The following is a 144,179-nucleotide window of genomic DNA, read 5'->3' as shown; positions in this document are numbered from 1 at the left end:
CAGCCCCTCATCTGTCAAATGGGGTTGTTGAGCTCTGGGACACCTGGGGACACCTTATAGCACCTTCCAGTACCTAAAGGGCGCCTATAAGAAAGCTGGAGAGAGACTTTTTACAAGAGCCTGCAGTGAAAGGACAAGGGGGAATGCCTAAACTGAGAGAGGATGTTAGGAGATTAGATTGGGAGATTAAGAGAATAGATATTAGGAAGAAAATCTATGCTGTGAGGCTGGTGAGGCACTGGAACAGGTTGCCCTGAGAAGTTGTGGATGCCCCATCCCTGAAGTGTCCAAGACCAGGTTGGATGGGGCTTGGAGCAACCTGGTCTGTGGAAGGTGATGCTACCCTTTGCTGGGGATTGGAAACCAAGTGAGCTTTAAGGTTCCTTCTGAACTAAAGCATTCTATGATTCAAATGGGCGAAATGCCTCTACATGTTGTGAGAATAGACTTATCAAAAGACTGTGAGACTCTTGGGTCAAACGGTGTGGAAAGAGTCACAGAACCAAAACCCAATCCTTTTTAAAAAGAAGGGCAGTGGATGGAGGAGGGAATTAAAAACTGAGCAGAGGAATAGAAAGCCTAGACCAGTTTTAGAAAAAGATTGAGAAAATAAAAGCATGGCTAGAGCCAAAGCCTCAGGGACAAAGTGATAAATTTTTTTGTAAAACTGCATGTACAGAATATCATAATGAAAAATGCAGCAGCACTGCCAGGGGACATGGCTGCTTGGGAAGCAGAAGTTGAGCATCCTGGAAGTGAGGAAATAGCACCAGTATCCCACCTTCATTATTCAAGGGCAGATGTGTTCGGGTTTAACATGGGTTTAGTACCAGAGAAGCAGAATTCTGCATGGCTTGATGCATTTTCATATGTGAAAATTTGGTGTTCTCAAGCTGTGGTACAATTTTGGCATGCCCATGAAGGCAAATTTATAGTCTCTGGCTGTTAAGACCCCTGCATTTTCCAGCTTCCCCTTGTTGCAGCAGCTTATCCCAGTGAAGGAGCCCACCTCCCACTTGCACACCTTGCACAGACATCTTCCCCTTAATTGTGTTTAGCTGTATGCAAATTCATGTGTCCATAGATATTGTATCCATGTATCTCTCTCATGGTTCCTGGTTTCATTAATCTCTCCTAAATTCTTACTATGTTCTGTGCTTAATTCTGCTGATGAAATTGGTGTTTTTATTGGCTCCTACTGCATTACATGTGTGCACTGACTTTTAAAAGAAATCAATTAACTCAAATGGGGGGATGTCAGAATGTTCTAGCCTGTATCACAGCTCAAACAAAGCTGCCAGCCCTGCCTGCAGCTTTCAGTGTTAGAAGTTGAGTAAATGGAATATTAAACTTTTACATTTCTCTCTAAGTACTTGATAGAGAAAGGATATCAGTGATCCAAAGATATTCAACAAAGACTGATTCCAGACAGTTGTGGCTCTTCTCACCATGAGAAGTGTAAACACTGAGTGCTTTTTAGACCTGTTGCTGAATTTAGTGCTCACAGGAGGGTTGAACACTTAGAGCAGCACTGAGTCAGACCCACTGTGGGGAACACCAGCTCCTTTCCTGGGTCACTGCTAAAGCACTGCTTGGGTAAGTGCAACATGCCTGCTGTCCTCATTGGCACCCCTTCACTAGAAGAGCACACATAAATTTTTAGTGCTTGGAGCACTTAGCATTTAGATTGAAATAGGAGAAAGCAATTTACCTTTGCCTACTATTGCCACATGGTAAAATTACACTGACCTTGACAGCATCTTTTGTTTGCCTGGAGCACTTTGAATTCAGGGGGACGTTGGCTGCATGATGAACACAAATTAATTGCCATCATGGTTAAAATGAAACACCTGAATGAAAGCTAAGGGAACATCTTTAACTGGATTCCTCAAATCAGACTCACAAATGGATCTCAGTATCAGGGAAAACTCTTTCAGATAAGATCATTTCAGATGAAAAAAATCCTCTTTCTGGTCATGGACTGCTCTTCATACAGCATCCAGAAGGACTATTTTGCTCCAGAGGTGGAACAGCACTGATATTTTCCTGATATAAATGCAAAATAAGCCAACATACCCAGTGATGTATGGAAATCTGTGTTGTAGAAAGCCAATTTTCAGATAAGAATTTAATTTCCTGTAGTCAGGAACTATTCAATAAGAAATGGGGGTGAAAGAAATTGAAAGAATTAAAATAATTGCATTAAGCTACTTTCTTCCTCTCCAGATACCCCATTATCTAATCTTTTGCATTTCTAATAAGCAGTGATCAGGAACCTAGTTTGTGCATGGCTGATGTTCTATGGAAGAATTTTAACTAATAAACAATAAAATAAAGCTTTTACCACAAATTGTTTCAAAATATGATTCAATATATGTGGCTGTAAAAGTCATGCAGTTTTTACTGAAAGGGATGATGAAAATGTGTTTATCACACCTGAATTAACCCCTTTACAGATGGACTTTTGCAGTCAAAAATCAACTCACCCAAGATATTAGCCAAATATTTTTGCTTCAAAGCTGATATTTCTAATTGCCCTTCTGATCGAAGGTACAACAACAACCACAACTACAACAACAAACCAAACAACAACCAAAAAAAAGGCTGAAGTACCCAGGAGCCTCAGCAATGAAGAAGAGCCCAAGCAGATGTTTTAGCCAATAGAACCATGAATGGCAGGATCCCTCCTGCTTTCTGTCTTGGTTTGGCAGAACGGGGGTGAAAGCCTGAAGTATGCAGGAGCTTCACTAAGGAAAAAAGCCAGAGCAACTCTTGGAAGATCATCAAATCATTAAAGTTGGAAAAGAATTCTGAGATCATCGAGTTCAACCATCATCCTAACATTGCCACCATACTCATCATTAAATTATGTTCTCAGGTACCCACACATTCTTTAAACACTTCCAGGGATGGTGACTCCATCACTTCCCTGGATAGCCAGTTTTAATAAGTTACAAACATTTCCACAAATTTTTTTTTCCTGATATCCACTCTAAACCTCCTCTGGCACAGCCTGAGGTAATTTCCTCTCACACTGTCACTTGTTATGTGGAGAAAGGCTGATCCCCACCTGGCCACACCCTCCTTACAGGTCATTGTGGAGAGTGACAAGGTCTCCCTCGAGCTTTCTCAGCTGCTCCCTACATGACTTGTGCTCCAGCCCTTCCCTTTCCCAGCTCTGTTGCCCTTCTCTGGACACTCTCCAGCATCCCAATGACTTTCTTGCAGTTAAAGGACCAAAGCTGAGCTCAGGATGTGAGGTGTGGCCTGAGCAATGCTGAGCTCAGAGGGACAATCCCTGCCCTGCTCCTGCTGGCCACACCATTGCTGATCCAAGCCAAGCTGCCTTTGGCCCTCTTGCCCACCTGGGCACACCCTGGCTCTTGCTCAGCTGCTGCCAACCAGCACCCCCAGATCCTTTTCCTTCCCAGCCTCCCTGCCTCCCTGCCTGTAGCACTGCTTGGGGCTGCTGTGACTCAAGTGCAGGACTTGGCACTTTGAGATGCTGCTGTGCTTTTGCTATTCAGGGAAAGAGAAGAATGCATGCACTTTTCTCTCCAAAAGAACGATTTTCTTCTTTCCAGTCATTTAGAATTATGAATGCACTCCTAAGGAGGGGGAATGAAAGGAACATTAAATCTAAAGAGTGATTTAAGAAAAGTATAACTTTCAGAAGGACAATTTTGACATTACTAAGTTTATAACATGCTTTTAACTGTAAGAATGGTTAATGAGAAGTTCTCCCTTCTCACTTTATGGAGAGACGTAAAGGAGGTGTGCTGTGAAAAGAAAAACCTCAGAAAGTTAGTCAGATCAACATTCAACCTGTTAGATTTGCATGAGCTAAAAGTTGTAAGTTTTCCCCATTATTTGAAGGAAAGGAGCGATTTTTTTACTGAGATTCTGAACAGAGATTCTATCCGGCATGTTTAAAAGTTTTATTTTATATGAGAAATCTTAACTTTTCAACCAAGTAAAAAATAAAAAGAAATTACTATTTTGTGGGTTTTTACTCACAGAGTTTAATGAAATATTTTACATTTCCAATGTGAGCCTATATTCCTTCACAAAACTTTCTATTTAAAATATCCTGTTAAAATACAGACCCTTTAACAACACAAACACTTCCAGCAGCATCATTGCTCTCCTTGGCTAAGGAAATCCCAGTCTGGGAGATTGTCTTCAACCCTAAGAGCAAGAAGTCTTCTGCCTCCTCTGTCAGGCTTCTAGGAAGAAGGAAGGTAATCAGCCACCTCTGATCCATTGGGATATGATATCCATTAAAGGATAAGAGACTGATAGGGGTTCACAGAAGTCAGTTCTGATGTCACAAAGCCTCTACTCAGCCCACTTGATTACTCACAAGTAAAAGTTACATGAAAAGAGAACAACAGGAGAGAGTTCAAGGATTTTAGCTCAGGAGCTGCCATAGTGGGTATCACTCAGCCTTTGCAGGATGATTGCAGTTGATCACCTGCCCACAAATGTGAGGGAACATAAATCCGGAATTTGTGAATTCATCTGTCGTGTTTTTACAGGAGAGAGGCTTTTGGAAGAGAGTTAGTGGGAATAAACTCTCTCTCCAGGGCTCAGAGCCATGTTGCAAAATGCTGGAGAGTATTTGTGCCCTCTCATCCACTCGTCAGAGGGGCTGCAGCTCAACCAACTGCAGGGCTCTGAAACAGAGGTATTGCTTAGCAGGAGGGAAAAGTCCATCCACTTGACAGACAGAACTGCCAAATATTATTTTGTTCTGAGAAGTTTTGGGCATAGGTTCTTTTCAGGTACTTTAGGAGGATGTAGACAAAAACCTCAAGCACTGATGTTAGATCAAGTCCAGTTCTTGACGCCAGCAGTTTTGTTTCTTTCATGGGAAGATTCCATACTTTTAGAGAAAAAAAACCCCAACATAAAAACCAAAGTACTTTTCAGTTTCATTAAATCTGTGGGCTACATCCTTAGTACCACAGAGCAGTGTCACTGATGAAGGAACATCAAAAGGTTGCCAAGCTTAGGTCAGTTAGAGAAGTATCCCAAGCACAGCTGCTAATCTGAATCACTTAACTAGTTTTAACCACTTGAGACTGAAAATAAAGCTCAGTATTTCATACAAAAAGGCATTCCCTGTGATTCACCATACTTTTTTCTTCCATGGAGAACAGAAATTCCCATTTCAGTATCTGTCTCCATTAAAATATAATAATACCTTAAAAAAAAGGAGAGAGAAAGGTGTGGCTCAATTTAAGTTTAAGTTCTAAATAAACTCTTTGTAGGGTGTGGAGCTCTGATGTCCTCAGAAGTTGTTACAGTGAGATATAAGATAGTGCCAATAAAGAACTTCAAGAATTCAAACTGCACTCTCTATAAGCCCAAAGAAAAACAAAGTGGGAAGGTGGAGTGGATTCAAAAGGCTAAGGCTGGGATTGGCCTAGCTGGCCTTAAAACAAGATATCTAAAGAAAATTTCTAACTGGGGAGTTTGAATAGCTGGTCTGGGCCCTTGAGGGGGTTTAAGGGTCCATGCAAATATTATCTGTTGCTGTTTTAAGTCTTCTGATGGGATGAGCACCCTGTGGATTGGGCTGTAACCAGTGGGCTGGTTTTCAAGGCTTACTCTTGCCAGCAGCCTCGGGGTGAGGCCAGTTCATTTTGCTGTAAGGAAAGGCTTCTTTACACTTGACAACAGTATGTTATTCCTGGGTTTTATTACACGTTTATCCTCCAGGTTCAGCAGCCCCTAGGTGGACTCATGATGTCCCTGGGTGAGAAGGACCACCCTGCACTCTTAGACATGTCAACTGCTGGCAGAAGAGAGGGACCCCAAGCCATCACCCACCTGGAGGAAGTTGCCTGCAGATCACAGCACCAGTCAGGGCTGGGAAGGGAAAGGCTGTGAAAGTGCATAGGGAGTGTCCTCCAGGCAGGCTTTGACTTTTCAGCAACTCTACAGAGCAACAGAGCCCCATCTCTCTCCCCTCTGGCTTTATACCCAGGGCCATCCTTTCTGCATGGCAGTGGGAGACACAGACAGGGATGGAGATGCAGTTGTGTGAGCTTGTGTGTGTGTGTTATGGTCCTGCTGGTGTGGGCACTCACACAGCCTAGGGTGGAAATAAACACCCTGATTGTGTGTGCAGCTGACTGCACAAAAACACACAAAGCCTCACACCCACTCAAACCAAAAACCGAGTTACCTCAGGGTCATCTTCCTGTAGGATGCCTGGTGAAGAATAAGAGCAGGATGAACATACAGGGCATTTCCTCCAGATAGCCAAAATTCTACTTTCACAATTTTAAGCTATTTTCTGTGAGGATCTTCCTGGGATAGATATGCTTTTTGTTTTCTCTAGCTTCCAAAGGCTTTCTCATCTGTGTGTCTCCAATGTCCACTCCAACTTGTAGTGGCTTCTTATAGCTCTGCAGAGCTACACTGGAGAACTTCACCCATTCCCCCCCTGCCCATTCCTGTTATTGGAGAAGACAGGCAGTGATTATTTCTAAGCATCCTCACCATACTCTTCATACTACATACTTCCTTCATTGAATTATCTCTCTTCCAGAATGAAACATTCTGTCTTGGTAAAGTCATTGCCTTTACTGAAGCTTTCTGTATCTAATCAGATATTGAAGTTGCTTTCTACTTTACCCTGAACCTTCTTTGGTTTTGCTATACCTTTTTGAGATGAAAAGACCCAAACCTCACAGACTAATCATAACAGGGGTGAGCCATGTGTTTGCACACCAGCATAATGTTCTTCCTTCTTTTATTCTTTATTCCTATCCTATTATGCCTTAATACTTTATTTAAGCTAGGTTTTTTGACCCCTACTGAGTACTGAGCTGGCCTATTCATAGATCTGCAAAATAGGTTCCAAGATCTTGCTCCTGACTGCTGATGGTCATCTCACAGAATGCCATTTTGTCTGTGAAACTAGGATTGGTTTTTCTCCCCTGCATATTCCTTTATATTTATCTACTCACATTTACTGTGTTACTGTGTTGTCATTAAGTCTCATTAAAGTACTACTAAAGCCTTACTCTAAAGTCAGCCCTTGTCCTTACAATATAAATATTTTGCTGCTGTCAACAGACTTCCCCCTCTGTTCACTGACTTTTCCAATATTCCAGTGAATATCCTGACAGCAATTGTTACACTACACAGCACTGCAGAATTACTCTGGTCCCCTCTTATTCTTACTATCTTTTAAATTTCTTTTTATTATGCAATGATTTTCTTTCTCTTGATAGGGAAGTCTTTGGATTCCCTTCAAAAGCCTGTAGTAGGGAATCAAGAAACAAGTTTGCTGGAAGCATTTAGATATCCAAGTAGACTGTATCAACTGAATTGCTTTTATCTGTATTTACATTGATCTCGTCAAACAACTCCAATCTGTAAAAATGGAAAAGGTCATGCTGACTCTTTCCAAGCAAATCAAATTTATTGAAGTGTCAATGAATTTTGTTCTTCATTACGTTTTCTACTAATTTGCCTAGTGCAAATATCTCAGACTTCCAGGTCTGTTCTTTCTCATATCTACTCCATCTCCCCTGGAACCTTTGCTAAAAAAGTTGGCTAGGCATTTGATATTTGATGATAACTCCTTGGATATGAAGACAGTTTTAAGCATAGAGTTATAGTCTGCTACTCAGTCATTTAGTTATTTCATCCTTGAGGTAAGTTGAAACTCCTGGTTGATATTAGCTGAGTTTTGGCAACCTCTACATTTTGTTTCAGTGTTTCCAGACCTGGTTTTGGGGCACAGTTATTTCAGACAAACTTGCTAATGGAGTCACCCCATTCCAAAATGGTTTCAATGTGAGAATCTAAAGGATTAATTTAGTTTCTCTAGCAGCTGTATTTTCTCTGAGTGCTTCCTTCAAGCTCTGGTGATCAATGGGCTCCACTGATTTTCTGGCAAGCTTCCTGATCCTGATGCTCAGGAAAAGGAGATTTATGGCTGGTTTTCATTCCTTTTGGTAGAAACTCATCAAACCCCTTTTTGGCTGTCAAATTGTCATTGTACATGTAATCTTCCAGAGTGTCTGTTACTTTCTAATTTATTCATTTGGATCCAACTTCAGCTGTTTGAAGGATTTGCAGTTATTCTTCTAATAACCTCCCTTATCTAACCATTTTCAAAGCTACCATGTACTGCCCATTTTCAAGCCTACTTGATGAATAATGTGCACTGGCCTTGTGCTTTCAGCACAGCATCCTTTAGCAGACTTTGTGTCTTCAGGAAATAATTAATTTTCTTTATTGTTGCATTTTGTTTCTTTTAAACAAAATTCCTCATTTGCATAAGTTTCTCCTCCAAGCCAACTCCATAATTGCCTGTTTTCTGATCAATATCCTTAAGCAGTTCCTCCATGCAATAGTTATTGACTGCTTCATTTTACATTCTTGAATGATATCTGGACCATTTGCATGTAAATTATTGAAGTCTGGTGTTTGTTACTGCCTGAGTTTGTTACTGTCTGGCATCTTGGAATTTCCCCATATTCTGCAGCTGGTGTCAACATCCTGGTGACAGAGGCAGTTTCATACACAATATTCTTCCCCTGCTATAGTGGTAACACCATATTATGTCTGTAATTTCAATCCCCACAGATTTTATGTTTCATATTGATGAGGTAATTTGTTAATTTTATTAATTCTACTATGGCTTACTCTATATGCTGAGTATTTGGTATTACAGAATCCCATATATCATTCTCTTTCCTCTGTATTTCTGATGCCTGTTATGTTGATGCCTCCACTTGGACTACGTGTCTGTTCTTTTACCTTATTTCTTAACTAGGCATTAAATTATTTCTGCCTCTCTTTCTCTGGCAGGTGTGTGTTCCAGGAGCATTTTAGAGACAGCTTCCATAGGAATCCTGATTCTCAGCACCTCAGAGCTTCAGCTTCTCCTCCAGCACCTTGCATCACCTCTCTCCCACTCTCCTTTCTCCTTGCCTTTCCTTTCCTACAGTATTGCTATCCAGATGGACCACACCATCTGATGCTCTGCCACACTTAGGAGCTGATCAAGGCTCCTCATAAAGCCCTCTCCCTTAATGCTGGATGCTATATCTACACAGAATCTGTGGTTCCAGATTTTCTTGCCCGGATGATCCCACTGACCTTCCCTGACTCTACCAAGCACCCTGTTGCATCTCCTGTGACCACAGGCTGCTGGTGCTGTTTGCAAAGCATTCCAGGAGCTGCAGAAATAAATGCAGCCAAGTGCATCCCAGGTCATAAATTTATCTGTACCCAGGGAGCTTTCAGGAGCTTGCAGGTACTTCAGTGTGGATCTGTCAATGGAGTGCCTCACTAACAACATAACTGGGGTACCTCTGACCCCTGAGGGTCATTCAGGTGTAGAAAATTAAGCAGTTGCACAAGAATTTACAGGATTTGGGTCCGGATGTGTGAATTTAAGGCAAGGCTTTGCCTTCCTCTCTTCTGTTAATTAAGCAGAACAGCTCCAGCAGCTCAAATAAACATGTGGGATTTTATTAAAATACACAATTACAGAGCTGATTATTGGGATGCTAGCAAATACCATGTAAATCTTTTCACACATTTCTCTGACTCAGTATTTTTCCCTCATTCAGCTTTCTCTGGCAGAAGGATGGGATGTCTAGGCAGGCTGATCACAACAGAAACATCACGAAGAGCGACTGAACGCTTTGCGTGAATTTTCCCCTGCAAACTCCGTGCAGAAGGGAGGGAGAGACATAAGGAAGTAGTAGTCAGCTTTGTTAGCACCTCTGCTTTATCTTACATGGAGCTGCTCGTGCTGGTAACACGTGGAATCTGTTTCAAACACGAGCTAGCAGGCGAGTTGTTGATGCTAGAGCTGTTGGAATTTGTGTTTGTTTAATTAGCTCAGTGTTGGTGCTGTCCTGTGCACGCTGCTGACCAAGCCAGGTAATCTCCTCCATAGGGGTGCAGTAGCATTCCTTAGTCCTGTGATGAGATTGTGCAGGAAGCATTAACCTTCTTTGTCTGACCCTTTTATTTGCACTCCCCCCCAGGCTTTCATTCATCTCCACTGCTAGATCAATTCAAAAAGGAGGAAAAAAAACATTTCCATTGGCTAGCCTGCCAGCACATGTGTCTGAGAAGTAATGCTTGTAAATGCACAAGAGTTCAAATACTGTGAGTTACATTTTAAAGACAGTGTTCAGGGTTTAGCAGCCTGATTCCCACTGACATTAATGGGAGGCATGAGGCTAAATCATAGTGCATTGCTTTCAGATCTGACCCCAGAAGACATTTCCTGATGGGAAGGGGCACAGCCTGAGAAATAAAAGTTTACAAAACCAGAGAGCTGAAATAATTGGATAAGAACTAGGAGACATAGGTGCAAAACCAGATGAATTATGACTCTGATAAGCTTCCGTGCAAGCAGTAAATCCCTAACATGAGCAGAGAAAAGGGAGAGTTTAATCAAAGTGGCAACATTTATGTATTTTTACTCAGTGGAAAATGTTATAGGCTTGACCTCATTTTTATTTACCAGACCTGAAGATGCTGATGTCCTCTTGACAGCGAACACTGAGTGACAGCCCTACAAGCTGCAGAGCACACAACCTCCCAGCAGGTGGCTTGGGCAGAGCAAACCTGGCTGGGGCTTGGGGAAAAAGAACTTAAAATAGCTGCAAGAGAGTATCAGACAGTTCACTCATGGCTTATTGATGCCACAGATCTTAGTTACACTTCATGGTCTGAGGCATAAGACAAAAGATCTTTCCCAGCCCTGAGTCCTGCATCAATGTTTCATGATGGTTCAGTTTAAAGTATTAGGATTTTTTTGTCTTTTATGATTTTGAGTTGGCAGCGTGATGCCAGTTTACATAGCTGGGCATCTGGTCTGCAAGGTTTGGAAGATGAATTTGGCCTCCACTTGGGGGTTGGTGAGTGGGAATCCCAGGGAGAGAACAGGCAGCAGAGGATGGATTTTTTGTGTCATGCAGCTCAGTGCAATGAAAGGCATTAGCACGCACCCACTGCAGGAGATCCCATGACCTGACACGAGGACAGTTCTTTGAGGCTGACAGTAACATTTTCAAATTGCTGTTGGAAATTGTTAGCTCAAGTTTCTCAAGTTCCTTAAGTTCTGCTCCTTTGTCACTTGGAAGGCTTTTAAAATACCCTTAGGTTTAGGGAGGCAGCCTGATGGAAGAGTGAGACAGTAAAAGCAGGCAAGAGACCGGCTTTTTTTTAATTCAAACAAACACAAAATCCTTTCTTCCCTCTGTTCTTCCCACACAATTTTCTGAAATACTATATTGTTTTGATAATTTGTATTTTACAGCAAACCACAAGAAACATTGCCAGCATAAAGTAAGCAAAATCCTAGGATTCAAAACATGAGCAAGTCACCATAAAAGTGATGGAGCCAAGAAGAAAAATTGTCTTTTGGAAAAGCAACAGAAGAATAATGAAGACCAGACCTAGACTGCTAGCACTTATGACACTGGTGCACAAAGAAAAATATCATCAACTGTGTAAGTCAGGAAGCCAACAAGAAGTATCCAGAGAAGGATGTACAGAAGATTAGTCAAAATGGTAGAGTTTCTCTCTCCCAGCCAGAATAACAAATGTGACAATTTTCAGCAATCCTGAAATCCTGTAACACCCCAGCAATGCTGGGAAAGAGCAGTGCCTTGTATGAGCTCTGCATCAGAGGGAAGGCTGCGTGCCACGAAATGGGCAAAATGCCTGCTAGATCATCAAGCAAAGAGTTGTTGCAGAGTTGAATGGTATGAGCAGGGAAATGAAGCTGTTTTATGAGCTTCCTCCTGAACAAGGGCCCATGCCACTCTGCCCTTCCCTATTCAGGTTCTTAGGAGGGAACATTCACAGGGTTTATCCATGGTTTCACCTGGCATGTTAACCGAGCATCAAGGACCATGTTGCTCACACTGAAAGAAGAATGTATCCCATCAACTGTGGGAATGCTTAGTAGAATATAAAAATATCCTTTTAAGCTGCACCACACAGCTTGATTATTATAATTATGGGTAATGGAATGGCTGTGGATCCTGCTCTGTGTTCAGTACTCAGAATCAGGGCATTAATGTTTTTAGACAAAGATAGGATCTGATTTCTCTTCTGAGAGTGGCTCCTCATTCCTCTCAACTGAGCAACCATAACATTCATATTCATATACTACATTTCTTCTCCAAAACATTGCCCTTGTTCTTGCTTATTTCTGTGTGAAAACTGCTTGCAGTCTCCTAACAGCTCCCAAAAATTTCCCACCCTAATTGCAAGTGTACTCTGGAAAGACACACTGCCACAGCAAATGTAAAAAGGGCCAAGGCAGAGCTGAAAAGCAAAAATGACACACCTAATCAAAAGGGAGACCTCTCTGGTCATAAGCTGTTTGTGGAGCCTTTGCCAAATCCAAGAGCAGCATCTGATTTGACCTCTTATGTTAATAGCCTGAGCATTTCCAGCCTTTTTCTGACACTTGTCTCTGGTACATCTGCTGTAAGTGGTTATCTATTTAAATGAACATTTTTTACTTGGAGTGGATTTGGTTTCGTTCTCATATAAAAAAAGTAGCTCTTTCAAAACAACCAGGAAAAAACTTGGGAAAAAACCTCTGTGTGGCAAGAGTCCCAAAATTCATCTCTGAAAACACACAGAGCTGCACTCTTGAAAGTGCCAGTTCTGTGAAATCCTTGGCAGTCCCTGCAGGGCACCAAGTGTCCTCAGTTCTCAGGATAGTACTTGCAATATAAAGCTGTTCAGGAAGCTGAAGGATGAAGCTACTAGTGCTAAAAAATGTGCCCCACTTCTTGCCCATGCACATACCAAACATGTCAGTGCTGCAGTCATTAAAGAATTACAGGCTCTCACAGAAGGCATGATCTTATATCCTTGGGATTAAATCTGGTGCTTAACCTTATTTTTCAAACAGAAAGATAAAACACATCCATAATAAAACAGATTAGCAGAGCAAATGTGGGGTTTGTAAAATAAGTGACAATGTAAAGCAACAATAAAGCAATGCAGAGCTCACTGGTGGTTTTTCTGCTACAGTGACACCAACCAAGAAATTGCATCTGGTCATGACATCTGTGTATGTTCAGTGGTTATTTATTCCACCAAAGAAAAATTAGCAGTGTAGTCATTCTGAAAATACCTTCTTACCAAGCATGAAGATGTTGCCTTGCTTTCCAGAGATAAAAGAATTCAATTTTGCAGGGGGTGAGTGACCTCCTTTCTCCACGAGTTCACCTGATGGCAGCTGAGGATGCTCAGCACATCACAGAAATGCACTTCACTTCCAAGGAGAGAAATCCTGATTCTTTTGAAGTTGATGTGAGTTCTGCCACCAATCTGGCTAAGATTTTTTCCCTGGTCTGTAAAACAGATCTGTTTGCTGTCTGCATGTGAGTTCTTTGACACTCTACTGTGTCAAAACCACTGTTATGGTGTGTATGAAACCACAAGTCATCTCTTGGATATTACCATATTTTACAGTAATAACAAAGAGCTCTTTTTTCCCCTAGGACCTCCTATAAAATACAAGCATCCAACAAACCTAAGCTCATCTTCCATTCACAACCCCCTCTGAAGTGTGGAAAAAGGAGAAGGAGAATGTTTGAGATGATTTAGGCATTTGCCAGCCAGCTCTGATGGGCCTTGCAGAAGGATTGGCCCAGTTGGAGAAAGGATCACATTCATCTGAATATGTATAAACATAAACAGTGCTCAGAAGCTACTGCCCAGTTTCATATCCTGCCATCCCCCTTCCACATATTGAATTAGTGCATTTATAATGGCTTCCCTGTTCATTTAATAAATTTAAATTTCAATTACAGACCACTAACAATTAGTCATACAGACTAGATATGACAGCTGGGCCTCATCCATGGTTGATTACACTAAAAAATGTTATGTGAGTCTATTTTTAAAATACTATAATTCTAATATCCTTGCTGCATGCAAATAGCTGAGAAATTAGTAATATATTAACGAGAAATTTGGCTTCCTGACAATATTGCAATTTGCACAGACTATGAAGTTTATATTATAAAAGGGTTCAGTATTGTTTCCTATTATCTGGAGCTCTTTAGTAAAAATTGTGGAAGTGTTTGTGTGAAGACATGTAGCATGGTGTGATAATTTGGTTAGTCTTATTTCTCCAATGGGTTTGATTTAATACATCAAACCATAAAATGTGTTCAAGATAGACTTGCATGGAATATGGCAAGGGTGTGCCTGAAATGTGTGAGAGGTTTTATGTTTGCCTTTGACTCCCTTGGATATCTGATATTTTAAAATTCAGCCTTGAAAGGACAGCTATTAAAAATATATATATGGTTATAAAAACAAGGCTCCTCCCTCCCTTTCTCCCTCACAGCATGAAATGAGTAAGTTGCATATGTTGTTGTCTTTGAAATGCTCATGTAGACTCATGTAAACTACATAAATGAAGGATTTTATATTCCTTCAAATGGATTTTAACTAAGATTTAGATAGTCAATAATATTTGTATCTACATTTTTTAGCCTCTGAGACTCCCATCTAGTCAAGCAGAGTGAGGGAAAGTGATCACAAAAGTGTTACACAGAGGAGCACATTTGAATGGCATTAGTCTTCTGATATCTATTCTCATGTCCTTTCAACCCTGTTCACAAATGCTTCTTTTTGTAGATGGCTAGCAAACTGAATTATAATGCCATGCTAAGAGGAATGATTCTCACAGAAGGCAATCTTTCTCTAAAGAAAGCATCCTTTTAAATGTCTTTTTTAAAAAGAGATTTATTTACTTTTCTTGAAACAACTTCAGAAAACAAATTCCTATATTAAAGACAAAAAGGTAGGAGAAAGCCCTATTGAGGAACATCAATGAGAAAATCAGAAAGGAGCATATCAGCTAACACAAAACTACCCGAGAACCTCTGACCTTAAAAGATTTAAGTTACAATCAGAAAACTTAAGTAGAAAGGGCAATTTTAATCTGAGATGTAAAACATAACTTAATTCAATTGTACCCTGTGTTTTATATTTATTACACAAACCTTTGTCCTTTTCATTTATTTGTACCAGTCACACTAAACCTTTAGTATCTGGAGAGCCAGTTTGTCATCGATAGTCCCTGATGGCTATAAAAGATGAAATACAGACAGAATACAAATATCAGACCAGAACTTCAGTCTTACAATAAATATAGCACTTCTGCAACTCCAGAGTAATAGAAAGGATGATAAAGCAATTTAAATGATCTCCTGAGGAGATCCCAGCAGAACCCTGGGTGACAGCTCCTGCCACAGAGCAGCTGGGTGAGGAGGAGGCAGCACAGTGTAAATGTTACTCCAGGCCAGTGACCCCTCGCTGTTGAGCAGCCCCCTTAGCTGTGACCACAGCTGAGGCTGTTCCCAGGCTGGTGTCTTGACAGTATCCCTTGGGAACACCAAAAGAAAGGAACCAAGAGACAGTGGAAAGTCTCTGTCTCTATTCTCTCGTGCCTCTGGTACTGTGCCGAGTGCAGCTTAGCTACGGGGGTGGTGACAGGCCAGTGTGTGTAACCCTATTCAGAAAAAATCATGGCTGGTAATTCTGTTAAATCACTTTATCCCTGAGTAAAGCAAACATCAGAGCAGATTTTTGTATTCTTATTTTTACAGTTTTCTTGCTTGGCTGACAAAATAAATAAAATTTATATGCCTGTCTGTCCATCTGAGTCTATGTGGGTTTTCATGTTTAAGCTGGCTGCATTCCCTGGAGTAAATGCCATGTTGCCATTAATCACTATGTGATGATGTGCACTAAAAACAGTGTCTGTGTATGTGGCAGCAGAAGAGCTGCATACCACTCTGGAATTATATGCTGAATTCACTCATTTGCATGGCTTGCAAAAACCCTCTTTTTCAGGAGTGGAAAAAAAAAGCAATGTATGAAGGAAGCTCCAGGAGTATTCCCAGGGCAGTATTTAACCCTTGATTTGCTCAAAATCCCCCAGAAATTCTTCATTCTGCACCAGCAGAAGAAGCTGCACTGCTGCATTAGTGATTGCAAATTTTGACAAGTTTGAACCAGGGCTCCATGGGCGAAGGCTAAGCCCCTGTAACTGCTGAGGCAGCTCGGGGCTGATCCGGGGCTGACACGCTCCAGTTAGCTGGAGGTCCAGGGCTGTGCTGAGCTCTTGGTAAACAGCTCTCAGCCAGTTCATAGGGCAGAAATCATGGGGCTCCCTGCAAAGGGCACAGAGCACCCAGCTCAGGGGTCAGCTGCTCCAGCTTCCTCGACACCTCCTGGCTAACCCCAGTTCTGAGAAGGGCTCCTTTTTGCAGTCTGAAATCCATATTCCATATCCAACCTCGAGAAATGCCTGTCTGCTTGCTCTCTGTTTGATGACAGATGCATGGACCAGTTGTCCTTGCCTGGGAAGAAGCCAGTGAGGTTGGGATGCCCTGGGTATTGTCACCCTGTCACCCCTGTGGGGCACCTGGGGCTCTGTGATGCTGCTGAGGAAATCCCAGAGGCTCCACACCTCAGCTGGCTCTCTCATTTCTTGGTGCAGAGTTTGTAGTGATTTCACAGTATCCTAGATGTAAAAGTTCCTCTTACCATTCTCCACTAGACAGGATGTGTGTATGTTAAGTTATCCAATCTACAAAACACTGACTTGCACCTGAAAAGTAAGATGATAAAATGACTGAGGAGAAAATCATTGTAATGTTCCTAAGCAGTGCTAAACTGGTTACAGCAGATAAAATACTTGCTTCATCTTGCAATTGTAAGAGAGACAGAAAGCAGTGCTACATACATGTTTGAAGTCTGAAAAAGTGATGAAACACAAAGTTTATTTTCTAGTTTCAATCCAAACACACCAGCATGAAAGGCAATACAGAACTCATGTTGCTTTTTGCTGCAGAGCATTGTTATTCCTGTGGGCAAGATATGGGAGATATATGATATTTATATAATTTTAAACTATGGACTCTCCTTCAATCTGTACCCTGTGGGGCTCCAGGATGGATCTTTTAAGGGATTCTCATTTCACACTTCTCCTCTGTCTTTCTAGTCTTCCTTGCAGTGCAACCCTGTGGGGAGCACACAATCCAACTCAGGTTTTTTTTTCTGTGGCAGCTCTGCAGAAGCAAAGAGGAGGCCCTGGGAGAGTTAATTCTGTGTCAAGCAGCATTAGCTGTAGCTCTGATTTCCAGCTGGAAATCCCTGGGGTTGGCTGAGGACAGTGCTACAGACCAGAGCTGGTCTCCTGATCTCCCTCCTGCCTCACTGATTACCCCAGGCCCACTGAAATACCTTGGGGCATTTTCATTTTTATCCAGATGATGGAGGGACAGTGTAATGGAGGAATGATGGTCCCTGCCATTGCCCCAGATTATGTCAGGATCCCATCCCTCCCACTCCAAGTCAGAGGGAACAGTTTAATACTGAGGCTCGCAGTACAGTACTTCTGGAATAGAAATCACTTTTTTTCTTCCACATACCTTTTCTAGATGTTGTGGTTTAACCCAAGGTGGCAACTAAACATCACACTCCCCCTTCCCAGTGGGGTGGGGTAAAGGCTCAAAAGAGCCTATGTGAGGAAACTCTTGGGTTGAGATAAAGGCAGTTTAATGGGACAGAGTGAAAGAGAATAATAATAATAATGATAACAATGATGATAATGATGATAATGATGATGATGATCATCATAATCGTAGTTGTAATAATAATGATGGTGATGATGATGATGATCACAGTGATAGCAACAATAATAACATCAGAATAATTAGGTTGCACAAAACAAGTGATGCACAGTGCTGTAGCTCATCACCCAAAGACTGATGCCCAGCTAGTTCCTGAGTAAACGTCCCTGACCAGCTTTCCCCCAGAGTGTGTATGCTGAGCCTGTTATCATATGGTATGGAATATTCCTTTGGCCAGTTTAGGCTGGATGTCCCAGCTGTGTCCCCTTCCAACCTCTTGTCACCTCTGAGTGACAGAGTATGAGAAGCTGGAAAGTCCTTGACTTAATATAAACACCACTTAGCAACAACTGAAACCATCAGTGTGTCATCAACATTATTTTCATACTAAATTCCAGACACTATACCAGCTACTAGGGAGAAAATTAACTCTATCCCAGCCAAAACCAGAACACCAATATATTGATATGAGAGACAATTGGAATAGAAACATTTCCCTGTATGAAGTTTTGTATCTGCATGAGTTTAAGCTCCCTCCTTCCCCATGAAGCTGCATGGCGGTATTAAGGTTTTTCCTCCTGTGTCTCTCAGGCACTCCTAAAGAGCTATTCCAGCTGAAAATACCTGAACAATGTTTGCCACAGAAGCAGACAGGAATACAGACTCTCCAGTCCACTCTGGGGAAGCTGCAGGGCTTCCCAAGCCCTTTCTCTGACCCAGCCTCTGTGAGTTTTACTTCTCTGAGAGCCTGTAGCTCTTGAAGCTCTCACTCACTGATGACAAAAGACATTTCATGGTCACCTGATAACCTTGTTTTTGTATGTACATTGCTTTTAAAAGTGATTGACAGCTCAAGCTCAATCCAACGTTTTTAACCGCAGCCTCTTATGATTACTCTAACCACTCTGTTAAATCCCAGGCTTTTCTTAAATCCTACGAATTGACAGCAATCTAAATACATGAATATTAACCTCGGGTCACCAGGGCTTAAGTTTTTGCAATGCACAAGTCTTGCATTAACACACTGTTAATTTTACTGATAAATGGCAGCAAAGCATAATCGGATTCTGTTTCATTGTAGTTATTATTCTTCTGGTTGGATATAGAACTTACACAGTACAAAACATATCATTTATAACACTAACTTTATTAATGCAAACTGGGACACCCCTATGTCCTAAAAACATGGTGTCTTGTGTATAGCAGGAATTTCTCTACAGAAATGAATAATTTTTTTCTGAGAAAAAATGGACACATTCTCTGTTATAATAACTCTGGTGGAGTCATATAGTGAGGAAACTACTAACATTTTTTCTCTGAAGGTCATTATCCCCCCAGACCACAGAAATGCAATTTTAGTCACTCATTCCTTCTGTTGTGCCAAGAATGGGCTATGGTTTTGAACCACAGTGATTGTGAGGTAAAATTTATGAGATACTCAGAGCAGTCCTTAAAGCTCTGAAGTTGTAATTCTACCTGTTTAACAAGGAACATTTTCTATCTCTCATGACAGGAATACAAAAAGATTGCAGTAAACATTGCAATTTTGATTTTAATATCAAATTAATTGGGAAAATGCTATTTTTCATTCCCTCACAGTTATCTTGTTGTGTAGACATGGAAGTTTTCAATATGATATTGAATTTTATTTTTTCCTGTAGTAAATTCTGTTTCTGAGTTATCTCAGCAATGTCCAATTCTCTGGGAAAGATTTGTGATCTACATTGGTGACACAAACAGAGTTCTGTAGTGCTCATTTCTTGCTATCTGCTAGAAACAGACAATTAAGTTGCCCTGACAATACCCAGGTGCATCTTTTCAGGAGAAGAAAATTGTATTCTTCCCAGGAACTACTCAGTTTACCTTTCATCAAATGAGAAGGATTTTCACTTTCATTCTCTATTTTAAAATTCACACAGGATTTATCCTGCAAATGTCAGGTGCTTGATAACAAAAGCACATATTTACTCTGAAGTCAGAAGCAGCTCATATTTTACATAAGACTTGGAATTTCAAGAAAACTGTAATTCCTCTTTGACTGAGCTGTAAGTCAACTGTTTAATAGTGTTTATATTTGTAAATGGTTTGGTATTTCCAGTAATTTATTTTGATTCATGTGTGTACATGAGAGGTATCACTGCCAGAATTCAGAGATAATGTATTGTGGTTTTCAGATTTCTTTCTTCTGGGTGATGAGAGGAGCATGGCTGGATGTGCCTTTTTGAGCAGCACCTCTGCTTGTGTACCTTACTCCACTGGCATCATGCCCTACCAGCTGATCATCAGGCCACTTGCTAATGTGCTCATTGGATTTGGCAAATGCAAAAAGAAACCCCAAAAAACAAACAAAAAACCAAAAAAAACCCTGGATAAACAGTTAAAGCAAATATTGTCAAAAGCAGCCTCTGACCTTGAAGTACAGTGCAGGTGAATGCAAGTTTGGGAACATGAGTATCTGCCTGGAGAAACTGCTCTTTAGGCTCTGGAGCACAGGCAGCTGGAATCTCCCCACCAACTTCTTGCTATCTCCAGGAGTGCAGCTTGAATTAAACAATCCCTCTGTGGGCTACAAATGTTGATAAAAATATATGAGGAGCACAACACCAATCCAGACTTGTTCAGCTGTGGATGCAAATTCCAGAGTCTCAGTCTCAAGCTGACCTTACTCATGTGCACACACACATTTTCTTATTAATGGAAGCTAGGAAGAAATATTCTATATATATGAATATGTGGTTATATATTCAATTGCATATAAGCTGCCATTCATCAGCTGGCTGACTCATTATCTTTGTTTCAAAATCCTTGCTTGCACTCTGCTACTGCTATTAGGGTATTGTCAACAAACTCAATTAAAACTTCAGATTTGGCATACTTACACTTTCATTTCCTCATTAGAATACTTTTCTTGATAAGAATGTAAACTTGAAAGAAATTTCAAAGAGATTTATCAAGTTCTTAAGGTTTTATTTAACAGCTTAAACTAATAACTTGTGTTTGAACCTCCATTTCTCTTTAGATAATTACAATTTCTTGAATAAAAATAATAATACTACCACCATAATAAATTTCATTTGCATGTTTAGTATTTATATTTATATTTTTGTATTTATATTTGCATGTTTAGTATTATATACTGGAAATTTTGGGTTCATTAACATTAAATGATAACAATTCTCTTGCTTGTTAGAGTTAGGTCCATGTTCCTTGAGGTACTGATCCCCTTTTTTGAAGTGATGAGGGTTCTGACGTTCAGAAATTATTCAGCAGTAGAAGCACACCGCCCACAATGCAGTTAGATTTTTAGTTTTAAAAAAAAAAGCTTTTAAATTAAATGTAGAGCCACCCTCAACTTTCTATTTAGAATCTAACTTGGGGCTCTTAATGGATTTGCACATTGCTGTGAATGTAGCCAAATGATTCTATTAATGAATTTAATTCTATTTATGATTCCTGTACATCTAAACTCTAAATTAAATTATTTACATCTTCATACAATTTTCAGCATAGAATTGTTTTTTAAGGTTCCTGAACTATCACACCAGGAAATTAGACTAGTTCTACCAGCTATACAGCATGCAACACCAGTCTGATTCAACTGAGTAGCAGATCAGAGAAAGACATTCAGCAGCAAGCTGTGTTGTTCCTTTCTCTAGTGAATTGTGCAGTGAATTAGCATGTTTCTAGGCATGCATTGAAAGAAGCATTTTTTAAACATTATGATCTGGATTTGAGTGTGCTAAGGAGTGTGATACTACTTAAATCTATCTGTGATTAGGGAAAAAAGTGAAAAGTTGATAGAGGTCTCCTGGGTACCTTTCATTCTGTGAACTTAAATCGCTGCTTAAGAGTGCAGATCTGTGAGCTCTTTTGCTTCACTCAAATCCTGCACAGTGATTTTAGTGGCCCTTATGCAGATCATCAAACCCCCTCACAAAGATTAATCTGCTCAAAAATGATGTTAAAGATATTTGCATGTTAGACCCCCACTAGTAGAATAATTTAAACACACTGTTTGTAATGATTAAATGATTAAATAGTCAAACTTAGTGTTTGCTTTGGGTTATCTGGTGAAAGTCAGTGATGTCCACAGATGGCAAACACATGCAAATATCCATGTTTGGTATGAGAAATGAAAGAGTCAAACCAGAAGCAGATAACCTCCAGCTATATCCCTGGTGAATCCTGATTCCACAGAAGTCAGTAGCAAACTCCCATTGCTGTCACCAGAGACAGCGCTTTACTGACCCTGTTGTAACAGCAAATTCACGTAGCACAGAGATCAAACATTTGAAAATAACATGGAGTGTCAGAGCAATCTTCTGAACCAGGCTGATTAAAATCAGGCAGATCAGTATATTATCTGTCTCTTAAATCAATCTGATTTTAATCAGCTGCTTCTGGGAGTTGTTCTGAGGATTTTTCCCTACATGTGCAAGTCCTTTGTGGATCCTATACCAAAGTCGATGAAACACAATGAGTTTTATGAAGAGGCAGAAGAATAATACTAGTCCTCTGCTGACTTTGGGAAAAGGATAAATGAAAATATATAGAAAAAAAAAGTAAGCATCCTTAATAGCCACATAGCATATCAGCTGAAAAAATGTGACCCTGGGTGCACTGCATGTTTTTCAGCTTTATTTTATTGCTTATTTCAGTGTAAGAATTAAAACTGAAGTAGTCCATAAACTCCAGCAGCATAAAAATATAATTTTAATAGAACAGTCTATACTAATAAGACTTGTTTATTTGAACTTACAGAAGAGGTACAGAAGGCAGCACATTTTCAGAAGCTATGCTAGCTCCATTCCTTTCACTATGGAGTGGGCATGAATCTCTCAAAGATCAGAGATAGAGCAAGCACAAACAAGCAAACAAATACTTGGAAAGGAAATAGACCAGGCATCCAAAATAAAAAGAATGCTATTCCTTTCTACAGGAGTGTTTTTACTCTTATCTGTGCTACATAACCAACCTAAAACTCTTCAGCTAGCAAATAGTCAGAGCTTTAGAGGGACTTGGATGGCTTAGGGGATTGCTTTTGGGATACAGAAGCTTTCATCTCTACGTCATTGCTTCTGGCTTTCATCCAAAGGGGGTAGTGATCAAAAGCTGCTGCATGAGCCCTTCAATACTCTGCATCAAACAGAGGAGGATGTCATGCCTGCCTGCACCTACAGTCCTCAGCTGGGTGCCCCATCAGCCCTTGCTTGTGACACAGGCTTGGGGTCCCCAGGGACCTGGGGCTCCTGTCCCCACCACCTCTCCAGGAAAGATTTGTGCCCCCCTGCTGAAGAGAGTGGCACCCACAGGCTCATGGCACAGGGGTGCTAGAGCAGGGTGTGCTCCACACTGCATCACTGACAAACCAGTCTGGGGAGGGCAGGGGGAAAGACACCCACAAACACACACCTATGGATGGGGCTCCAGCAGCCTGTAGAGGCTCTCCTTCCTCCCAAAAGTGCAAGCAATAGCATCAGTTTCACTTCTCATTAGGCAGAAATTGCAAAGAGGGAAGGGGAGGGAACACAAGCCATTCTGGTTAATGCTAGCACTAACTGCAATTGTTGCTGAACTCCTGGCAGCCACAGTAATGGGGCTCTTGGATGAGATGGCAGGTTTCAGAAGCTAGGCAACATTTTCCAAATCAGATCCATTATTCTCAGCTTGTTTGTTCTGTTGTTTTGTTGGTTTTTTTCCTCCTTGTGTCAAAAAAGAGATTTGAAAGATCAGACCTACCTGGTAGGTGCTTCAGGCTGTCTGGAAACAAAATGGAGCTTGGGGAGACAATGCAAAAATTTGAAGGACTAGGCTGGGCTGGTCAAGGAAACTGAGTTACTCTGATCAAAAAAAGGTGAAACTCTTGGTGTGATCACCCATAAAACTTAATGCTGGCAACTGTGAAATTGCTGCTATTTCAACAGATATCAGAGACACAAATACATGCTTTTAAGAGAGGTTACTATTTTAAGTACCTGAAAGTCTTGGAAAAAACAAACTAAGCTGATTGACTCTGCTTTATATTATAGATAATTATGAGTTAGATTTTGAGAAAATTTAATTTTACAATGAACAGAACCCTCTGCAAGAAAAAAAGAGGTACAGGCTTCAGTCACCTTATCTTCAAAGCTGTAAATCATCATTGTTTACGTGGGTTAAAAAAATGGTTCTAAGAATTATGATCTTATGAAATGACAGAAATGTTTGGTATTAATTACCTGATGAAGGAGATGTAATTTATGCTAATGAAATCTACTAGGTACAAATGCATTTGTTACAGGCTGTCACCCACTAACATGGATGAACAAGAAGTGGAAGAGAAAAATCACCTGAGTTACTGCCACTAAATAGGTACAAGAATTCTATGCAGGCCAATGGTTTTTAAGTCTCACGTGGAATTCATATGACTGATGAAACTGATGTATGGGAAAAAGACAGCTCCTTCTCAGCTAGAAAAGTATGTGAGGACACACTGCCTCTGAGGATTATGAGACACAGAAAAGCAGAGCAGGAGTTAGCCATAAGAGCTGGAAGGGAGTCATGCAAAATAGCAGCTTCCAGGTGGCAGATGCTTCCCTCTCCCAGTCAGAAAACATCGTGTTGAGGGATGTGTTTGCATCAGGCAAGGATCTAAAATCCTAGCATCCCCAGGGGGTCAGGCAGCTGCACAAACCAGCTCCTCCATTTGTGTCCTTGCCCCTGCTGTATGTGCCTCAGAGCCTCAGCAATGTGCTTGCAGTGTGCACCTGGCTTGCAGGACCACGTCATGCACTGCATTTTACCTGTCAAATAGGGCGTATTGCTTCTCTTCCCATGACATTTCAGCTCTGCTGGAAAGGGCAGAGTGGTGGCAAGAACTTGGCTCTTCACCTTTACAAGCTGGTGTGCGCAAATAATCACTTGACTCAAGGAGCTGAGAGTTTGGGAAAAGCACCAAATGTTTATGTGCCCTGAGATAAAATGGTGAGATTCAGCAGCAATGCTGCTCAGAGTGCCAGGAGCTGGTGGGTTGGGCAGCACTAGGCTTCTATTGACGCAGATTAGTGTAATTAAGATGACAAGCCTGATACAACCCCAAATTTAAACTTCTAACCTGGAACTCCCTCAAACCCCTTGTGAAGTTATGCTGAGGAAAGGGGAGTATGGAGCCACTCCAAGAGGAGTTCTCCTGGGAGACAGATCTGTGGCAGAGCCAATGTACGCAGAGCAACGTACAGGAGTGAAATCAGCCTCGTGGATTTTTTATTTGCTCAGACATCCTCCTAACAGGATGAAAGTGCATTGCTTTTCAGACACCAGTGGTGCTTCAGTTAAAAATTCTCATACGAAAACAGCAGATGGAAATGTTTGCTTGCCATCAAATGGTACAGGCATGGGTGGGAACTAGTCACAGCCTGCAGAGTGGCTTTGGGAAGTGGCTCTGCTTAAGAAGAGGCTCTCAGCTGCAGGTCCTGTTCAGGGGGCTCAGGACATGGAACAGCTTAGCATCAAAGAGCCCTGCCTGGAGTTGAGCTGGGTATAGCTCTTGAATTATAAATGCACTAAAAATACCAAGCATTTTTCAGAATCGTATTGCAGAATTTTTCAATCTATCAGCAGAGTAGAAGAGGTGAAGAAAGATTGTGCAAGGTGTAGGGTAAAACAGAGCAGAGAGTAATAAAATACTACTTGTAAACGAGCCCAGTTGGAAAGAGAGGCTCTTTATGACAGCTTGCCGAGGCTGTAGTGTTTTGCAAAACTGTGTGATAAACTCCAAATAGCTTCTCTGCAAATCTCTGGAGGCAGAACTGAGCTAAGGCTGGCTGCTGTTGCTGCCACAGCTTTCAATGAATGAGCTCAAAATGGACCCTCTAGTGACAGCTCTGTCAAAGAATAACAATCAGATGCTCTCAACAACAACAACTTCAACATATATATTTTTGTAAGTATAAATGAACCTTAATGTGCTGGCTTCAAATAAAATGAAATGCTCAAAGTTTTTAAGATGTGTGGTTGGACTGTGAACAAAATAAAAACGTACAGCTTTTTCCCCCTATTTAGATTGCAAAGCACAATTCTCACTAGAATTGTGATGAGAACAGAATACAAAAATAGTTGGTGTTGGTGGGGGAAAAGACTGGAAAGGTAGCTGTGCCATCACCTTCAGGAGGAAAATGTCAGGGGAGTCACCATCACCCAATAGTTCATGTGAACTGACTCCAAAAGGGAGGGCCTGAATGACTTTGCAAGCTCACAGCTTTGACAAGCAGAACGAAAATCATGTTACAGAGGACTCACTTCAGACCTCCAAAATGAATCATCTATAAAGGGGCTTAATCAAAGTCAAATTATTGCCTCATGATATTATCTATGTCTCTATGAATACCTGATTTCACAGCACCAATAAATTCCACATTTGGAGATTGCATTGTGTCTTCTCTCCCAGCAAAATAAACCAGGAGTGTCTGCCTCTGAAAAGCATGAGAAGCTTTTCAGGAATGGGGTGTGGTGCAGGAGAGGTGAATCTCCACACTGAGTTGTGCTGAGTAAAATAAGGGTTGTCAGGGTTGGCTGCCACCAAAGCTCTCTCACTGCCACCATGCAAGAGTTAACATTTCTGTGGTGGAAGCAAGGTGTCCTTTTTGGATTCTGCTCAGGTGTAGCTGCTTGTGCTGTCTCAAGGAGCTACTGCTATTGCCAAAGGAAAATTAAAACAAATCTGGCTCAGCTAATAGAAGGCTATGAGTATTAATGGCTTTTTCTCAAATTGCCAGGAAGTTTCAATCTCTGATGTGATAAAGACAGATTATGTACAGACCGGTCTTATCATGCTATTTAAAAATTTTTGTATGCTAAAAATTACAGTCATTTGCACTGGTCTTTTGGCAGAGAGTTTAAGAGTCACAGCAAGAATATGATTGTTATTTTCAAGAGAGGAAAGAATAATTCTTAGGCATTAAGGTTATTAGTTTGGACAGAAATAAAAACAACAACACTTTACAGACCCAGGTCTCAGAAGTGCTGAACATTCACAGATCAGTAAAATCAATAGCCTCTACTCAGGATTACTTAAATCTAGAACATAACAACATTCAGTGCAATTTAATACTGGTTACCTATTAGCTTTTAATGATTGTATGTATTTTGACAGAACTGCCAAGATATGTTGTTACAAGTAGGAAATTCCTAACAGTGCTACACAGTGAAAAATAATCCACCCATACAAGGAAAATTATATTAACAAATGCTGCTAAGAGCAAACATATTTACAAACTAAAGCTGAGCAACAAACACATATACCAGATGTTACTGAGATATAGATAGTCTGAATTACTCAGCTGAAGTAGCTGAAATTCTGCAGAGGACTTTTTTTAGAACATGCATTTCATGATGGATATCCTAGTTCTTGAGCAAGTTGTCATGGAAGTCAGAACACGGCAGTTTTGAAGTTGTCTTTAAGATTCAGTGGTAAATAAAAGTTCGGCAACTCCAGATAAATTTTCTCCTTCTTCTTCCACTTTTTTAGGTAAGAAAGACTCTTCAGTCATACAGATAATAAAATGGAAGTGTTGGAAGGCACTTCACACTGTCAAATAACCACTTTCATCAAGAGGCAGCATTTTCTGTGAAGTGGCATAGGAAGGCCCTTCTTCCCTTTTTCTCAGCCCAAGAGCAACTAGCTGTTTCCCTTGCCTAAATCCCCTTATCTCTCCCACAGATCCCATGTTTCCCAGCAGCTGAGCTACTTGGAAGGTGCACCCACACAGCCATTTTCATTTCTTGCTGCTGCACTTTTGCTCCCTGGCATTCCCTGCTTACCTGTGGTTGTCTGTAATTTTGTCTCATCCTCTGCCTCCAGCTTGGAGGAAGCATCCTGGTTTCCTGGCAGTGAAACCCAAGCACAGAAGCAAGCCCAAGCTTTACCCTCACAGTCCACCCAGTTCCCTCAAGCTCAAGGATTTGGCTCTGGAGGCTCAGCTCTGAAGTGGCACATTTTGGCCATTTGCAGGGGTACTTTTTGTCTGTACCAGGCAACTTTGAAATATTCCTTGCTCAGCTTTTCTGCTTATGGGCTGTTTCTGAGACTATGTCAGTATTTCCTGATGATGTTTATTTCAATTCTTTGATATTCAAAATGAAAAATACCATTCTTTATTAGAAACAGACAAATCAGAGAAACTGAGTCCCCAGACAATTCCTGTAGCATGTAAGGGATTTTTTTCTGAGACAGGAAGTGTTACTTCAGACCAGCATAAATGTCTCACATGTGCTCAGCAGCTGGGAGCCTGCTGATCTGTCCCTTGACACTGTACACCTCAGTGAACATGTACAACTCCTCCAGGCTTTTCACTTCAGCAGAAAACAACTAAAATTGTAAATTTTGATGATTGTGTTCCACATGAGCTGGCAATGAGTCAGTGTCAGTTTGTCTGGATCAGCAATGCATCCAGAACAATCAGTTTTTTGTTCTCTGATAGTTTTTACCATGCATCAAATGTTGTCTTGCTGTATTTAAAAGTCTCATCAAAGCAAGTAGTGATATTTCTCCCGTAAAAGACCTGATTTTTACTTATGAAGGAAAAGTTTCTCACTGGGATGAGTTCACAACTATTTATACTGCTCTTCTTTGGCAAATCAATGAAATTCAGTACATTTGCAGAATGCCCGTGGCATGAATCAAACACCACTCCAGTAAGACAAGCATCCCTAGGGATGCCCCTTCCTTGCTGAGCAGAGATTGCCAGCAAAAAGACACAGGGAGGCACAGCATGGAGATGAGGAAGGTGGAAGGTGCAGCAGGTGCTGTGAAGCTGATACAAGTGAGCCACTGGAGTTATAACAACCCTTGAGAGTGGCTATGAAAAGGGATTTAAAAGAGAATCACTTGTAAAAACTGGGACAAGGCTGACATTGGGGGACACTGAGGTGTATTAACTAAGAACAGAAGCGTCAAGGAAGTCAGCTGGCAGCTTTCTTCTCTGTCCCTCCTGGACAAATACAGAGCTGGTTTTGGATAATTTGTCAGCTGGGTAATAAAAGCTGTCACTATTAAAAAGACACTAATATTTCTGTTGTAGCTTATCATAAGATGTTTCAGCAGATGTCAGAACAGAAATGCACCAAAAGAGCAGAGCATCTCAGTGCTGGTAGTTTGCCACCCTCAAGCTGCAGAGGGGCTGGATAACTGAGGCAGTACAGACATCATTACCAAATTCTGAGGAAGTTGGGTTGCTTCTGACCCAATTCCCAGCACCCAGTGCCTGCCAGCCTTAGCAGGGAGGGCAGCTCAGAGGGGAGTGTCCCAGGCTGCTTGGAGCGGTGCTTGGGGCACAGGCGCTCAAGTTCACCGTGCCAGTTGGCTTCACAATCCTGTGTCCACACTGCCCTGCCTCGTGGGCTTAGCTCTCTTCAGGATCACATCAGATTTGCACCTTCCCATGCCCCTTTGCACCACCACAAAGGTATTGGAGGTCGTTTTTCTCCTGATTTATCTGCACCATAACTTCTTGTCAGCCTCCAAAATGCTCAAGCGAGTTCTCTGCATTGCATTCACTCTGCAAACATGTTGCATGCTGCCACTGCTGCTGACATGACATGTGATACAGCCAGGACTCAGGATAGTTTTCCTTCTGCCTGACAGTGCCACCAGCAGCTGTTAGAGCCCTGCAAGGAAAGGGGAGACTGTGGTGTGGAGTTTGTCTCTATAGGTCAAGGTTAGAGGGCACTGCGTGCATACATTGCAGTCTCTATGTTCTCAAGCTGTGCTTTTCTCCAGATATCTCAGCCATCTCTTGCACTGCCTGCTCCTAATTCCTCTTTCAGAGTCAACAATTCCCCTGAGACTGTATCACACGAAATCTGCCTCCTTAAGCAGCTGTCCTGCCTTCCATGCTCCCTTGCCCAGTACAATATATACTGGGCTTTAAAATCCTCTGGGTGTCCTGCCCTAAACCTCAGAGTAACACTTCCATGTCATGGAGAGCAGTCGGGCAGTTTCCTTCTCCCTGTGCCCCACGTCTGGCCAGGCTTTTTTTCCACTCTGAGGTACCCCTCTAATGTAAGTGCAAGCTCCCTGGTGTGGCCCCTGCACGTAGTCATCAGAAATCCAATAGAAGCAGATTGCAAGGCAGCCCAGCTGGTGGCTGGGATAAATGATAAGAAAACCTTTAAGAATCCAGAGAGCATTCAGCTTCAACAGGCTGAATATATTCATTCCCTTAGGAGCATTATAAAATATGGCCAGTCTTGGCTTGCAGTAAGAACACAAGTAATTAGGAAATCCAGTGCCCGTAGGTACATTACATGCCAGCAGAGAAAGTGGCAGCAGCAGCAAGATGTAACCAATGCAGGCTAACTAGGCTCTCTCAGGAGTTCAGAGAATATAATGAATCACTGTGTATTTGGAGCTGATATAGATCAGCCCCTGGAACTGATATAGATCAGCCCTTTCCACCCAGGCATCCAGGAAGCACATTTAATTTTTTGGCCTAATTTAGCACAAAAATAAATTCTGGTTTATAGCAGGACAACTTGATTAATATAATGTAAGTAAGATGTCTTCCTCCTCCCCCCCCAACACACCCATGCAGAGAGCACTCCAAAATACATTCCTTGAGGTTTCTTATCGGCAAGCAGATGTCATTCTGAAGTGAACATGTCAGGCATCCTCATCCTTCTGAGCAAAGCAAGAGATGGCTGGCTGTCACATTCATATCTCCAAGAGTTCAGTTTACAATTCAAACACTCAAGCAAACACCCTCACTGCATTACAGCAGTGTTGTTAGTAAGACTGGGAGGACCTATAGCCCTGTCAAGCTGTTCCCACCCCAGAACTGCTTCCCATATCCCCAGGTGTGCTCTTCCATGCACACAGTGCTTGACTGAAGAAAAGCTGAGCAAAGGCAGATGGGGGGATGCTTTTGTGAGCTGCTTGCTGCTTTTACTCCTCAGGGAGGCAGCTGAGGCAGGAGAGCATCCAGCAGGTAAGTGCAGGAGAACGACAGGGGAATGCAGTTGTCAGACTGTGGCTAAGGGGGCTCCTGGGAGGCTTCTCACCCAAATGCTAACCTGCCATCTCCATTCCCTGAGGTCTGATGAGCTCAAAACTCACAGCTGTATTCTCACTGCTGTTTTGTGCCTCAGGAAAGCAGGCTGTAATTCTGTGGAAGTATCAGTGACAAACCTGCCCCATTACTTCCATTTACTCTGGTCCTGCTGATGCTTCTCAGCTGCTGTGGCTCAGAAACATCATCTCACCAGAGCTCTGCCAGCAGAAGTGGGGAGAAGGACTGTGAGCACGAGCACAGAATGTGGCAAAAAGCACACCCTGTAACAGATGACTAGGGGTGCTTTCACTCTGATAATCATAATAATACATTTTATTTATATAGCACCTATTTGCATGGCAATAGGAGCAATATGTGTGTTTCAGTGAAATGAGACATGACAGCAAACAGATTAAAAACTACGATTCATCTTGAAATGAGGGAAAACAATCAAATGAATCACAGAGCCAAGCAATAGTAAATCATTCTTAAAACAGCATAATAGCAAAACAAATGAAAAATACAGTGTACAACGCTTTTTCCTTGTCTGATGGCAAATACTGAGTGACACTGCCAAGCTTATTCAGAAACAGAGCCCAGTTTACCATTAAACTTCATGGAAACCTTTAAAGAGGAAATTCTGTAAGGCAACTTCAGTTGTGCATTAGCTATGTGTAACCCCAGTATATTCACATGGGTTTGGACCCTTGCAAAAACTATTACCTTCTAATTCTTGCATTGTTCATCATGTCACAAGAATAAGGAAATGTGTTTTCCCAAACTTTAAGCCCCTTCAAATTTAATGGATTTAAAATTGGAAAATAATAGAGAAGAGCTTATTAATATTCAAACTTTAGCTTCCTCAGCCCTAATTAGTTTTTCTGAAGCTGTCATTTGCAGGCACTATCAACACTCCAGTCATCTCTTCTACCTTCTCCTCCCATCTCCTCACCCATATTCATTATTCCTATCTTCCTCTTGCCAATGTGTCAAGCCTTCTCCATGCTCATTTCTCCTAATGACTCATCTTCCTGTAAGGCACCAAAAAAATGACACACCAGTACAAATGAAAGAATCTTAACTTCAGGACATGGAAGGATCTGATTTTTTTTTCCAGTGGGAGGGTCATGCATCAAAGGCCCCATGAGATTCTGTCTGGGTTGCAGGACCAGAGCAAGAGAAACTCTTCATTCATTCAAATTTTTAAAATTTAACATCAGTTTCTCTGTGCTGATCAGTTCAGAAGAAAGCTAGGCTTTTGCTTAGAATTTGCATCTTTTCACTTGTATGTACCTGCTTATTATGTTATTATTATACTGACAAAGCTCTGACCAACTTATTACGAGACATAAATATTTCAAATAAGCAGTGGAGTGTAGGACTAGAAATCTTCCTGGCAAGTGATTGGATCTACCACATTTGAAGAGTAGCAGACAGAGAAACATTTATGTCAATTTAGAAAATACTTCAATATTTCAACTCAAATTAGCAAGGTTGCCCTTTCCTGGGCTTGTAAATGTATACATCTGGATGTCATAAAAGTATATTAACACATGGACAGCTTTTTACCCTGTTAGCAGCTGTCCAGCTATGGTTTAATCGTGCTGAATAAAGCTGATGGCAAAACTCTCCTTGACTTTGTGTGTCAAAATGTTTAGTTCAGATTTTAGTGTATATTCTCCAATTCCTTAGAGAGAAGAGAAAATACCAGCATGATTCAGGATATTTTAGGAAAACAATGCAAATGCCTGAAGCCCCTGGGTGTCCTCTGTTCCTTGCCACTCCGCTACTGTTAAATTAGGTTCTGACATAACAATCAATGGAAAGATGTGGGAGCCAATAAATAATGTGCGTAATTAAGCTGAAGCATTGAAATGTCTGTCTCTGCTGAACTTGGCCCAGAGAGTGGGAGGCTGTGCTCTGTGATAAGCACTGTGCTCTGTGATAAACACCTGAGCTCCTAAAGTCAGTGTGGGGGTGGAGATGGCTTGCTAGGAAAGGATTTGCAGCAGTAAACAGAGAGGAGGAAGGCACCTGATGGAAATTCTTTGGCCATGTACCAGTCTTTCTCACCACATGCTTGCATCCCTTGCCCAAGTGTCTCTAGCTGCTTTACAGGGACACGAGCTGTACCTGGTATTTTCCATTAGAACAAGACAGAGGCTCCAGAAAGAAAACAATTTGTGGAGAGGAAAGTCTCAGTTGAAAGAACACAGCTAAAAAAGCTCACTGGGAACTTTTTGATGTGATTTCTCAGACAGGATGTAGTAAGATTTCAATGGTCACCTTCAGCAAAACTGAATAAAGCCCAAGCTGGCTGAGCTCAGGGGTGCAGTCACAGAGCTGTCAGCTGGTGCCTACTCCCTCGAGGGCACAGAATGATGTTCATGTCATTTGCAGATGTTTGCATGGACCAAGGACCTGTGCACTGTCAAATGCAAATAGGTGTTTGCAGTGCTGCTGCACAAACATGATTGCAGTGCCTCTCCCTCTCCAGCCCTACAAACACTGTGCTGCTGCCATCTTATCTAAGAATACTCTGCTCTGGTGCAATCACATTTTTTTCCAGCAAACCCAACAGACCCATTTCCTGACAAAGTTCAGCAGACCCCCAGTTTGGAAAATATTTTTGAAGAATCCTGTAAAAAATACAGCGTGACTAAGGTGGAATGTTAGTTTAAGCATTCTGTTGTGTGATCATTTTCAAGCATTTTTCAGCACAAAAGCACTCACCATCTGCCTGTAAGCTCCTGCTGAGCCTCAAAGGGGTGTGCTGTGAGGTGCCCTTCAGTAAGGAGCTGCTGTGTTAAAGCAAGGGTTAACTGTTTAAAAGAACAATTTAAGCAAGACACAACTCAAGGTAAACTAATGATCATGCCTGGGTCAAAACCATCATGTGTAGTAGGGCTGAAGAAGCAAAAGGAAGAGCATAGTGTATGGAGATATTTATAACTCTTCTTTTTGACTGACATTAATTAACTTGCCAACTGGACTAACTCACAATGAATCAACATCCTGCAGAATTGCAATGTTCCACCCAAAGTGGGAATATACTTTGCTACTGAGCTGTCAAACACATATTTATAAAACACCATGATGCTGGAAAGTGGTTCTGCAGTGTGAAGCAGTGCAGATATGAGCTATACATCTCAGCTGCAGTATCTTCTTTTTTTTTTTTTTTTTTTTTTTAACTCATTTGGTTATTTTTACATAGAATACTTTTTGCCCTTGTATTTGTCTTTCAAAAAGTAGTAAGACACAACAAAAAACACGTGTTAGAAAAAACTGTGAGGGACATCTTAGTATATATTTTTGTCACAGTAATGTTATTTGGTTCTACTGAAATGTATAGAGAATAAGTAATGTTACTACTCAAATATGCTGGCTTAGGATACCATTCTAGGGAATTAAAAGTTAATGTTTTGACCGCAAGACTCATTCTACATTTTTCTATTAAAACAACAGAAACATTTTGAAAAATTTTAGCAGGCTAATTTGAAAATTAAAACTTGTAAGTTAAATAGAGGCATGGTGTTCATTCTGCACATTTTCTATTACCTGCCAGAATTTGCATACATACTTGTTTATTTGGAATGTCTGTCTTAATCACCAGTATTTTGATTCCTGAAAAAGAACAGTCAATTGTGTGTTATTAAAATTCAGATTATTTTGGAATGGGCAAGATAATTACAGGCTAGTCCTGCCTTCAGTTTCCTATCATAATTTAAAAGTGTTAATTCTCATTTCCATCAATGCAAAGCAGTTTAAAAAATTTTGGAGCAAAACACTTCTTAAATGGGAAAGATTTTTGTTAGAGCAGATATATTTTGCATAAAATATTTCTGGTAGAAACTAATTTCTTGATCCTGAAAAAATGGATGGAGTTTGAATCTCCTACTGAATTTAATGAAAGCTGATGGAAATTTTGTGACACTATGAGTCTGTGACTCCATGGATTAGGCCACCAGCAGAATTAGAAGGGGAACACAAGGTATAGATGCTTTTGGATTCTGTTCATCTCATCATCAATATTGAATCAACAGTTTCCAAGACTTCATAAGAGGCATGATAAAATCAGGACCAGAACCATATTTTGGCGGCCAAAGTTATTGGTGAAATTTGATAAAAGACATTTGAAACACAGTAAAAAAGTCATCAATAAAAAGGCAAGAAACAGATAATGTCCATGTGCCATGTTCTTCAAGTCTCAAAAGCTGCTAAGTGCTCTTCTCTCCTTCTTAGGATAGCCTTCAGCTCTCTAGAGTATAAATGAAGCATTCTCTTGCTGAGAACAGTGTGCTATTTTGACAATTAATAACATCTGTAAACACCCACATTTAATGACAGCTGCAATTCATTTTCAGTTTCAAAACAGAATTTGTGATTTTCACTGTGAGAACAATGACAAGGATGTGAAAACGATGAAAAATGCAATCTGTTTTGCCCATACATTTTTAATAAATGAAGCACATATTACAGTGAGCTATTTTTAAAGCTTTTTTGTCTGTGATGTTAAAGTGTGTAGGTACAAAATCCATCAAGATAATACATTAATGTTTAACAGTTAGCACATCAAACTCTGTTCTGAATAAACAGAGATGCTCTTTTACTAACTTGATTCTATTCTCTCCAACATTTCTTTATACTGTCAGAACTTATTTACTTCACTCTATTTTTGAAGCACTAATGTAATCTTTTTTTAATGCACTAGAAAGCTAAAAAGCCTTGCTGTACTTCTGAGTTATCACAGCATACAACTTTGAGATAATTTATTGTCATATGCTCTTTAAGATCTGATAAAGTACTAGACACAAATATAAACATGTGAAAGTTCATACACTAAACCAAAAAAGTATGTATTGAGACCAAAAGAGTAATGGGCATACTTAGAACATTGCCAAATTAATCTGTTCTGGCTTAATAGTTAGTTTTTTCCCTTCTTTCCAATATCTGCAGCACTTGTGGCAATGTAATTTTGTACTCTGATAAAACTGACTGAATCATGATTGGATGAAGAAACCTCAATGCATTGGGTTGAAACCGCTGCCATTGCTAGATGTCCATGGAGAGGACACTTGAGATACTTGAGAAGCTTTGTGAGGTGTTAACAGGCAGTGGCTCTTAGTTCTGCCCCTTCTGAAGAAGAGCCAAAGAGCTCAGGGAGAAGGCCATGCAGGAGCTAATCTTAGAGGCAGCAGAAGCTCTTGGTGAGAAATGCATCAGCTGGCTCAGCTGACTCAGCTGCACCCAGAGCAGCTCTGGTCCTTACTTCCTATCCTCTGGGAAGAGCAAGAATCCCTCAACAGCAAAGCTCCATGGAAAGTCTGGAGAGAGCTCACCTATCCACCTGCCAATCCATATGTCTCTCCATCCCCTAGCTCATGGCTGAAGTATTTCTGTACTAGTCAATCTGGTTTATTATGGGAGGTAGAGGTTGCAAAGGCTCAGTCATTCAGATATGAAGTCCACCAGATGAGATCAAGTATGTGAGACATCTGTGTAGAAATGGCAGTGAAGATGAAGGAAGATCTAGAAGAGGCTGGCACCTTCTGGAGAGACAGCTGCACACCATGAAGGCTGCCTGCAGTGTCAAAAATGTCTTAGTTTAGGCAAGATTCCTACCTCGTATGACTCACAACTTTCCATGAAGTTCTGTGTCATCAGGGAGAAATGCCACAATTTGCCAGCTCTCCCAACATGTATGGAACACAGTGTCCTTATCCATTTTTTGGGCCAAAAGCAGTCAATATGTTCTCAGTGAAATGCAGCTTGTTTCACTCCATAATATACTGCAGAAAAACACAAGATGCCATGTTTTAATGGCCTATTAAAATGCACCTACTGTGCTTCAAAAAGCTCCAGATTGGGAAACTTCAGCTACCCAAAACTGTACTAATGGTCAAGTAATACATGCCTTATTGTGTGTTATTCCTTGAGCAATCTGGTTCTGTAATATTTATCAATAAAAATCCATTTTAATGAAATCTATTTCAAGGAATTCATACTCTTGTTTATGGAAAAAATGGATTGCTGAAAAAAAAGGAGAGGGCTTCTAGTGCGCTCTATAATGATATTTTGAAGCTGTCATTTTAATATAGTTCCCTGGAAATGTAAATGATAATCAGAAATCATATTTGCTGGGCTAAGATTTCTTTTAAATAGAAATCAGACTCAAGTGTTTAGTTTTGATGATTGCGAATTTGCACTCGGTGATTATTAATACAGCACTAAAAAGGTAGGATTTTCTCAACATTCCTTTTCCCTTATGCAGAGGTAAAAAGGTCATGCCACAGAAGATAAATGCACAAAACCATATGCTCCCTTCTCTGAGTGGAAGAGAGAAGACAGCTGCATATTGTGGCAACAGGGTGGGTCCCCAGCAGGGACTGACAGCTCCGTGTTGGCTTTTGGTTCAAGATAGAAACACTTCTCTTAACCCTGGAAGGGCTAATTTATGCCATGTTCCCTATGATGATTTGACACCACTTTCTTTCTAAAGATGTTCTTACTCCTGAGACTGTTGAAGGGCACAGCAAGGGCTGTGCTTGCTCTAAGTGGCAGAGGTCAGCCCTCACCATTGGGGAGAGAATGTGAACCCTGGATGGATTCAAACTTCTAAGAACTTGTTTCAACTTTTTTAAGAGCTGATACCTGAATTTGGGGGTTGGCATTGAAAGCCTGATTTTGACATTGACTGCTTTGCATTTAATGAAATGCAATTAATTTCCAGGTTGAGGAATGAGCATATCAGCAGTCACACAACCTCAACCACTGGCTTTACCAGTATCAGTGTAAAAATGAGCCCTTGTGAGCAATGGTGATTTGAGAGTGGATGTATCTGTAGAATGGTTGGACCTAGCCTTGCAATAAGTCACTTTTGTACTGCCTTTGAGCCATGTCTTGCATTATTCAGAAACAGATAGGAATCTAGATGAGATATAAATCCAGAAACCTGAAACAACAATCAGATTGTGATTAGAAGAAATCACACGGCCTTGTGACCTGGCCAAGTTCTGTGTACACCACCTTCAAAAATTCAGCCTAGAGCTGAATACTTTCTTTACTTCTTCTCTTATTTTTTTTTTCCTGAAACAGCTGTGCACTGTTGAATATCAATGGCATGTCCTCTTTCCTTCTCCCTTCCCCCCTCTAGATTCCAGTGCTGGACTAATAGACAAATAGACAGTATTGCTGCAAACATACGTGTATGAGAGATTATAAAGTAATTTGGTCCCTAGCAGGTTGAAGTCCAATACACTACTGGGTTGCAGGCAGCTACCACTATTATTTACCTTTGTTCTGAGTAATCTTATGCTGGGAAACTACTGCTGCCAACTTCCAATTTTGATCAAAGTCTTATTTAATTTTTGTTTGCTTTGGGTTTTTTTCTTTAATGAATAGAAACCAGATAGGAAAGAAGTGCTATTAAAAACCTGTGGCAGTCTCTTAACAGGAAAAAAAAAAAAGTAGTATTTTTATCCTTGTCTGACAGGACTAACTCAGCTGTGTATTCCAGGCTTCTAAATTTTGGTTTAAAAGAGTCCTGAGCTTCACACCATTTGATTTTTAGTAAAATATTAAAGAAGTAGAGAAGATGTGTACACAGCTTTTGAAAGGCATAAAAATGCTCCAGAACACCTAGGAGGGGATCTTCTAAAATCTAAAGTTGAAACAAAAATAAGTACCCTGTATGTAATGTTGCTAAAAAATAGAAATAACAATTTACTATTTTTTGTTAGTTTTATTCATGGAAGGGCCTTGGGGGCAACAAGAAGTAGAAATTTAACAGATTAGGCAATGTTCAGACGCAGAATAGAGACAATTCTTCCTTTACGGATCTCAGATGCAAACAGATGAGTCTGAAAAACAAGAAGGGAAAAGGGTATACAGTTGATAAATACTGTAAAAAAAGATAGCACTTTTATATATTACAGCTTCTATAAAGTATTTATTTTGTACAGATGATCATAAAAGATATTTTAATAATCCAGTGCAAAGTAAACCACTGCACGAATACAACTTCCATTTGGTTTATAAATTATTCTCTATAAATGACAGAAAAGTGGGAATGACAAGGATCAACAAACATCAAGCAGTCCTTGTCCCTGCTCTCAAGGCAAGATGTATCTGTGAGGGTCTGAACGTTTTCAAAGACCAGTGATGATGGAAATTCTGCTATATTTCCTAGGCAATGTGCAAAAACAATATCTTGTATGTGAGAGTTTAGCCAAGAAACAGAAAATCAACCTGCCAAGAGCCTTTGTCCTGTGAGAAACATAAAGGAACTAGCCTGTACCTCCCCTTTGGCAGGTGCTGCCCTGTATTAGTCAGATTGCTCTCAGTTGCCTCCTCTGCCAGAAATTTGTCTGAGGGAAGGGAAATAAGAGTTTTTTCTGCAGCTCCAACAGACATATTTGTGTTGTACAACTCCATACATCTGTATTCTAACCATCCCCATTCACCAAAATAAATTGCACAAAGAGGTTCAGGAGGCTATATTTTCCCTCGGCTTTCCAAAATTCACTTCACAGCAAAAATGGTGTTTTGATTGGATGTAAAACTCAGAACAAAAGGATACCATTAGTCTTACAAGCCAACTTTTTTCGAATGATAGGCAGTTTTGTGAAAGAAATTAACTGCAGAAACAAAAAATACAAATTTGGGGTATGTTTACACCATGCAGTAGAAGCAATTATTCTTTAAATGGAGATATTCTGTTACATGTGCTACACTCATTTTATTTTTTTTTTTTTTTAAGCCTGGTTTGCTCTTGTGGCCATAATTAGATTTTTTCAAATACTTTTAGGGCTTTTAGGATTGGCTCAGTTCTTAAAATTACATATTTTAGTCTTACAAGCATTTGAAAATTAAAGAGGAAATGGAAGTTATGTAAGATCAATACTGGCAGAACAATCCTGAACTTCTCTTCCCATGCTATCATATTTGTCATAAGAATTTGATCCATAAATATAGTTGTAAGGAAATTGAGTCCTTTCTAAAAAGAAAAATACCCAATCAGCAGTTATTTTCCTCTTTGTTCTCCTTTCCAATCCATGGACCTTTTAAAACAACCTCATATTTTGTTCTTCAGTACTTGGTCTTTATTTCCTCATTCAGACAGCAAAGTATCTTCTGATGCAGCTGTCATCTTTGCCAGACTGACCTGTGGGTTCTGTTAAATGAATTTGCTATGGCAGATAGCAGGGAACAGGCAGCACTGCTTCCTACTGACACTGTTTATCTTCTGCTAGATTTTCACTGGAGACACAATTTTTTGCTGGCACTCCATTGAGCTGGAGACATGAATGGCAATGCATTTTGTCTTGTGAAGATTTTCAGCCAAAGAGTTTGGGGAAGGAGCTGCCTTTTGTAGCCAGAGCTACAACAATTTAGGGAAGAGGACCTTTCAGAAGAAGCTGCTAATTTAAAGTTCATTTCTCTGTTGTAAGGGATGGATCTTTCTGTGCCCATCTGACTATTAATTTGGCCTTGAAGCATGAGGATACAGTCTCTCTGGCAAGACTTTCTGTTAGCAGAACACTGTTAGGAAATGAGCTGAGTCTACTCATGTAGGCTGCTGAGCTGTGGCTTTTCTGATATGGTTAGGTTCACAAATTATTTGATTCCCTGGAGTTTATTTGAAGTTTTTAATTAAAATCCTCTCCATTGGTACTCTGATTTTATTGAATGTGACAAAAATTTCTTGGGACTTGATTTTTCTTTTAACTACAGTCCCCTTACAGCTATCACATAGTGTAAAATAATTTTAAAGCGTGTATAAATGACATCATTTTAGCAATGTAAAGGAAACCTTTGGGAAAATGAGAATGTCTGTATTCTGCTTTTCTAGAATTTCATCTTTGTGTGCCTAGACTGAAGGCAAGATGCTGAAATAGGAGAATTTCTACATTTTCTTTCAAGACATGATTTTCAGATACGAGTATCTTGTCAAGACATCTCATAAGCATTATTTTCACAATCTTGTCATTCTTCTTTCACTTTGGGTGTCCCCTTCTCTGGGAAGGAGGCTGTGGAAAGTGAAAAAATGAAGACATTTTCTGGTGGCCAAAAAAGACTCCAAGTATGCAAGCTTTCTCCCTAAAGCAGAGCAACCAAAAGTGCACAGTTGGTGAGGCCAGGAGGGGAGCAAACAGTGGGGAGTATGGAACTACAGCCAGCTGGTTACTGCACAGCTGGGCAGCTGTGGCTTGGATTCTGGTCCATGCTCCCAGTATAATTTAAGATTTATCATTGTATTGAATAAACCATACATACCAGAACTTTATTCACTGTAAAAACAGCTCCTGTGGACTCATTGAGCCACTGTATCATTCAGATAGAAGGGAACCCAAGGGGTCTCTAGCTCAACCTGATGGTCCAAGAAAGCACAACTGTGAGAGCACACCATGTTGCTCCAGGGTATATCCAGCTGAGTTTTTAAAACCTCCAAGGATGAAGAATGTATGACTTATTTTGGAAAACACTTCTACTGCTTCCTGTTATGAAACAGGTTTTTCTACAGACTGATTTCTCTTGGCTCCATTTATATCTATTTTTTCTATCCTTCAGTCATGCACCACTGAGGAGCCTGCCTCCATCTCCCCAGTAATCTCCTTGCAGGCACTGCCAGACTAGTGCCATGTCCCACTTAAAGCAATCCCTTCTCCAGACTGAACAAGCCCAGTTCCCTCAGCTTCTCCTCACTGTCCAAGTGCTCCAGCCTCCACCACCTTGGTGACCCTCTGCTGAACTTGGTTCACTTCATGCAATGTCTTTCCTGTAGTGGGGGTCCCAATCACCCCCAAGTGGGCACAGTATTTAAATCTGGTCTAGCAAAAGCAATGGGGAAATAACATACTGACCTTCCTCCTATTAATAAAGCCTTGGTTTCTGTTGATCTCTTTTGCTGTCAAAGGACACCCCTGGCTCATGTTCAGCTTGCTGTCTACCAACACCCCCTGGGCCTTTTCAAAACAGCTGCTGCCCAACCATGCAGACACGTTTTCCTCCAGCCTGAATCAGTGCAAGGGTTGGTCTGCCTCTGATGCAGGACTCAGCTGAATTTGTCCTTGCTGAATTTCATGAGGTTTGTGTTGCCCCATTCCTTCAGCATGCAAACATCTTCCTGGAGGACAGCCCTCCCAGTCAGCAATTTAACTGTACCCCAACCTGCTCTCATGTGTAAATCCATTGAGCAACCACCACTGTGACAGCTCCTCCAGGTCATTGTTAATGATGTGAAACAGGACATGTTCCAGAACAGACCCCTGTGGTGCTCCACTTGTTGTTCTTGCTACTGTCCTCATGGTCCACTAACCACTGCCCTCTTGTCCTGACCATCCAATCCATCCGGTTGTCTGCTGATCCAGACTGAAACCCGTGAACTTGGGTAAAAGCACAGTGTCGGAGTCAGTGTCAGAAATCTTACTGTAGTCTATTAAGGTTTCTTCTGCCTTGTTTAGTTCATGACATCCACAAATTCAGCCGTTTTACCATAGAAATTTTTCAGGTGGTTAGACATGATTTACTCTTTGCAAACCCATGCTGAATTCTCCATGTGTTTAGAAATGTGTTCTGAGAGGACTTGCTCTAGGGCTTTCCCAGAGTCCTGGCCCTCCAACAGTTTCCCAAATCCTCCTGTTGGACTTTTCTGAAAATGGGTGCAACTCTGTCTTTTTTTTTTCTGTTATCAAGGACCTTCTCTGACCTCTGTTACTTTACAAACATTGCAAACAGCAGCCTTGTGAAGATACCAGCCAGCCCACTCAGCTCTTTCAGGTTCAAACCATCTGGGTTGCATGAACTGAGTTCTTGCAAGTAATCCCTGTCGTGATTTTCATCTGCTGCTGGTACTTCTCTCTCTCCTTGCACAGAAGCTTTGGAAGAAGCCACAGGGAGACCTTGCTAGTGAAGAATGAAGGAAAAAAGGCATTGAGCACCTAAAACAGCTGTGTCTGTCATCACTAAATCACCCCAGATACTCAGTAACAGAACAGTGCCATGGCTCAGCTCTATGGATTATTTGTGCCTAACTGTATTCAGGAGGATACTGCAGACAGTATATCCTTTGGTGAACTTGTTGCTGAGACTCAAGGAGGAAACAAAAAAATTATTTTTGATTCAGCTGAACCTTTACAGCTCATGGCCACACACTCTAGAGTAAAGAAAGGAGTTGGATATTCTTTATATAAGGAAGATAAGCACTTCTGCACCTGTGAAGAAGTCTTGAAATTGTCTTTATGTAAGCTCTTCTTATGCTTTTAGATTTTCTCATCATTTAGCCCAAATTTCAAGATGGGGATGAGGCTGTGTTTTGGTGGATTTTTTCCCTGCTCTGAATAGTGTGTGGGCTGAGAGTTGAGAATGCATACAGGTTGTGCACAGGGAAAAAGTACAGGTCACCTGAAAATAATTAGCACTTCTGAAATAACTGTCTTTTTGTTTGAGGCATAGCTCATAAACGAGACTTTTTTCATAATATGGGCTTCTAAAGAATGTTTTTTCTGCTGTCACACTTCCTCCACCTCATAAGGAAAAAAACCCACCAACTCATAAAGAGTATCACATTCTCATAAAAACCACAAATTTTGCACAAAAAATAGCTAAATATTTTCAATTGCATCTAATATAATTTCTCTGATGCACGCATTGATGGAAAATAAAATACAAGTATACACACAAAACACCTACAACAATATGTTCAGGCAATTAAAGAAAATGAAGGGTACTTCCCAAACTAAATATTTTTAAAATATGTCATTTCAGCTCCTAGCTAAAAACTCATCATCATTCGGGACTACATCTTTCTGTCTACACTGCGGCAAAGACGCAAATTCTGTAACATTACTGACCTAATGAGAGAGAAATGTGCACTTGCAATCTGCAACAGCTTAATCAATGTGATTCCCGTGTCCAGTCAGTGACAGCTATTTTTGAATTGGGCTAGCAGTCACAGGTGGAAGAGTTTTTGACAGATTTCAGACAGTAATGCACTTAGGTAATCACATTCCAGTGATTTAAAAAAAAAAACAAAACAAAAAAAACACAACCCCAAGAACTGTAATTCTAAAACAAAATTCTGGAACATCAGTGCAGAGGAGCAGAAGTGACACAAGAAAATAATGCTCCTTTATCTGTTGGGTCAAGTACAGCCTCTGTTCTCTGATAATGGCAAAAGCTTGTTGCTTTAGAAGGCTGTACCTCTGCTCCCCAATAATAACCTTGCTAATTGTATAGTGTTGTATACAGTGGAAAGATTTTTCCTGACCCTGCAGGGAACAAGTGCTGTGAAGCATGAGATTTGATTAGCCTTATTATCTTAGCCTGCCCAGTTACCAATGTTGTAAGCTGCCATGAAATTATCCACCCCTTTTAAAAATAAGGCCATACTATTTGTCTTCATTATCTCCTTCTACAGAGTTGAATTCCACATGCAAACAGACCTCAGTGATGAAAATAGCACAGGAATTACACGTGTAGCCTTTTAACTCTGTAGGTACTGTTTTGTTTTATTCTTTCATACCACCTTACCATGTAAATCAACGTTCTCCTAAATATTTTGGGTTTGATCACCCACTCTTGAAAGGGAACTGGTTTTATTTTACTATCAATATTTGTAATTATCTATATGATCTTCTAATGAGTTACTCTGGAGCAACTCATAGCTTGGAAAATGGTGTAATTTCTTTGAAATTTTGCTGTATTTGCTGGATTTTTTTTAATGTTCTATGATGTCCTGCATACAGAAATGAAAACAAACTACACACTAAAAATGAATAATAATAATAATAATCATCATCATCATCATCATTATCATCATTAAAAATCCCCTAGCTCCTTTCTTTGGCACAAAAAACTTAGGAAAAAATATTTTGGATGGTATGTCAATGGATACATAAAGAAGTTCATCATAAGATCATCATAAGATCTCCAAATAGTGATAAATACAACAAGGAAACTGATACTTCATTGTCTTAATTTTTTCAGGTCATGAAAACAGCATATTTTCATTGTTATCAAATAAAAAAGTAATCTAAAGTTAGATCTATGTTAAAACTGATCATAATAAATGATTATCCAAATTGGACACTGGTTAACAAAAGTGTGTGGAACACTGGACTTGCTGAGTATGCCAGCAATCAGCTTAAAACCTCCCTTAAAAATATACACCACCTCAAAGTCCTTCATTCAACACCAGTTTGCCACAACAAGTATGGAAAGGGGAACAAACTCAAAGAAGTTCCTCCTCTGTGGGTACAACTGTTCATTTTGTCATTAAAATAACCATCATAACAGCGATAGAAAATTCAGAATTCAGACCCAGAGTTCTGCAGAGAATAAGACAATGAAAATTTCAGCAAGTTAAACCAGCCAGCAGATAATCTCTCCACTGTTGTGGCAGCGCTGGTGGTAATTACAGGTTTTGTTTTCCATGTGTACATCCAGAACTATAATGGGACTGCAAACCACATCCTCCTTTCCACATTCTGTCTACTGGAATGTCTGCTCCTCTAACTCCTCTAACACCAGGATAGGAGCCCTAGGAAAACCAGAAGACCCTGGAGAAAGACCTCTATGCTGTTGCTTGTAGCATCAGCAGAGAACTGTCAGAATGTTAGCCACCCTGTTCTCTGCAGTTTTACAAAAAGGAGCAAAAAGGTTTATAGCAAAAGCGCTCAAGTGAGATCTGTATCATCAAAGGCTGAGTTCAAAGCTCTGTGGAGTCATAAACTCCAGTTCTAGTGAATGTGAATCAATCATGCAAAAGTATCAGGGCTGGGGCTGCCCTACCAGACAGCCCTTACGCTGCCTGAGTCCTGTGGCTAGACAGAGGCTGAGATAATCCCTGGCATAAAGAAACTCGGGCTTGGCACTCTTCTAACCTATGCCTGGCTGACCATGATCACTAGTCAGAAATTGCTGGGACATAAGTCAGCCCTGGCCAGGTCCTGTCTCCTCTGCCACAAACTGGGGACGGGGTGAGGCTTGGCTAAAGTGCAGTAATTGCCCATTTAATGGATAAAAGAGATTTATGGTCATTTTTGCACTGTGGGAATGGTTCAAAGCTCTCTGATTGTACAGCACCAGCAGGGTCCTAAGGACCATCCTTGTGTGGGGGATTCCTGCTATGAGCGGCATGCAAACGTAAGTAGCAAAAAGCCCAAAGATATGATAATTCCTGACAGAAGGTAAACATCAATTTCTAAGTTCCTCTCTAAAACAATACATCCTTATTTCTTCCTTGACCCTAACGGATCAAATGGATTAAATAGTGGGCAAAAAAATGATGTGTGAGCATTTGGGACACATTCCCTAGAGGGTTTTAATAGCCAAATAGCAGCTGCAGAGGCCAGAATGGAAGATGCTCAAAAGACTGTGGAGCAGTCAAAGTACTTCGTGTTTAGATATTTCTGTTGCAGCCAAAAATGGGCTCTTGTATTTCACAGGTTTGCATTCAAGCTTTGAGCTGAAATGCAATAAGGAACCTCTAAGTTTTGCAGGGAAGCAATTTTCTTTCATTGCCCACAAAGGTAAAGTCAGGGTATCATGAAAGATGTCAGCACAAATTGCTACAACTCTTTCTCATTAATAGAATAATGTTCAGTTTTCACAAGTGCAGAAACTGCAAGAGAAGGAGTCAACAGGACGTCGAGTTGTGAAATACAGGATGAGATGGCATTTATGCATTTTGTGGCTCTGGTTCAATTAGAACATCATCAAAAAATAAATTACAGGCGAAGGAGAGAAAACAATCCAGAGTTATTTTTGGGGGAGTGAGGATTTTTTATGCCTGTCAGTTTTTCCATGATAGCTGCAGGGGCTAAAACACCGAAAGGGTCATAATACGTCATTATGTTGCTTAGAATCCCTCATGTCATTTTAAGTTTCCTTTCAGCATAACAAGGAAAAGATAACTGCTTGTGAAGCAATTTACCAAAAATATGTTCAATTTCGACTTTTTTACTGAGAAATTGCAGGAGGGCTGTAAGCTCTTTGGACCTGGGGATGTATAATTCCACACGCCGATGAAGCTCTCAGCACAGGGTAGCTACTGCAATTTGAAGAGTAAGTAAAAAAAAAATTCCTAAAGGAATTTTACACGCAGTTTTCCTAAGATGAGGTGCACAGGATCTCATTTACTTGATGCAACTTTATTGGACGATTTGAGAGAGGTTTTTCACCTGCTGACTGCTGTTCCACAGTTTCTGTAATTATGCCCATCATAAATATCAGCTGCTTTTTTTTTCCTTTGATATTGTTGGTGACATAGAAATCAGTTTAGTTGTTATCTGGTAGGAAAGCAGAACCTGAACCCATTAACATAAAAATGGGTAACTAGTGGATTTTCTTTTAGAACTCTGCCCTCTCACAGCTCTGGCTTTACCTTTCCCTCAATGTCTCCCAAAAAAAAAAAGCCAGTGGGAATTGCAGACAGCTTGTTATGGAGGTTTGCCTTATGTCACACTGGGCTACCAGGTATTCTTAAAACAGCGTAATTATGCAGATTGCAGTTAAAGTGTATGCTTGGATGCAAAAATTTCCAGGAAAGTCAGTGTGAGGAGGAATACGTGAATGAAAACAAGCTGAGGAATAACAGATTGTTTTGGATATGAGCATTTCGTTTCTGGAGCAAATTTTACCCTTAGGTGAAAACCAGGAAAAACCCACAGCTTTAGTTATTGTGAATTCTGCATGCAGGACTGACCTTGTGGAACCCAAATTTCCCCAAGTCCACGATCATCCAAAGGTGAGAGCAAAAAAGGGAAACAGAAAGGGAGAGCTGCTCTCTAATCATTGCTCAAAACAAACGAAATGTTTAAACAGTGACCAGAAGCGCGGGGAAATCGCTTTCCCAGCGCTATTTCCATGTAAGTGGTCTTGCAGATTATTAGCATCAGGGGAAACTCCCCGCTTTCCCTTTCCCCTCTGAAATGTGGGGGAATGCGGCTTCTCTGCCGGCATTTGTCACGCTCGGCGACCGAGCAGGCAGCGCCACGTGTCCCCTCCGGACCCGGGCCGGGGCGAGCCCAGAGCGGCCCGGGCAGAGCCCGAACGCCGCCCGGGAGAGCGGCGGGGGCGCGCCGAGAGGGCACCCACGGGCACGCGCAGCACCCACGGGCACGCGCGTGCTGCGACAGGAACGCGCGCGTGTCCCCACACGGCCCCGCCGCCGCCTCACGGACACGCGCTCCCACACACGCGCCCTGTGACACGCGCGCACACGCTGTGACACGCGCAGTCACGCGCGCTCCCACGCACTCGCCGAGCCCCGTGGCCCCCTGACCCTCACTCGCGCTCACTCCCGCACAGGCTCACGCTCGCTCACTCTCGCACTCTCTCACACGCGCTCACTCTCGCACTCGCGCCGGGGCGAGGCAGAGGCGGGGGAGGCGCTCGCGCGCCACTGCCGCGGAGGCCGCGCGCGCGCGCGCTCGCCGGGGGTGGGCGGGGCGGAGGAGCGGCGGCGGGAGCGCGTGCCACAGCCACGCCGGCGGCGCGCGCCGAGGCGGGCGCAGAGCGGCAGCGGCGGCACCTCCGGCTCGCGCCGTCCCTCCGGCAGCCCCGCGCGCCCGGGATCGTCCATGGGGCCGAGCGGCGCCCGCTGAGGGAGGAGGGCACGGGCAGCGGCGGGAGTCGGTACCGGCCGGTGAGTTCTCGTACCGGCGGGGAGGTCGCGTGTGCGGGGGTGGGGCGGGGAGGGAGGGTTCGCCCGCCCGGCTGCTCGCTACTCCCGTGCCTCCCAGCCGGCGGGGAAATGGTGGTGGGAGGCGGGGTCCCGCAGCCATCCCGGCCGAGCCCCTCGACCCGGCGGCGGGAGCGGAGGCGCCCCGTGTGCGTGTGGCGTGAGGCGGGAAGAGCCGTCCGCAGGTAGCGGGGCCGGGCGGGCCTGCAGGGGAGCGAACATGGCAGCGCCGGAGTCCGGGAAGAGGGATTTCTGCCCCTGGAGCGGGGATTAACCCTCCTCCTCCCGCCTCCGGATGCGTCCCCGGGAGACTCGCGCTTCATCTGCCGCTCCGGATTATCCACCCGCCCACCCTTCTTCCCCCACCCTCGTTCCCCCACCCCCTTTCCCGGTATTTTCTCTCCTCCTGGAGATTATCAGGTTTCCCGCCCCTCCCTCTCCGGGATCTCCACCTCCCCGCTCCGAGGGGATTATCTCCCCCCTTCCCTGCCGGATTATCCCCCCGGTTCGCTGTCCCTGTCCCTCCCTCCGCGTTTATGCTCCTCTGCAGCCTCGCCTCTCGGGGATTATCTCCTCTCCCTTTGGGGTGATTCTTCCTCTCCTGATCCCTGCCCCGGCCTTTCCCTGCCTATCTTCTACCCGAGGAAGTCAACCCTCCCCTTCCGTCTGCCTCTGACTGGGGAAAGGGGCGAAAATGTGGTTGTGATCAGGTGGGTAGGAGTTTCCATCAGTGCTGTCATCTCCTCGGCCGTTGTACGAGTACTACAGGCAAGTGGATGTAGGTGTAGGAGAGGAGATACCAGGGATGGATGTGCGGAGCTTGGACCAGAGTTCAGCCCGTGCCGTGGTGCTCCGTATGCAGGAAAAGATCTGCACCCTTCCCGCGGTGTTTCATCTGATGGAGGTGAAGGAGAGCGAACCTGGATCAGTGCTTTAAAAAACCGTGCGTGGCTGGGTGGCAGAGACTGCACGGAAAAAAAGCCAGCAGCCTTTGAGTTTCTTTGAGGAAAGTGCAGTGCACATTGTAGGTGGGAAGGTGCTTGCATGACATTGCTGCTGTCCGGGGGTCAAGGCTGGTTTGGATAGCTTCTGTCTTGGCTTGAAGGCAGCTGGCTTGGGCTGTTGCTCGGTGTTGACGAGGAAACAGACTGGTGTCTTTTGCTGAAGCTCTGATGCTGATGTGGTTCATTACGCTCAACTTGCTGGCTGAGGAAAAATGTGTGTGCTCCTAAAACAGAGGGGGAAGGTTTATCCCGTGTATTTAGCTGCTGCGTAGGTTCGACCAATCTCTTCTCCCAACACCCGGTGTCCCTGCACATGGGTTTGGTGGAGGACAGCTGCAGGTCTCCTGGCCATCTTGCAGCACAAGGCCCAGAATTTTATCCATTAAAGTTCTCCCACTTGGCTTTGAAAGGAGGAGAGGCTGTGAGAAATTGTACAGAGACTGGGCAACTATAAATAGATGTCGGACTAGAGGAGGCTTTGAAATCTTAGCATGCTCCTTCTGAACAGATAGTGTCTGTTAAACTGGTGGGGTTGACACTAGCATCATAATGTTTCCTTTTATTTCTGCTGAGGTGGTTGGCTTTTAACACTTTGACATGTGGCCGGACCATACAACATCTGCCAAAAAATTCTTCTTGAAAAGGACATAGAGAAAATTCTCATTTAAATAAAGTGCTGACAATTGGAGTCTGGTTGAACTCATTTAAATGGGATTTTTAAAGGACCCTTCAGAGAAATCTTTAGTTTCTTCTTCCCTCCCTTGAAATTCTTGAATTGATGATTTTGTGCCCTTAATTGGTTCTCAAAGTATTGCACTAGATATATTGCCTGAGATCTGTGTTGCTCTGAAAATCTGCAGTGTTGAGGTATCACATCGCTGGTAGCATTGCTAGGTTTTTGTTTTGTTGTTTAGGTTTTGGGGTTTTTTGTTTATTTGTTTCTTTTTCAATGGCATCTTTGACATCTAACCAAAAGGATGTATATTCATCTTTCTAGAACTCAGGGTGCTTGCATTTGTTTTAGATCTTATGGATCACTGCTCTTTCAGCTTGTCTTGTTGAGAACTAATTAATATGGAAATTATTGACAAAAATACTGTACTAGCTCTGTGGAATGGTATCTGTTCTGCTGCTCTATTAGTGGGCCAACTGCATACTCCAAGTCTCTAAAATGATTGAAAAGCTGTTGCAACATATGTGCAATTGGACCTCTTTTGAACTACCTTTTTCTTGTGCCTTTTTTCTTTTAAAAGATAGTGGAAGCCCTTAAATCATGATGGTTTCTTTTTTTCTTTTTTTTTTAATAAAATAAAAATAGGAAGTAATGAAAATGTGCCTGAATAATATGGAAGAGTCTTAACAAAAGCTAATAGGATGAATATCTGCAAGAACTCTGACTTTTAGGACATTTCTTATTCAGAGCATAAAATTTAGATCTGATATTTATTTTTCTTTTTTTAAATTTCTGTGTGTTAAACCTCAGGGAGGCAAAAAGGAATAGAAACCTTGGCAATATGACTTACTAGTTTTGGCATTTTTAGTTGATATTTAACCGTAGTAAAAGCAGGAAAACCAAGTAATCGATCAAATAATTTGGCTTTATTTTAAGTTGTAAAGGATGTGATCAGAGCATTATCTTCAAATACTGGGTACCTTCAGTGAACATCAAGCTCCAGCTTGCTGTTAGGTCCATGTGTTTGGGATTTCTGTGTGCAGAAACAGAGGTCAGTGAGCTGGAGAAAGCTTCATAGTACCAAAATGACAAGCAAAGACTCTTTAGTATGAGTCTCTGTACAGTGACTCAGTCCCTGATTTCTTGTACTATTCTAAATGTATTTGTTTGTAGAAATTATAGTTTGAATGCCATTTTCTAAAAGTTTAGTGTCCTGCTTTAAACCCATATTTTCTGTCAAGTGATTTAAAGTTCTCACTGGGTGTGGGTCACAGGCTTGTTATTGCCCTTTGATCCTCTGTGCAGGACACTGATCAGTGAATCTTGTCTCTTGCTGAAAAAGAAGTGGGAGGAATTGCTTTTTGCTTAAGAGACAGGTATGCACTTGGGATTGTGACGATCTCCATGCAGATGGGGAAGGAATAATACTGTCAAGATCTGAAAGGTTGAAAAGCTCACATATGTTAAAATAAAGTGCCCTGTCATGCTCTGTGCTTAAACTAAAAATGGATAAAAGCTGGAAGGGTTGGCCTTGCACATGTGGTAAAAACCTGAATTTTTAGACAGCTGGAGGGGTACAGACACTATTGGACTTAATTGTGTGGAAATATGACATAGAATATAATGGTGGGGTTAAGAGCAAGTGTGTGAGAGGGAAAGATGGTTTTACTGTCCCCCACAAGAGAAGAAGCTCGTAGAGGTTGCTGGAGAAGAGTGGATTTAGTTGAGAGTAACATACAAGAGACAGGCTGAAATACAGATGTGCTGCTCACCAGCGCTGTTATAGGGCTCGTATGATTCCGTGGTCATTATAAGCATCTGCAGTTGGATCTTGGGTGATACTACAGCAAAACTATAGTACAGCAAAGCATGGTGATAGTCATGTGCTATCCTGTGGCTTAAAACTGCTTTTTTGAGAGCAAAGCAAGCCTGAATTATGTAGGTATGGCTGATGTCACTCTTACAAGAATAATAGAGACAAAAAAAAAAGATGGAGAGGTTAGGAGAGGGTTTCTTTCACATGTAAACATTTGCATTCCTATTTCGGGTTAGAGTCTTTGAAGTTACAGTAATTTCACAACTATTGTTAAATAATAACAGTAAGAATTGAAAAATGGGCTGTTGTCTACTCTTATTTGCATGTTTTAATTATTTTCAAAGTCTGTGGCTTAAAAGAAAAAGGTGTTTCATACTAGCAGTTGTTCCATAGCTTTTACATATCACTTACTTAAAGAACTCATTCTAGTGTCCAGGTCTCATGAAACCATGGTGGAAATTAGAAAGGTGCAAAAATCAGATGACATTTCAGATTCACTAGCAACAAGTGTTACTTATTAAATTACCTATACATGTTTTTAAGAGTATTGATTAGTTCTACATTCCAACAAGGAGCCGCTTGAGAGTTGGGACTCAAATCCATGCTTGCTGCAGAGGATGAGAGTGGTTTCTATAAATTTGTTTTTGGGGGAGAGGAACACAAAACATGATGACAAATGACACACGCAAGTTCTTTACGCAAAAACATTGCTGCTCTCACAGCATCTGCTTACCCAAATCCCAAAGGATCAAATTACTGTTTCAGTTAAATTCACTTTTCTAGTAGGTGGAGACAGAACTGTTGATTTCAAGTAAGCTTAAGCCTTCATATTTTGATTGCAAACATTTTATCAATATACTGTTGAAATAATGAAAATTAGGATGTAAAAAAAGTTTAAATTTTTACTCTAAGATAGTTTACTTAAGCCTCTTACTGAAAGAGCTCTGGCATCCAAATATTGCTTCTGTAGTAAGATTGGCTACTCAAATAGTTTGGGTTTAATTTTCTAATTATCTCCACCCACTGGTCAAATACGCATTAATGAAAAGTTTAAATTATACCTTTTAGAATATCCAAACACAGGATAGAGGAAAGTAGATTGAGGGTAAATAGACTGAGGGTGAAAAGATTGGGTAAAGTTTTTCTTTGGACTAGTAACACAGGGAAGGGGAGACCTCAAGTAAATCAGCAGGAGAATAAAAGAAAGATGTATCAGCCATTCTGACTGTGTTATTCCATCCATGATAAATTAAAAAAAAAAATTTGATTCCACGTTCATTCATTAATTGTTCAGAGATCTGACTGCAGGATCATGCCAGAGGTTTTGTGTGTAAAACTTGTCAACAACTTTTTATGTGATGTTGATTTATTTTTTTAACAAGTCGGTGGGCCAGTTGATAAGTCAGCCTTTATGTATCTTATTAAAATTCCACCCCATGCCATTCCTGATCTTCTGTTGAAGTTTACAGAGGTCTGTTTTGGCAAGATGAAACTGCTTATGCAGCAGAAGTTCTCAAACTGGGAAGACAGAATGAATTCTAGCAAATGAAGTGAGAGAAAAGTTTATTTCTCCTTTGCAAGCTATTCTGGCTTACTGTATTGTGAGCTGTTGTGCTGTAGCAAAGGACAGGGTAGCTGCACAGAAGTTGCCTGATTATTAATTTTGCTGGAGTCATACTGCTGCTTACAGCTTCTCATGCATTCTTCAGATCGTTAGAAGGAGCCATAATTGACAACTGAAAGTTCACTTTACACATTCTTCAGTAAAGAACGTACAGGCAGGGAGAAGTTGGTAAGTGAAACTTAATGTTCATGGAGAGTGTGACAGTAGGGCATTCAGTCATCTGAATTCACATCAGGCAGACACTCAGTACATCTTCTCAGATATACTGGCACGGCTCTGCTGCCTACACTAAATTTGGTACAGACCAGCAACATGGGATGAGCAGTGCTTGATTCAGTCACTTCTCACCAGTGAAGCTCCTTTATACAGATTTAATCTTTATTGTATTTTAACAACTTCCAGGAGCTTGTTGCAGTTGGCATTTGTCTTACATGATCTTCCCTGAGGACAAACTCTGGGTGTACATTGCTGTGTGTGGTATTTAAAGCAGTGTTCAACTGAGGCTGATTTATCAAGTGAAACATTGGTTTCATCTCTGTGCATTTTGTTTCATTCTTTCATAGTTTTATGTGGAGTGGCCCACTTGCCGCATGGATAAAATTTAACCTTGATGTAAGCCTGTTGTGTGAGAAGAGTTGTCCATCATTAGCTCTGTGATAATCTCACAGGTGTCTTGTCACAAGAGGGATCAAATGGAACACACTACCTTTGAGTCATTGTGCTTTGGGAAGCAAGATAAACTGGTAACTTGTGTTGCTGGGTTTTAATCAGCACTTCTGTAACATTACCTGGTCACAGAGCAGTAATTGCTTGAATTGCTCTGACTGATGGTTGAGAGCCCTCACGTCTGCTTCATGTTCCCGTTGCTGGAGGGGAGAAACGATTGGGCAGTTTTGAGGACAGGCCGTAAATACACAAAGAGAAAGGTATGAGAGCACCGAAGAGTTGAGTTGTCTCTTGTGTTTGATACATAATTTAATAGGAAAAAAAAAATCCATCTGTCCTTGTGTCTGTCTACACAGACACCCCACTGGCTCCCAACGGGTAAGTCTTCGGGATCCGGACATCGTTGGAAATCGTGCTATTGGAATGGGAGATTAACTGGGTGTGTACACTGGTGAGAAATAAGAGTCTGGCAGTTAGAAAGGGGCAGAAAAGGGTTTTGTATTTGATGATTCCAAGTTCCGAGCGCGGAGCCCGAGCGCTCGGGTCGCTCGGCAAGGCGGCTCAAGCGCGCCCTCCAGTGGCCACACCGGGACAGCGGCGCTGGGATGGCTCGGGGCCACCGCCGGGTGAGTGACAGAAGCCAGCTCCTGTGCGCGGATGCCTGCTGGCTTAGCCGAGTACGCTGAGAAATAAGCTGTGCTTCTTAACAAATAAGTGGCTGCATTCGTTTAAAAAAAAAAACAAACCCGCCGTTGCCAAAAATTGATTCAGTTATAGATCTTGCTCTTGTAGTTTGATAAAAAAATGACTCTCCCATCCAGCAGTCTGTTAGTTGGGGAGATTGGTGCAGTCTCTGCTGGGACTGTTTGTGCTGTCGCCTGGAAGCAGGCAGGTTTACTGCTGAACAGAATTTTATTAGCTAAGAATTGAAGCGTGCACATTTAACTGTGTCAAATCTTGGCAAATAGTTCTGCAAACAGCACAGACTAATTAAACAGCAGCAGAAAGAAATGTGTAGTTCTTACCAAGTTTAGCACAGTTCTCAGTTTTACATCAGATTCCATGCTGTTCGGGAAAGCAGCGGGGGCCTTCAGAAGGAAGAACTTTGTTGGTACTAATGAATAGGAAATGGAAAAGAGAAGGGTGGACTGTTGAGCAGGACTTGTCATAAAGTGGAAGGTCTTAAGGTGCATTGTTGTAATTTGAAATTTCTGAGATAACTGCTTCATAGATGGTTTCAACTTAATGGTATTGTTTTACTTTGTCTCTTTTTAACTGTTCATACCGGGAACTTCTGGCTCCTGGTAGAGTTCTTTGTTTTAGACAAGACAAAGTTTGGCCTTGTTTGACCACACACCTTGTTTCTCCAAAAACCACAACTGTTCTGAGAGTTTTGTATAACAGTGAGACTGCCAGAATGGTACTGTTAGGTAAGTTTGAGCTCCTAAGAACGTAGTGCTTGGTTGGGTTTTTCAAAGTAATTTTATTTGTTAGATACTAGCAAAAAAACCCAACTACATAGAGGAACATTCAGTGAAACCATTAAGAATCCTTTCTTTAGAATTGTAAGATTAGTCTAATTACAAATTTGGCGAAAAACGCTTGTATAATAAATTTCAGAACAGTGTGCTGCTTAGCTTAGAATGTATGGGCCCTATATGGAAAAGTGCAACTGTATGTCTGTTCATATGTGATATCTGGTGTGATGCAGTCATACCAGCTACACTTACCTGTTTACTACTTCTGATGAAGGCCTATACACAGAATGTGTAATTTTGTGCACAATGCTCTTTTCTTATCATGAATGTCACGATAAAGCTTTTACACACTTGAAATAATAATAAAAAAAAATAAAATCCCTTGGGCTTCCCTACCCCAGGCATAAATTATTTTACTTTACAAATATAATTACTGTACTTCCAGGAGGTAATCTCTCTGGACAGCCATAGACTAGTTTGAATTAGATTACTCTGTTTTTTCCTCCAGGGTGAGTTAATACATTGAGTTTTATTTTTCTGTAATTACTTCAAAATTTAGATCACTTTCAACACTTACCATTCTTCCTTATAACTAGACAGGGAAAGCTAAGAATACTTGCATTTGAAGGGTTAACACTAACTTTTTTTCACCCATAACTTTATATCCTTCAGGTAGTACCTGTTCTGCTCCTCAAGTTCATACAGCTTATGCTGTATTCAGTTAGTCTCAATTGTAGAATTTCTTAGTTTGGAAATACTGGAAATATTTACTTAATGAGCAGAGAGTAAGCACACTAAATCTTTCAACTGTGACATTTAACCAAGTCTAGCTAGAACAATGTTTTTGTTAAATCTGTATTTCCAGAGTTCTGGGTTTGAAATCTTCCCAATAGTTTCTGGCAGTAAGCTTCATGAATAAAGCAAGTTACTACTTTTACCTCTTACAAAATCTTTGGACAGAAAGTCAGTCAGTGTGAAATAAACAGAGTAGCAGAGTTAGTCAGGGGGAGATAGTCAGGAAAATGCTTTTCCTATTTTTTTTATGAACTTCAGCAGGAATGGCAAATCTCTAGATACATGATTGTGAAGCATGATTGGATGCAAATGCATTTATATAAATGACCTGTTTGTATTTGGAATTTACTTACTTTTACAGCCATGCACTTCAGCAGTAGATGAGAGAAGACCACAGAGATTAATTTGTAAATTTCCCTTATAATAATACAGTGCCGTTTTGCAATAGAAGGAAATCTTTGGTGTTTTGAGGTCTCAGAATATGACTTGTTGGTGTTTAGAACTAGCCAGGATATCTGCATTTTAGTTCTGTAGTTGGCATCTGGTATCAAAGTGCAGGAGTATTATGTACTAAAGCAAAATTAAATAGAATGTTAAGGGGTAAAACTTATTACTTGTTTGTCAATGAAGTCCTACAGCCTAGCTACCTAAGTCCATTGCAAACCTGAAAGTACTTGGGTCCCACTGAATGCAGTAGGTTTTCAAATAATAAACCTGTATTTGGTCAGACTGAAAATCCATCCAGCTCCTTTCTCTAACATGCAGTGCAGCGCCTGAAACCATGCAGAATCTATCAGAAGCTCCTGCTAATGTTATCTCTGAGCAGATTTTCAAGAAGACAGAAGACATGGATGTCACTTGATGAGAAGAAGCTGGGGCCAGAAAAATTAGTGTCTGGATAGCCTTAAATTCAACTTCCAGATAGGGATAAAGATAACATGGTCCCCAAGTGCCTAGACATCATTATCCAAAAACCAGTGAAGAATTCATTGTGCTAATGTGCAACAGCAGCAGAATCCAAAATTTAATGCGTTGTTCATGACTAAAATAACATCTTATGTAATTGCCCTGGGCCTGCAAATTAGCAGCTTCCAAAAAGATCTGATAGCTTTGCAGAGGGATTGAAAACTAACACAGTGGAATGACTGATAATGCTGAAGGCATAAGACTCGAAGGTCTCCAGGAAGTCCATCCCTGAGTAGAGAACAGATGACACATTTGCTACTCTTTTTCTTTCTCTGATCTTCTGCAAGTCATTAGGGAGCCAGTATAAATGCAAGAGGGTGACCTGAAATACCAGGTACATGTTAGCAGCTGTGGGTGTGGCTACCTGTAAGAAAAAGATTCCTACTCTCTAATAGTGCACTGAAGAAAGACCCTGCATCAGGAACTTTCTCTTATTTGATGAGATCTTGCCCTATGTTAGGAAATATTGATCTGGACAGTGTTGTTAGCAGTAATGGATTAGAAGTGGCAGTCTGGGTTTTAAATGCTCTTTAAAAATACCTATATTTAAATTTGTTTGTATGCATGCATGTGACTGCATACATATATGAAACATACAGAGAAAGAAGGAATTTTTAATAAAGTGTAGTATTTTATATATATGTGTGTTAAGATGCATGTGGGTGTATATGCATACATATGTATGCTAAAAAAAAGAACACTTGTCTGTAAACAGAAAGCCCAGCATCCATAAACTGTCTAGGAAAGCATAAAAACAAAGTAAGCATACATGACATTTTCTCTAGGTAATCTCCCTGAATCTGGCCAATATTTAACTCGAAGATTTTATAAAATTAAATTAGGTTGTGGATTGTTTATGTAATTTTTGTTGGGTGCTTTTACCATTCAAGATGTTTCCATTTCAACTTCTTAATGGACTAGTATTCATACATAAATTGCTAGGGTGCACTGGAGATCTGTTTGATTAAACATGAGAAACTCTTATCCTTGGATTGGATTACTGTTTAGTTTCTTTAAATAATTGACAATGGATTTTTGCTGAAGTGCTTGATAACTGAGATGTGATACGTGCAGCATTGTAGCCTTCTGTGAAGATTGAACCAGTACTAGTTCTTGTTTTGCTAACAGTTGGTGGCAAGTTTGCTGCAGATTAATGATTACACGTACTTTGGTTTAGGAAGCGTGCCAGACTGACCAGGATACCCACAGGTTGTTCTTTGGTGGGCCACTGCTCCATCCTGCCTAATGATGTGTTCAGGTGAAACAGCAGAAACAGATGTTTAGCTTCCAAACACTGGAGCTTGTATGCTTGTTTATATATTTACCTGATTCCAGAAATCTGACTGCTGCCATGTGACATGTTCCTTCTGATCCTGCCTTCCCCATAGGCACCTTGTATAAGGTGGACCTAACCTTGGCCAATATCTTAGTATGACTTTAAAGGTTCTTCTGCCTTCAGTGTGGGGTTTTAATAAACACAGAAAGATACAGTGTGTTGGGATTAAAGGAAGAACATTTTAATAATTTGAATTTTGGATTGTTTGGTCACTGAGTCGTTTGAGCTCACGTCTGTGCTGATGAAAGGTGGTTGTGTGAAGCTGAAGGGAAGACTTCTCGATTGGCAATAGAAATGCTCTTTCAAGTTAGTCTGACAGTATGGTATCCTGTTCCTGAAGCATGTTCAACTGATCTGTGGAAATGCACAGATAATAAGGAAACATCACTGTCTCAATTGCTGTGCTTAAAAAGCATCCTTCCTAATGTCCCCCTTCACATTGCCCCATATCTATATGCAGAATTGGGAACAAGCTGAAGCAGCTGGCTCATCTTTCCCTTACTCACTTCAGTCATTCTGCAGGTAGCTAGCAGTATTTTAGATTCAGTATCACTTGGAAAACACTTCCATTTTTACAGCAATACACAATGTCTTTAAAGCTTCTTGGTTCAGTCTTGTGACGTGAGGAAGAAGAATGGAGTCAGGTGTTCTAGATCATCCTGTGTTAACTGGATGAACTGGAGATGTGTTTTCAAGTGAAATCGGCTTGATTTTGGAATCCAAGCAGTGATTTCCATACAGAACAAAAGCTTAGTGGTATACAGATAGTTTCTACTACCTGTCAGAATGTGGTGTCCAGGATTCAGAGAGGTGCAAAGAGCTCTTTTCCCTTTACTTTCCAGTCTGTCATCTTCTCACTCATTGGTAAAAGTCACGTCTGATCCTTTCATTGGTTAAAGAGGCAATAACGAAGCAATGTCCCAACACAGTTCTCTAAAAAGGTTTTAAAAATTGCTTTTTCAAGGTGACTTTATTACTGTCTTCAAATAGGAAGTGTAATCATTGACAAACCCCTAGTTTGGCCTGAGTGGAATTGGAAGCTCTCAGGCTTGACAGAAGTTGGGAGGCATATAAAAATAAGAGCAGTTCCATTATCAAGAATTTGATCTAGGCTTTTATAGGTGTGCTTTCTTCTTTGGCGAAGAGATTTTGATGGTGGTAGGTAAAACAAATAATTATGTGAGTGTTTTTTAATTTATTTAATTAAATAATAATGCAACAGAAGTGGAACAGGTATGACACAATATATGTGGAGTTCAGAAAAAATTGACTGACCTGTCTTATCTGAAGTTGCACCAAGAGATTAAGTCTTCCTCTGGTACATCTTGTTCAGAGAAGTGACAAAGGTTTATCTAACTTCTACTCTCAAAACCAGCTGTGATTTGATAGTCTTGATACCTTTAAAGTGAGGCTTGACCAGACTTGTGTTTTCTCTTGCTAAGAAATAGATCCTTTGTGAAAAAAATTGAGAACGTGCAGCATGAATACACTTCTTATTTTTTATAGAAATAGGAGGAAAAAAGGAGTAAAATTTACCAGCTGTACATTGAATATTGTCTTTTCAAGTGATGCCCAAAAATACTCTTGTGCATCTAAAGATGTTGAATGCATCATAAATCTCAGCTAATATTATCTAGAATTGCTCTATTTAGTTATCTGTGACCAAAATTAGAATACTGCTAAAGCTTCTGTTACGTGGTTTTTTAGAGCTCATTGGCAGCTTCTGAGTGAATTAAAAGGATGAAGTAAGGCAAAAATACGTGAAGAATCATAAGGAGACTCTTGAGATCTCGGCCATCCTATTTTAAATTGTAATTTAAGCATGTTAGAAAGATCTCTGAATGTCTATAGCACAGGTTGCTTTTATTTTAGGTACGCATTCTTTTTTTGCAGCTAAGCTGCCATTTTGGTTTTAGTCTCTGATTTTTAAGCATTTGGGTATACTTAGGAAACAGGAGGGGTACTTTCTTGTGTGAACAGAAATAGGCAGCAAATAGAAAGATAGTGGAAAAATTTGAGTCTATATGAACCTAATGGATTAATCAAGAGTTATAATATGTGACATTTCACAGTTAGTACTTAAGGAAATATATGCAAATACCTCTTGTCAGCCTGTTTTGAGGGGATCTGAACATATAAACCTCTGAATGAGTCTTTCATTCAAGTAGGTCACTTGCCTTTTGTTCTTTTTTTTTTTTTTTTTTTTTTTTTTTTTTACGTAATTCCCAAACCAACTTTAACACATGCCTTAACTTTGAAGTCACTAGGGCTGGTTACCTGCTTGCAGCTAAACTTATTCTTAAAGCATTTTCAGTAATATTTTAGCAAATTCCGCTTCTCTGGAATATTATCTAACCAACTTTTTTAAAGGCAGCAGGCTGAAAGAAGAGTGCAGTGAGGGATTCAGCATTGGGAACTTGCCTGTCTTTTGCATCCTTGAAGAAGCTTTGTGTTGTCTTCAAGGCAGAAGTGCCAGTCTGTGTGCATGAAGACAGGTGGAACAGGTGACAGTTCCATATAAACACTACCCCTTCCAGCATGGTGTAAGCACCATGTGGTAGTGCTAACAAAAATGAGAGACAAAGTGTGGTTTTCTGTGCCATTAGCTGGAATATGTAAGACCTTTCACCTTTTTTTTTTCTTTTTCCTACTGAGCTGCTCCTTTTGCTGTATCTGTTTTTTCTAAGTTCATCATAATGTATTGCCTACTTTCCAGCCATTTTTCCCTTTTATTAGATAAATTTCCAAGTAATTCACTATTAAACTAAAAGTTCAGGACTTCTAACTCTCAAACAAAATTTTACTTTTATGTCTTTTTGGAGAGATGACCAACTTCTCTTGTGTATGATAGGGTATTTGGCTAAATTCTTTGGACTGTGATGTTGGGGTGTGTGCAGGCCTGTGTTCTGATGGCTGGTATGAAGACTACAAAAAAACCCCATGAGAGATAATCTGACACTAAGAAGATCTTGAATTTGTGTATCTTGGTGGTGATTAAACTCGCTGAAATGTATTTTCTACCCCTCCCAAAATATAATCCAACAAAAATCTTCAAAGGATTAAAGTCAGTGAGTTTTTATAGAGGATTATTTGCACATGGTGTTGGAAGTGCTGTGTGTGTGAATTTGTTTGGGATGCTGTTATGTGTGTCTTTCATGGAATCTCAGAAGTCATAGGACACTGTGTATTGCATGGCTTTGCTGTTAGCACAATAGATTCAAGTAAAAATGTTTGAAAGCAAGAATATCTGGGATGCAGTTGCAGTGATATTTCCATGCTTCCAATTTACGGTGGAGTCTTTACAGCTCTGCTGCATTAAGCAGATTTGTGCTGTGCTGTAAACTTCTCATTTCATCAGTCCTTGCATTGTTTTTCTGTATCTGTCATACAGAAAAATCTTTATCCACCTGTTCTTGGAAAGCCCCAGAACTGGAGGGCAAAACTGGTAGAATTACTACACTCATTTATTAATGTTATTCAGTCTTGAACTTAAGATAGTCTTCCTGATAATTTAAAATGTGAGATCTGATGTGAGCACATAAAGCACTGTGTAAGTGTTCCTTTCTCACAAAAAGTACCTGTTCAGGGTATCTCTGGAAGAACTGCCTGCAGAGTGATGGACTTTATTTAATGAATTAGAAAAACTGATGAGCAGTGTAAGTCTTTGGTAAAAATCCTTTAGGGGAAGGTTTCTGCACTATCTTGTTGGTATTAGCATGGGTGAGAATCTTTTTCTGTTCATGTTTAAGTTTCTGGTTGGTGAAATTTATGCGACTATATAGTGAATTTCAAGTACTTAGAGTGTATATCAAAAAATTATCATGAAACTATTTAATTCTTTACCCTTTCAGCCATAATTTAATCCTATGTTGAACCAATGTAATGCATGCCTGATTGAATCTCTATCCTTCATAGCCCTTGATGTCCATTGTTCTTGACAGAGGCATGGTAATTAATTTGTGAAAATATTTTTTCAATTCAGAGACTTGGCTTCTTTTTTGAACTACTGGCAGGAGCTCATTCAAAGCAGTCACTCTGGTATTAAAAAACAAGTGTTGATTCCTTCTGTGTGAAAGTTGGCTTGTCTGAGTCTGAAAACTTACACTGAGAAGTGATGTGGTATTTAAATCCTGCCACTGTGTTTGGAAAAACAGAATCTCTGCCAGATTTTCTACAGCTGAGAAAGCTTCTTTCATGTTTCAAATGCTTCAGTCATTGAGCACAAATTCCTTCTTACAGGATCAAGTGTGATTGCTATAACCATGGCAGGTTACTGTAGAGGAGCACTTGGTGCCATCAGTGAGTTTGATTTAGGAAAAGGATATTAATGAAATAAAAAAGTCCCTTTCCAAGCAATATGGTGTTAGTACTGCTGAGATCTCTTCCAAACTGAGTATTCCAAAGAAAGTTTTGACATGATGATCTGATGATCTGATGTTTCTAAAGGATCTCTCAATGTGCAAACTAATGCCAGTAGGTTGGACCAGCAATCCATGAAGTGCTTACTGGGCTGCTGGACTGGTGCCTTCTTTAGTGTGCCACTGGATCTGTCCAGGGGCAGGTGTTTGGGAGTCTGCCTGCATGTGGTTTACTGTATTAGATCTGTTTCTACAACCTGTTTTCCATTCCTGACTGGACCAAAAAGCAAGCTAAAGTCCAGCAGGTGTCCTTGCAGTCCAGCAGTCCTTGCAACTTTGCACACATGCATGGCTGACTCTTAGGGTGGGGGTAGCTGAGGTGTCAGGATCTGTTGACTTAGGGAAGTGCAACCCTGGGCTGCTTAAAAGTATTAGCTGCTCTTTGAGTGGGGACAGCCAGGTTTTGTCCTGAGTCTAGGACTTTTCCTCTACCACATGGCAAGTGGAATTTGTGCAGGTCTTCTAGGTGCCATGTTAATAGACAGGGTTTCTGAGGAGTTGAAATGGAATCAAAGCACATCTTCAAGAAAAGTGTATTGAAAAGTGAAAGAAATAGAGATGATGATTCAAAAAATAAGTAAGCTGGCTGATTTCTTCAAATAGGAATTTATACTTCTGAAAATGCATTCCTAGACTGTGTTCTGTTTCAGACCTTTCAAAATCCTGAGGAAGAATGAGGTCATTTAACTTTCAGTGTCAAGTTTGTAGGAGACAATGACAACTCCCATCTATTTCTTACTACCTTGTGTGCTGCATAACCTGTCTGCTGAGATAGGACTTGGGGGTTTTTTAATGATATTTGTAAGTGCTGGCAACAATGTGGTTTTGACCTTGTAACACCTGGAAAGTTATCTTTGACATCTTTGACAAAGACATCTTTGCCCTTTCAAGTTTTCTTGGGAACTTGAAGGTAATTTCATGTTGAATTATTCCACAATCTTAAAGCTTTGTGTCCAAAGAACTAATTTATCCATAGGAGGTTACACTGTTCTCTTTTTATATTGTTCTCCGGTCCAGTACTCTTCAGGGAAAGAGGAATTCACTGGGGACTAGGATAAGCAGAAACAACCATGTATGGGACTGACTGCTTTGAGAGCTCATTTAGTGTGAGGCAGTCCTTTCAGCTTCCACACTGAAGCTGGTTGGCAAAGCTATTACTCTTTTCCAGGTCAGGACCTGGACTTCACAAAACGTTCTTGGGGAAAAGCTGAAACATGGAATTATTATTTATCTATTGCACTGAAATTCCAAGGCTGGGGACAGAGACTTTTGATCTCTAACCTACCATTTCTGATAGTACATGGGAGTATTTCAATAGGCTATTTTGGGCTATCCTCTCCTTTTCTGTGGATGCCATTTGAAGTGGTTCTTGCTAATGATACCCAGGTAACTGGGCTGTAACATCTGTGCAGATCTGAGAGGTTTTATAGTCAAAACTCAACAAGGGTTGTACTAGTACTTGCTTGTACTTGCCCCTCTCTTTTCTCCTCCCACTGCCTTTCTCTAAGCAGTGTGTGAAACCTCTAAGCAGTGTGTGAAACAATAGAACAAAGGACTTGAGTAAAAACTGAGATAATGTGTCTTTTTGTTTCAGCATAAATAGGTCTGAAGAGAGGTAGTTTATGAAGATGTGTATGAATTGCTTTTAAGAAACACCAACTGCAGTTTGAAGTTGAGAAAGACATTTTCTTACAAGTTGTTTTTTTGTTTTTTTTGTTTTTTTTTTTTCCCCTCTCTGTAAACTTTCTCATGGCTCAGATGTAGTCCAGAAGCCAAGTTCCTTCATGGTCTTATTTTTACAAGAGAAGCCATTATATAAAAGATGATGTCATATCAGTAAAAGTTGTTGTTTCAAACATCACTGCTTTCAGATTTTCCTTTCTCAGCAATTTGCCTGTCTCAGAAAATGATAAAAAGCCTTGACAGATACTATTCTTCACTGAGTTTTGCAGTGGTATGAACTGTTCAAGAAGAAAAGTTCAGCTGTCTTTGCATTTGCCAGTGCTTCTTTTGAAAGAAAAACAAACCAACCAACCAGCCCGCCCCCAAAAAAACAGGCCCACAAACAAACAAACAAACCAACCCCAAAACATTTGAACTGAAAAATGTGCAAAATTTTCATAAAAGCTCTCTGGTTTTGCTTCAGTTGGAGTGGTGGGGTGCGTGACTGAAAATTCAGAAGTTCTTAACAAAACTTAATGAAACCCATTGGTATTCTGAGGAAATGGAGTAGAAAATTTCAACCATATCAGTATCCATCACATACAATTTTGAAGATACCTTTTGCTGTTTCACTGCCTGCACCCACCTTATACAACACAGAACACTTGTCATTCTGGTTTACTGCAGTAACTTGGAAATTGACTTTAAAATGAAGGTGGCAAACATTCTAAGAGAGTATTCTAAGTAGCAGTTTCCTTAAAAACATGTAGCTCTTAATCCAAGCTGCCCCAAGACCACTAGAAATAAATTCTTCCTGATGTTATTGTGCCTAGATATTCTTAAATTGAAATTAGATTTCCCTCTTTTCATTAAACGTTTGCAGTCATGAATAAATCCTGGTAACATAATGTGGGGAAGTAGACCAGGAGGTAAAACACATGACTAAGGGCAGTGTAACTTACTTTAAAAGTTTTTCAGTTCCCTTCAAAATACAAGTGTCAAGCTGATCTTTTTATTCCTTTTCCAGGGTTCTTGGACATACCCTTCAAAGGACTAAATGAACTGAACTGTTGAGGGTAATGAATAGACAATTGTGTAAATCTTGACTGCATTGAATGGAAAGAAAGGCTTAGAATGGAGTCTGTTCACTACAGAAGTGACAGAGATGTATTTTGAGCATTCCTGAAGGTCAAGTAAGCCCTTAGCATGCCATATTTTGCCATTTCTTTATTAAAACACAAAGGTTTTAGGTGGTATTTTTCACTGTTTAGAAACATAAGTAGTGTTACTCGGCAAACAAATTTGAAAAAGCCATTTTCTATCCACTACATCACTAATAACATTCCAACTGTGTTTTGGAAATTTTCCTTGTGGGTAAAGCTTTAGCTGTGCCCTTAAAATAAGCAAGTGCTGTGTCATATGGCAAAGGTAGTGAAGTAAATGTCTTTTTATTTTCCTGTTGCAAGTCACCCTGAACTAGAACATCATTAATTTATTGAATTGCTTTTACTGCTTCCTAGTAAGTTTGTTTGGGCAGAAATGAGGGTGTGTGCATGAGAGAGATTATTTTAGGGGAAGTGGGAACATTAGAGTTTAGGGATGATCTTTAAGTGAAATTTTTGGAACATGTACTAGGCAATCATGTAAAATTGAAAACTGTGGTACTAGGACAGAGATAATTTAATTCAAATGTTATAAATTTTGCAGATTCACTCCTGTTTGCAGATTCGTTCCTGTCCTAAATTTTTTGCCTTCAGGCTGGGATGCAGTAGAAAATTGAGTGAAATTAAGTAGACTCTGAATTAACTGAACACTTCCTTATGGAAGCATTTAATGGTGGGTCTTTTCCTTTCTATAGAAAAATGGACTACATATAATAATAGTGTAATTAAATATATTTTCCCTTTTTTATTAAAGAATATGTTGTCATAGTCTAAATATTTTCTGAATTGCTGTAACTTACATTGTGCTCCAAAAAGCTGCTTTGCATTTCTATTTTCTGCATATAATTTTATTAAGCAATTTTCAAATGCTCTGTAGCATCCATAGTGGAACCTCAAAATATTTTAGGCCTGCACTAGTACAGCTCTAATTTAAATACATGCAGTGTTTTAGCTTGGAAGGAGTAATTCAATAAGTACTTCACAGAAGCAGGAGCCTGAAACAGTGCATGCATGAAATGTTGACATATGGGTGTGATTGTTAAAAGGGCAGAGGTGTAGTTTTGTAAGTGGCTGCATCATAATGGAGCAATCAGATTTTAAAAGTGCTGAGTTTGGATGCTTTCATTTGGAAAAGCATTCTGCCATTGTTATAAAATAACTCTGAGAATGTATTATGATACAGTCTTATTTCACTTGATATCAAAACTCTTCATCATAAAATTCTTAATTGTTAGAATTCCTCTGTGTCTCCTACACTTGAAGCTGTAAAAGGAAGTAGTGTTAAAAGCAACAGCAGTATCTGGATGATATGTGGCTTCTGGTGCATTTCCTTGTCTAAGCATTTTCACTAAAGCAAAAGGGGACCAAAAACAAAGTGCCAGAAACTAATTTGAAACCTAGAGTAATAGCACTGGGACAAAATATACATGTAGTGTTTTCACTGAAGAAAGAGGAAATTTTGTTCAGCTACAGTTTATAATTTTGGAGGAGAGTGAAGTTCAAAGTGATCCTTTGTACTGTTTTGTGACAGACCAGTAGATTGAGCTGACAGTATGACGTAATTGTAAGAAGGTCAAAATAGATCTCATTATCTGTCTGTATCATTAGAGAGGGAAGTATTAATGGTGTTGTGCAAGGCACTTATGAGACTCTTGTCTGATATATTCTCCACACTTCTGACTGTCTATATTGAAAAAAGGTGCAGATTGGAAGAGGTACAGGGCAGCTATGCCAGGCTTCTTTCCTGGTATATATAGGAGAGGAAAAGCCTTCAAGAGGGCAGGAAAATTGCCCTCTTTATGTTAGAGTAATGGAAACTGAGACATTGTTTGCTAAATGTAAAAAAAATTTGATTAAGAATAGGGAGCAGAAAGAATTGTTTAATCTAGATTTCCTATTAACCATGATGAAGAAATGCCCAGGTATCTGAAGTGTGAATTGTTTTTAGTGATACCCTCCTGATGCTCTTGAGTAATCAGGTGCCTTCAGACACAAGGATGCAGACTCCCCTGAGATAAAAACTTCAGTGGAACCAATCTCATTTCTGGTAATCAGATTCATCATGGGTCTCTGGAGGTGCAGTGTTGCTACAGTGAAATATCTGATTTTGTTTATTAAAAGTGCCTTGTCTTTTTTGCAGACATGCATAAACCATGCTACAGAACAGCTCTTTAACTAATGTTCTGAACCATGACATTTACACTGACAGTAGAGTACATTACAATCCCTGAGAATTTTAGCTTTTGTTGAGAAAATGCATATGCAGTGTTCTAGATGAAAGTGAAGATGGTTGGAAAAAGATGCTGATGGCCAAGCTTGGACCAGTTGCTGCTGAGGTGCCTGGTCTCAGAAGTGGGGCCCACTGTGCTGTTTACCTTATCCACTATGACAGTGTTGGTTGGAGACCATCAACAGGACAAAAGCATGTTCTTGGAGTGGAAGTCTGCTTTCCCTTTGGAAGGGTGTTCATTATTTTCTCTTCAAGTCTAATTTTTTTACTTGTGTGAAGAAGAGAGCTAATTGAGGAAGAAGTCATAATTGATTTCCAGATACCCTTAGGCTGAACTTGTGAATAGGATAAAACTATATATGTTTCTGCATCGCTTCCCCTCAAGTGTTTCACCCAGAAAAGTGGTACAGTAAACTGATTCTTACATTTGTTTGGGTTTGATTGTTTGTTTGTAACTTCTTCCTGTGCTATATAACTGTCATCTTTAGTTATGTTGTAATTTTTTAAGTCCTGCTTTCTTCAGGCTCTGTCATACTGCAACAGATCAATAATACTGAGTCCTGTGGCAGAAATGCAGGTAGAAGGCTTTGATTCATTTGGAAGAGTGCACATCAGAGAAAGCAATACTTCAAAAGCTGTACTTAGGTTGTTGCATCTCTTTTGCTAGCATTTTAGACTTCATAAAAACTGGCATTAATTACCAGAGGAAGCATAGAGAATGCAAGCTTCTTCATCCAGCTACTTTTTTTGCAAAATACCAGCTAGAATGATGGATGTGTGCAATAAGCCCAGGCTGTTGTATAACTTGACTGGAGTACAGGATACATTCTGAAACTTTGTTGAATTTCTGCTGTAACTTTTGAGTACAAAGTACTATATCTTAGACTACCTACCCAGGGAACGTTTTGCCTTCATATAAAAATCTGTTTTAATATTTTCTCCTGTACCTGAACTACCAAAGTAGCTGAAGAACTAAAGGTAGTACAGTCTTGCCTCACCAAAATTGAAATTTCTCCTGGGGCATGTCCTAGTATTCATTTAAAGTACAGAAGTCTTTGCATGACATTAATGTATACTTTCCTAATATCTGTACCTAAAAAGTAAAAACACACACAAAAAAAAAAATTAAAATTCAGCCTTTTAAAAAACTTTTAGTTGACTTGCTTGTGCATGGTCTGGTTTGAGCTGTGTGATGCTTGAAGGTTTTTTTTCTGTATATTTGTCTGGTGCGTGCCTGTATGTCCTTCCTCAGTTAATCATTTCTGTGCCTGAAGCTTCCATCATTCTTCCTCTAATTAAAAAAGGTCAGAAAACTTGGTAATACCTAACACTTATATAGGCTTATCTTTAAAGCTTCAAACTTAGTTAGTGAGCATCAAGTTAAGTTAATTGCCTTTGAGTTTTATGAAATATTTTTCTTGGCAATACTTTAAGAAAGAGAAGTCTGACGTAATTTCCTTAATGCTAGATTTTAGTGTATCTGGCCTCAATATCTTGTTGGTCATGATATATGTATTTAAATAAGACTTAACCTTTTAATTCTGCTGCTTTGGGAGTTTTGATGTTTTGTTCCCTTTTTATCTTTGCTGAGATAATTTTTAAATAGTGCTCTTTTTTTTCCCCCAAAAGATGCAGCTGTGAGGTCCATCTGTTCGTCAGAAAATTTGCGCTTCGTCTTTTTTTAGACAAACTTCGCAGCCTGAAAGAAGTATGTCTGCAGTGTTCAAGCTGGGAAAGGGTTGTTGGCTCTTCCCTATAGCTTTTGTGACCTTCACAGTCAATGAAAAATGGGCATGGAAGATATAGTTGAGCCATGTTTGATAAGGATAGGGACTGCTCAAGCTTCTATTTATAGGTATGTTAAAATAACTCCATCTTGGCTTGCCAATAGGCTTGGAGAAAGAAGTAAAAAAAAAACCCAATACACTTTTTTAAGCACTTATGTTATTTCTTTCCAATGTGAAGAAATTCAGTGGGCAGAATTTGAATTTTCAGAGGAACATTCATTCTTATCAATTAGACTTTTCCTTCTTCCTTTAAAAATTCATTGCCATATATGATTCTGCAGTTAGTAAAGTGTTCATGATGCAGATAACAGCTTTCTTCATTAATCAGTGTTACTGTCTTTTTAGAGGGGATCTGCTGTGTTTACTGCAGAGGAAGGGGTCCCATTTAGAAAAGGTGCCTGAGTGATGTTACAATGGAATGCTGCCCAGGAATGCCTGAGTTGAGGCTGTCCGGGCTGGCCCAGCACTCCCTGCTGAGCAGTGTCTGATAGGAGGTGCAGAGTGTGTGTGTGTGTGTTTGAGTGTCAGTGCACCCTGCTGCAGGCAGCAGTGTGTGTGGAGGAGGTGACTGATGGGCACAGGAGCACAGGGCTGCACTGCAGAGCTGCACTGCTCCTGCAGCGCCCGCTGCTCTGGAGCTGCTCTGGGAGCCATCCTGCTCAGCGCCTGCAGCTGCTGCCTGTGGAAACACAAACATGATGTTGGATGTACTCACTGCACAGTGCTTCCCCAGAGACTTTTATCCTACTATATGGCTTCTGAAACTTACTCTAGCAGTAGTAAGACAGCTTTGTCTTTCGTATATTCTTGGTCAATAGCCTGTTTGTGAATGAACATGTGAAATAATTTCACAGTGCTACCTTGTTCATAGGTACTCCCTTTCTCTGTCCTAGACTGCTGAAAATGCTGTAATTTGTGACTGGGGAGAGAAGTGGCCAACACAAAATAACTTTTTTTCCCCCCCTTAGTTTTATATTTAAGCATAATGCTCTTTATTTAAAAACCTTAAACATGAATGGGAAAAAGTTACAGTGTTGTCATTGGTTAAGGGCTGGCAAAGTTACAAATTAATCTTCTTTTGTCGGAGCATATTGTGAAGCTTCAATGTATCCCTCTTGAAAAGGTTTTAAATCACACAAGAAATTATTTCTGAAGTCTATGTATGTGACAAGATTTTAATCTAACTTTTTAGACTTTGTGTGAAGTACCTGCCTCTCCAGTAGTCCTTGAGGTATTTATTATAACTTTCTATCTCGATGAGTAGACCATGTGGAAATAAATATGCATGTTTATTTAAATATATTATACATAATTTTCTTTTCATTCCTGTTGCTTTGTAAGCTTGGAGACTAATAAAATGAAACTGAGCTAAAAAAAAACTGTGCAAGATACTCACTCTGAAAAGCTTTAATTTTCCCTGGTGAGTGACACATTTGTCTTCTGTCTGCAAATCTGGAAAATTTATTTAAATGTATGCTTCCTCTTTCCTCTATGTAGAATTAATGTAGACAAGAATTAGGCACTGAAAGAAAGAATAAAATCAAATTTGATAGAAGAATCACGGATCAGGGCTTGGCGAAAACCTGTACTTTTCTTACAATTACAAGATGAAAAGAGTTATCGGGGTATCTTTTATATCTGTTTGATCTGAACTTACTATTGTAAGGTACAGTGTGTAAACCTTTGAAACATCCTTTGGTTGTCTGAAGAACTCTGTGGGAATTAGGAGGATTTAATTCTGGTTAGTAAATTTTGCATTAGGAAGTGGGATTTCTGTATTCCTACACCTCAGGATGTGTGCTATTTGCCACAGAGATCAATTAACACCTCTTTGCCCCTTTTGCCTTTTTGAAATTGGGTTCAAATGACAAAATAGTTTCCCTGAATGTGGGGTCATATGTATAGTAGGAATAAATTGTTCAGTGCATGTACACAGCAGACCAGTATGTTCCTGCTGAGTCTTGCTTGAGGCTTTAAACTTGCTGTGGTTATGAAGATGTTCTTTGAAAATTGACTGTGGAAATTAATTCTCTGTGTATTCCCTGTCACGAAAGCCGGGGGCTGGAGTGAAGAAGGGCCTGTTGTAATCTCATTTTCTCCTAGGAGTCCCAGCTCAGACTCAGTTCTGCTGTCACCATTTCCTAAGAATCTCTTTATTTCAGCACCTTGCCTCAACTCAGAGTCTGTTTCTGCTGCCCAGTTCCTCCTGGTATGACTGGAGGCTGTTGTCAGTGTGTTTCTTGTACTATGTGTGTTGTCCTAAGTGGTTTTGTTAACCATTGTAGTCAGCCTTGTCTATCTTATTGTGTCCTCACAAAATCCTTCTGTGTTGTGATGAGAGTTTAAAAGTTTTCCCCAGATAAGTCTTTGAATATAGAAATAGTCTTGTCTTCAGAGAGACAGGGAGGTGAATGGTAGAGCTCTCAAAGTCAATACATTCTTATTTTCCTGTAAAAGATGGGACAAGAGAGGGAAAAGAGACCCAATTAATTTCCACTGAAGGAAAAGCACACATTTCCATTTTATTGTACACCAAAGTACCCAACCATAAGGAACACTTTTGACAACCTGGTTTATGCAGTTTGTTCATGTAGTTCTTAGTTCTTCAGTATGTCTGATTTCAATGTAAGTTCTACAGGGCTTTCTATCCCCAAGTGAGTAACTTCTATCAATATTTCAAGGGCAGATTGACCACAAAAGAGATGTGCAGCTCAAAATGCAATTTTTTATGGGCTATTTAGATTTGGTAGTCTCAAAACTCCTCAGTTCCATCTGTTTCTTGCTTGGTAGGACCTGATCTTTTAAGTAAAACTTTCATACAGAAATACTTTCATCTTCAGCTTTCATTCTTGCTGCTCAGGAGTAAGATAAGATACTTTTCTAAGAGTGCTAAGGTGGCTTTACCCCTGGAAAGAAAATATTGTAATTGTTTAAAAGAGCGCTACTTGAAATTCCATGTGTATCTACATTATTCTGAAAGATCATTATAATTAAACCTGGAAACAAAGTATCTCCTGTTGTTTGTTGTCTAATATAATATTTCTTCCACTAGAAATGAATAAACAAAAGCCTCTTGAATAGATACAGAAGAGTTTCAATAATACATTTCCCCAAGTGTCTTCCTCTCCCCCCCACCTCTGTCTTTATTTATCTTTAGATAAATCAAACTATTTAAAAGTATGTGTATGAATATCTAAGGCATATTATAGTCAGTATATTGCTTAGACTTTCAAAGCTATTTTTGCATATGAGCAAATACCTTTTCACATTATACAGGAACTATACTTGAAAGTGGCCCATTACTTGTATAATACACATAAAACACAGATTAAAATGCTTGGTCTAGTCCCCTCAAAAAAGGTACCCATATATTTGTGACCTATTCTTTTTAAATAAACCAACAGACATAATTCCTTCTGGAATATGCTCTTGATTTTTTGGCAAATAGCATTTGATCATGTTGTGAATTTTTTGCCAGGTGAGTGTAAAGCAGTGAAACATGGTGAAGCATATAAATGTTCCTCTGCTCATTATCTGCTAGGTAACAGGTGCAAAGACTGTTGAAGCTTAACCTTTCTCTCATGCTAATTTTTTTTTGCTTAACATTGTAACTGATTAAAAGAAAGGGGTGCTTAAAGGAATTATATTTTTATTCAACTGCTTAGAAATATCTTCCCTTTAAGATGGGGAACTATCTATGCTGAGGCAATATTGACCTCATATTGTGTTCAAACATAAACAATACAGGATGAGTAAAGGTGCCTTATCCTGCCTTTTTGGTTTGCTTTCTAATATTGAGACAACACTATATATAGCTAAGAATGCTGAAATATACCTAAGGAGTTCTGATGCTAGCTGTTTGTGAAACCTTTATTAAATGAAACATTATTTGAAAATACCCCAACTAGTTGCATGAAGACATTCTTCTGAAGCTTGACGTTGCTCTTAACATTTTCTTCTTGATGGTAAAGTTTTTATGTCGGGACTATATTTTTTAGTTTGATCTAAGGAAGAATTCTGAGAGGCTAACTAAGAAACAGGATATTATAATGAAGATAATATGAAGAATGTGTTTATTATAGATGTTTTTGTCACCATCATGTGCTGGAATTGCAGCTGGTAGTTGGGATACATACTATGACTTCAAGAAAGCTTTACATTTTCTCTGATTATTTGTAGGAGAAAAAGAGCTAACCTGAAATCCCTTAAAAAGAATTTATGTAACTGTTAAAAATGTAAAGAAAGCTTATTATTCTAACACTTGCATTATTATGCAGCACCTGTGACGTAAATTGCCAGAAACATCTGCCCGCTTCTGCAGATATTACAGCCTGCATGACTACATTAAAAGTCACGAGTCTGAAACTGGCAATTGAGAAAATGTGAAAGAAGGCAATTGCATCAGCAGTTGAACTAGTCAGGATGTAGGACATACCTAGTCTGGGGAAGTTGTGGACTGTTTACACAGTAATTTCGTGACTTTATGTAAAGTGTGATTGCTGACAGGACTTTGTCTTCTACAAAGTAGAAATAATGCTGCTTCAAAATCTGAAAGCATAAAGTGTCATTTTCCCTCCTACTCATGGTTTCACAGAAAATTCACTTTTTTGGAACAAAAAGTGTGGTTATAATATTTTAAATAATGCAGGGCTTTTGACATGCACTGCTGTAGTTAAAATGTGGCACATGGGTTGATTTGCTTGTTGAAAAGTCAGTTCCAATTAAGAGAAAGAATGGCCAGAAATTTTTTTCTTCAGATGGAATTTTCTAGGAAGAATTGCAATCAGAAAGTAGGTGTTGAAAAATGCCATTTGTTCTGTTACTGTTTAAGTTTCATAATAGCTTTCATTATAAAGCAGTGAGGAAAGTTAAGGGTAAATTCCTGTGTGGGAGAAGGGGCATATAAGCTTTTCTAATTCTCTTGATATATACTATTCTGCAACATGCAGAACATTGCAGAGCACTGGTTATTCCAAGGCTTCTGAGGTTCTTGGGGATCTCAACAGGAGATTTTGTTAGAGCACCTGTGTTTGTGTCTGTTTGAGCATGTATATATGACCTGGCAGGAGTTTAAAAGAATAAAGTTAAGAACAAGAACAAATTCTCTTAGCTCACCTTGATGACTTCAGGGGACCAGACCCCTAGGATGGTGGCATTTTCCGACATTTCCTTGGGCAGCAGTGTTCACTCTCAGCATGTCTGAGGGTACTGGGCAGGGATGCATTTCCACTGTAGGATGTGCCTCCTGTTGCAGTGTGTTATGGGACTAGGCTGGTGTTAGCATCTGCACCATGTGCTCTTAGTGCCAGAGTGCAGTTGAGCAGGACTGGCTGTAAAGGACTGCTGGGGGTGGACACAAGGTGGACACAGTGAGACCTGCCTTGGAAGCAAATTTTTGGTTTAAAAAAATTGCTTTGGAACTACATATTCATTTTTAAAACAGTGAATCTGCCTCTACAAGCACTGTAAAACTTGGGGGTTGCTGTATATGTGAGGGCTGGAAACTTCTGAAAAAGATGTAGTGAAAAAGAGTCATGAATGAGTTGCTTTTATTGTATTTGGAAGATGATGCATACCTTATACATAGTTTATACTTGTTTGTTTTTTCAATCCTTACTAGCAAATCTTGGAAGGAATGTGCTGGGCCTGGATCAAGTTGGATACAACCTTTATTCCATTTTTCAGACACACACAAAAAAAAGTTATTTTTCTTTCCTGTCCCCTTGTTCTCAGTAGATGTATTTGACTGCTTAACATCTCTAATGTTGTGGTGTTTCTCAGAGCCTTTGCTCCTTATGGAAACCTGTTTTGGTCAGTATTTTCTTTTTGTTTCTGTTTTGTCAGCAGCCATGCAGCAGGTCTTAGACAACCTTACTGATCTGCCGACATCGACGGGCGCTGAAGAAATAGACCTGATTTTTCTTAAAGGAATTATGGAAAACCCTATCGTAAGATCACTTGCTAAGGTATTTAAATTTGCTGTTTTGAGTAGAATCTGGAAATGTTTTAACTCTTACATTATTGTGTGAACACTGAGTGTGGGTTGAGGTATCAACAATGCATTGTTGGTACATCTTACTAAGAGACTTGAAGGTCAGCTTGAAGGTGAAGAGTTGGTATGGTGTAATTGCTGTGCATGCTGGTGGTTATATAAAAAAATCTAGAGGAAGATTAAAAATTCAGAGACTACAGAAATAATGTGGTTACATTATTTATGGAGAAAATGCAATATTTGAAATTAGAAGCAGTTGATCTTAATATAGTATTGTAACCACTGTTGTGTGCAGAGCCCATATGCCTTCTGACTTTTAGCATTTTTGCCAGAGATGAAAAGTGAGAGCAGTCACCTTCATTATCCCATGGCATAACAAAGTTGTCTTTTCCTCTTTAGCTCAAAACTACTTTCTGATACGCCAGGAAAATATTCTCACCATGCCCTTTCCTGGATCTCAGACTAATGCTTTTACCTTTGATTGTTTCCTCTCTAAAACATGGATTACCCGAAGTTTTTGTTCTTGGGTTATGAAATTCTTTTATGTATGGGTGGTAGCAATCAATTATAAATATGTAAGGTGATACTTGTAAAAAAAAAAATCTTTGGACTTTGTAATTAAAATGTGGCTGGTCTTGCCAGTAGGAAATGCAGTCAAATATTCTACATTGCTTATATTCATTCTTAATCTTACTTCATAAAAATAAGCTTCTTTCATGAGGAAAACCCAGTTAACTTAAATACAGCTGTCTCTTTAATAGGAATAGACATCTGAAAGCACTGCCCTCTGGGCAGGTATGAAATCCTCTGTAGAGCTAAAGGATTGTTGTCTGGAGATTTTGTTCAGTGTAAAAATCTGGAAAGGAAAACTTCTCATGAGAATTCATATAAGAATTTACTTCTGTTTAGCTGCTCAAAAAATTGGTTTTAACTTGAAGACATGCCACAGTAATAAACTTGGAAGTAATGGAAATATCTGTTGCTGAGATGCAGAGGGAAAGATTTGTCTACTAAATTTACTAGAGTAAGTAAAAGCACTTTTTAACTGGTGATGGAAACAACCTAAACTATTTGCTGCCTAGGTTATCTTTAATATTTATCCTGAAGAAAATGTTCATTGCAAAGCCTTTTTTTCTTGTCAATAATGTGTGCTTTAATGGCCAATAACAATTAGGTGGAATTTAATGACTAGCAGATGTAAAAAAGTGCTTGTAATGGAAACAGATTCTTAACTGTACACATGCTTTATCTAGAGTGCTTAAGTGTTTTAATTGTGTTCATATGGTGTGACTGCACTCATATTTTCTTTGTAATTATTTTGGAAAAATCCTCAGTCTTAACCAGTAGTGCTAAATAAGGATAAGATCAAACCACATTTGGTGAAATGTATGTAATTCACATATGTATCTATTTGTCCCTAAAAATACATAAACTTACTTTTCTATTAGAAAAGCTGGTTTTGCCAGAATTAGCAGTTCTCTGAGATGGTTACATTATTTAAGCAGAATCATTTCAAAGGAGGCCAGAAATGCAAAAGGCTTTTCATTTTCCTTTATTAACCAGTTATTAACACTGATCATTATGTAAAGTGTGCCAAAAAGGACAAAAAGAAATTTGGGGAAATGTGCCACAAGCTATCCTTTTGGTCCTTACATTAATGAAGGCAAACAATAAGTATAGTAGTTAGTCCATGTATTTTGCAGTGCAGTTTGGCTGATCTTTTAAAACTGTGTTGCATTCCTTTCACACTTTTCCTGTATGGAATAAAGGCAATAAGGTAGAAATTACAGATTTTTTTTTTTTTTTTAATAGGGCTCTTTCACTGAACCTTTCTACTTTTTGGTAGGTGGTAGAGGAAAGGAGAACTAATTGTTGTAATTGTGATATGTTTTTCCCTGTCACTGACATTTATAGCATCATAGAGTAGTTTTGGTTGGAAGTGGCCTTTAAAGGTCACCTTGTCTAACCCATTACAATGGGCAGGGACATCTCCAACCAGATCAGGTTGCTCAGGGCCCTGGCCAGCCTGACCTTGATTATTTCCTGGGATGGAGCATCTACAGCCTTTCTGGGCAACCTATTGCAGTGTTTCACCACACCCATCCTGAAACTTCTCTTCCCTATATCTAGTCTCAGTCTGCCCTCTTTTAGTTTAAAATCATGATGCCCTGTCCTTTTGCTAAAAACCCTGCTAAAAGTTTGTTCCCATTTTTCTTGTAAGGTCCCTGTAAATAAGGTCTTCCCAGAGTCTTCTCTTTTCCAGACTTAACAACCCTAACTCACTATCTTTCTTGTGCTGATGTTTGTGTTCAATCCTAACTAGTCTTTAGCATTAGTAAATTTGGAAAATAATCGTTGAACTTGGAACAAGCATGAATTCTCCTCAGTTTTGCTACTGAATTGTGGTATCAAAATTCTCCTGGATTGTTAACTGTTGTTTCAAACTTTAAAACATGATCTCCTTTCTGCTGTTACACTATTGGTTTTAGCATTGTATCACAGTGTAGAGCAGACCAGTTGAATGCCCAACCTATCCAAGGAAACATCTTGGGAGTAATCTATAAGCATTTAGTCCAGTATTTAGGATGTCAGATTGTTGAAGGTAAAAGCCTTACTATTTGACCATTTGGCAGGTATCATAAGTACTAAATGGACAGAAAATCTCAATTCAATGTTTCTGAAATGTTCAATTGAAATGAAAAAAAAAATTACAATATCCAAATTAGGTATTCCTATTTGTTTGTTTGTTTTTAAACTTGCTCATACCATTCCATATTTTGTTACTCCTCAACATATTACAGGATCAGAGATTGTTCACTGATTAAACTTTATGTTCCCCAGTATATACATGGCCTTGATTTTGGAGTGAAAGGTGAGGATATTTGTATTTAGATTATATCACTCAGTGTTAATAGTAGTTTTTTGAAAACAATGAGTGAGAAAAAGGTAATCCATATTCTCTAATCTTATAAAGATTAGATTAGATTTTATAAAAATCTTTTGCAGTCGGGTTATGTTTAAAAATCGCTAGATTTGTGCTTTTACTTGCTGTAAAAGAAGGAAACTTTAAAAGAAGGATATTGTTCACTCTGTGTATTCTGTACAAAGTTGCATTCCCTTATAAAGGAGAATGTGTGTAGGTGCTGAGCTTCCTATAACTTTGTAATCACAGTAGTTTGGTTTGTGTGTGTTGGTGTTGGAGAATGTTTGAAATGCCTTTGTGTTAAGTTAACCTTTCCATAATTTGGTCAACGGGCCTGCAGAAATAGCATTTTATAGATAGGAAGTACAATTTAATACTCAGATGATTTCAGGAAGCCAAGTTTTCTGCTTTTAGCAAAATTTTATTTTATTGTCTGTTTTAAAGCACTAATAAGAAGCAGAAGTGCTTGCATACTTTCAAATTATATCTATGGGAAGTGTATATAGATTACTCTGAATTATACCTATTAGGTATTTGTTTTTTATATGCCAAAGTAATTGCTCATTTGTAAATTTCTTGTTGCTACAGTGTTGAAAATAACTTTTAATTGAGAATCTGAGTTATTTTTGGCCTCCTCTTATTCCCTAATTCTATCATACTGTCTCTAATAAATAAGTGAAGCATTCAGAGATGCTTCTCTTTCTGCTCAGAGCACCTTCCTTTCAATGAATTTCAGTATCTGTAGAGTTCAGGAAAGGATTATGACTGTAGGAATAGCTCCAGAAATAGCCAGAAATGTTATCAAAGAATCACAGGATGGTTGAGGCTGCAAGGGACCTCTGGAGGCCAACTCTGCCTACTCAAGCAGGGCCACCTGAAGCTGTCACATCCTTGACAGCTTTTGAGTATCTCCAAGGAGAGAAACTCCCATCTTCTCTGGGCAGCCTGTGCCAGTGCTCAGTCACCCTCATGCTGGAAAAAGTGTTTCCTGATGTTCAGACAGAGTTTCCTGAGTTTCATTTTATGAATGTCCTGTCACCAGTCACCTCTGGAAACAGGCTCTGTCCTCTTTGCATAGTATACCTTATATACACACTGATGAGATTGCCCTGAGCCTCCTCTTTTCCAGGCAGAACAATCCCAGCTTCATCAACCTTTCCTGAAATGCAGGGTGCTCCAGACCCTTCATCATATTTGATGAAGAGCTTCACTGTGCTCTTCCCAGAATGTCCAGAATGTTCCAGGTGTGGCCTCACTAGTGCTGAGTAACACTCACTCTCCTAGTGAAACTTTTATGCAGTCCAGAATACTGCTAGCTGCCTTGGACTCCAACTTTTCTTCAGAATGTCCTTCAGTTAGGAAGATTTTTCTGTGGAATGTGCTGTTCAAAAGGTGTTTGAATGGGAAGAGTCTGAGGCAAATGTTTTTCTTGCAGACTCTGGAAAGATGCCATAGTTCATTTTTTGCCCTTTTTCTAGAGGGTGTACTTTTCCAGGATTCCAAAGCAGGAAAGGTCCTGAGGTGCTGTACTGTGGATAGAGGAGTGCTTGGTGTGTGTATAGCATAGAGGAGATAAGGACTTACAAGCCTCTCTGGTAGGTGCTGCTTATAAAGTTTGTTGGGTATGTAGTTGAGCATGCAAAATCCTTCAGCAGTTAAATCAGGTTATCCTATATATAATCTTTCTGGCTTTTCTGCTGAAGATTGCACTGAGAAATTACTTGAAAAGTAATAAATTTGAAATTTTATAAATTTGAACCACTTGAAACTTATTTAGATTACAGTCTCATGTATTTAATCTTACAGGCTCATGAGCGACTGGAAGATTCTAAACTTGAGGCTGTCAGTGACAACAACCTGGAGCTGGTGAATGAAATTCTTGAAGACATCAGTCCCTTAGTAAATAAGGATGAAAACGTTGCAGAATTGGTTGGAATACTCAAGGAGCCTCATTTTCAGGTGCCAATCTTTTACTATATGTTACCAACGTGTTTTATCAGTGTCCACATACATGTCTAGGAATAATAAAGAAACAAAACCTGAATTATAGTAAACTGTAATATGTAGGATTTTACTCTAAATATAAGGTAAATCAAAAGCCATGTTACAAATAAGCATGATTTTATTATTTTATGTAGTTTCAAAAATACCTTTACTCACTGTATTAAATTCTACTGGCGTTTCTGTTCTAAATCTTGGGCAAGCTTTTACTTCCTGTATGACTGGAGTTTCCATAAAAATTCCCTGAAGGCTTGCTTCATCCATAACATTTCCATGATCAGTTCCTGGTCATAAGCATGGTGTGCATTTCAGTTCAGCTGTTAGTATTCATACTCGTGTGTAAGATGTGGTTTGCAGAGTGAATGAACGTGATTCTTCTGTGATCTGATCTGCACTGCAGCTGAAGCTGAGGCTCTGCATCCCTCTCACTGTTGCTCTGCTGAAGTAAAGTGTTGACATATGCTTTCAAAAGCAAATGTTTTTCCATTTTGCTGTTTCTATGACTAGCTTCTGTATGAAGCCTCAAAGATCAAGGTTTGAAAATCCTTCATAGATTCTGGCCTTTCTGGGTAGGGTTCAGTGGAGTTTACTACTTCAGTGGGCTACTGCTAAGCTAAAGGTATTCTGTAGAAGAACATAAATATCTTTTGCAACAGTGAAAGTGGGCTGCTTTTGGCGTGAAGTTATAGGCATTTTTGGGATGGATGAGCTTAAACACACTTTTTTCCCAGGTTTTCTGTTACATGTTATGCAAACATAGCAGTGAGGTATATTATTACTTAACATGGATAAACACTAGAAAGGCTGTTGGTTGTATTGTGTCCTTTTGGAAAAGGGATCACTTCAAGAAGCCAGCTTTGGGGGCAGTAACTCTTCTGAGTACTGACAGTTCCTCTGCCTCTCCTTTGTTGGCTTCCCTTGTGCTCTTATTTGGCCAGAAAGGCATCATAGCTAAGTGATCAAAAGCTGATTCAGAGACTTACTGGTGCATAAACCTGCAAATCAGTCTTTGATTCCATAATAGAAATTGGTACCTGAAGAGGACTGGATGAGTTTGGAGGAATTGATAGTTAAAATGCAAAAGGATTAGAACTGAGGACTGACAGACTTGACAATGATCCACTGTGTTATACAGAGAAAATAAAGCTGGAAGTCAAAGAGAATGATGAATCAAAAGATGAAAAGGGCATAATAATTGAAGTGCTGCAATTTGAAAGGCACGATAGCAATGATCTCTGGAGAGAGATGGCAAGGGCCAGAGAAAAGCTTGGGAAAAGCATCTTTAGGGTGGAAACTGGAAATGGCCTATAGGAGACAGATCAAATAAGAATTTTCGGGTGAATTAGAATCAAGTAAGAATTACTGGGTGAATAGCCAACACTAAAGCAAATTCAGGATTTATTCCTGTTCAGTGGTCAGATCTACAGAGAGGCAGAATATGGTGTTGTCAGATATTTCATTAATTCAAGCTTAAGCAACTTAAACATGTAATGTAAAAGTTCCAGAATAGCTGGTGAACTAGAATGTCAGTGTTTGTGCTCTTTCTTGTACCTTTTTTGTTGCTTGATAAATAAGGAGCAGATGTGACATTGCATATATGCTACCTTAACTTTACAGTTTTGCTCTGATTTTTTGTTAATGCTTCCTAATTGCATGGTAAAGGTCCATATAGAAAACATCTATTTCCTTCCCTGTCCAGCAGTAGGCATCTAGTGAAGACTGTAAGGCTAGAACAAACCAACAGTGATACCTTCCAAAATGTGTTGTGAAGACTTAGTGATTTGTTTTTCAGACTTCTGAGTGAGAAGTAGTATCCTCCACCTGTGGTTCTTTTTCATGAGCTTATTCAGTTGTTTTTTTAACCCATGTGAAAATCTGTCATTCACAGCATCCCCCCTTTGGGTGGAGGATGTGCTCTTTTGGTTTTGAGACTGTCCCCTGTCAATATGACTTAATATTCCCATCCTCTTGTATAGGAAGAAAGTGAACAGTTTTTCTTAATCAGCTTTTCCATGTTACTTGTGGTTTAAGAGACCTCATTGTGTCTGTCTGTGTCAAGTAAATAAAATTAAAGGAAGCAAAGCTGTATACAGGTTGGACTTCTGAATTGGTGTCATAATTTTCATTGCATTTCCTACTCATGGCCTAAAAGTTCCTAGTATTTGGTTTTTCTATTTAACAGCTCATGAATAGAACAGAAGGGACTTACAGTGCACATCCACTCCAGCTGCCTGACCAATTCAGAGCTGACTGAAATATTAAAGCTGAAATATTAAATGTTATTAAGGGTGTTGGCCAAATGCCTGTTAAACACTGACAGGCATGGGGCATCAAACACCTCTTTAGGAGCCTATTCTTGTGTTTGGCCACCCTGTCAGTAAAGAAGAGATACCTCTAGGCTCAGGGAGAGTATATTGCTTGTTAGATTCAGTTTGGTTTTGTATTGTTTACATCTTCAAGATACCATTTCTGAGTCTGTCAGTTAATATATTAAACTAGGATTATGCTTTCCCTTGCAGTCAGTGTTGAATTTAATTTGCCTTTTTCTCAGTCTGTTGCTCATGAGGTGCCTCTGCAGGATACAGTCAGTTACTTTAGTCCATCAGCAAACTGTCATTTCACTTCTCATCCCCATTTCCTGGGTCGTTTATCTGACATGTCAGTATATTGGCAGGTGTGGAACTGAGCTCAGACCCCTGTGGAAATCACCTGATGACATGAATTCTGAAAACTAAAAACAAATGTATTCCTGGCACCAGTTTTTCTGGCTTTTAACCAATATTTTCTTCCACTTGAAAGCCTTACTGCTCATCCTGCTATAGTTCTGTTTTTTCAAAAACTTCTACCAAAGGCCTTATGGAAATTGATCTATATCAACAACTCTAACTGCCTTGTTGCCATTCTTGGTGACTCTTCCAAGGAATCTGACAAGATTTGAGAAATATGACTTCCTTTATTAAAGCATATTGATGTTTTCCTTTGATCCGTTTTGTCCTGTCATTCTGAGTTTTATTGAAACATCTGATTTGTTTAGTATCAGGATCAGATTTACTGTTTTGCAGTTTGTTGACTCTTCCTTGGAGCCCAGTTTAAATATTCATGTCATGATTATTGCTTATATCCTGCTTCTTTCCCTATAGTGTTGGGTGAGTCATGGGCATGTAAGAAAAATGCAGTGCAACTTTGTTTGCTGCAAAACCTAGATAGTACAAAAATGACAAAAAAGTGTGAAAAGAAGAAAAAATAAATGGTTAAAATAGTTAAATGCTGCCCTGGAGAACTGGCCTGTTCATCACTCTGTCAGAATTAGAATTCATTTATAAAAATGTCTGAAGAAGCTTTAGCTTGCATTTTTAAAATTTATTCTCTGTGTACCTGTTGTGAGGCATTCAGTCTCATTTGCAGAAACAATGAGCAGTTTTGGCTGCTGTGTATGTGCAAAAGCATCTATCTGCTTACTTCTTTAAGGTATATCTGCTGTGATTCAATTCTGAAGCCAAAACTTCAGGCAAATTTTCAGCCCTTAATTTTTTACTTCCATTATCCATGAGAAGGCAAGCAATGAAATCAGCTGAGGCCAAAATACTGGTTTTAATTTAATTGCTATCATAGTTATGACCACTCTAGAACAACTTCTAGGACAACTGCAGACTGAAATGTGGATATAATATCTTTTTTTAAGGCTTGGGAAAGCCATATGTCTTCTTCTCCAAAAGGAAACAGAAAATAACCTAAATACTCAAGAAATAAGTGCTATAATTTCTGCCTCATTTGGTGCAAGGAGGTAGATTCCATATTCTGCATGAAGGGAAAAAGGAAAAATACAATGTCAATTGCATTTATAGAAAATGTCACTTGCATCCTTTGTCTAGTTCTGTAAAAGTGCAAAGAACACAACCTGACTCGTTAAAAGTTTCATGGACACTTCTGTGTAATTGGTTTAGAGGCTGACTTTGTATTTTACAAATGAATGGTGCCACTTTATCACAGCATCACCTTACAGTTGTAACCTGCCTTGGCATACAAGTATAAAATGTGATATACAAGGCATCAGTGCAGTAGTTTGTTCAAATGTTTCATTTAGTGCTAGAAGAACCATATTACAGGACTTCATTTTTTCTACACATTTTTGTAGAAGAGCATTTGGGAATGACTAACTCTGGAGTACAGGTGCATGTGTTGCTGTATTATTCCCTCTCTTTTCTCCTTTCTCCTTTCATTTCCTATTTTTTTCATCCCTTCCACTTTCTATCCTTTTTAGTTTTAACTGAACTTTTCAGAGGTCAAAGTGTGAAAGTTCTAATGAGTTTCACAGTATTGATGGCTAGCCAGTAGGTCAGTATGTGTTGGAAGGCCAGCTGGCACATGCAGCACATGGAAAAGGCTGTAACAAATCTTACCAGACAGGAGTGGTAAGAGAGGTTGCCTTGAGGAAAGAAGAAGCAGTTAAAAATTTTCACACTATTGGAGTGGTTAAACATGCAGAAGAATCACTTCTGCTTCCTCTTGGAAGAGCTTGTTCTGTTACTTTCACCTTTCAAGAATTAGCCAAATCATTCATCCTAAATAGATTCTGCTGGCAATAAAATACTTAATCTGAAAAGTAGCCAGTATTGTCTTCTTCTAGTTAGGTTTATAAGAGCTGACCATACCTTTAAAAGGTTTCATTTAGAAAAAGTGATCTTAAATTGCATCCTAGGCAGATATTAATATATAGGGTTATTTCCCCCACATATTCTTGTGTTCTTAGCAGCCATCCTGATTTTTCTAAGGTCATAAATGATTTCCTCACTTTTCCAGGAGGGCTTTAAAATGTGTTCTTGTCACATGAACATGGACCTCTAGTCCATGTATTAAGTTCTAGTATTTAAACACGATGGTGAGGGAAGACTAGCACACATTTAGTATATGAAAGAGGAAGGGAAATATTTTAGATACTTCTAGGCCTAAAGTTTAGAAAAGGAGTCCTGAATTCAAGACTCTTAGACATTCCACTCTGGTGTGTTTACTCCCACCACAGCCCCTAGTTTGTAATCTAATTGTTCTTTAGGATTAGAATTGAGGAAATAGTTATTATATTATTAAGGGCAATGCTTCATAACACATTTAGATTGTGTTGAGAATTTTTTTAGGAAAAAATAAATGTTGAATTTGAACTTGGCTTCAGCACTGTAGAGAGTTTTGAATGTTTAATGTTTCTGTGTTTACTGAATTTTTAATTATGTTTTAAATTACTTTTTTACCTGTAAAATATAGCAGCCACAGAAAATTACTGTAAAGAAATCAATATCTTCCAAGTTTATGGGTGGTTTTTTGGCAGTATCTTGCATAAAGAGATCATACTGTCTGTCACAGGAGTGTGTATCCATTGTGTGTTAACTCTTGTGCTTTGTAGGAGTTCTTCTAAATGCCTTGTTCTGACAATATTGGTGTTTTTTTTCTAGATAACCTTTCTACAGCTATCTATTCTTGGATAGTCAGCTGATCCTGTTTACAGGAGGAAATTTTGTATGGAGGAAACTTTGAGCTGGTCTATGGTTGTTGATCAGTCCATGTTGTTTTGCAGACTTTGGCAGTGGTTTTATAAGTGTTCCAGGACCAGTATGGAAAGGTCAGATTCCAATGGAGCTCTGGATTTGCAGGAGCATAGGATATCACTTTTTGCAATATCACAAGAAAGAAACAAGAGAAGTTCATGTAACTGTATTTTTCAGTTCATTCAGCCATGCTCTCAAAATAAGAAAGTAACTTAGCAACATAAAATGTTGGTGAGTAGTTCACAGTGGTACAGGCACAAGGCCCCCTTGCCACGTGCCTGTGCTTAAGTGTTCTTCAGGACTGTAGGTCATGGCCTGGCTGGCTGGAAACAGGCTCATAAAACTGGTACAGATTCTTGAGTTTCAGAACTGAGAGTTAGGTGTGGGACAGTAGTTAACTCAACTCTGGCTTAAGGAAACCAGTGAAACACTTTTCTTAAAGAAACCACTTTAGAGTTGTGGGCAGTCCCTTATAGTCCTTCTGTGACTCAGGCACTGTGTAAATAATAGGAAAAAGATCCTCTGACTGAGAGATGGTTAAGTAGCAGTTATATGAATTCATGCTTATCCATAAAACTGGGTAGTTAAAAAGGCTCAGTATGTGGAATGGGATCAGATTTGAGAATGGAAGAATTTTACAGAGCATGTTAATTTGAAAAGGATGACACAGACTCTTATCTTTAGGTTTTTTGGACTGTGGATCAGATTATAATTTATGAATTGCATTACCATAAAGGGCAGAGAGCTGTACAGGCAGTTGTGTGAGGCTTCATGAGTAGTACAGTGGATTGTGGTCAGAAACTTCAGAGACAATTTGTTTTAGCATGTGATCAGAAGAAAACTGGAAGTTTCATACTGCTGTATCTACCTGGTTTTATGAGTCCTAATCTGTAAAAGTGTGTAGCTGATGCTAATTAGTTTCATTTTGGAACTGTAGAAAGATCCTAAAATATGTTGTTTGCAAACATTGGCAAATAGATCTATTCTCCTGGTGTCTGGATTGGATGTGTCTTGGATAGGGAAGAATTAGAAATTGCTACCATCTGACAGCTGCTTGATTTAAATAAATGATTGTTTTTCCTATTTAATTTGATTTGGTTTGTGTCCACAGTATCAGAGCAGCCACAATAAGCAGCTGTCTTTACAGTCTTAATGGAAGGGGCAAAATCGGTGAATTAATACTTCCTTCTAACCTCAAGTTGAAATATCAGCAGGTTCATCGTGTAATGGGCAGATTAAAATGACTGTTCAGGTTTGTGGCACTTTGAGGGCTTGCATGCTGAGCTTAGCACTAACCTAGTGTGGTTGCACAGCCTTTAGCTTAGAGGTGGCTTACAGAAGGATGGAGCAGGCTGCATAGCAAATCATTACTCTTACTTGCTCACCTGCTCTGCTTTCTGGTAGTTTGCTGTCTTCCTCTGGCATGTGCATGTCAGTATCAGTGAAAGTCCCATGGTGTCTTCTCTTCACAGTCAGTAATCTGCCTTAAGACTGTTTCTGACCAGTCACTGTTGGAAACAAAGCTGTGTAGTTGGAGGCCCAGTAGGCATCTCCTCTGCTTGCTGCTTCTATCTCTGTATCTGTCAGTGTGATTCCCTGTGCTGTAGGATGCTTTACCTTGGACTACTGTGTATGATGGCAGTCAGGTGTCCCTTGTCCTCTCACAGAATGGTTTGAGTTGGAAGGGACCTTAAAGATCATCTTATTGCAGATAATAATCTGCAGATTATTGTAGATTCCCCACCATGGGCAGGGCACTTTACACTAGAAGGTGACAGAAAGACAGAAAGTCTCCACTGTCTTAATGCACAAGTTTAATCTTAGTTCACCTGTATGTATTGTCTTAATTTTTCTTTATCTTAAGATATCCTGTATCAGAAACTCATGCCTGAATTGCATTGTCTTTCAGACATGATTATATTCATTTGGATCTCCTCCTTCTAGCTTGTATTTATGTACATGGACTGTGAAAACACCATTAACTCTAAGGTGTCTTCCAGAAAGTAAATTCTGTCAGCTTGGATTCATTTGGTGCTAGAATTCTGCCTTGGCTTTATGCAGGCAGGAAGCACTCCTGCAGATGGCTAGAAATTCTTGCATACCTGTCATTATCCAAATGACTGTGGAGGAAGATTTTATTGCATTAAACACAAGTATCTAATGATGGGTTATCTTCATTTTTTGCAGTGGGTTGTTCATTTACAAGTAACCATTTGCTCAGATACTGTCTCATTAGGTGGAAGACTATTTTAGCTACTCCATTTTCTGTCTTCTTCCCTTGTAACATCAAACATTCATCCCCATTTTAGTTACGTTTCTCCTATATTTCCTTAAGAAGCAGCATTTTTATTTACAAGCTAGGATATTTGCCGAGGCAATAGGCTTATCAGTTCATGTGAGCACTTGTGTGTCCATTTTTGTTTTATTTCATGTAAACTAAGAGTATTATGACCTGGTCCCAAAAGGACAGATTCAGTGGTTATTCAGCACTAAATTCTTTCACAAACAGTTATTTCATTACTTTTAAAACTATTTTTTTTCTGTTCCTTTGCAGTCACTCTTGGAAGCACATGATATTGTGGCTTCAAAATGTTACGATTCCCCTCCTTCTAGCCCGGAAGTCAATAATTCTTCAGTGAACAACCAGGTTGTTCCAGTAGATGCTATTCGTATCCTTGGAATTCACAAAAGAGCAGGAGAACCACTGGTAAGTAATTGAGGTTGAATTTGTATTTAAAGTGCTAGTGAAAATGTTTGCACGTACCTGATTTTTTGCATTATGTTTCAATTATTTCCATTATGTTGTGTAATTTAGTGAGTGATAAGCTCAGTATTGAGAGGTTGAAATAGGAAGATACTTTCATATACTCATTTCATTCTGTCCAAGAAGTATGGGATAGTGATTAGGCACTCACTGGGCTGAATGGCTGCTGCCATAACTGGCTAACACAACATCTCTTTGGTCCTGATATGAGATGGCAGGATTGCAATCAAGAACAACAGTAATTTTTCAGTCATGTGAAAACCTTGTGTGAAATCACTTCCGTGTCACCTGATGCTTCAAGTTCTTACATTGTAGTAGCTGTAATTGTCTGTTCATTGGAGTGGGTGGGATATCTCACAGCTGTGTATTTGTGCTTGAGATAATGGTAAAATGAAACTGAAATTCAAACAGCAGCAAAGTGTACCTCTTTCAGGGAGTCACGTTTAGAGTTGAGAACAACGATCTGGTAATAGCCCGAATTCTCCATGGAGGAATGATAGATCGGCAAGGTCTCCTGCATGTAGGTGACATTATTAAAGAGGTGAATGGCCATGAGGTTGGAAACAATCCAAAAGAATTACAAGAGCTGCTGAAAAACATCAGTGGAAGTGTCACTTTGAAAATTCTCCCCAGCTACAGAGACACAGTCATTCCTCAACAGGTCAGTAACACATTTCTGATGATTCTGTGAAAAGATCTTCTGCTTAGTACTTTATTGTGTAAGATTCTCTAAGATTCTGGATTAGGCATATTTTGATTATTTTCTGACTATAATGATAGGAGGAAGAGTAAAATGTAGATACCTGTATTTACCTTTAATTACATTTTAGAAATGGATTTATTTACCTAATATGCCTGCCTAAAAACCCGAATTAGTGTCTAAAATTGTTAGGCATTTATATGCTACTTATTAACCACGTTTCTTTGACCTTAAGTGACCTCTGAGGACCTGACCACAATCACACTTCATGCAGTGAAGTGTGTGTGTTTATAACATGGTTGGTGTCAAAATAATCAGTTTCATAAAATTCAGAAACATTTAAATCAACAGATGAGCTTGAACTGACTGACTTCAGTGGAATCTTGGATGGTGGCTATTCCTTATCCTTTTGTTGTTGCTGTAAGCTGTCAATTTCTCCTTGGCAGAAGTGACTTCCTGAGCTAAACCAGTGTCTTTGAAACACTGTATAAAGATGCTTCTTCAGGTGGTGGATCTTAATGCCTGTGACTACAGGCAGTGCTTCCACTGAGTAGTAGCTGAGGGAATGTGCTCTGTTGAGGCAGGTGCAGGGCTTCCTTTGCTCCCCAGCCTGGTACAAAGAGACTCAAAGATGATTTCATTTCAGTCATGCAACTTAACTCTTTCTGAGTCTTAAGCTGTCGCATCTCCTGTTACTTTTAAAACATTGAGTTTATGGCAAAAATAATTCTTAAGATTCCACAAGCTTTAAATACAGTGCTCACATTCCAAGATTTTTTTTTGTATTTTTAAGTAACTAAAAGTCAGAATTCTAATTGAGTTGTATGTGCTGAAATGCAAAAATTAGCGTTTTGTAGTACCATGTCCAAGTGGAACAGATTTTTTTTATTTTATGTCATGAAGCTACTTCAGCCAAGGTTTGCACTGTTAGTTATTCTGTCCCAGATGGTGTATAACTTTTTTCCTCCTAGATTGTATTTTACGTGCCATATGCAACTTGGATCATGTCAAGCTTTTAATGCACGATTAGTCAGAATGTATTTTATAATTCTTAAGCTTTGTTAATTTTTACACATTTCAGGTTTTTGTGAAGTGTCATTTTGATTATAATCCATATAATGACAACCTCATCCCATGTAAAGAAGCAGGTTTGAAATTTTCTAAAGGAGAAATTCTTCAGATTGTAAACCGGGAAGATCCAAACTGGTGGCAGGTTGGTAAAAAGATTAAAATAAGTAAAATAAAAAACTGAAATTCATCAGCAGTTGCTTTAATAATGAATTGATTAAATTGTTATCTATTTTCATTTAGCAGTAGATACATGAAAGAATATTTACACTGCAATTCAGTTTCAAGCTAATATAAAGATGTTGAAGTTGAAACATGAAAGGAAAAGGAATGTTTTAAATTGTAAATGTAACACTCACTTTACTGTTATTGCTGTTTGTCTTTGTTCTTATATCTTAAGCCTGGACATTCCCAAATCAATTTAAGATGCACAATTTCTAGGAAAAAAAGTCTTAATTGGACTATAATTGTTGTAAGCCTTCTCTGACAGCAACTGTGGAAGAAGTGGACCCTTTCCTGAGTGCTCAGAGTTGAAGAGAGGAAAATTAATCTTGTGGAATTGAAGGGGATGAGAATAGCTGTTTGGAGAGGCTGTATGTTTTGTTTCTACAGTAGTGGTCAGTGTCTGTGAGCTGTATCATGCATGCTGATAGTCACAGTGTTTGGCACCATTTCAAGTATGAACAGATCATCCTGGTTTAAGGTGGTATTTCTGCATTCAGTCCTTCATTGGAAATGTAATCCAGTGCTTATGCTGTGTTTATTTTTTCCAAGATCCTATGCACAGCATTAAGCATTATCAGTGCCTCTGAAAATGGGACAAGTGAACCTTTGAGACCCTTTTCTCAACTGAGATCCTCAAAACTGGCAAAGAGTTTAGCATTATTAATTTCCCTTTCTACCCCTACCTTGCTCACCCTTTGCAAGGTAACAAGCAGAAGAGCCAGATACTATATGAGATCAAGATATATGACTTCTTTAAAAGCAACAGAAATATTTCAATATACATCAACAGCTGCTGAATTTTATTGCTTCTCAGTGACGGTAATAACAGAAAGAAAGATAATAAAAATGTGAGGAAGGACTGAAAATTTATTGCTGCCAATTTAATTAGTTTCAGAAGTAGATACTCCAAAACTCTGGAAAAGTTTGATGTTTAACTCCCATGCTGACTTCTGTATTGCCTTTCAAACTCTCCAGCTCTAAGTTGTGGGAGTCCAGGAAAAATAAATCTTCAACACTCGATCTGGCAAAATTGAAACATGTTAAATCAGTACACTGTATTGCTATGCAGATCATGCCCCAGGAAAAAGAAGCTTAGTTTTTCCTCATGCTTTCTAGAAATGCTAGATTGTTAATGAAAATTTCATACTGTAAAAAATCAGTTAGTCATAGATAAAAGCATACAAGTTGAAAAGCAAACATCTCCTGTTAGCAAAAGAGAAGGATTTATTGCAAGCAAAAGATTTATGGAGAATTAAAGACTTCACAACTCTTTTTGTGTGTGTTAAGCTTGCTGAGAATTGAGCTTGCCATTAAATTATTTTATAGAGAATTTTAGTCAATTCATTACTGGGAATACTTAAGTTACTGAGATTTTAAATCTGTAGTTGCTTAGTGCAAAAAGCTTGAAGGCAAGATTAGTTAATAATCTGTGCTGGAACCTGTTTGGAGCAGCTCAAAAATACAAAATAAGTGTACTGTATACTAGAAAATCTTGAATTTTGTCACCTGAGTCTTCAGTGTCTGGAGCCAGAGAATTCCACTTGGGAATTTTATGCCAAAGTTTTATGGCTGCAGGAGCTTACTAACATAATGGGAACCAGTAATGAAACTTGTATCTATATTACTTAAGTTTTCTGAATTTCAATACTCAATAGCAAAACAGTATTCCTGTAAAGGAGAATATTGATATTTACATCTGGCTTTGAATTTCTAAGTCTTAGTAGTAAATGTATCAACACTCACCACTGAGAAACTGACAGTGGGGAAGTCAGTCAACACCATGTTGATGAGAAAAATGCTTCTTGCAAGTTGAATATAATCATTTGTTTGGTTTCTTTTTTTCCCAGGCTAGTCATGTCAAAGAAGGAGGAAGTGCAGGTCTAATTCCTAGCCAGTTCCTGGAAGAGAAGAGAAAGGCTTTTGTTAGGAGAGACTGGGACAACTCAGGTGAGATGTAGTGAACTTCAGGAGTAGATTTTGCTCTGACTCTATTTGTTTTGCTATTCCTGCCTTCATAAATAATAGAAAAACTGCTGTGTGAGATTACATGGATTATTGTGAAATGCTGAATTTTATATATTGGCTTTGGCTGAAGGAAAAAGGGTGAAGTCTCTGTTTAGTGTTCAAAGATACATGAATCGGTTTTGCCACCTTCTGATGAAAAGCTGAATGAGGTGGGACAGGCAGGCTGCACTTTTAAAAAAAATTTTGTATGGTATGTACTGAAAGTTAATAAGCTAAACATGGGTTTTTCAGCTTTTCATTTCTAGAAAAATATTTTTTCTCTGTGTTCAGTTCTTTCTATACAATTTTTTGATGGGTTTGTAAATAGATGTAACTTCTTGTACTAGGATATATACAATTCGAGAATAGTCCTTATAAATTTATTAATCTAATATTTCATATATTCATGTAAATAAGCTTTGGAAATTAACAGAAATTGTGAGTTCATCAAATTTTTGTTTTTAGGGCCTTTCTGTGGAACAATAAGCAGCAAAAAAAAGAAAAAGATGATGTATCTCACTACAAGAAATGCAGGTATCTCTTTATTACATGAAAGTCAAAGATGTTTAGTCTTCAAAACTTGTAGAGTGTAGTGTATCCAAAGCTGAAGATTTGTATTAAAATATTTGATTATAAGTTTGATAGATCATATAGTTTTTATAGTTTAAAAGCAATGGTGACCATACAGACATGGCTGTACTGAGTATATCATTTGGTGGGTGGAAATCAGAGAAAAACTGAGTGTTAAGAAAAAAAAGTGAAATATTTGTTCCCAATGGGCTGAGGGGATATGTATTTTTCCCTTCTGTTCAGCACTGGTGAGGTCATACCTAAGTGTACTGGGCACCTCCCCCAGTGCAAGAGAGATGTGGACTTACAAAGGTGTTGAAGGCACTGGAACATCTCACCCATGAGGAAAAGTTGAGACAGCTGGGAATGTTCAGCCTGGAGAAGAGGAGGCTCAGGGCAGGTGTACAAATACCTGGATGGAGGGTGCAGGGAAGATTGTGCTGTGTGGGCTGCTTGCAGAGTAGCCCAGTGACAGGGCAAGAGCCAACAAGCAACACAGGCTCTGAATGTCAGAAAACACCTTTTCCACTATGTGAGTGGCTGAGCATTGGCACAGGTTCTCCGGAGAGGTTGTGGAGTTGCCTTCCTTGGAGATACTCAGCAGTTGTCTGGATGTGGTCCTGGGCATTGGGGTGGACCAGATGCCTTCCAGAGGTACCTTCTAACCTCAACCATTCCATGATTCTGTGGAAGCTTACTAATTGTTAGCCACAGTTTTCCCTTTCTGATCAGAGACTTTCTCCTTGGAAGTAAAAGTGAGAACCTGACCTTAATGCTGTCTGTGGAGGAATAACTATTTTATTCCCAAACCAATTTAAAGAAAGAAGTCGTGTATCAGACTTACTGCCCTCTGAGTACTGTTTATATTCACATGAGGTCTGTTGATAAATAGCAGGACTATGTAATTTGTTTTTCTTACAGCACTGAGTGTGTATTAAAGTTTTTTCTACGTTTCTCAATGCAGAATTTGATCGCCATGAAATCCAGATATATGAGGAAGTAGCCAAAATGCCTCCTTTTCAGAGGAAAACCCTGGTCTTGATTGGGGCCCAAGGAGTGGGGAGAAGGAGTTTGAAGAACAGGTTTATTGTGCTGAATCCTACTAGATTTGGAACTACAGTGCCATGTAAGTTGTCAGCATTCCTATCACAATATCTACTTTGATTAACGGGAAAGTACCTGATGTTTATCCAAGTGATTTAGTGTAGGAATGATTTTGTCAGAGCATAAAAATTGTATAGAGTGGGAAAACAAGAGGCTCTTCCTGTTTTCAGACAACTGAACTAACATATGACCATGAAAATATTTGTCACTAGCACTTAAATGTTACTGATGCTGCAGAAAACCAGTTTTGGTCTGTGCAGTATTTCAGTCTGGGTTTCCTCAGTGTCAGACACCATGCTGAATCTCTACCATCAAAACTGGCCAGGGCCGGTTTAAATTGGTTTGTGGACCTGATAACAAGGTTGACTTCTCAGTGTTACTTTTTGAAAGAAATCTTCTCCTGGGAATTTTATTATTTTATATTGGTGAAAGAGTAAGAGGCTTTTTATTGAGTCTAAAATTCTTACTCTGTTTTAAAAAAGCCTTCAGAATTACTTATTTCTCTATGAATGCTGTATAGATGCTTGAATATATGTAAGTAATGCAACACAGTTGTTGAAATTCTTCAAAGGCCTGAAAGTAAACTTTTCCCAGTTTGATAGTCTAATCATGCACATGCAATATCCAGTTTATTGTATATAGAACTTCTTCTCTACTTTAGATTTTAAGTGGGAAAACCAATAAACTTAGTTGCTCTTTGCTTAGAAGAAAGTTCTCCAGGTTATTCATAAACCAATTTGTGTAGGATGTGTTTTGGGAGGTAGGAAATGGGTGAAATTGATCCATTGTGCAGTGGGAAGAAGCATGTTCTTGGTGTAGAGTTCTAATCCAGCACATGGTGATGTAGTTTTTCTTCAGTGTGGATAACTGAACTGTTAAATCATCTCCTAGCTGCAAAATTAATTGCAAACTGATACATGATACTTTTTAATAAATTATATTAACCACTATAGTTTTAATCTTTCCATAAAATCTTGACTAAAATTAGATGTTCCAGTAATATTTTTATTCTTAACAGCTTCAGATGATTATTTCTGCTGGCACTTGTGTTTTCCATAAGATTGACCTGGATAGGAATTATGGGACGGGAAAGATTGCTTTGCACTTGTCTCAACAATTTGTACCAAGTGATGATAGGAGTATTTCCAATGGAATGCACTGACTGTTATGTTTAATATGTTCTAGAGTTCAAATCTAATTAAATATAAGTAGCAGGTATTTAATAAGGTGAGAGTACAGGAAAGTCAAAAATAATATGATGTTGCTTTTTATTTTCTAAATAAAACTTTCTAAAAAATTATTTTTACTTCTTTTGCTTAAGTAATGTCTGTACTGCACAGTGCAGCCAATACCCAAGATAGTTGATAACTATTTGCTCAGATACTGGCTTTAATCTTTCTACAGGGAATTTACCTTGCTTTAAAAGGGAAGTTGTCCTGGAAAGCAGCATTAGCTGGCCTCCACTAAGATTCTCCTACGGTGGCTGGGCTGCTTCTGATATTTAAGCTAACTTTCTTTATAGCTAGCTCAGGTAATTCTACACTGAACAACAGGGCAAATATAGAGAGCAAAGGTTTTGGGGGTGGGATGGGGCAGATCTTGTGCTCAGCTATTTTCAGAAGAACATTTGGCATTTGAAAGTTAACTTCCATTTGATTTCCAAGTCACTTAAATAAATATTTCATTAATTGAATAATTTAAAAGATTACATTAAAGAGTATTGTATATGGTCTGAAAGAGTAAAACAAAGGAAATAGGCAAATGGATAGGTAAGCAACATATAGGAAGGAATATAAATAAAGGGAACAGGAGTGGCTGTGCTCAGTTTCAAAATTTAGCTAGAATAATGAATAAACCTGTACGTGGAGCAACTACAATTGTATGACAGTGTGTATTGTAGTCTCCCTAACTTAACAGGCAGTCCAGTTTCATATTTATATTCCAAATATAAAACAAAACCATTAAATTTATATTTTAATTTTTTTGTTTAGTTACTTCACGAAAGCCAAGGGATGATGAAAAAGATGGCCAAGCATACAGATTTGTGTCACGAGCTGAAATGGAGACGGATATTAAAGCTGGCAGATACCTAGAGCATGGAGAATATGAAGGAAATCTTTATGGCACAAAAATTGATTCCATCCTTGAAGTTGTTCAGACAGGAAGGACCTGCATCTTGGATGTAAATCCACAGGTATATGATTTATGTTATTATTAGAACAAGTGTGAGATTATAATGTTGAAGAGGTGAAGAGAGATGCCTTCAAATTTGAAGGCTTCTTACCTGGTTTCAAGGTTACAATTATCAACTGGATTTTCTTGTGTTTGCGGCACTTGCTTGGAATGGGTTAGAAAGTTGGAAAAAACCCAACTTAAATTCTGCATGAAAGAGGAGTCTTGCAGAGTAGTAAAAAATCTTTTTAGCCAAGGAAAGAATGATGCTGAGCATTTCAAAAAGCAGTGTAGGAATTTCTAAAATAGAAATAAGAATCTTCACTTACGTGTTGCTGCCCATTTTAACAGATGAGTTTTGCGGTGTCCCTTAAGTAACGAGGAGACATGGTGAGTCATTCTCAAACTTAGGTGGTTTTTTTATTTTATTTTTCTTTGCTTCTAGGCCCTAAAAATACTGAGGACTTCAGAATTCATGCCCTATGTGGTGTTTATTGCTGCTCCAGAGTTGGAGACTTTGCGAGCTATGCACAAGGCTGTGGTAGATGCTGGAATTACAACCAAACTTCTCACTGTAAGCAGATCATTTCTTAATTAGTTTTCTTTGAACAAGATGTCCTTAGACTTTTTAAAAATTCTTTACCATTCATTTTAGATGGGATTTATTCTGAAATGAATGTCTCTAAGAAAAGTTAGGCAAGACTTTTGCTGATTGCCTAGTAGAAATTGCTCAAATACTATGTATAAGGAAGATTGCATCTTTCTTAAAAATAGACCTCTTACAGAGAAGCGTTGATTACAAAAATATTTGTAACGTGTACTTTGGGAACTGTCACCTTTGATTATTTGCAGCAAATGGTAGATATTTCATGGTGGTAGCAATTGTTCTTTTGTGCAGATGTTTTTCCTTGACTTTACATCTCCCTCTCCACTCAAATTTTTGTTCCTGTTTGTCTTAATAATACACATGTGCTTTAAAAATTGAAACTGTAGTGCTTGGGAAAGATACTGCAGCTTATGTAAAAAACGAAAAGCAAAAGCCTCACTAGTCAACAAACCAACAAAAAAAACCCCCCAAAACAAAACACAAACACCCCCCCCCCCAAGAATGCAGGTAGTCCTTGTTTTCACTGCTGCAGCAGCATGTGCTGCACTGAGAACGGCTGAGTGCTGCCAGAACAAGAAGTGTTGAACAGCTTCCTTTGAAGTTCCTTGGATTTGTCATATAAGGTGAAGTGGCATGTTTTCTTCATTACATCTTCCCTCCTTTTCTGAGGCCCTATGTGTAGCAGAGGGCAGTAACACATTTCTTCCTATGCAGCAAAATATAAATATTCTTTCTGTGTGGGCATGAACTTTCCCAGTTGCAGGAGCAAAGAAGAAAAAAGCCAGACTGAGTAGTTCAACTTCCCCAATGGAGAAGAGATGTGTTTTGCTGATGGCTCATAATGATAGCACTGCAGCTTCATAGGAATATCTTAAATAAATGCTGACAAAGCATTCAAAGCTATAAAAATGGGGGGTGGGGGGGGTGGGTTAGTATTTCCCCCAAATGAGTATATGATTTTTAGACATCATTTCTGGTTATTATGCATTCTAATATCTCTGTGGATGCTCAGTCATTCCTCTTTCCTGCCCCAAATGAACCCTGAATTTTATGGTGCATATGCAAGAAGGCAAGGTTAAAACTATCCAGACAAGTATAAAAATAATTTCCTGCACTTCCTAATATTTGATTCCCTAAGGGACATCCTTGCCTCTGTATTACTTCTTATGAATAATAAAGAGCGTCATTAAATTTCAAATATGCATTTATGTGTCTTTACGGATTCTGCATCGCATCCCTGCACATGTATATAGAACTATGATTTGCTATTTCATATTCTTGTGCTTCCTGAGCAAATGAAAAACAAATGTCATTTAAAGTACTATGGTTTGCTTGTTAGTGGACCTGGCTGTGTTCCTTCTAGCATCCTAACTCATTCCATTACAAAAACCCTGGCTCTTGTGCTCATACTTTTACTTGTCTCCTTTCATTCACAGTGAAGGAAAGGCTATTGACAAACTTAGGTTTTCATTTTGGCTTTTATATTGACAGCTGTATCAGGACTTGAAAATATCGAAATGAATACTGTGAAGGGAGACAAATCTCATAATTGCTTACAAAAAAAATTGCTGTTGTACAAAAATGGAGAGAAATTTTTAAAAAACGCAGGACTTGCAGAACAGAAAAACATGCTCAGAGGCACTTTATACAGGCTTTATAATTGCAGGAATGTGAATTTCCTGTATATTTTGCAGCTCATGTCAGGACTACAGTAAATGCAACAATAGTTTACAAACGAGGGACTGGTGTCAGGTGAGCTAGGCTGAAATGTTGTCTCTAAGAGCCATAAGGTAATCCATAGCTTTATTCTGCTAGAAATTGTCTTTCATTTCATACTAATTTAAAATCTTGGATTTTTGGTGCCTTCTGTGGAAATAAAAGAGGCACAAATATATTTACAAAAATGATTGACTCAGTAATTCCTAAAGCATTAATTTTATTCTGGTTGGATCATCAGTTGTCCGTACAAAGTGATTAACTGCTCATTGTTCACACCAACCCAAGTTCAAGTGCTTCTGTCGATTCTCTTCAAAATTGCAAGATTGGCAAACATTTGCTTAGCATATTTAACATTATTGACAGAGCTCAGAAATTTTTCAACCCTTTCAGTGTATTTTAGCTAAATTTCTGTGTGTAATTACTATAAATGAAAACTTTCCATATTTTTAATATATATTTTGTATCTAGCTTTAAATAGTTGCAGTATGTACCGAAGGGATCTTCTTCTACATCTATAAGGATTTGACAAGTCTTATCTTTAAATCTTTAGTAAGATTTAGATTCACTAATCCCTAAAAATCTCTTTGCCAGGACACTGATCTGAAAAAAACAGTGGATGAGAGCGCCCGGATCCAGCGAGCCTACAACCACTACTTTGACCTGACCATTGTAAATGACAACCTGGACAAAGCCTTTGAGAAGCTGCAGACAGCCATCGAGAGACTGAGGCTGGAGCCCCAGTGGGTCCCCATCAGCTGGGTCTACTGAGCTGCTCCAGCCAGAGCTTAAGTAACAAATAAAGTCAACAGCAGCAAATGTGACGTGTAGATACTGATGATAACCTACAGCACCTGTGCATTTTTACTCTGTGTATATTCAAAAGTACACTGTTCTGAATTTTTATAAAAATGTTGAAGAGAAAGTGTACTTAAATATGTAATTTATTTTAATTTTTCTAACTTTTTACAGATAACCTTTCTATTCATATCACATGAAGGAAATGCGTTTAAGCATTTTTCTATGTTTTGATTTAGTACCTTTGCCTTTTTCATCTAAGAAACTTTCATTCACTTCAACATTTACATCTTGGTCTTACATTTTCACTGTGATTAAAAAAAGAATACTTGAAACAATTTTTGTAAAATTTGTTAATGTCAGTGTTTAACTGATCAAAAGTCTATAGCTCTTATTAGGAAAGAACACTAATTTCTTTGATTATTTTTTTCTTCTTTAAAAAAATGATACTTTTATGGGAGCAGAATTTTAAATATTTAAAGCAGTAACAATAACACAGGTCCAGTTGCTCCAGCCGCTTTCAGCTTAATGTTGGTGCATTCCTGATGTTTCATAAGTTCTTGATATCTCTCAATTTAGATAATTTTTGTGTAGGTTCCCTTATATCTGTCTCCTGAAATAACATAGAGCAATACCTTGCAAGCTGCTTATTAGGCTTTCTTGGGAGCCAACCTGTAACCCATTACAGTTGAAGTACTGACGTTAGAAAGTCATACACAAGGTAATTCAGTGCAATTTGAATAATGGTGAAGTAGCTTGAGAGAGAACCTGATAATGTGGAGCTTGTAGGTGACACTTAATGTTTAGGACTATTTATTCACACTTGTGAAAACACATTGCTTAAAAAAAAGAAAAAAGGCATTTTCTTTTCTTAGGACATTGTTCTGTATTTGTATAGTGATCTGTGGCTTCATTTCCTGTGATGTCTAGCTGGGTTCTAAATTCCTTTTACATATTTGTGTGTGATCAACTGCTGTATTTAATGAGTGTTGTGTAATGGCATTTCTGTGCTTTTTCTTACATTGCTTTTAATTGCATTTTTTTATTAGATAGCTTGTGAATTAGAAACTTTCTGCTAAGAAGCAATGTTGTTTATGAGTTTTTTGTTTACAGTGTATTTCCTTTTTAGTGACAGTTATCCCCTCAGTAGGCTGATTGATATAATTCGTATTAGGTTCAGGTTCATTGATCAAAACTTAAGCTGATGTAAATTTCTGCTTAGTGAGAACAGGAGGAAAATACAGCTTATTGCTCAGATGAGCTCTTTTTGTGACATGTTTTATATGACACTGTCAGCTGTTGTATATAGTCACATTCACCATCACATAATGGGCTAGGTGTCTAAACTGAACTCATCTGTTTAATTCCTCTCCATCTGGTGACGGGCACCTGGCTTCTGGATTCTTTTTCAACACCAAACTGTGACCCAGAATGCTATCAAAAGGCATCTTCCTCAGAGCTATTTCTGGAGGAAGACAGGCCTAGACACTGTAAAACAGCATTGCTTCCTGGGGCTCTCAAAAGACTTTCATGTGCACAAGGAAAAGAAAAAAATGGAGTGGATGCAGTAGAGGAAAACTGTGTTTAAAAAAAACCTTCAAAACACCTGTATACAACAGGTGGTTTTTACACAGCCTTTAAAGTTGGTTGTTGTGGGGGAAGAGGAGCAGAGGAGACTTGAAATCCCAGTGTGTATGGAAAGTTAAACTTGTGTAGAGCACAGGAGATCTTTGTGGCTCTTAATACTGAGATTTCAGTCTTTCAGAGGGATTATTAAATTCTCTAAGGAAAATTTGTACCACTGCTTTTTTTTTATTGTTATGCTTTCCAGGATGTGTTTTCTCTGGTTTTGTTTAAGTTTGGCAGAGCTCTTATATGTGGCACCAGCATGGGACTTGTAGTTTTCTTTCCCAGGAGACACGTTCTGTGATCCTGTTGCTCAGAGGCTGCTTTGAGAAGTGGATGGAGTGTTGTGTGTAGCAGCAGATGATGGCAGGGCTATTGCTTGGCTATTTGAGTGGCTTGCTTTTGGCACTCTGTGCTCAACATGACTGAACTGTGTTTGTGTACTGTGTCATGGGAGACCTGCATATGCTGTAAATAAGATGTGCTGTCTGAACAGATAAGATGCCTTTTCATTATCAGTTAGAAATCCTCTTATTTGTGATGCCAAAAGTAGACTGACTTCACTCTTCCCCAATGAATGGAACAAGAATATTCTTCAGTTTACTCACCACAGTACTTCATATTGCAAATATCACTTATTTTCATCTTTTTTCCATAAATTTACTGAACCAAGCACATGAAACACAGCCACCAAGGTTTAGTCAGGAAAGCTTCTCTCTGCTCATTTTGTTTCCATCCCAGGGAGAATACTGTCAAGAGAGTTTCCCTAGTTAGCAATCTCCAAAATAGCCACATATTTGCTAAAGCCAAAAGCTTTAATGTTTGCTACAGGCTCACACCATGTGCTTAAATCAGCTCAGCATGGTGGCTGAGCTTTGGGGGGTGGTGTGGTGTAGATGGCAGTGAGCAGTTCTACAGTGCAGTTGGGAAGCAGTAAGAGAAGGTGGCTTGCTTGGGTTGGCACAAAGATTGTGGAAGTATCTGCTGGTCTGATTTGGATGTCTGTGTGCCAGGTTGAGGCGCCCCTTGCATCAGTTTGTTAAATCTTGAGGGTTCACGTTGGAGTGTTTAAGGTGAAAGGGGGAGAGAGGTTGCTTTGTTTCTTTGTGGTGGTAGTTCTGGGTTTTGGCACAGTCAGATTTTCATCAGATACTCTGCTTAGTTTGTCCCCACCTGGAAGAAGGACTGGAATGAGAATAGCAATTACTATATTTTAAAAAGAATGTTCTTGGTGGTTCTTGAAATGCTGGTGTTTCATTCACATCCACGGCAGGGACAGTCCCTGCCTGCCAGGATGTGCTGTGTCAGCTGTTGGACAGGGGCCTGTACATTGTGCAATTAGGGGAGAAAGACACTATGGAAGGTTCATTTTGAGCAAGTGAAAACATTTCCTAGAACACCTGTTCAGAGTATTTTGGAGAAATTAAAATAACTGGGATTTCATGTTATCTCATTCTGTACTAAACATTCATTTTTCAGATACTAACAGGAAAACTTTACATAGACTGTTAAAGATTACAATAGGTGTGTCTGAGCGAGGTGAAGATGCTGCTAAATGTTTAAGATATGTGGTATGTATCACAAGATAAATATTTAAGTAGTTTAGAAAAGTAAATTATCAAATAGTTGTCTGTGTATATGTATGTATGTGGATGGTAAAACAAAAAATGCTCATGTTGGTTATCACATTACTAAGGTACCATGACTTAATCCAGAAATGTACCTGCATGTGAGACTTTAGAACTGGTACACTTCTCTACCTGGTTTATTGTGTTTACTAATGTATATTTTTCTAAATATACAGATATTTCAATCTAAAAAAAATCTATATTTATCTGTAATTTCTATCTGTTTTGGACAGTGCATGAGGTGCTGTAAAATTCTGTACATATAGAGACTTATAGAAGAAACACTGTAGTTGCTCTGTGAATGAAAAGTTATACATAGAAGTACAGTCAGTATGCCAAGACCTGTAAGTTATTTCCCTGAATTCACCAAAAATTCACTTAAGCATGCACCAATCTCAACTCTCCTGTAAATACTTGGTGCATTGTGTACCCAGGTGATGACCTTGCTGTTTGTAAGTGTTATGGCAGGTCTGCTTTTGATGCCTTTAGGCATCACTTTAGGTTCTGCATCATGTGACAAGATGCAGTCCAAGTTTAGTGGGATAATTATAATGGAATACGTCAACTTGCAGAGATTTATAAAGGTCTTTCAAAATGTTCTGCAGATCTACAACAAAGGTGCACATGGAGCAGAATCACAGATCTTTGTTGGCAAGGAAAATCAAGTTCATAACCAATGCAGTATCTGTGACTTGTGCTGTGTTCTGGGCTCAGGGCAGCTCTGTGTACTTAGCTTTGAGGAGCAGGATGGCAGATCAGCTCACTGCTTTTGAATTCATGTTTGTATAAACTGTCACATCTTGGCTGAGCTCAAATTGTGATATTTTTTTTTTTCCTCACTCTCTTTACTTACTGCATCTTCTAAAATCATACTTAAGTAACTTGCTTAAAAATTGCCTGCAGCTCAGTGCTCAAGAAGTCACCTGGTTTTGGTTTTGTTTTTTGAAGAGGGTGATTCAGCTAAGAAATAGGAAAAGTCTTTCTCTTTGGAACACAGCAAATCCCTGGCTAGGTTCTCCCTTGAGCCCAGCTGGCCTCTGCTATGCTCAAGGACCAGTGGGGAGTGATGGAGCAGAGCACTCCAGAGATCAGGAACTGGGTTCTTGCCTGTCCTGACGCCTGAGCCAATATGGTGACCATGAACTCCCTTCACCTGTCCCATGGTTTCCCATCCAGGCTTCCTGTAGCTCGTTTCTCCACTCACACTGACCCTTGAGGCCGTGTCCCTGTGCATGGACAGAGCCTTCTGCAGCAGCTGCCCCTTTGCCCAGTGTGCCTGTGGGTGCAGCTCTGACAGCCAACAGCTGGAGTTCTGTCACATGTTCTGCACATCTGTACAGGCTGTTTGCTTCATGCAGGGTTTCCTGCCTCACCCAAATTCCAAAGAGCTCAAGTACCACATGGTTATTGCCAAACTTCATGATGCTACTTTTGCAGGAGTGGTGAGATCCTTTTATTGGTGTCTGTGTGGTGGGTACTGGATCAAAGACTCTCAGTCTGCTGGGCCTCTTGCCTTAAATACCCCTCAGCTCCCAGCACCCTCCTCTCCCCCAGTAAAAACCTCTCCTGGGCCACTGAAAAGGTTTCTATCCTTAAGGGTACTGTACTTTCTCTGGTGGACTGTTGTGACTGAAGGGAAGTCCTGGCCCTTCTCTTTTTTTCCCGTTTTTTTCCTTTTTGGTCTGTACTTCTTAATTTTCACATATGATTAATGGGCTTGCTGATGAGAATTGGCTGAGATTCTCAACTTGTGTCTGTATTATAGGAGAAATAGTAGTTAACATCAGTATTTAGGACTGGTATAACTTACTGGTTTTAGGCCCAAGACAGATCCTTAAAATAAAAACACTTGTAAAATAACCTGGTTTGGTTATTTTTACATGCAGCTTTGGCTTCTATTAATATTAAAAGTGTGCTTGTGCCCCCACACACAAGCACCCAAATATATATATATATATATATATAGATAAAACCTTGGGGTAAATGCTGCAAGGAATTCAGGCAGTGTCTATTAATTTACCTGAATTCTCCACAGTGGGATACTATTTCACAGTCACATTGTCAGCTGCTGAATTCTCAGTTCATTTGCTGGTACTGCAGCTGGGATTTACTGGTACAGGCTTAAAAACAAACCCCAGCTCGGTGAAGGCTGTTAGGAAGTTTCACCTACAAATGGAATTCAATTCAGCAATATTTATAGAATAAATGACACTTGAAGTAAGTGGATTTTTTTCTTGGTATTTGGAACTTTGTTATGTTCATTTGGTATGGAGTTCCTTTTGCTGCTAGGGCAGTGGTCAGGTAACAGAGTTAAATTAGTCCTGGAAACACTTTCTCCCATTTAGCCTTTTCCTTTTCGTGTCACTAGCTCCATGCTAATGCTTTTCTGTGCAATTTTGGTTGTAGCCATTGCTGAGCCAACTGTTGGTTACTCCACAAGCAGTCAACACTTACCTGAATACAGTAGAGCCTCTTCCAAAAACCCAAACTTTCTGTTACCTGACCTGTCACGTGATTCACAGCATAAAGCAAAATGAACAGCGCTGCTTTGTACAGGCAAAAAAAGGTTTTGACTGATTTTGGTTGGTTTAGGTCTTGTACACAATTATGTATGGAGATAACTGTTGAAATAGACTTTTCCCCCTAAGAAAATGCATGTTGAGCATCCCTTCCCCACCCCCAATATGTTGCCCATGTGTAACATTTGTGCACTGTGGTGTAGGGAGGGGAACTGCTTCTGTGGGGTTTAAAATACAAGAAAGTTTGCTGCTCTCTGACCCCACACTGGGCTGAAAATTGTAGGATCTTGGTTGTGTTTGGGTTTAAATGTGTATTAGAACTCTGTCACCGTGTGTTTCCTTACCTTGCTTCTTCTAACAACTGGCTTTGCCAGGTGGAAGCTCTCATGGTTTCTGTTTTGTGTTTTGTTTTTTTTTATTTCTATGGTATATTAAATTAAATTGGATTTGAATTTGTAAAACTTTCAAAACTGCTCTCCTGTAACAAATAGTTTCTTTAGCTGAAAACTTCCTGTAAGAAAAACCTTAACTATTAGCTCAATTTTTTAATGTAAACCTGGAAATTATTTAGTACCTAATTGTTTGAATACAGTACTGTAGAGCAGGCCTAGGATATGGGACTTGTTAGCATTGTGACTTCAAACTGATAAAGTCAGCTACTATGTGGGACATTTTTAAATTGTGGCTTGTTTTCTAAGACCTCCCCGCCTTGTCTTTTTCACAGCTAATATTTTCACAATAAACACAGCCAAACATAAAAATGTTAATGTACAAATGATGAAATTCTGTTAATTCCCAACAAAATATTTTTGTATATAATAAAGATTTAATATTGAAAAAATATGTTTGGCCTTTTTTTCTTGATTTTTTTTTTTTTTTGTTCCCAGTCTACATTTAAACCACGTAACATATCAAGGACCAGTCTTTGAATCAGCCTCCTCTGAAGCACCCCACGGGTCTTTTACCACCTCCTTTGCTGGGGAACACCACATCTAAGCTTAAAAAAGCATTTTCCATGTGAGGCCAGCCTGGAATCACTTGTTTGTCAAAGATGTAGTCCACAAAATAAAAACAATGGAAATTACATGCATAAGTTATTCTATTGTTTTGACAGAGCATTTAATAGAAAGCTTTTGTAAACTTATTACAGAGGCAATTTTTACTAGTGATGGGCAGAAGACGACTTTCCTGCTTACACACTGCTCCCAAAAGCAGAGTTCCATGCTTCCAGCTCCTAAAGGATCTTTCTACACCAGCATGAAGTTGAGGCAACACCATCAGCTTCATTTAACAGATGAGATGCAGAAAAGCCCACATCCCAGAGCTATCCTGAGCTCTCAGGGAATGCAAAGGCACCGTGGTGCTTTTCTGCAAAGTCCATGTCCTCAAGGAAAGCTGAACTGATGTGACTTTGTAAAGGCTTCTTAGGTAATCTCCTCAAGGCTGTGTGGGAATAGAGCAGGAAACTGAGCAGAACTGCCACCCACCAGCTATGCTGCAGGGCCTGGTTACTGCCCACCCCCACACAGGTGCCTGCTTGTTTGTCTCTCAGTCATCTCACGATCTCATCTGTAAGCATTGATACTCCACCTACTTGGAACATCTTCTTCCCAAGCCCACATTTACAGTGATCTCTGCTGCATTTCTGTTCCATCCGTGATTACAAAAAATTATGATGAGAAAACAGGCATAATAGTTCAAGTGAACACAGTGCTTTACTAATACTTTGCTGTTAGTCAAAGAAACAAGCAAAATATCTGCACTGAAAATGTCATATGAGTAAAATAATCACTTTTGTGGTGTGCAGCAGGGACCCTTCCTGTGCACACACCAAAAGGCATTGCCATACCTCAAATATCAGAATGCAGTTTAAACAGCTGAAACTTGGTAACATGAGTGAGAACATACCAGAAAACAGAAATGCTGTACAGAGGTGTAACTCCCTAAAGTGGTCTTGGGGGTTGGAAAAGAGGTTTTGTTATTTCCTGCAGTGTGCAGTTCACATCCATAAAAGTCAAACAATAATTAATAAGAGAATCTAATCAAGTACCTTTTTAAGAGCCCTTCACTGCACTTCCTCCAGAGTGAAGGCATTCTGCACACCCAGGCTTAAAGGAGCAAAGCAGTTGCTGCATTGCAGAATCCTAGGTTTCCAGGACTTGCCTGTTTGCTTGCTTACAAAAAGCAGTTTGTACTTTGCTGTTTTCTCCGGTGCATATTAATGCAAGCAATCTGGCTGTCACTGCCCTCCAGATCTGACACCTAGCAGAGCAGCTATGTTCAGTTTCTCTTCCGTGGCTCTCTTTTGTAATTTCTCCCCTTCATCCCTTATTTATGTATTTTCCACTGAAACTGCAGAGTCCCCTGGTCGCCCTAATTCCTGGCTGTGCTGCCCTAAGTACCAATAGAACGGCTTTAGAGTTGATCCCAAATACACCAAAATTACAGAGCTACAGAAGAAACAACAGGCTAGAGCAAAAACTGGATACTCTGTACAGCTCCTATACATTCCCACCTAACGCATGAAATCCATACAGTGCAACATAAAGAACAAGTGGGAAGAATCTCGGTTCTTTCACAGTTACAGCTCTTACAGAAGACTCTGTCATTTCCACATTAATATTTGATGAAGCAAACAGTCTTTGCACGACCTCAAACTTCCCTCTGTCAGCGAGAGTGGCCACCAAAGGACTGCTCAGTGCCACAGTGCCATCGGCGGAAGCGACGTTAGGCTGGATTCGTGAGAGAGAGCAAAAGACAGAGACATTAAAACATTTTCCAAGCACTGATGTTCCTGCCATGGCTCAGCTCAGTTCTTTCATACAAAACCACCAGAGAGCTGACAAGGCAGCAGCAAAAGGTCAAGATTCCCTTTGCCATTAGCCCTGACAAGTACAATGTACTGATCCAGAACCAAAGGTCTATGGCACACTTGAAGGGGAAACAGCTCTCCTGCTGTGTCAACTCCTCTCACAGCACATCACACTTACCTGTCACTCTGAGCAAACAGATGAACTCCCCTTGCCCCTACATATTTTAAGGATTTTTTAAATTGTTTTTGTAAGTGACTTTAAAAAACATAAAAAAAAAATCACAGAATCATAATGGTTTGGGTTGGAAGGAACCTTAAAAAATCACTCAGTTCCAATCCCCCTGCCATAGACTAGGGTTCACTAAACCAGGTTATTCAAAGCTCCATCCAACCTGGCATTGAACACTTCCAGGGATGGGGCATCCACAGCTTGCCTCGGCAATCTGTTGCAGTGCCTCACCACTCTCATAGCAGAGTTTCTTCCCAGTATCTGACCTAAACCTACCCTCCTTCAGCTTGAATCCAGTCCTTTTCCAGTCACTACATGCTCTTGTAAAAAGTCTTTCTCCATGTTTCTTGTAAGCTTCCTTCAGGTACTGGGAGGCTGCAATTAGGTCACCCCGAAGCCTTCTCTTCTCCAGGCTGAGCAAATCCAATTCTCCTATTCTTTCCTCACAGGAGAGGTGCTCCATTACTCTAATGTCCTGCACCATTCCTTCAGCAGTTTCAATAAATGGCCTCAGAGTTTTGAGACTTCAGGGTTTGCCAAGGTTCAAGCACTGTTGCTATCAAAGCAAAATTTGTTTCCCAAGGAGAGATGATTACTGTTACTGAGACTTTAAAACAGTGAGACTGAGAAAAATAAAACTGGAGCTTAAGTTACAATTTTCTTTTGCTCACAAGCCATGAAATCTCCCAAATACAGCAACGTTCAGAAGTTAGGTATGCACCTGGAGTAAACTGTGTGCTTCATTTGCCATGTCAGACTCTGACCTTGGCTAAGCACTGCCTACAGCAGAAATTCCCACTGGAGCTTGGTATCTCCTCCTTTATTGGGGAGAAATCTGGCCAAGGACACAGGCACTCCCTGCTGCTGTGCCCCATCTCTGTTACTCACCAAACAACACAAGGCTGGAACAACCTGGAGGTCACAGCAGGCACGCAGCAGGACAAGAGTGTCATCAGGCAGCTCTGTGAAGGACACATTCACAGGCAAAGATCATTCCAGTGAACCCTGCCCCAGGCTGGCTGCTGGAACAAGAGCTTTATCAGGGCCCTAACAGGTCCTCCTCAGCTGGATGTTTGGAAGAAGCTGATCCAGCCCCTTCCTGCTGGAACAACAGAATGGGATGAGCAATGGGTCTGACTATCTCTGTCCTTGAGAAAAGGCACTGGTAGAAGAGGGGGTTTCCTCCCTACCATCCTTGCCTCCTCCCTAAGTATCTCCTCAGTGTTTAACTCTGAGTCAGCAGGCTGGATGAATGACTCAGACCTTGAACAAACCAAGAACCTATGCTCCCAAAATCTATACGAGATTCTAACTTCTGCAAAGCACAGCTTGAGAGGAATGGCTGAGACTGCCCTGGGGCTGGGAGATGGACTAACTGATCCCTGTGGTGCCCTTCAACTCTGTAACAAAAAGGCTGTAATTCCTACCACAAGCAACAGGCATAAAACAGCTTTAGAATCTAGATCCAGCTACACTTGTGCCTGGATTTAAACAGCAGACATTATGTCCAAAGTCAGGTAATAATACAACACATTCAATTAACTGTGCCCTGCTGTTAATGGCATCTGACAATTGTTACCACATCAGCAGGTTTCTGTTTTCTATTTCTTTTCTCTCTTCACAAATGAATTAAGCTCTCCCACCTGGGTCCTGTGCATATATGGATGCACACTGACATTTTGCTGCACAGTGCCACAATTTACACTGGACTTCCCTTCATTATCTTAATGTCAGGGAATTCTTTATATATAAGAGAGAAGACAAAAATCCAGGGAAGTCTGTCTTGGACTTTGCAGGTAGCTTTTAATTAACACTGTGGTGCCAACTAGATTGTGAGGATGGCATTTTTTTGACATTTATGTTTATTCTCCTGTTTCAGCAGCTGCAACACAACCCTCTAATTGCAGTGTCTCTGTTTTAAACTCACTTTTGCTAAATTTAGCTTGCACTTGAACAATATACGCTGTTACACATGAGACAACACCTAATTTGTAATTCTCAGCATTTAGGAGGGAAGGACTCTGGCATGCAGTAAGTACAGAAATTAGTTTGCCAAACTGCAAATGTTCACACTCAGCAGAAGCAAAGTTGAGCAGTCTTGGGGGAATGTGTAATTTACACACAAAATCTGTCAGTGATTGAGGCCTGAATTTAATTCACAGCTAGGAATGCTAAGCATAGTATACCAAACTCATAAAAAGGGAACAGAACAATTTATGTTCATGCAGCTCACCAACTGCTCAAAGAAAGCCATAAAAGCTTTAACATGGAGGGAGCTTCTAAAAGGAAAATAAAATTTTAAAAAGGGATTTTCACAACTTACCAGATATAGCACTGATAAGAAGGTGAGCAGCTGAGAAAAGTTCTTCATCCTGAGGCTGATATTTCTGCAACAACAGCTCACTCTGTAAACTGCACCCTAAGAGCTGTAAGAAGTCAAGAAGGTCTCTTTGTTGTTCTAGTTTTAACTCCTCCAGATCTGGCTTGCCTCCTGTGCAGATATCATCAAACTGAAAGCAAAAGAATAAGCAGAACTTCTTGAAAAGAGAAAAATCCAAGCAAAAGAGAATGCTAGTACTATTCTGAAACTACTTTTAGGAAGCAATCCAAAGGTTCTTCATCTTACCATGTCCCCCAGGGCAGTCACCATTTCTTCATGGAGCAAGAGCTCACAAAGGGTTTTATATAAAGCTCTTTGCTTGTCCTCTGGAAGCTTCACAAAGGGCTGGAACTGGGTCTTCAACCGTGACAGATCTTTCCCAAGAAAGCAGTGGAAAATAAAACTAAGTATTTCTACACAAGTGCCAGTAAAAACAAATAACATTTTGCTGTGTGTTTCATAAGCTCATTTATCACCACACCTCGACATCCTGATTTCCACCAGCACAAGTTAAAATGCAAGGCTTGAACAGATCTGGTGTTATTTCCTATGGAGCTGTTCTGGGTTGAAACCTCAGTGTAAACATTAAGAAAGAAGAATGGCTACCAAGAATCAACATTTTGGTGTACTGCATTTTTAAAATTTTAAAAGTCAATATTTAATTTTAACCAACTAACTATATCTTATGTCTCCCACTTCAAAGTTCATCTCCAGAGATATGGCAGAATGAAGAGCACTCATTAAGTACAAAGGAGTGCTCTGCATTCATTTTCTCACAATTCAACTATGATACTGAAATTAAATCTTTTGTGACATCAAATTACCACTTTGCTAAAAAAAATGACGTTTTCAAATCAATGCCAACTGGAAGGCTGGAATGTTTTGCGTTTTTTTCTCACATTCCAAAAATGTTTGCATACAAGTGTTCTCAAATTTGTTTAAAAGAAATCTTCCTTCATGTCACTCCAGTCAAGAATCATGCTCAGTTTAAAGACGTCCTTTATAACTAAAAAATTACTTCACTGGGGGGAAAACAAAAGCCCAGCCACAGGCAGATATTTTGTTTATCTGATGCAATTGTATGAATTTGTTTATGCAAATAAAATAAACTTAAATGTACTTCCAAATTCTTTAGTAAAAACATTTTTTTAGCTTTTTAACTTTCCAAGAGACAGCGGAGGTTAAATTATTTAAAGAAATCTCCAAGCCCTTTAAGCAAGAAAAGCAAATAGGTATGTCAAGCTAAAACAAAAAATAGAACAGTGACATACCATTATTCTTTCACAAGTCTTTTATATATATTGTTTATTGAAAAACTATTAACCAAGGCTGAAAGTTAGAGACAAGAGAGGTGATATTAATCAATAGAACCAGCTGTAAGAACTCCACAAAGAACTAAAGAAAAGCACAGTGTGTTCTGAGGACTTGACTGGTCTTCCCTTTTTTCATTCCACAAGTAACATTCCTGTCTCTTTTTTCCACATTCCTACAATAAAAACTTGTACCTGGACCATTATACCAATTTGCAAACTTCCATTTAAACTATGTTTTGATTTTGTCAGTTATAAAGCTTCTCAGAAAATAAGAGGCTAAGTGAAGGCAAGGGAGATGTCTGAGACTTAACCTGTAACTGAGAAGCTTTACTGAGAGTATTTTTCAAATCATAAGAAACTATTTTCAGTGACCCTTTCTGAATGAAAGCATGTATCATTACTAACTTGCAGAGGTTATCTGGAATATAAAAGAGCTGTCATAAATATCTGACTTTGTACGATGATATCTATGACAGATGGATTTGGAATGTTCATAGTAAAGAGTCCCCTGCATACACTTACTGCAAACTGATTTTTTATATTCTTTCTGTGCATTCCCTCAAGAGTTCCTGATAAGAGCTATTAAAGTGAACTAACAAGATTTCTTACTTACTATTGTACGAGATTATTTCTGCCTATCAGGTTATTTAATTCACTGTAATATAATCATGCAAAGCATTTCTGGTAATACCTTGTTTCAATATACTTATAGAAGCATCACTGGGAACGAGGTTTTTAGCCCCAGAGTACATCTCATTATCAACAGCATCTGGCTGATAGAGGAACGCAGCATCTCTGAATTGAACTGAATGAGGATAAGCTGAGCCTTCTGTGCTTTCCTTTTCAAAACCTCCTTGCTGTTCATCTAGCAGACAGAACTCTGTAATTAGAAATTCAATCAAAACCAATAATTAATAAAATACACAAGCAATTACTGAATGAGATGATAGCTTGTATTTTCTAGTGCTCTCACATGTCATTTCTCCATGTCTTGTCTCTCCCAGATGGAGAGAATGCCAGTGGTTGCTGTGCATGTGAATTATTGAGCATTCCTGCAGCCCTGATGTTTGGTACAGTGTGTACAGACAGAAGACCTGTGGTGCAGCTGCCTCCTACAGAATGACACCAGCTCCTATGAACTTAATGTAGACAGAAAACAACATGAAAATTTCCTGCTGACACTGTAAACCAGAATGCTGCATTACAGGAGGTGTAGGTAGGAATTCTGGATGTTTTCACACAATCACAGAATATCCTGGGTTGCAAGGGGCCCTCAAGGATCACTGAAGTCCAAATCCTGGCCCTGCACAGCACCATCCCCAAGAGACACATCGTGTGCCTGAGAGTGTTGTCCAAACACTTCTTGAGCTCTGTCAGGTTGGTGCTGTGACCACTTCCCTGGGGAGCTGTTTCAGTGTCCAAACACCATTTAGGGGAAGAACCTTTTCCTGATATTCCACCTAAACCTCCCCTGACACAGCTTGGAGCCTTTCCTTGCTGCTGGTCAGCACAGAGCAGAGATCAGTGCCTGCCCCTCCTCTTCCCCTCACAAGAAGCTGTAACTGCAGTGAGGTGTCCCCTCAATCTCCTTTTCTCCACCTGAACAGACAAAGTGACCTCAGTTGCCCCTTGCATGGCTTCTCAAGATTTTTCACCATCTTTGATGCCCTCCTTAGGCTACTCTGTAATAGTTTAGTGTCTTTCTTACACTGTGTCACCCAGAACTGTCCCCAGTACTCGAGGTGAGGCTGCCCCAGCTCAGAGCAGAGCAGAACAATCCCCTCCCTTGCCCAGCTGTGATGCTGTGCCTGATGTTCCCCAGGACAGGGTTGGCTCTCCTGGCTGCCAGGGCACTGCTGACTCCTGTTCACCTTGACATTGCCCCTCAGGTCCCTTTCTGTGGCACTGCTCTCCAGTCTCTCATTCCCCATGCTGTACATTGTCTATCCACTGAGAGATGTGCTGCAATGCAGGAATGGGATCCACTTATGAAGGAGACACATGAAAGTACTCTCTGAGATTTGTAAGAACCCTTGAGGGTCCTTTACAGAGCTCCTGTTAGCCATGGCACTGACAGACTCCTCCTTCTCAGCCAAGCCACAGGTTCATTCTCAAGTCCTCCAGGTAAATGGTCAACAGGAGACTTCTGAGAGTCTCTAAAGGACATCACCCAGGGAACCACTCTGCAATAACTGTCTCTCTTCAATAACTTCACAGAGGAAAAAACATGCCCTATCTGAATTACCCTTTCTGCCTCGTGTTCGTGACAACACTGGCCAAGCTCAGTCCCAAACAGGACTGACCTTGTCCTGCCATCCCAGTGCCCCCAGCCTGATGAAGTCAAAGGCTCCTGGAAAGTACAGGGAGCCTTAGAAGAGTTATGCTGACAAATCTAGAGTAACTCTTCTGTGCTTATGTGTCCAACACTGTGCCTTAAGGATGCAGAATACAGTCAAAGCCCTATGCATATTCTGATCATCTTTTATTGGCTCAAATGTAAGATTTGAATGTGTACCCATGGCACTCAGTAGCTGGTCTGAGGAGAACACAGGCAGGCTAGCAAAAGAAACTCAATTTTGAAGTAATACCTGACAGCAAAGGGAAAAAATGTAACTAATCAAGCACTCACATGTACCAGGCACAAAACCTAAATATAACCTTTCTGCAGTTGTAAGAGTCTGTCTCACTAAATTAAGGACATTCAAAGAAGATGAGAAAGCATGAAGTGCACTCCATCAGCAAAAAGCTTTTTCAAAGGGAAAGCAGACAAAGAAATCCCTGCCACAGAGATAGACAGACAAACCTTTATGCTTGCATAACCCTTCACAGAGAAGAAGTAGCTACAGAGGAGCAGAAAGCGATTAACACAAGCTAAGAACTTCCCAATGCAACAAAACAGACTCTGGACAGCAGATGAGGCACCACAAAGCCACCTCACTCATGTTATTGTCATTGAAAATAACAAGGCTTTCGTATAAGCCCCAAGGAGGAAGACTGTGCTAATAAACTGCCTCCCCTCCTGAGGCAAAATGATGCTAATAAGGGAAATCAAATTTTCAGATGATGGTGTTGAATCTTCTAATAGGATTCAATTCACAGGAAAAAATTCAAAATTCTGTGTTAAGAGGACTGTTAATTAATTCTGTATTGAATTCTACTATGTTCGCCAATGACAAACCTCCAACAGTGCAGTTAGAGCTTGTTAGTTACTCAGAAATGTTAATAAAAATGCAAGAAAACCTGAGATGATCAATGGAAACAATCAAAGAGACTCCTTTATGTGTAAAAGTGGATATATTGAGACTGTTTAATTTACAGACATTTAAGAGAAAGCAAACCACACACATATAGCAATGATCAGAACAAAACAAATCAGCCAGGTGCTTTTATATCCTGCTTTGTAAAGCACAAACAAGAGGCATTTCAGTGCAACTTTAGAGACCCAAAACTGCAAAGCCTTAAGCAGAAACAGCTTTTACATGGAGTACATGGAAAATTAGCCTGTAGAAATCAAATAGAATTATTACAGGAAAGCACAATGGTAAATGGATCAGAAAAGGATTAGATCCTTCTTCCTTTTTTGAAATTTATTTATAAAAATACTCAAATATGTGCAGTCACATTAGTGAGAACAGTAAAATGAAAATTCTTCCTAATGGAATAACTCAGGTACTGGCAGTGGCAAAGAAAACAAAGAAAGCTCACATGCATCTTACTCTGTAACTATCTGTGAAGAGAAACCCATTAGGTTACACCTGCTACTGGTCACTTTCAGGAGAAAGGACTACATTAGTTAAGATTTAACTTCAAAGGCTATTTCTATTTTCCATAAACAGACACTGATCCCTGCTGCTCAAACATTAACAAGTTGAAGTTTAGGCTACTCTCCTTGGCAAAGCCCTAATTTTGGTGTCTGTTCCTCCCCTTTACCTTGTCAATGACACTCAGGGCAAGGGAAAATAGCACCAATTGAAAAAGAAAAGAGCAGAGAAATACAGATCATTAACAAGACCCATCTATTCTTAGCTAGCAGGACATCACAATTTCATGTAGAAATCATCTAAGTAGACTATCAGCTATATACCTATGGAGTCAGACAGCCTTAATTGCACCTCATTACTCTGAATTACATTTCTATTATAACCATGATGTCGACATCCTCTGCTATTACTTCTGTGTTCAGTCAACATCTGTGTAATTCCACTTTTCAGAAACTTTTTTCAGGTTACATAATATTTACTTCTATTCCTGAGCTTACAGACTTCTTTAGTATGAGAAGTATGATGGAGAGTTAATCCCTGGATTCAAATCTCAACTGTATTCCAATTATTTCTTCAATGTATCTCCTGTTTCTCTCCACATCAGTCCTTCCCAACTTCAGCTCTACTATCTGATTTTATTCCTCCTTGCATAACTTCCCCTGAAACCTCCTTTAGGTCTGTGAGTTTAAGTGAGGATAGACAAGAAAGAAAAACCCAAATGATTGTGCAGAGAAGAGATACAACTTCCCCCAAAGCCAATTTCAACATTTTTTCTAACCTGAAAAATACTCAACCTGACATAAGTAAAGCATGACCAGAAAACATGACAAGGGCATTTCTGCAACCACTCTGAGGGCAATCTTTAACTCAAAGTGTAAAAGCCAGAAAAGTTTAAATTTCAGCCCTGTGTGTATGATTCTGTTCTTAACATTCTGTTGTCTAAACATTCCTGGTTGACAGTTGATTTACATTCAGGTCACTCTCTGCAGCAGGTGAAGGGAATAGCCCAGGCCAAGGGCCATCTGGCTGGAAGCAAAATTGCAGAAAAAGACCTGGACAACATATCTGAGAGGATCAGTAGCATGCCCTTATTGAAGTTTGCTGCATACTGGGCTGTACTGACAAGACTGTAGCTTGTCAGTGGACTGATAGAACTGAATTTTCAATTTGGGAAAGTCTCAGAGTGCTGTGTCCAGTTTCAGACACCTGTGTACAAGCCTCACATTCACAGACTGGAGCAATCCAGCAAACAGCAGATATTAAGGAAAAAAAAAAGTGACCCAACAGTGGTCAAATATGGCAACAGGCCAGAGGAGTGATGGAATCTCTGTCTCTGGAGATAAATGAAAACTTCATAATAGATAAGGACATGAGCAATCTGATCTATCTCTGAACTTTGACTAAAGTTCAAAAGCTGGCCCTGCCTTGAGCAGAGGCTTGAGCTATGTGATCTCCTGTGGTTCCCTGAAACCTAAGTCATTCTGAGTTTACAGTGCATTCAAGTGAAAAAGCATTACTAAATCAGTTTTAAAATTACTAAATCAACATTTCTAGCACAAATAACTATCAAGGCAAAGGATGCTATACAACATGATCACCTTCATGTACAGGGAAACATAAAAATCATTGTATGACAAACAGCTTTGTCCACAGCTGAACTGTGTGTCACAAAGACTGAGGTTTTCACTTACCAAACTGGCCATTCTGCTTTATAAACAGCTCAATTACACCATAGGCAATAGTGGTTGCAGGAGGAATTTCAAGGATCACGCTAGAATCCTTCACCAGACTTCCATCTTCACTTACTGAAACCTACAAGACAGATTTATTCACAATTTATCTGATTCAACTACTGTACGTACAGCTTAAACATACAATGAAAATGAAAAAACAGAGGGAGGATAAGCTTTATTCTTCATGATGTCTCATCAAAGCACACGTTATATCTGGCACCTAAGAGAGGAACTAGATGAAGAGCAAGGTAGAAATACAATGTCAAGAGCCTCTCTCACACTCTTAGCTACCCTATCCTAGCACAAAGCTGAGCTGCAGGTACAGTTTTTGCCACACATGAAGCCCCATGTCACTAGGAAATGGGTACTCACTTCAGTGTCCTGCCTTACCTAATTCTACTGTGACATTTCTTTAGCCCAGCTGGAGGCTGGTACCAGAAAGGCAGCACTTACAAAGAAGGCTCTTACACTGCAATTCCTGGATTCCTGCAACTGGGACACACTGTACACAGAAGTGAGTAATCTCCAGCTTAAAAAAAATAAAATAAAATTCACAATAAATAAGCATGTTTTGACTTTGGTAAATCCTTCCCAATTCAGAGGCAATTTTTCAGATAGCCTCATAATGCAGTTAATCTCTACTCCCATGATCAAAAGCAAAGTTTCCCAATAAATATGAAAACTCAGTAGACACTGCAACCATTTGTGAATGATTATTTGGCTTTTCACATAAACTTGATTCAGCAATGCATTTTGCTATTCAACTTGCAATGAATTGTTTTAGGTTTGTTTCATGTTCTGCTGTAGGCAGGAATCTACAGAGAAACAGAATCACAATTTGATAGTATTGATGGAAACTACATTCCAGGCTCATATGAAAATACAGCATCTTTTGCCAGAAAGGCAGTGGGAAAAACATTTTCTAAACATTTTCCCATACAGAATTTTCACACCCAAGCACTGCAGTTTGTTCAGCACATTAAGAAAGCACAAAAAAACCTCCTAAGTCAATGTGGAGAAATTGTTTCTTCCCAGATAATGCAAATGTTCTATTCCTTGCAGATTTTTACTAACTTTTACCTTTATTGTTTTTGCAGTGCATCCCACCACACCACTGACTTTTTCTTCTGTCTGGATATGTTCAGATATCGTACACCTCTGAGTTGTGATTATCTTTTCTCTCAAGATGCACAGCACTTCACGTTTTCTTTCTATAACTTGCTGAAGTAAACTACTCTTTAGATCTATTGTTCTGAAAAAGAAAATATACCATTAACAATACCAATACCATAATTGTGAAAAAAACCAAAACCGACTACATTTTCTTAATTGCTCAAATAAGCTTTTATTGTTAAAATGAAAATGGTTTCTATATGAACTGCCTCCTCAAAATGATGATGGCCTCCTTTGTTATCTGGCAGCAGTAAATATCTGATTTCCACAGTAAGTCCTCCCATACATATTGAATTCTTGATTCCCTACTCTGAGCAGAAATGGATGTTGTCTGGATACTTTCTAAGCAAAGAAAAAAAGCAAGAGGGAACTAAGGCAACTTTAAGCTTCCTGAGCAATACAAAACCAACCAGTTGGGCTCTTGGACACTGGACTGAATCCTCTCCTACTGTGAGCTTGCACTGACATTCCCATGGCCATGGCAGGAGGTGCTGGCTGGGGGACACAAAGACAGCAATGCCTCAGTGCCAGCCCTCACTGTTTGCTAAGGATCTGTTTCAGTGCTCACTTAAACCCCCAACAGGCTCAGTGGGACCAGCACTGACCAAGTATTTCAAAGGGCTGAATGAGAAAACACAGAAGATTTCATTGATTTTGAGACTGGAGATTACTGAAAAAAACCACCACCTGCTTCAAAGTCCTGTGTTATTCATTGATATAGAGTAAAAATTTAAAACTGAGGTACTGGACTGTACAGGACTGTTACAGTCAAAAGAAAAAAAACTAACTGTGGGAGGGAGCTCAAAACTCTAGCTTAGGCACCAACTTAATAAACCACCCCTACTCCACAGCATAATTCAGCATCTGTTTAAATGTTGTTGGAAATAATTCTAACATTAGATTCTTCTTAGAACGAGCAGAAGACTGAAGTCTCAGAAACAATACAAGAGGTTTACATTTTCTAAGAAAATGTTACAAAATCACTACCTTGTCTTTTGGGGTATTAACAGACTTTCTGGTAATGGTTAAAGCAACTTCTTAAATTTATTTAACTGATTAAAATGTGTCAGTTATATTATACTTTTGGAGATCCTCAGATGAGATGCTGTATTTTTTATGAACAGATAAACTAGCAAAACTGTTGGAAGATTAAGGGATTGCTATACCTGACTCAAATCATTCAGTTTTTTCTCCTCCCTTTCAGTGTAAATGGCTATTCATGGAGCTAAATGGCAAATTCCCAAAAATGTGACAGAAAGACGTGTCTGACTCATATTTATTTAAATCAAGATAACTCCACTTTGAATTAAAAAGTTTTAGATTTATTAGATTCTGAAATTTTGAATTTATGCAGCCTGTGTAAGTCTGAAGTCAGCTGGGGTTTTTATTGAATTAAAAATATCCTCAGGCAATTTTTGATCTTTGGAGAGTTACATGCTTATATGAAAGTTCAATCAGTTGGAATGAACTGTCTGAAAACCTTAAAGTTGATTGTTTAGACAAGGGAAAGAAAATACCTCTGAAGCAATGCAGCAGCCACTAGAAAAGCTCTCCCAAACATTCCTGAGATTATTAATACAAGATTTTTTCCTTTGGTGCAAAGTCATGCTTTATGCTTGGAATGCAATAAACCTCTGGATTAAGTAAAAATTGAAGAAATGTCAAGCAACCACAAACATCACTGCTCTTAGAAGTGTCTGCCAAACCAGAGCCCTTAGCTACAGTCTATCCAGCCTATCATATACTCCACAGTAATTATTTATGTTTCTAAAGTAGTGTGCTCTAAGTGTCTTGAAAACAGAAATTAATGCACTAAGAACCTGCAGTTTTAGCATTTGACCTAGGGAGCCACAGGCAAAAAAAAAATACAATGAAGCAGCACAAAAGCAATTTGTCATTTGCTTTCATGTGTATTGTTTAAGAGGATGACAAACTTGCTGATTATCTTCAAAATTTAGAGGGAAAAAACCCTCTAACAAACAAAGGAAAAAATACCTATTAAATAAATATTTGCTATTTCTGAGTAAGTGTTAACTGAAGAAGCATACAAAATATGACCTAACCCTATGCAAATGAATTACCAAAATAATTCAAGAGACTTTTTCATCCATCTGCTTCTGCAGCATTCTGCCTGAGGCAGGACTGGCTCAGGCCCTGTCACGCTCCTGGCTTTGAGATCCAGATGCAGCAGCAGAGTGGCAGAGCAGAAGATGCCCTTAACTTGCAAAGAGGGGTGGTGAACAAATCCTGGAGGCAAGGCTGGAGGAGCTGCTGCAGCACTGAGGGCTGTGGAGTGACAGTGACACACAAGGACACGGAGCCACCTGCTGCAGCAGCACTGCCCAGGCAGTGCCCAGAGGTGACCTGGGATCAGCACGGAGCTGAATGTGTGTGCCTGAGACAGCCACTGCCACAACCCCAAGGTTCAAACTACTTCAGTGGGATGTGACCCATTGTAAAGCCCTCAGAAATGTTCTCCTCTGCCCAGTAAGTTTAGTGAGCTCCAAATACAGAGCTTTCAAACCTGCAGCTAAAGAAACCTTTTCTTCTAGGATAGCACAGTTAAGTGCTCTCCTCTAGACTTCTGGCACTGAAATTCCTATCATAAAACACAACTCTAGGGTTGCATGTGGACACATCATGTGTTATTACTGGGGCACAGCCTGTTGTGGGCACATCAGGTGTTATTACTGGGGCACAGCCTGTTAAAGGCAAAATATTCTGCTCTCCTCAGCAACTCAGAGAAGAGATGACATGAGGTAAGCAAGTATCCAGCTTATCTAAATTATCATTGAAAGCAGCCATCAAGAGCAAACCACAACAAGGTTAAAGTTTGACAATTAGAGCAGGGCTTCAAGTATTGCAGGGCAATAGCCACTGAGTCTATGACTGCATTTTTGCAAGAACTGAACTTACTTGCCAGCACAACAGTGAATCTAAGAAAATATCTGAATAACACAAGATGACCTAGTTAAATCCCTGAGAATATATGCATGCAAAGCACATGAACTGCATTGCATGTTTTCATTTTACAGGTCATGTTTCAGAGCTTTTACTTCTGTTCTACAACCATGGTTCTTACCATCTCTTTCACTCTGTATTGTACCAGAGCCCCAATCAACCCTGTACCATTTGAACTACATTACCATTATCCATCCCACCCCAAGGAGCTGAGATGAAGCATTCAAAAGTAACACTATAGAAAAATAATGAGATGTTGGTTTGCCAGGTCCCATTATCAACACACAGAGTATACTTTATTTTAAAATAAAAATTATTTTAAAGATGCAAATTATGGGGTTTTGCTTGATTGTTTGTTCTGCTTAAGCAACCTTCCTGAGGTCAATGATTTACCATGCTGGAAGCTTTACAGGTCAAACATATACATAAAATAATTTCTTTCAGTTAGTCTCACTCCACATTTAACTGGATTAAACACTTCTACTCTCCTATAATAAAGGCTTCTTTCACCTTCATTCAGTATTTTTCTTCCTGCATTAGGAAAGCAGTAGACAACAGAGGCACAAAGGCAATTTGCTGCAGACGGGAGTCAGGAAAGAAGAGAGAAAGGCAGAAACTAAATAAAGACAAGAAAAAACAGACAACACCTGGCAACATAACAGGCTCTCACAGTTACAGCAGAGAGCACCTAAACCCCACTGCTGAGACTGAGGGTCTTTCTTTTAGGCACAGAATTTGACCTAATTTCCCACAAAGGAGAGGCCATAGGACTATTTTTCCATCAAACCCTGTTTGTCTCAGTAACCCATTCACAAATCCTCAAAGCAAGGTGCTTGTCAATTTCTTGCAAATACCAAGTATTTGCTGTGTACTCTCTGGGTATTGCTGTGTACTCTCCATCCTCTCACTGAAATCAGCACTGCTGCCTGTGTGCACAAATTTTCACTAGTCCAAACTACTTACAAGTAAAAAACCTTTTCAGTCCTGTACTGGGCAATGTCACCTCAATACACCGCCTCTCCCAGCTACAGAGAAACAGCCTCTTCTCCACTTCATTTATAATGTGCAAGTCTGATTCTTCCATACAAATACTGCTTGTTGCAAGTGAGAGCCTTCACCCAGCTTTGTTCCTGCTCTAATAGAGACCTCCAGATAAGTGTCAGAGAGTAAAATCTACCAGACCTCCCTCTGCCATTTTTCACCAAGCACAGATGCATGTTTCTTTTGTTAATCCATTTCAAATATAACCTCTCTGACCTACTTCTTACAGAACACAGCACCTGCAATAGTCAGTTTATTGATAGCGTTTCACTATTTTCCCTACAGAATAACCTGACACATACTTCACAGAACATCTTCCCTAAGAATACCAGAGACTTCTCAGACTGCAAGTGACAGGTAGGCTCTCTATTTTCTATTTGACATGCTCCTTATTTTTTAAATCACAGGCACACACAGTTGCTTTCATTCAATCCTGTCTCACAACACTTTGTGACTTCCTATTACCTCACGTAGCAGCTTAGGTAGAAAACTGAATGGTTCTCTCATGATGCCCATAAATGCTCAAGGAGTTTTAAATAATGCATCACAAAATGGTCTGAATTTCCACTGTACTCAGATTTAGAATAGGTATTTATTTTTGTCTCAATATCAACAGTAATATGCAGAATCATTAATTCAACTAAAATGCAATATGCAACAGTACAAAAGTATCTTTCAGCCATGCCAGAGTATGCTGCTAAAACCACAACTCTTTTGCTAATTTGCTAATCACAGAGTTAGGAATAATTCACACAAAATGATGGATGTATGACAGGCAATTTTTTCTGCAGCTGATGTGAACTGACTGCTATCACTCTCCTCTCAGAACTTCTCTTTCAATCACTTTCCATGACTTTTAGTGAAATGGTAAAAACAAGCAAGCAAATTTGTTAATATATGAGAAGTACAGAGATTATAATATTCTTTTACTGGAGGGAAGAAGACAGAACAGTTGAGCATCTGGTCTGCCTTTCTGCTTCAGCAGGGCCACCTAGAGCAGTCTGCCTAGGATGATGTCTCCAAGGTGGGGACTCCACAGCCTCCTCAGGCAACCTGTGCTCAGAAAGCCCCACAGGGGAAAAGAGTTTCCTGATGTTCAGACAGAGCCTCCTGTGTCTCAGATTGTGCCCACTGCTTTCTGCTCTCTCTGGGCACCACTGAAAAGTGGCTCAACCAGCCCATACTTCATCAACTTCTCTAAGATGACCTTATGGCAGACAGAACCAAAAGCCTTAAAACAGAAGATGGAATATATTCTTAAATCCATAGCAATCCAAGGGAGCTAAAGGCACGGGACTCTGCCCCAAATCATGTATGTATCAGTATGTCACAGTGCTCTGTGAACTAGCAAGCACTATACAACACGAAACAAAAAAAAATGTAAAGGGACATATGCCAAGTTTTTGTACCTAAAACTATCATTTAACTTTATTTTAGGTATTGCATATTGTGTAAATAAGAGTGTTCTGCATTTACAATGTCACTGCCTCTGCAAACCAGGAAGCATCTCATCCCACATCCTTCAGCTGTCACCCTTTTTCAGAAAAAGGAGCCAACGCAGCACCTGGAATCTAATTAAAAGATTGGGAGGATTCTCCTTCAGAAGGTTCACCTAAGAAGTGACAGGAAACCAATTTGCTGCCACTGAGCACTTTCAGCTTCCTCAACCCTGAAGACTCACATGATGTATTTTAAAAGGGGCATCAGCTTTGACTTTTTAGAGTTTACTGCTACTAATCTGCAACTTTGACTCAATCAGCCTAGTACAAGAACATTATAAAACCACAACTTAATTAGATGATATATGTAGAAATAATAAATGAAGCAATGATTGATCAAACAAGCACAAGCACCACATGTTAAATGACATCAACAACATTTGCTGCTTCGCATTTCACAAGGCCTGACAGGTAAACATTCTCTTATAAGAACTGTAATGCTTTGCATCCAAAAATCACTAACTTGTAGGCATCAGCACTCCTGAACTCCACACAATATCATTAGCGAGATGAAAGCTTGAAGCTCAGACACAATCCATCATAAATCATAGAATATTTATGAACAAGTAAGTAGAATTTCATCTGTAAGGCATTGCCGACAATTTCCAGTGAGCCTCTGCATTACACTGGAGAAAAAAAATAAAAATTCTGCCATCCTCATCATTTTCAGTGACCTGGCAGAAGGCAGACTGACTTGGTTTCAATTATATATTGTGTATCATAAGCTTTAATAAGCTATGAGCATCTTTTTTATGAACTAAGACTTGCTGCCTTGCATAAAGTGGCACACACATCAATTTCAGTTACACATAGATCAGTGCAGAGCTACTGATTTTCAACACTCAAAAGAAGGTAACATATTTCTGATTATTTAGTCACATAAAGGATTGTATTCCAAGATGTGCTGATTCGCTGTGGGAAAATTCTTTTTGTGAACAGACAAAATCAAGTAAAAGCTTACTGATCCTAAATCAAAGTTACTCTAGTTTGTTTCTCCATAGGACTCTATCTAGTGCTAGAAACAAGACTCTAACTCTTGACTGACACTATTTTCCTGATACTAGATGTAGATTAATTTTCCAGGCTTGGTACACACATTTAGCCAAGTATTTTCTGCCTTTAATAAGGCATTTAGTACAAAGAGAGCAAGGTGCCTTATTAGAATAAATTTGTTGACTTGTCAATGCTCACAATAAAAAGAACATCAGCCATTTGTTCCCATGAAAATGGAGAATTGATTATTTCTAGAACATCACTGTATCTAAAGCAAATTTACATTGCTTCTGACAACTTCTGCACTGATAGCAAAAACCTATCATCTTTATCTCCAGAGCATCAGCAAAGGCTATTTAAATTCATTACAGCCCTTGCTACAGATCTAGAGTAGAATGCTCTCACAAATGAAGCACCCTCATCTCCCATGAGTCAGGACCTGCAATAGAAAGTAGACCCCTAACTTCTCAGCTGGGTGCCAAATAGGCTTTGGTCCATGACACTCTCATTGCAACATTAAATAAATCTGATTTCAGAGTAGGAGAGGAAGTGAGGAAGTGTTGCATATCTTTTAAAATAAAGAATATGGCTCCCCTCGTTAATACAGTGTACAACAGGAAGCAATAGATCTATATTTTGTTCAGCTAGTTAGAATATGCCTTGACTATGCTCATTCACCTTTGCTATTCCTTTAACTTCAAATAATCCCATTTTCTAGCATGGTCACTCACACACATGAAATTACAAAGCCTGCTTACAAGAACATTAGCAGTTCTGAATTTAATTTCCATATTCAATGTCCCAGTAACACAGAGAACTATTCTATTTTTTTCCAGATTGTTACCTCAGTACAGTCCCCCAAAGAAGGGAGGATTTGGCTCTTGTCCCAGGTGGTAATTCATGCAAAAAACATAAGATGAAATTACAGAGAGATTTTTTACAATAAGAAATGGTAAAGTCTGATCAATAAGATTTCAAAATACGGAAAATTGCAATTTTTGTATATATGATTTATCATGAATATGAAAGCTTACAAAAAAAATATTTTCAAACTGACAACACAATTTCAACAACACCAACGACAAAATCAATTGGTTGGTGATTGCAGCTGGCCCAAGTATTTCCAGCTCAGTAATCTCTCCTGGCCACTACAACACCCACATTAGAAACATACCTGTCCTTTACATCTTTCATAAGCTGCTGCAAGTCAATCTCCTGCTTCCTCAGGTTTCCAAATGAGGACTGGTTTTCCACGTAACCCTTCCCTCCAGTTCCCAGGCTGATCTTCAAAAATGTTGTTTCAATACTTCCTTGAACAAAATCTTCAAACTTCCCCATATATTTTGCAAAGTCAGACTCCACAATCACTAGGAAAGCAAAAATGGTAATTTCTGTGAAGAGAAGTGCTAAAACTGTCCTTAAGTGACTAGGGAAAGAGATACTTACAGAAAATAGGACAAGTTAGTGAAGGCAAGGAACAGTACGAAGAGGTAAATAATGAAATCTGCATCTCTACAACTCTTGCATCTGCTCTCTTCATGTTTTGATCAGCTCTGCTCTACTGTCTTTTGTATTTTGCCATTTTAGGAAAACATAAGGTGACTGAAGTGCTGAACTCAGACATTATGAAATATTTATAAAGAATGATTGAAAGTTATTTCAGCTACAAAGAAAACTACAAAGCAGACCTGCTTGTACAATAAGGCAAGCATTTTGGCATTATTTTGACACCTCTCATCACAGGGCTATCCCAAAGCTCACTGAAAACCAATGGAAAAATCTAAGTGGTTTAAAACAACTCTGAATTTTATCTACCTAAATACCAGAGAACTGACTCAGAATAATCTAATTTTCCAAGCCAGCTACAATTAATATCTTAGGTTAGGGACTTTCCTGTATGGAATTACAACATGTCCAGAAATGGGATTCCATCTCATTAATCTTAAAACATGTGTGGGACTGCTATAGTTGAATGAAGAAAAAAGTACAAGGGTTAACTTTTTTAACAGTCTGTGCAAGATAAACAGAATGGGTGGCAAAATTTACTTGGCCTGGCCTGGAAGCATTCCCTAGGCTACTAACATCAACAAGACACTGTTTATTCACTGCTTTTGATCTGGAGCACAGCACAGTTTCACACTACTGTCACATACAACCTCCTATAATATTGTAGGGATATTCCTGTGGCCGCAGACAGAGAACTGTACAGCCTGACAACCTTCAGCACTCAATTCAATACTCTACCCAGGTAAAACTTTCTTTTTTTCTAACCAACATTCACTACTACCATTTTTAGTTACATAAATGATCAAGCAAGGAAAAGATCCATTCATCACAGTCCCATGGATGGAGGATTCCTTCAGAGCATTCCTCTGAAAGGAGCCCTCTAATAACATAATTGAGAATAACAAAACAGATTAGGAATTGTACTGTTTTTATCTGCACTAATAGTGCTGCCTGAGCATGGCTTTACCTGGTTTTATTGGTTTGTCTTCAGTAAGCACATCACTCAGGGTGACTGTCAAGAAATGATACTTGGGCTTCTGCCAGCACCAGAATTTCCTCCTCTTGGTAACTAAGCTCAAAAGCTGCAGCTTGTCTGAGGCATTCAGCTGGGAGACAGGGATCAGGTCACCTCCACTGTCAGTTTCTCTCACAAAATTCTTTGTTGCTTTTGCAAACATCGTGGAGAATCAGTTAAAGCCTGAAAGAATACATCTGTTTTCAAACAACTACAGTTGGAAAGTAAAATATTTACATTGTCCTTTTAAGAAGTTCTTTAAAATTCGTATTAACCAAGGAACACTGGAGTATTTTCACCCATCTTCTTCATTCTGAGCTGGGAAGGAGTTCAAATCACTTGTCCCAGTGTAAGTTTTCTCAGGAAATGATAAAAGAATTCTGATTAAGAGGAACATTCACAGGTTATGATACTGTTAGGAAGGAAAAATTTACACAACTTACCTGAAATTCTATGAAAAAGCATCTACTAATAGCACCCTGTAGAGACCAGCTGCAATGAGGAGAGCACTGGGGCAATGGCAGAGGATTTCTGCCACCCCACGGGATCCTTCTTTTATTACCTAACATAAAACTTACTCCACATAAGGCAATTAGGTATTACTCACACAAATTATCTTGATCTTTTTAACAGGGAGTAAACACATGGTGGGATAATAACAACTGCTCTATAAAAAGCACCAAATATGTGAGCTGGCATCTTTGTTTCTAAGTTTTGTTTCTGAAATACACCCCTGGAAAGTTCCAATTAATTTTTTTATTTATGAACTCTTTTTTTGCCTTCAGTGTTTTCCAATTTTCTATATTTCATTTGCATAACTACACTTAAATTGAACATACATTATTTGCAACTGTTATTCATATCCCCTACACAACTACATACATTATCTTACTGTTGCTTTGCAATGATTTTAATTAAAAATTACCAGCATCTCTCATAATGTAAGGTTTTCTTTATTCCCAGGAATACATTCTGCTGTATTTACAAGGAATGTTTTCCAGTAAGAGAGATTGGCTAAAGTCCCAGAAGAAATGGTAAAAATGACCATTCACAGATGCTAAACATCGAGTTCTAATAAATTAATGTTTGATCTTTTTAAAGAATCTAATCTTTCTAGTTTTTCAACTCTGTGTTATCTGAGCTAATGATATCTCCAGAATTAAATCAGGTTTTTTGTTGTTGTTGGTTTGTTGTTTTTTTTTTTTAATCCAGCAGCATCCTTTAAATCTCCCAGCTGACACTGACTGGAAAGTTCAACTAAGATCATAAGATGTGTCAGCTGGGTACCCACACTTTCATGATTAATTACCTGCCTTGCTCCACACAGTCTTAGATTTGTCATTTACAGACACAGGCCAGAGTAAGGTAAAACACATTTCAAACAAAAACTCATATTGCAGCGAGTATTCAGGATTATTGACAGAATATGGAAACCTGAATACAGATTATTAGTGCTTGGACCACAGGCTCTGTATTTTAGTATTAGGGAAAAAAAAAAGCCCTTTTGCAGATGACTACTTACCTTTATGCTTTTCCCAAATCCCATTTCAGATATTCCACATAGTATTTACCAATTCATGATGAGGTATTCACCTCCTCATGAATCCTCTATGGCCTAGTCTGCATAACAAATGAAGGGTGTTTTCCAACAACACCTGCATCAAAATGATGTGAGCAATGTCTAAGCCGCATAACATTTTACTGAAGAGTCTTCTGGGGCTTTCACTGTAACTGCAGCAAACCCTGCAGCACCACCTCAGCTGAGGGCACTGGGAATATTCCACTGACTTTCTTGGTCTCTGACCTTTTCCTGACCTGAATTAAAGACTGATTTTTTGCACTCTTGTATGTCTCCTCCTTAATTTCCCTGGTTTTAATCTCAGTGAGAACACTTTTAACAGAATAAAGCAATGCAGATCCACTGCAGCATAAAGGAAAAAAAACCCAACAAATATAACTTCAAACCAAAACTAGTTCCCTTTATGCACAGGACTTCTTTTGCAGGAGTCTGTATTTTGCAAACATCCAGATAACTGATTTGTTATAAATCAGTTATATATAAATACTGATTATATATAAGGATGCCATCAAGAAAATTTGTTGTGCATTTGCTCAGCACAACCTACTTCAAACATTTCTTACTTTACATGACTGCTCACTCACCCTAATACCCTTGCTGCATAGCCAGTTCACATAGGCATAGTCTCTTAAAAAAAAAAAAAAAAAGCAATCTCTGAGTTTATCATAAAAAAAAAAACCACTGCAAAACCAGATCCTAATATTTGACATTCTTACAAACTCACTAAATCTCATGAGAGTAATTACTGCATCAGTCTGTAAAACTTCCAATTCACAGTGTTTTGCCTTCACTCCCTATCACCACTCCTGACTAGCCAAAGCAAGCCCAGGGAAGAGGACAGAGTGCTTTTGAGGACTAACAAGACTCACCAGGCAGGAGAGATGGGGCAGTTTTCAGCCTCAAAATGATGGCAATGTCTCCCACACTTTGCTGTGCTGGTAATGTCTTTGCAGGGAGCATATTTCACTGGTGTAGGTGTACCTGCAAATCAAGAATATTCTATGGAGATTCCTATTTATTTCTCTTTGGATATAGCACCTTTAACACAAATTTGACAATACCCCCAAATACCTTGCTTCACTATTTCCCAGAACAAAGACACAGAGCAATTATGCCCCTAGCCAACATTAGGGAATTCAATACAGCCACAAGGCTCAACAGAATCTTGAGAAAATGGGCATGGAGTAGTTACAGACCCAGCATTAAGAAAACTCTGTCTTGGGAGCTTCTTCCTCTGTAAATTTTAATACAGCTGTGCTTGGTTAGACAGAAATAAAAGGGAGGGTATCAGCTGGTAGGAAATGCCTGTCTGAGTGAATGCAGACTGACAGCTAGGCATGAAAGCAGGAAAGGAGGAAGTACCTTCCTTGCCTACCAAAAAATCTAAAAATTAGCCTAAACCCAGGCTACAGGAGGATTATTGATGGCAAGGATGAGATCAAATTAAGATAATGAAATCAATTTCACTGTTTACCTATACAAACAAATCTCACCCTGCTTCTCTGCTTTGTAGCTCCCTAACTAGTACAGTGGGACATTAAATCCAAATGTTAGCAACATTTTACAAGCAATCAGTACAAAAGAAACCAAACAGCTCTCTGGCATTTCTTACACTCTGTATCTTTCATATAAAATACAATTTTAAAAATTCTTTTTTCTTGCACTTACGTAAGATTAGACAACACACTGGGCAGACTACACAGGGAATTTGGTAGCACGGGAACAACTGGATTGCCAAATGCCAGCACAGTCTTTCCTACCATCCAAGTTGTAAGAAAACACAAGGCCTGAAGCCAAGGAGGAGCTGTTAGGCATTAAGCACCGTGTAGGAGTGGTGATGGCCTTGGAGTCCTAAAGGAGTCAGTCTGTATCCTTAGGGAACTGGAGCATGGAACTGGCGACATAAACTTACAGGCTAAACTTACATGTTTTATTTAAAAACATTCGAGTTACCTTCACCTCCTTTCTAAATAAGTAACATTGAAAAGAAAAAAGAGTACGCATAAGAGCTAACATACAAAGCCTAGCAGAGCTGCCCTCACAATGTATTACAGTGCTTAAACGCACGTGGTCCCCAAAAACACATCCAAGGATTTCAGCCCAGGCGAATCCCTCTCTCTGTTATTCCTCCAGGACTCTGCAGCACGTGTCTCCCAGCGCGGTGCCGCAGCCTCGGCGCCCCGAGAGACGCGGCGCCTTTCCCCGGCCGCGGGCGCCGTCCTGCGGGCAGGCCCCGCGCTCCGCCCGCCTCTCCGGGAGCATCGCCCGCCGTGCCGCCGCCCACAGCACCGCAGGGCACCGCGCCATGCCGCTCAGGCACAGCGGGCCGCGGCGGGGCGCCTGCCCCGCGGCAGGGCGGAGGGGCAGCGGCCGGGAGAGGCGGGCACGGCCGGGCCAGGCCGGGCAGGGCCGGGCCGCACCGCCGCCCCGGGATCGCTCCCGTACTCACGGCATTCCCGGCGCTCCCCGCCGCCGCCCCGGGGATGCGGCGCACTCCGCCCGCGGGGCGTGCCGAGCCCGCCGCGCCCAGGCTCGCTCGCCGAGCAGCTCCCGCGGCGGCGGGGGCTCCGTGCCGGCGGGGGCAGCGCAGGCCCCGCCCGGGTGCCCGGGCCGTGCGGCGGGCGGGAGCCGCGCCTCAGGCGGCTCCGCCATGTTGGCGCGCGGAGCCGCAGCCCCGCGCAGGGCAGCGGGCGGGGGAACCCTCGGGCGGCTTCTGCCTCCCTCGCCATCCCGCCCGGCTGCCCCAGCTCCCTCGGGCGCTGACCGGGCTGCCGCGAGGGTTGGAGCCGAGGGCTGCGTCCCTGTCTCAGCATGGGGCGGTGGCCCGGCACAGCCCCGCGGCTGTCTCCGTGTGGGGCAGCGCTGTGTGTCGGCCGCTGGAGAATTCCCACGGTGATGGGACAATTTTGTATGGCTGCACCCTGCCCCATAACACTGGCAGCTGTCTTTGCCTTCAGGTAATTGCGTGACAGCGGTGTCTGTCACGAGTGATAAGGAGATCTTTGTGACACCCTTCAAGCCCGGCTCGGGTCGCCGAGGTCAGAGGTGCGCGGAGCCAGTGCAAAGTCTGGGAGCGACAGCCCTGCCACGATTTTGGCTGAGTCTGCAACTCTGGGCTGGCACTACGGGCCTTGAGCAGCCGCCCTGGGCAGAACGGGAGTTCCCAAGTCAGGGTCCCCAGCCCTGGGGCCTTGGAAGCAGCGCTGTGGAAAATGACAAGTGTGGTCAGTGGAGCTTGGGGCAGATTCATGAACCACAGTGTCAAATACTGAGCCCCGTCACAGTGTCAGCCGTCTGAAAACACCACGAGGAAAAAACTTGGCGGTTTATGATGCCAAAGGAGTGATCCAGTGAGTCTGCAAAAACCCAAGTAGCAGTTTTTCCACGGTAATAAATATCAACTAAATCTTTTTCAAGTGAACCATGCAACAGGCTTGTGGTTTGAACAGAAAGGCTGGGGGTGGTCACAAATGTCGCATCACCAGATCTTTATGGGCTGACACCCTGACTTCAGAACAAAGGGAAGGTGAAAGCTTAGTGTCTTTAAATGAGCAGTTGAGGGTGAAAGGTATCAGTAAATGCACGTAGCTAAAGTAGATCCATCTCTTCCATTTAGCTAGTGCAGTATCCAAGTGTTTCGCTCGGGCGGGGGCTGCGGTGCCGGGTTGTGTCCACAAGGGGGCAGCAGTACCGGGGGTGCAGGACCGGGTCCCTCACCCTTTTCTGATTGCCCCGTGTGACATCCTTATCGATTCCATTTTAAAACACATCTCCCTGCTGCGGTTGTACCTGCTTACAGAAACTTGAACAAAGAGCTAGAATGGAAATAAGTACCTCTACTTGTGATGGTTTAATTTTAATGAACTAATGAAATTTATAAAGCTCCATTCTTAGAGCCCCTGCCGTAGAAAAAGTAACCACACATCCTCAGGAGATCTCTTTTCACGATCACCACTGAACAGAATTGTTAGCTCCAGTAATAATCTGGCCAGTAATAGCACATGTTTCATAAGCTATCAGGTGTTTTTCCAGGGAGTGGCAATGTGTGATCTGTTTCACATGCAAGAGTCTGCTAAAGCATATTTTGAGAAATCAAGGGAGGAAGTTGCACTGAACCACATTGCTATGGAAATATCCACTGGGGAGGGAGGACTTAAATAACACCAGTGAAACGTTCTGGTAATTTTAAGGACACTACCAGCAGTTGCATGCACACCAAATGGAGGGTACCCACACCAGGAATACTTCCATGTTTTTAAGAAAAAGTCTTCACAGAAATCTTTTATCCATCTGAATGGCACCAGCTAACATGGGGTAATTTTCAAATGCCTCTCATGCTGAGATGCCAGCAGGGAGAATGTCGTATCAAAGAAATACACAAATCTCAGTGTGGTCTGTTAGCCACAGACTCCATCTCCTGAGCTGAAGCATGAAGTACATCACTGCTGCCTTAGAAGATCCTTCTGCATTGCTCCAGCATGAGAAGGTCATCTTGCAGAAGTAGCAGAGGGAGAAAACCAGAAACTTTTGCCTCTGGAACAAACTGCTCTTGCTTTGGGACAGGCTACCTCTTAAATACATGAAGTGAGGCAATTGATTTCACAGCCACATTAAAAATGAATAATGCACATAATAAGTGAGTAATAACACAAAAGATAGCAATCTGAAAAGGAAAAAAGACCCAGCAAAATAGTTTTGAGTATGGCTGTGTGAAATTCCTCAGGTATGACATTAAAAAAAAATAAAATCACTGAGCGTGCCACCACAAGATGTCAGCATTGCAGAACGGTTATTCCTACCAGAAGCAGAAAAGGTTTTTGCATCCTGTATATTAATTTGGTATTAGGTCTAAATTTTTTTGTATGATGGCTTATTTTTTCCAACCATTGACATTATGATGTCAGTCTAAATGTAGTTGCAAGGGGGAATTTCTTAAACAACTTTTTTTATTAATCTCTGTCTTAAAAACCTTTTACAAATGCTTTCACAGCATGAACAGCAGTACTAATGGCCAATAATACCTTGTAGTCATCATTGTGTTCTTTCAGGCTGCATCTAGCCTGGCTACAAAGTGCTCAGTAAAATTGTGCCTGTATGTTGAGGAGTGCAGAGGTTATCCAAAGGTCTCTGGTGCTGCGTGCTAGGCCTTTTTAAAACCTTCACACTGGCTGGAAAAGGCTCTGCTGGCCTCAGTTCTGTGGAGGAAGTGAGAAGAAGTTGTGAAGATATTTTGAGCTCCTATTTAGAGGAGAAGGATATTTGGGGTAGGAAATCTTTTTAAAGGTGTCCAGCAACATAAGCCAAATCACCACAAAAGAATTAATTTCTTTTCTTTGCTCCACTTCCTTTTATAAGAATGAAAGATCTGAGCAGCAGTTTTTGTTTGTTTCTGTATTTCTTTCAAATCAACTAAGCAGCCTCATTTTTCTTCCACATTGAAATTCATGTCCTGTTTTGTTGGGATGCTCTGTACTTTTCGCTTCTACCATTCTGTCCTCTGAAACATTTCCTGTTGCACACAACAGCTTTCTCCTTCTCCTGCTGTGTCAGCTGTCACCAGCCCTGCCACTGTGCCAGCAGCAAGTGACAGGCTTAGCAAGGGACCATGTCCTGAGAGTGGGAGATGATGCACTGAGCCAGGAAGGGCTGTGTGAGTTCAGAGCATCCAGAAAACTCCTCTGCTGTGCTTCCCTACCTGTTCATGGGAGCTTCTGTCCATTCTGCTCTTGACAATTAGAGGGTGACATCTTTACCCATCTGAAGATTTTGCTGTAAGATGAGTTTGGCCAGTCTTTAGAGGCTATCTTGTATTGGCAGGTTCAACTCTGCTACCTTTACACACCAATATGAGGAAAACAGAGTTCAGTTTTGGACCTTCTAGTCCCTTGAAAGGACCACTGGAGAGTGCCATGCTGAGATGCAGAAGGAGGCAGATGTGTTCAGTACAACCTGTTTGCTGTAACTCAGTCAAGAGATCTCTGCCTTTCTGATGTTGGCATGGGGGGATGTAGTGCCACATCTGCCTTTCTGTAGTGCACAGGGTGTGACACAGGGCTCCCCCCTGTCATTCTGTCCAACCATGTGATGATTGTGTGATGTCTCCAATAGTGATATGGAGAACAATTTACATGAATTTGCATAAATCCGATGCTTCTAACTTTAAATTGTAGATTAGATGACAGCTACAGAACCTTCTTTTACAACAATGATAAACGAAAACTGAGGAATAGATAAAATTTCTTGCACGTCTCAAAACTCTTCTATAATAATTTATTAGAAACCATCTGGTTTCATTAATGTTTTATCAAAAACCATCTGGCTGCTTTATTGTTCAAGCTATTTTGTAGTAAAATTTCCTCATAAATTAGCCAAAAGGAATGGCTATCAAACTGTTGTATAGGAGCCCCAAACAACTTTCATGTAGGTCCTATATAAACAGTTATTTTAAAAGTATTAGATGACACTAAACTTCAACATTAAACTTCAAAAGTCTAGAAAATGCATCAGTAATAAAATATGAAATTTAGCTTACTCCTCATGCTTCTTAATTTTTTTTTTCTTTTTTCTAGATGTTTAATTCTTAGTTAGTTGGCACAGGAGCTACAAAGTCAAAATGACAAACTATGTAAATGAAAAACATTAAGATTTTGTTTTTCAATGAAACATTGCAAACAGAGGATACCTGTCACCATGCCTCCAGAAAATGAAGCCCTTCATCTTTGCACCTCTGTACATGTACACTTTTTGGACTGTAAGCATTCTGTCAGGGTTTCTGGCACTGCTCTGAAATCTAACTGTACAGCAGCACATGGCAACATTCAGAGTTGTACAGTGCCTACTACTATGGGCAGCTAGGTAACTTATTGTAAATACTTATGTAATACACATAGCATTAATAAATTATACTTCCACTCATAGTTATTTTACTGTTACATTTTCAGATTAGTAAAAAATGGTACCCTAAAATTAGGGCAGTTGCTAGTGATTTTGCTGTTTATAGACAACCTTAAATTACCATGAATGGAAGAACTAAGGAAAGCATATCTAAAGAACACCTAGAAGATTTAGGACAAAATTGGCAAAGCAACAGGAGTTAAAAGATCCCTGGGAAAGAGCCCATGGCTGAAGCTGGCTGTAGGTTTTCTTTGATCAGCTATCCAGATTTGTTCTGTTTCATGCAATTCCTTTTGCATCTTCTGAATGTATATGCACAAGCATCCTCAAAAAACCTCCCTATCTGCCTGTGGGAGCAAATTATTTGGGCAGAATTTTCTGAAGAATGGGCAGTATGTGATTGCAGTCCCTCATGGGGCAGCCAGCTGGATGATGTTTGTGTTGTGCTGCTGCAGAACTGGAGCATGGCCATAGTCAAACCTTGCAAAATGTTCAGAAGCTAACATTAATATTTCATTGAGTAACACCAGATGCATGTTGTCATGGTCTATATTTGTAGCAATAGCTTTATTGTGATTTAAAACAATCTTTCTCTCTCCATTTTTGTTTTTGTGCCTCCTTTGCTTTCTTTTCTAGTTGTTTTGAAACTCCATAATCCCCCTTCTCATTACCTGTTGTCAGCTCAGTCTCTCTTGCAGAAACAAAAGCAGAAATTCCTGTTCCAGGGCAGTCTGAAAGGGGTTTCTCAACAACAACAACAACAACAAAAGCAGTTTATATGCCCACAAAGATAAAAATTTTAGACACACAGAGATTTCTGTTTAGCAATCTTTGAAACAAGCCATGGTCCATTAAAGTGACAGATGCATTGAGGAGAAGACCACAAACAGCAAAGCAGTCAGTGGCTAAAGAGGGTCCTGAAGAGTGGCGAGGCTGCATTGTTCCTACAAGTGAGTCAGGATTCCTGCAGCTTCCCAGGGCTCTGCAGAAGGAGTTGTCTCTATCTCCTGCTGCAGAAACACACACCCAAAGGAGGACAGAAGGTTAAACCCCATCCCATTTCCCACAGAGGTGACAGTTCAACCCTGCTGGGTACTAAGAAGAAGGCTTCATGTTTCTTCTTGAAGCCACTTCATTCTTCAGCTTGCTATCACTTCTCCTCATTTCATCATGTGATGTGTTTGCTTTTTGATGTTCTATAGGCAGTGGGGCAAGAACCTGTTTTTTCCAGGTAAGATACCTGGGTTTTTCCCCATGAAAGAGAACAGGATGAAAAAGGAACACAGTTCTATTTGAAACAAGGAGCAAGGGCTAGCAAGCAGCGAAAAAGTGTGTGGGCTGGTAATTGCATGAGAGTTCTTTTTATATTACATAACAGTGTTGTCCAAAAGGACAGCAGATACAATAAAGAGGGTGCTTTGGGTCAAAACAGATTGGTAGATATAAAGTGCATCTCAATCTGGGCTTCTTAGTACAAGAGAGACATAGAGTTCCTGGAGCAGGCCCAGCAGAGGGCTACAAAGATCACTAAGGAACTGGAACATCTCTTATGAGGAAAGGCTGAGGGAGCTGGACTTGTTCAGCTTCAAGAAGAGATGAGCAAGAGATAAATGAGATAAAAGAGATAAAAGTCTGTCAGTATCTGAAGTGAGGGCCGAGAGGATGGAGCCAGGCTGTTCTCAGTGGTGCCCAGCAACAGGACAAGAGGCAATGGGCAGAAACTGCTGCACAGGAAATTCTACCTGAACATGAGGAAGAACTTTACTGTGCAGTGACTGAGCACTGGAACAGGTTGCCCAGAGGGAATGTGGAGTGTCTCCTGCCAGAGACATTCAAGAGCTGTCTGGATGCAATCCTGTGCCATGTGCTTTAGGATGACCCTGCTTGAGCAGGGAGGTTGGACCCACTGTGGTCCCTTCCAACCTGACCAATACTGTGAAAAGGCTGCAGCTGTCCTCCTGAACAGAGTGGGAACCACTACAGAGCAGTCATGTCCTGCAAATTTATACTGGTGGTAACCCAGGATGGAGTCACACAACTCCAGGTTGTTGATACTATTTGTTATATTGCAGTACCACATGCAGACCAGATCTTCACTATGCTGGAAAACAACCTCATGAAATAAAGTGCTGGCCTCTTCTCTGACACTTAAAAATGTAATTTATTTGCTTCATCACAGGACTAAAACAAGTGTCCTTGCTGCTTGTACTGCCCTTGTTTATCTGAATGGTGCACTGGTTGGCACGAATGGCATCTGTAAGAGGTGATGCAAGTACCCTTGGGTGGATGGCTTTCTTATTGCCAAAGAGGCAGCCCTCTGCAACTGGAAGATGGGATTGTACTTCTCCTGCAGAACCAGTTGCTGTCAGCTTGAGATGGGGCTTATTTGGTTCTCTCACAGTTACTGTCCAGCCTCACCAATGTCAACATGAGCAATACGGTTCCTAAAAGAGAAGGAAGACCAGCTGTGTCCTGAGAGGGTGCATTATCAGGAAACAGTGAAGTCCTTTATCCTAGGACTTCATGACTGCACACTTCAATACTGAGAATCATACTGCAACATATACTCTTTCCTCTCATTCCTTTCTCCCATCTTGTCAAACAACCAACTCATGTTGGTATCAAGACCAGAGCATTCACATGAGCATCAGCTTTAGGAAGCTTTGCACCTAGATCAAATACAATGGAGCTCCTACTATAGCTTTTTTTTTTGTTTGTTTGTTTGTTTGTTTTATTTTTATTTTCTGTAATGTGGCACATCTTTTTCAGCTCCTGATATTCACAAAAGGTGAGAATATAATATCCTAGAATTCTCTACATTGCATCAACTTTAACTGAAGCTTTACTCTGTCTCCAAAATGAAAGGGCACATGTTAAGGAAGGGCTAGGCTTATCATGCCTTAGTAACTAGAGAACTTTGCTCTCTTCAGCAAAGTCCTTACTAAAACATTTTCCCCACCCAAGAACTTCGTAATTTGTTGCACTATTTTTGAACCTTATATGAAAAATTGATTTTTCCATCCAAAAAAACTATAGACCTCTAGTTGCCTTTACAGGGTTTGCTTCATTGACTGATGTGCAAGTAGCAAATAATTAATACAAGTAGGATGATCTCTCAACTTCACCTTTAACCTTCAGTCAATTGCTGAAATGATAACAAACCTAGCAGTAAACAAAACTGTAAATCTCTTTCAGCTATTAGACAGGTTCTCATCTATTGATAAATCTACATAATCTTCCTTACCTTAGGCAGCAATCTAGGCATTGCAGACATATCCTCATAAAAACCTAAGGAGGAGAGAGGATTTTTCAAGGTGTGTACTGCAGTAATTCATAGCTGCCTTACTGCAACCTTTATTTTTTTTTTTTTTAACACAAGCTGAAAAGTAAGAAATTTGTAATTTTGGAAATCAATTTTTATCAAAAAGTTTTAATAAAGACAAATAGTGTTCACTAAGCAGAAAAAGAAAAAGAACCTTTCAATTCTAACAGTTCAAACAGCTGGTTTTACTAGAATAGCAATATCAGTGCACAAAATCTTCATGGAGAAGTAGTACCCTAATATTTAGAGGAAGACAGTAGTTCATGAAGTCTGTGAAATTACAGTCAGAAACATCAGTAGATGTTCATACACAACATCTTATGTTCCAGGAATTTATTACTGTTTCAAGAGCCTGTAAAAACTTACATCAGTGAACCCACAGAGACAAATTCTCAGTTAACTAAATCCTCTGTTACACTCAGCTCAGCAATGTTGATTTACCTCAAATGAGAGTTTGCACAAAGCAATTTCAAATATTTCCCTTGATACAGAGTAAGCAAAGATACAAATTCATAAGTATACATCAGAATTTGGTATCTGGCCAGCTTTTAACCACATTTCAAAATAGAGAGTAACCCTACAGATCCTTAAGCATAAAACATAGAGGTCTAAATTGAAAACCAATAAACCAAGCACAGAGAGCAACATTTGCAACATGAAAGAAACATAACAGAGGCATAAAAAACAACAACAACAAAGCCAGGATGTGTTGGTTACTATGTAAAGCAAGCTTGCTCAGCTGTCAGTGTTTTTCCTCACCCTATGAAGGTTTGAATCATTCTGCAATAAGCAAAATTACTTTAAAATAGAGATTACTGTAAATGAACAAACAACTGAGCTTAAACACAAATTGGAGGCAAAGTCTACAGAAGTTCTACTTCTGTAGAGTAAGCAGCCTGGTTTTCTAGCACTGATCACACTCTGGGCATGGCATTAGCCTGAGGGGCAGTCATGAGAAATTCACTGTATATCTATTTCAGTGTAAGAGAAATTCCTGCTGCCCTGGGTGCTCATGAGTGGAGCACCAATAATAAGCATCCCTTGCAGTCTTCCTCTCCCTTTTATATTATGAAAAAAATATTACTGCTTTTATAAACCAGAACTTTTCCAGCAACTTGAACCAAATGCTAGTTACTTCTGATTCCAATTAAACATTATCAGATCTCTATGAAATAAATCAGCAATGAAATAATTCATGATAAGAAAGTTCCAAGGTCTTAGAACCAAATCCAATAGAACCAAAATGGCTGGATTTCAAAAAACCAGGAGCTGATTCTAGCCCACTGTAAAGATTCTTTTTCTTTTGGCCTGTATCCTGATTCTGCCATATGCAACAGTTGAGGATATTTTGCATAATAATAAATTTATAGACTCAGTTTTCCCAGCTCTTCCTGAAAGCTCCAAATCTCTGTAGACACTGAGGCTGCAAAGTGCTGCAGAACTGCAGCCAGGAATTTCACATTGGTCAGGAGTTACACACTCTGCACTCCCACATTTTTCAAGATCCTAGTCCATCCATATTGCATCTTACATACACATGGTGGGACTGTGAGACACAGTTGAGATCTGTTTGCCAGAGCTGTCCTGAATCACCATCTCTAAGGGAAAAGCCACGACACTGATATCCTTTCTTTCCAGTTATTTATTTTATCTAGTAAATACCATTTATCCTTGTTTTTAAAAGTTGTTTTATGGAGAACATTTAGTTTGTGGTTTCTACACTCATACTAAAGCATAATGTTTATGCTGCACATCTGTCTGCTAAAAACTGCTTTTAAGAATAAACTTCCAGCTGTAAATGGATTCCATCAGCTTACCCCTTTTCCTGCCCCAGTGCCTGGCACAACAGCCATGCACAGCAGAGCTGTGCAGAGCAGGTACAACTGGAACACTGCACAACTACCAGACAGATTTTAAGAGTGATAAATAAGGGTTCTAGCAGATGGAAGCTCTTTTCTACTTGCCATTTTGCAAAGTGTAAAAAGCACAGATCACTACAGCAGTGAGATTTGTTTCAGCTGCCACTAACAACCTTTGAAAAAAGATGCTTACAACCCCGGGAAAAAGTCAGGGTGCTCTGTGACCTTTCACAAGTATGATCTATTAACATCCAACTGAAGTGGTTACAGAGAGAAAAATAATAAATCAAGTTGTGCATCAAGGTACTCCAATGCTATTACAAATTTTTGGAGTGAAGCATAAAACAGGGATTATCCTGACTACAGAGAAACTTCTCAAGTATCTGAAAGTCAGCAATAATTCTAATACATAAGATGCCATTCATCATTCTGAAATCACTAATGCCCTATCAAAACAAACAACAAATTCAGCATTTAGCAGCTTTGTTTATGTAACATCTCATACATGTGGGATGTTTTTCCAATACTGGAAATACCAAAATACTGTTAACACAAAGACTTTCAGATTCTCAGGGATGCCAGCCATCTCCAATGTGTGGAGCTGATGGACATCATCACCTCGTGGGGATCAACATCCCAAACATTCTCATAAGCTTTAATACAGTTTTGTATTACACATTAAAAACATCAAATCCACAATTTATATTTTAAAAAAATTAACCATTTAAAACAATTCTTTAGCATATGGCAACTACTTATGTGAAAAATTTCTCTTATTGCTTTCAAAAAGCTGCAGCAAGAACAGTATCTAAGAACTGAGCAGTACAATAATACATTTGGTGGTAAATTACAGCATTTACTAAGTTTCAAAAGGTAAACCACGTAATGTGCAGTTTCTAATAAGCCCATAGCTGCTGGAGTAAGTTGCACCCACCAGTAGCTAGGAAATAGTAAGGATGAGTTAGTGAACACTGTGAATTTTATTTATTGTAGGCATAATTCATGAATGAAAACACACTCAATCAAAAAACTCCTTTCATTTTAATAACACCCCTTTGAATATCACTGTCTCATTTTAGCCCTTGCAAGATGTATTCAGTTATGTGGACAGGCTGGATGTCATCCTTCTCTCCATTAAAATGCACCATATGGGCCAAACTTCGCACTCCTCTTCAGCTTGCTCCCTCTGCATGAATTGTACCCAAAAAAGAAGCCATACAGAACAAAGCAAGATATGCTGGAAGTTTCCTGCTCTGCCAAGCTGGTCATTTAGAGAAAGAACACAAGAGATTTACACAAAAGCAGATGCAAGGACATTCGCAACTAGGATCTGCTGAGCAGATCTAGCTGCATATTTCTGTAGCACACTGCCCTTACCAGGTCTGACTCCAGAGTGTAAGAAAATCTCATTCACAGCCAAGGAAAAGATACAGAAGGAATCTATGGGGATGACAGTTTAACTACAGCCTCGAGGTATGATTTATCATTTGTTGGAATGGACTGTTTTCCTATTTGTCAAGTTTTTCTAATAGAGAGAAAAATGAGACACTGAATAAGGGACCACATAGAAAACCTGAACAGGACTGTAAACAGCTGAGGGAAAGTGGGGGGCATGGAAAGGGGTGAGGTTGGGTTTTTTGGGGGGGTTGTTTGTTTTGAGACCAGCACTGGCCCATTGTGCAATGTGAAATGTGTCCCTGCTTCGGCCCTAGTTCTGGTCCCATGAATTGGTGTTCTTTCTGTACAGTGATGTGGATTCAACACTAAGCTACCAGGTAATAAGGTGACTGTGTTTGCAATTGTTATGTCCTTCAGAGGCCAGATTTTAAAAGAAAGCAGCAATCCTGTTTCCAGTCCTTCAAAGAAAACTAGCTGGTGGAAGAACAGATCTCCAGGATGTTTCCTTATCAAAATTTGGGCTGATTTTGGCCTTTCTTCCAGGCATCTAACTTTCTAAGCTCTGCATAAAGAACTTAAGTACAGACTGTATTTCAAAAAGTATCTAAAAGAAGTAGTTCAGTGCTAGCAAACTATTACATCAAGCATATCTCAGAACAGAGATCCAGAAAGGAATGCAGTGATTAATGGTGCATTCTAGTTCCTCTTGGTCTAAAGAGGAACTACTTTATACTTTATACTATCCAGAGTCATCTCCTGAAC

General features: G+C 39.8%; 2 protein-coding genes across 7 annotated transcripts; one reads left to right on the top strand and one right to left on the bottom strand.

Annotated features, from left to right (window-relative positions):
• The first annotated feature begins 48,143 nt into the window (after positions 1–48,143).
• Positions 48,144–106,790, top strand: PALS2 (protein associated with LIN7 2, MAGUK p55 family member). Of its 5 annotated transcripts, none has more exons than XM_079300445.1 (12): positions 48,144–48,341; positions 75,843–75,961; positions 80,717–80,869; positions 89,003–89,155; positions 89,646–89,873; positions 90,994–91,125; positions 93,053–93,152; positions 93,675–93,743; positions 94,744–94,905; positions 96,875–97,077; positions 97,501–97,629; positions 99,973–106,790. In XM_079300445.1, exons 2-12 carry the CDS (start codon positions 75,845–75,847, stop codon positions 100,147–100,149), a joined length of 1,623 nt encoding a protein of 540 aa, XP_079156571.1. In that variant the 5' UTR covers positions 48,144–48,341; positions 75,843–75,844; the 3' UTR covers positions 100,150–106,790. The 5 variants fall into 5 exon arrangements, with proteins under 5 accessions (XP_079156571.1, XP_079156572.1, XP_079156574.1 ...); XM_079300446.1 differs by having other exon boundaries at positions 75,840–75,961; XM_079300448.1 differs by lacking the exon at positions 48,144–48,341 and adding an exon at positions 48,395–48,562 and having other exon boundaries at positions 75,840–75,961.
• A 240-nt stretch (positions 106,791–107,030) lies between these two features.
• Positions 107,031–132,658, bottom strand: GSDME (gasdermin E). Of its 2 annotated transcripts, XM_079302366.1 has the most exons (11): positions 132,394–132,653; positions 130,814–130,925; positions 128,318–128,548; positions 127,019–127,211; positions 119,258–119,429; positions 118,136–118,256; positions 113,375–113,563; positions 111,617–111,744; positions 111,314–111,500; positions 109,879–109,952; positions 107,031–108,681 (listed from the first exon to the last, which is right to left on the bottom strand). In XM_079302366.1, the coding sequence occupies exons 3-11, from the start codon at positions 128,526–128,528 to the stop codon at positions 108,451–108,453; spliced, it is 1,506 nt and encodes a 501-aa protein (XP_079158492.1). In that variant the 5' UTR covers positions 128,529–128,548; positions 130,814–130,925; positions 132,394–132,653; the 3' UTR covers positions 107,031–108,450. The 2 variants fall into 2 exon arrangements, with proteins under 2 accessions (XP_079158492.1, XP_079158493.1); XM_079302367.1 differs by lacking the exon at positions 128,318–128,548 and having other exon boundaries at positions 132,394–132,658.
• Positions 132,659–144,179: the final 11,521 nt, after the last annotated feature.

The sequence above is a fragment of the Erithacus rubecula genome (genome assembly GCF_903797595.1).
Source record: "Erithacus rubecula genome assembly, chromosome: 3".
Classification (NCBI taxonomy): domain Eukaryota; kingdom Metazoa; phylum Chordata; class Aves; order Passeriformes; family Muscicapidae; genus Erithacus; species Erithacus rubecula.
Note: the sequence above shows the minus strand (reverse complement) of the source record. Positions and strands in the feature narration are given on the sequence as shown.

What these genes read in the sequence shown, in the direction of transcription:
- PALS2 (XM_079300445.1), top strand. Translation starts at nt 75,845, where the DNA reads ATGCAGCAGGTCTTAGACAACCTTACTGATCTGCCGACATCGACGGGC. An exon ending in TCGTAAGATCACTTGCTAAG is followed by an intron (nt 75,962 to 80,716) that starts GTATTTAAATTT and finishes TTAATCTTACAG; the next exon opens with GCTCATGAGCGACTGGAAGA. An exon ending in TCTTGGATGTAAATCCACAG is followed by an intron (nt 97,078 to 97,500) that starts GTATATGATTTA and finishes CTTTGCTTCTAG; the next exon opens with GCCCTAAAAATACTGAGGAC.
- GSDME (XM_079302366.1), bottom strand. Translation starts at nt 128,528, where the DNA reads ATGTTTGCAAAAGCAACAAAGAATTTTGTGAGAGAAACTGACAGTGGA. An exon ending in AGACAAACCAATAAAACCAG is followed by an intron (nt 127,212 to 128,317) that starts GTAAAGCCATGC and finishes TTGCTTTCCTAG; the next exon opens with TGATTGTGGAGTCTGACTTT. An exon ending in TATAAGTATATTGAAACAAG is followed by an intron (nt 111,745 to 113,374) that starts GTATTACCAGAA and finishes TTCTTGGGAAAG; the next exon opens with ATCTGTCACGGTTGAAGACC.